General features: G+C 32.3%; 3 protein-coding genes and 1 long non-coding RNA gene across 5 annotated transcripts; 2 read left to right on the top strand and 2 right to left on the bottom strand.

The window, feature by feature from the left end:
• Positions 1–905: 905 nt before the first annotated feature.
• Positions 906–33,565, top strand: LOC145328925 (apicoplast pyruvate carrier 1-like). Its single transcript, XM_080172879.1, has 18 exons — positions 906–1,213; positions 5,967–6,108; positions 7,815–7,896; positions 10,235–10,361; positions 10,835–10,915; positions 11,838–11,926; positions 12,177–12,252; positions 14,096–14,230; positions 15,414–15,482; positions 22,900–22,953; positions 27,272–27,315; positions 28,134–28,191; positions 28,582–28,673; positions 30,035–30,102; positions 31,104–31,152; positions 31,624–31,717; positions 32,386–32,452; positions 33,368–33,565. The coding sequence occupies exons 2-18, from the start codon at positions 5,974–5,976 to the stop codon at positions 33,506–33,508; spliced, it is 1,461 nt and encodes a 486-aa protein (XP_080029005.1). The 5' UTR covers positions 906–1,213; positions 5,967–5,973; the 3' UTR covers positions 33,509–33,565.
• Positions 33,566–38,686: 5,121 nt separating this feature from the next.
• On the top strand, positions 38,687–79,079 carry LOC145327877 (visinin-like). 2 transcript variants are annotated; one of them, XM_080171410.1, is made up of 13 exons: positions 38,687–38,844; positions 39,466–39,539; positions 40,278–40,303; positions 40,795–40,839; positions 41,316–41,329; positions 41,623–41,639; positions 42,471–42,521; positions 43,070–43,130; positions 43,653–43,705; positions 77,566–77,608; positions 78,166–78,207; positions 78,704–78,741; positions 78,950–79,079. In XM_080171410.1, the coding sequence occupies exons 1-13, from the start codon at positions 38,824–38,826 to the stop codon at positions 78,993–78,995; spliced, it is 531 nt and encodes a 176-aa protein (XP_080027536.1). In that variant the 5' UTR covers positions 38,687–38,823; the 3' UTR covers positions 78,996–79,079. The 2 variants fall into 2 exon arrangements, with proteins under 2 accessions (XP_080027536.1, XP_080027535.1); XM_080171409.1 differs by having other exon boundaries at positions 38,692–38,844; positions 41,608–41,639; positions 78,950–79,075.
• Positions 79,080–83,471: 4,392 nt separating this feature from the next.
• On the bottom strand, positions 83,472–94,475 carry LOC145327539 (uncharacterized). Its single transcript, XM_080171084.1, has 9 exons — positions 94,464–94,475; positions 93,929–93,992; positions 90,562–90,612; positions 90,182–90,231; positions 89,088–89,123; positions 86,932–86,983; positions 85,465–85,499; positions 84,553–84,620; positions 83,472–83,701 (listed from the first exon to the last, which is right to left on the bottom strand). The coding sequence occupies exons 1-9, from the start codon at positions 94,473–94,475 to the stop codon at positions 83,614–83,616; spliced, it is 456 nt and encodes a 151-aa protein (XP_080027210.1). The 3' UTR covers positions 83,472–83,613.
• A 4-nt stretch (positions 94,476–94,479) lies between these two features.
• On the bottom strand, positions 94,480–96,768 carry LOC145327638 (uncharacterized). The gene is made up of 3 exons (XR_013882198.1): positions 96,648–96,768; positions 95,895–95,973; positions 94,480–94,533 (listed from the first exon to the last, which is right to left on the bottom strand). It is a non-coding gene; the product is annotated as an uncharacterized LOC145327638 (long non-coding RNA).
• Between the last annotated feature and the right edge of the window lie 25,128 nt (positions 96,769–121,896).

Genomic DNA, 121,896 nt, shown 5'->3' with positions numbered 1-121,896 from the left:
GAACCGATTAAGTTCTCAATTTTAGGGAAGCTTGACAGAAGTTTCAGACTAGTTTTGGGAGCTTTAAAGTTTGGGATGGTTTCAAGCTATTTTCTGACCCTCCCATCCACTTCAAATTCACGGCCTTTAGATGCCAGGGATGCAGCCGCTTTTAAAACAAATAACACAATGGACGCAGTGATATAAAGTGATAGCCGATAAATTTATGTATATCCCCAATGATGATACACAAAATTTACCATTCTGTAGACTAGAATTAGTGGTTGAAACGTTTGAACACTCAAATTAATTAATCAACAAATCAAAATTCACTAAAATCTCCAAAGTTGTTAAACCAACGGAAAAAAATGTTGCTATAAAACTTTGGGGACTAGTAAAACAGCCCGTTGTCCCCTCTTCATCTGTAATGGACTGATGAGGATATACATTATTTATTTGTTTGAGTGTCCATTGATTTCTGTTTTATTGGTCACTGAGACATAGGGGTGCCTTTATTCAAGCAGATTATAACATTTGAAAACATAAACAATCAAGTCTGTCAATCAAGAAATCGCTAATCAACCACTGAACCGATTGAGTCCTCCATTTAAGGAAAGTTTCACATTGCTTCTGTGATGGTTTCATTATTACCCATTGATCTAAAGGGATAAAACAATAGTCAACAAATTGATGTATATCACCAATAAGGTTACACAAAAGTTTCACTTCAGTAGATCACAATCAGTGGTTGAAACGTTTGGATACTTAACTTAATGAATCAATTAATTAGAATCTAATAAAAGTCCCAAAAGTTGTTAAGCCATCGAATAAAGCAACATAGATAAAAAAAACTTTGGGGACTAGTGTAATAAACAGCCATATGCCCCCTCCCTGATTGTAATGTTATATAGCGACTGACTGACTGAGTCATACCTTAACTATCCCCATAATCTGTAGAGCAGTTTCGCTACTTTAGAAAATTTACTGTTTTGAAATGTAACCCGCGGACTAGTGTGGGTTAAAGTGTATATATAGGAATTGACAAAAAAAATCATACCGTCAAGTCAAAACAGTTTTTATAAGGTCTTTCAACTGTCAACAACTCTTTTGGGAATATTGCCATTGCAAATTAAAATTATGCATGCAATTTATTTGTTGAAAGCTAAGAATCGTATTTTTAAAAGCGAGTCTTTTCTGCATTAAGATTAAGTCAGTAATTACATACAAGTAAACGGTTAGCTTTTATTGTTGATTTATGTGGGTAATATCGTCCTTTTGATTTAAAGATTCCTATACCAATAAGGAATAACCAGGAAATCATTACAACACTATTGCTATAATTCTAGTGATTCTTTTCTAAACGTCTTAACTATAACCAATTTTTCTTAGATTTTTGCTTAGACTTTTGAAGTTTGAAATTATTGAATTTCTTCAATTTAAAAAGTAACGTCCCCCTTATTTGTTGTTTGTTAAAGCAAAGTACTTCTAAATTTAGGGTCGGTTCTTCTGTGTGTTAATACTAATAAGTCAGAAACGTCTTATCCTTTTCAAACTTTAAATATCAATTCCTGTAACTGCTGGGTACAAATTAGAAAGCGTAGCAATACTGTAACTATTACCAGAAAGTTCGTATGTCCCTAATAAATATGATAATCTTTGTACACTTCTGACAAAATTTACATGGTATAATTATCCTATTCACTTGAAAAATTGATTCTTAAGACGGTAATGCAACTATTTATTTTCAAAAATTAAGTTTTTTAAAGCGAAGCTTTTCTATAATTAGGGTAGGTCCGTCCGTCCGTCCGAGATAGATATCTTTTTTCGTTAATTTAGGCATGTTAGAATTGTCCTATAGATTTCAAACTTTGCATATTGATTCCTGTAGTAGTTAGGTACGATTTAGAAAGCGTAGGAACTCATTACCAAATTGTCCGTACGTCTATTTTAAACATGTTGATTTTTTACTTTTTTAACATCAAATTTTTATGTGATCTAATTATCCGTTTGATCTGATTTTTGGTATATAGGGGACAACAAAGTACAATATTATAAGCGAAGCAACTCTGTTATCAAGTCTTATAAATGTAAGTATGTCCATAAACATTATCCTTTATCAAGCAGTTTTTCAACAAATTTACTTACAATTTTGCTTCGACTCTTATACTTTTATATTTTTATTATTCAGTTCCGACACTATACAAGTGTTAATGTCCGTTAGTCCTACCGTTTCAGTGCCTCGCTTTTATGGATGTTGTCATCCTTGTTCCATAATGACTTATATTTAGCAATTTTAGGATAATTTGCGACTTTTTTGCTCAGACTAATCCTTATAATAAAGAAATAGGATGTCTGTTTTTTACCGAAGGATCTCGCTTACTCCTGAACCGATATGGTTCTTCTTTACATGGTAGCTTCTCATAGGTCCTCGGAAGGTTTTTATTTTTTCGTTTTTCCTTTTAAATCTAAAAAAAAAAAAATTGGGGTTTTGAATTTAACTCCCCCGCCCCTTTTAAAGTTTCCTTAATGCCTATATAGGCGTAGTAAATAGGATAATCAATAATCAATAATCATATCATAGTTAAAATTGTTATTTTTAAAGCCAAAATAACATCACATTTAAATTATAAGAACGATTTGGCGGTTCATCGCACAAATTACCTTCTTAAGCAAATTTAAGGAGGGTAGCTTTTCAGTCGTTTTTTATTTATTGCTTTAGGTCATGTAAGGTTAGGTAGAATTGGTTACTGGATAGCCCCGCAGGTTTAGGGGTCCCTGCGGGGTTAGGCATATGAAAAAAAACCTACCCTGCTGCCGCATTTTTTTCAATTGATTAAAAAAACTATGGATTGGGGAGGGGATATAAGTGCTTAACAAATTATGACAAGCTTAATTTAACGATGAAAACTTTATTCACAGACGAACGTATTGATGAAATTGATAAAAGCTATCATTTTATTATTAGGAAGTAAAAAAATCTGCCCATTAAACAAAAAGATAAATTTACTTTAATTATTTGTGTAATATAGATTAGTACAGAGCAATTAATATAAGTGTACTGGAAATGATTATGTTTTCAGATACTTCTAATTAAAAAATCGGTCTTGTCATCATTTTCTAAGATAAAAATCATCTCCAAGAAAATCATGGATGACAACATCCATAAAAGCGAAGCATAATAAATAATTTTAAGGGAGAATTATCAAATAGGAATAGGGTGAAATTTGGGCTAGGGTTATCTATAATACAAAGATCCCTTAAGATCTCAGTAACCACTGAACCGATCGGATTCTATTCTAACCCCCATCCCCCCCCCAATTAAAAAAAATTTCCCCCCCCCTTTTTTTTTCTTTTTAATTATTTAAATTTTTGGTGGAGTGGGGGCTTCTCATCAGGTACTTAATTTTTTAAAAATTATTTAAAATTAGTGGTGGAGTGGGGGCTTCTCATCAGGTACTTAATTTTTTTTTTAATTATTTAAAATTAGTGGTGGAGTGGGGGCTTCTCATCAGGTACTTAATTTTTTTTTTAATTATTTAAAATTAGTGGTGGAGTGGGGGCTTCTCATCAGGTACTTAATTTTTTTTTAATTATTTGAAATTAGTGGTGGAGTGGGGGCTTCTCATCAGGTACTTATTTTTTTTTTTAATTATTTAAAATTTGTGGGGGCATTTCCAGAGGTAATTTTTTTCCTTTAATTACCTCTTGGGGCAAAGCCCCTAGAGGCTAGGTGCGAAGCCGCTTGTATGACTTAAAGTAACCAAACCATTTTATTACACCACCTTATTTAGAAATTCTAGTTCTTCTCTTATGAGGAAAAACATGTACATACTCCTAATATTGTTGTCACTTGTCTAACACAGCAGCAGAGGAATAACTTTTTGAATTTTGGACCTATATATACATACAATTAACTTACTCGTTTAGCAGAAAGAGAGGGGACATTGGGCTGTTAATTACAATAGTCCCGTAGTTTTTATAATAACGTTTTCTTATTCACTGGCTTAATAGTTTTGGGGAATTTTGTGAATTTTGATTGGTTGATTTATGTAGTTGAGTGTTCAAACGTTTCAACAACTAATTTTAATCTACAGAATGGTTAATTTTGTGTATCATCATTTGGGATGAACATCAATTTATCTGCCATCGTCTTATCCCTTTAGATCAGTTCGCGTTTACACTTTAACATAATTATATGTATGTAAAACGAATATGTTATTTTAATCCTTCTCCAAAGTCAAAAAGGGGGCCCAATTAAATATTTTCTAAAATATTTTAGCATTATGTCCTAATGTGTCCTTAATGATTTTGTATTTTTCTGCATCTAGACGTCTATCTGGAGCTGCAAAAATTCTCTGCAATTGTCCTTCCCATCGATGTTTTTGTCAGGGATCTAAAGGGATATGATAATGGCCGATAAATTGATGTACATCACATATATTGATACACAAAATTACCCCCTATATAGATTAGAATTGGAGTTTGAATCGTTTGAACACTCAACTTAATAAACCAATAAATCAAAATTCACACTGAAGTCTCCAAATTTTCTAAGCCAACCAATAAGAAAACGCTTTTGTAAAACTTATGGGACTAGTGTAACAAACATCCCATTGTCCCCGCTCTCTGTGTGTTTTAACAGTCAGCATATTTAGCTTAAAAACTTTTAAAAGGTTCAAACAAGTGATGTGTGAGAATGTATGTATGTATGTGATGAAGAGGGGGGAGGGGATGTCTTCCCCTTCAGGGGTACAGTCCCTTGGGATATTTATGTGACCACTGTTGGGAGGCCAGATGAAAAAAGTAGTGAAGTTTTTTGTCTGTAGCTTAGGATTTCAAGAACTATTGATCGAATTGAGTTCTTAATTTTAGGGAAGCTTCACAATAGTCTCGAGAAGGTTTTAGGCTATTTTATTTTAATATTTAAGTCTGAGGATGATTTTAGACTATTATTCTGTTCTTTCTTTTCAAATACAGAGCTCCTATTTGAAAGGGGCGCAACTGCTAGTTATATCAAAAAGGTATACGATAATTTTATTATCGTTATGATTTTAATTATATTTTTAAAACTTTGAACATAATTTTTCTAGTTTGCTGTCATTAAATTGAACAATAATGACATCTTAACAATGAAATAAAGTATAAAAAATAATGACAATTTTCATGATCAAGAATATATTAACACGCAAATAGTGTTCTGTACAGTTACAATTAATTTTAGCATGTTTCTTTACAAAATTAATTATCTATCGCATAGTATCATAGACATCTTTCCGCGTATATTAAAATAAAAAGAAACAAGTTGTTAGTCCCGAGGGGCGAAAGAACCAGGCTAATTATTAAGTTGATGATTTTTATTTTCATATTCGTAGAAAATTCTCTGTAATACGATGTTGTAGTTTGAAATAAATTGAGAAAATAGGACAGACAGACATTAACTCTTGTAGAGTATAAGAACTAAACATGCAAAATATAAATAAAATGTTTTGACAAAATTATACGTAAATTTGTTGCAAAACTTCTGTATACAGTCTACTGTTTCAGGACTTACTAACAATTTTTGAGATTTTATTATAGAGATGCTACGCTTATAATATTGTACCATGCATAGACGTCCAAGGGGAGGGGGTAATGGGGCGATTATCCCCCCCAATGAATTTGGGGGTGCCTACGGCACCCCCAAAAATTTTTTCATTTTACCCCCCCATCAGATTTGATATTACAAAAGTTAAATATCAACATGATTAAAATGGGCTTACGGACATTCTGGTAACTATTATAGAGTTGTTACGCTTTCTAAAACGTACCTAACTAATAGAGAAATCATCATGCAAAATCGATAGGACAAATCTAACATGCCTAAAAAAAGCTAACTGTTATGGACAGACGGACCGACCCTAATCATAAAAAAGCTTCGCTGTTAAATATTCATAGTCTGCACATTAGACAAATTCATTCTTGCAACAAGAGTCTTGATTTATTTTAAGGTAAAAAATGCCGTTTAAAATCTCCCCAACAATCCGGGGGTTGTTGTGTGTTTTTGGCGGGTTTTTAATCCAGCTCGTGGTCGGGTCTTTCCATGGAACTTTTGGAAATATGCTCCCCTACCTGACCTCCTATAGAAGACAGGTAAATGGTGCCTTCCCACAAAGCGCCTATTGAGCACTGAAACCCTTCCCTCTTTTTTTAAAAAATAAATTGAAGATAAAGGGGGGGGGTGTCTATGTCCAACCCTTTTCGTTGGTCCTAACCCGTTAGGGCCTAAGCCTTAGTTGCCCTAACCCTGCAAAGGCTACCTATTATCCAATGTAACCTAACCTAAGATAATCATCATAATAAAGTTATAAATAACCAGAAAAAATACACTACTAATTATTTTCAATTTACTTATTAACAAGAGGGGTTTATGTGCTCAAAAAGGGACTATGGTGGAAAATACCTATCTAATTCACTTTAATTTTAATCAAAATCTGGTCGCTTATTAAATTTTCTGTGTTTTATGGGTGTATACATAAATCATAAATGACCTATCTGTCATTCTACATTACTAACCCTGTCTGATTATATACTGATTCTGATACAAATACATTTACTGAGTATTGTACAGTATGACCCTCGAAAAAGTATTTTTAGCATCTGCAGCCCATATTTCTCAATGAATTATTAAAAAATGTATATGTCCTTGTTCTCTATATATTTCCACATAAGTAGATATAAAAATATTTTTTTTTTACATCAATTAACAGCTGAGATTTTTAGAGCTAAAGTTTTGAAAAAGTGGCTGAGGAAAAAGTAACTTTTCAAGAAAAATGCTTTTTTAAAGTAAAATGACGTGTTCTCTTCACAATTTCAATACTTTTTATAAAACTTATATAAAGATGTATCCAAGAAATTTATTTCATGCTGAAAGCACTTTTTTCACTTATTCTAAAAGGCATTTTTAGAATAGTGTAAATTGCAAAAACACCCTTACACAAGGAAATCCTATAAAACATAGTATCAGATTAAAAGTTTACATAAACAGAAATCGAACTCTTTTTATTTTATTATAATAAGTTGAAAAACAAACAAAAAATACAGCTAAAGCTTTTATTTAACATTTCACAATTTACATGATTTTCATGTGTCTTTATGTAATTTGTATGAGAGGGCGTGAATTTAATGGGTCAAAGTAGCGCTAATCCTTCTGGTTGTAAGCATAAATTGGGGAGGGGTTCATTCCAGGTCATATTAAGAAGTAGGGGATAATATAAGGTTTGTGGGTATATGGTTATAAGAAAAATGCATTTAATAAAATTTTAAAAAGTAATATTTATATGTAAACTAACATTTTTTAATGTAATAATAAATGTATCAATTGTAAACTTGCTCTTCTTTCTTATTTGTTTTTAATTGGTTGAAAAAAAAGTAATAAACTAATAAAAAACTAAGAAATATTTAGCAATATACAGTTTCTCAAGCACTTTCCAAACTTTGGCTTTAAAAATCTCGGCTGTTAATTGATGTAAAAAAAATAATTTGATATCCTCTGATGTGAAAATTTATAGAGAACAAGTACATATGCAACTTTTAATATTTCATTGAGAAATATGGGCTGCAGATGCTAAAAAATACTTTTTCGAGGGTCATACTGTATCATATTTCATTTTTATTTTCAATACCTGTCCATAATTCTATCTTTATCTATGTAATAATCACTGTTTTTAATGAAGTACATAACTATTATTCTAAGCTAATCTTTACTTGAATAATTGCTACTTATCTGCTACTCTACCATATTAATGTGTGATAAATTTTCATTTCTATGTCTATAAAGTACCTGTTTTTAATTCTAGACTAACCCTGAACTGACTAATGGAGACCTGGCGGTAATTCTACCCGGGGCTGGAATTACACAAGGATTCGTTTTCACACTTTGTAAGTACAATTAGTTAAAATTGAGATAGCGGAAATCGGGCTGTTTAATACACTAGTCTACAAAGACAAAGCTCAAATTGTGTCAAAAATGGTCCATGTGACGTCAAGAAAATGAAGGAGATGAGAGGAGAAGGGGTAATTTTGTGTATCATCAATTAGGATATACAGCATGACCCTCAAAAAAGTATTTTTAAGCATCTGCAGCCCTTATTTCTCAATGAATTATAAAAAAATGCATATGTCCTTGTTCTCCATAGTATTCCACATAAGTAGATATAAAAATATTTTTTTTACCTCCATTAACACCGGAGATTTTTAGAGCTAAAGTTTTGAAAAAGTGACTGAGGAAAAAGTAACTTTTAACATGAAACGACTTTTTTAGCAAAATTAAGGTAGAAATCCTTTTATTTTTGTTACTAGCAGAAACTTTATACAAAAATGAAATAAAAAATTTAGTTTTTGAGTAAAAAGCATTTTTTTACACATATTTTTTGAGTCTTTTTAGTTTAATGATATTTTGAAAAACTTACTTATTAGGCAAAATTGTTTAAGATTAAAAAACCAAATAAATCTTTATGAATATAGCAGGAAAATTGTTTTTGTTTCACAATCCTAACTTTAATAACAAAAAAGTTATGAAGAAAATAAAATTAAAACATAATAATTTTTTTGTCTAAAAAGCTTAATTAACCCCCTATTAAATTATTGAGATGTCAGAAAAGTAGGCGGAGCAACTGTCATAGTTAATCCTTTTCTCAAATAAGGGTTAATAAATAACCTAAAATTTGCAAATAATCAATTCATTCAGTAGTATTTTTTGCCATTAAAAATTTATATTTTTTGGTGGAATAAAAAAGAAATAATTAGTTAACTTGTTTTTCTTTGTGTCTCATTATTCAGTTGCCAGAAAAACATAATATAACCATCCAAAAAATAAGAGAAACAAAAAAAAATTCTTTTTCTCAGTCACTTTTTCAAAACTTTAGCTCTAAAAATCTCCGGTGTTAATGGAGGTAAAAAAAATATTTTTATATCTACTTATGTGGAATACTATGGAGAACAAGGACATATACATTTTTTTTATAATTCATTGAGAAATAAGGGCTGCAGATGCTTAAAAATACTTTTTTGAGGGTCATGCTGTATATATATCAATTTTCCAGTCATTGTCTTATCCCTTCAGATCCCTGAGTTAAACTTATTATATATTAATTTATAATACAAAGTAGAATGATGTCTGTCCGTCTGTCCGTCCGTAGCTTAAGATCTCGGTAACCACTGAACCGATCGGATTCTACTCTTCAGGGTATATACATATTGGTCCTGTGGTGGTTTTAAACTATTTTCTTGGGGGGTGGGACACCCTCAACCCCCCAAAAAAACAAAAAAAAATCCCCCTTCCGATTTTTTTTTCTTGCGGAGAAATTAGATTCTTTCTTATAGAGATGTTAGATTTTTTTTCTTATGGAGAAGTTAGATTTTTTTTCTTATGGAAAAGTTAGATTTTTTTCTTATGGAGAAGTTAGTTCATTTACAACTACTGGCGGCAGCACCAGTAGTACTTAATTTTTTTTCTAATTACCTCTTGGGGCAAACCCCTAGAGGCTAGGGGCGAAGCCGCTAGTTATTATATAATATATTAGATTCCCCTCACCTCCGTTTTGAGTATATGTCAAATATTTACTGATAAATATATCAGTACAGATTGGCTGATATTCTAAGACCATATTGAAAGTCGGCACAGGGTCCCCACCCCGTGGGTAGAGTTACATTTAGCTCGCACCCCCTCTAACTATACTTTAATAGTTGACTAACAATAATTATTATAGATATCTTACAATATACAATTATACATTTAAAAAAGAGAAGCTTTTCTATTATTAGGGTCGGTCCGTCCGTTCGTCTGTTAAGGATAGTTTTTTTTCGTTAATTTAGGCATGTTAGAATTGTCCTATCTATTTCAAACTTATAGCAACTCTATAATCACAACCAGAATGTCCATACGTTCATTTTAAACATGTTGATTTTTTACTTTTTAACAACTAATTTTTATTCCGATTAATCTGATTTTTGGTGTACTGATTCCTGGGACAACAAGGTACAATATTATAAGCGATGCAACTCTATAATCAAGTCCTGAAAATGTAAGTATGTCCATAAACATTATTTTGTATTAAGGAGTCTTTCAGAAAATTTACTTACAATTTTGCTTTGACGTTTAGACATTTATATTCTGATTAATCAGTTCTGACACTATACAAGTGTTAATGTCCGTTTGTCCTACAGTTTCAGAACTTCGCTTTTATGGATGTTTTCATCCTTGTTTTATGTATTTTAGCTGGATTTTTTCTGGTACCCTTGATTGGATGTCGAGCCTGTTTGATATTTGGATGTGTGTCCTATGTTGCTGGTCCTATTCTCGGATATTTGGTCATTGATATGCCCATTTCTTTGCTTACTCTTTGGTAAGATTAAATTTTCTCGTATTCATTCGAAACCGATTGATGTCAGGTGGATTAGAACCGGTTCTCATCCATACGAAAAAATTATGCCTGGCATCGTATTATATCCAGTTTTCTACTAAGGATACTGTTTAGGACTTAATTATAGAGATGCTTCGCCTGTAACATGGTACTTTGTTGTAATAGGAATCAGTATTTTGAAATATGAATAAATTAAAGATGAATATGAATTATATCACCTAAATAATTGTTGTTAAAAAGGTTAAAAAGTAATATGATTTAAATGAACGTACGGACTTTCTGGTAACAATTATAAATCATACTTAACTATCATGGGAATCATCATGCAAAGTTTGAAATCTATGGAACAATTCAAAAATGTTCATATTAACAAAAAGAGCTACATGTCTTTGTCGGACGTACGGACCTACCCTATTTATGTAAAAGCTTTGCTTTTAATAACTTTTTTATTAAAGTTTAGGTAGTTTGGCTGGTATTGGGTTAAGTACAGTGATCATCCCTGTTATGCTAATACCTGTTACTTGGTTTCCTAACAAGTAAGTTCTATAATACCGTTTTCTTATTCGTTGGCTTAACAACTTTGGGGACTTGAGAGAATTTTGATTGGTTGATTCAGTAAGTTAAGTATTCAAACGTTTCAACGACTAATCTTAATCTACAGAATTGGTAATTTTGCGTATCATTATTGGGGAAGTACATAAATTTATCGGCCATTGTCAATTTGTCTTATCCCTTTAGATCCCTTGAAAACGACATTCATATCCTTTTATATAAAGTAGTAAGCGTTTTTTGTCTGTACTGAAGGATCTCGCTAACTGCTGAACCGATTTTGTTCTCCTTTACAGTGAAGCTTCTTATAGGTCCTAGGAAGGTTTTAAACTATTTTGGGAGAGGGTGTCTTCACCCCCCTCCCCCAAAAAAATATCTTCTTTATCTTTTTGAAACTCAAATTTTAAATGGGATGAGGTCGACTTTTCCTCCTCCTACCTTAAGTAAAGTGCCCCTAGATGCTTCTAGGGGCGCAGCCGCTAGTTCATGATAAAGCATCAATTACACACTAAACGAATAATCCCTTAATAAAAGTAACAGGTTGTCTATCTGTCTGTCTATATCATAAGATCTCGCCAACCACAAAACCGATATGGTTCTTCTTTACAGTGATATACTATAGTACAAAGTAGAACGATGTCTGTCTGTAAGAAGCTTAATATTTAAGTAACCACTGAACCGATTGGACTTTACTCTTCATTTATATACCTACTGATCCTATGATGGTTTTAAGCTTTTTCTTGGGGGTTGGGACCCCCCCCCCCTCTAAAAAAAATATCTCTCCGAAATTTCTTTTACTTAAAAAAATCTACAATACAAAATATTGGGTTGTCAAAATTTAACCTCGCCTCCCTTCAAGTACCCCTAGAGGCCTCTAGGTGCGTAGCCACTAGTATTTTGATAATTTAGAAAAGGGACCGTCCTAGGGTTCATAGCAGCTGGGTTTGGTTTGGCCTCAACAGTTTTCACTCCACTTCAAACATTCATAATAAATCCAGGTAAATTTATTTAGAGAGAAAGAGAGGGGGGACAATGGGCTGTTTATTACACTAGTCCCCTAAGTTTTATAATATCGTCTTCTTATACGTTGGCTTAACAACTTTGTTGACTCTAGTAAAATTTGATTGGTTGTTTTATTAAGTTGAGTGTCCATACGTTTCAACCACTTATTTTAATCACTAGAAGGGGTAATTTTTAATATCATCATTGGGAATGTACATCAGTTAAATAATTATCACTTTATTTTAGATAATGTTCTACCAGTGCTAAATAATGGAACAAATAGCACAGAGAAGTACTTTGAAGATCCAGAAGTTTTAAAAAGGTTTGAATTTTTCTTTCTATTAGAAATGCCCGTCAGCCTGTCTATCCGTCCATCTGTCTGTCAATCTGTAAAAAAATCAGAATAAAAGGCTGTTTTAAATATTATCTACACCAATAAGCAACCACTACATAATATACTTGGTCTGTAGGTCTGTCTGCAATGCCTTATGGGAAAAATGTGTTTTTTCTCCTTTGCTATTTAAGATAGAAAGTTAATTTGTTAGTTTGGATTTTACTGGTAAGTGCACATTTATTCTATAAAGATTCTGACATGCATTTTGTCTACAGCTTCGTATAAAAGATTCCAAAACCAATATGCGAAAGCATCTACTATCTAACTAAAGTTTTCCTTCCATCTGCTTGGATGTTGAATTTTTTTATTTTATATTTAAGGGATTCGTTACTTTTTGATATTTTCATTCTTGTTAAAGATAAAGATACAGCAACAAAAAGAACGGTGTCAGGGCTTTATTGCATTTGTTTAATTATGCACCAAGATAAATTCAATTTGAAATGTAAATGTGAGGCTTTATAAGTCTTTTGTTTTATATGTTAAAGTACTGTTTGAAATGTACTTTACAATTGCAATAAAAAACAAAGATGACAACATCTGTAAAATCAGAATTCTAAAATTCAGATCAATCAGATTATTATATCATATAAAAATTTGTTGTTAAAAAAGGTTAAAAATCGTCATGTTTAAAATGACATATGGGCATTTTAAACATGACGATTTTTAACTTTTTTTAATAACAAATTTTAGTGATATAATAATCTGATTGATCTAAATTTTGGAATACTGATTCCTTGAACAAAGTACAATGTTATAAGCAAAGCATTTCTATTATCAAGTTCTAAAAATGTTAGTATTTCATTCAATAATATCCTGTTTTTAAGAAGCTTTGCAACAAATTTACTTTCAATTTTGTTTAGACTTGCATTAATATTCTTCTTATTCAGTTTTGACACAAACAAGTGTTAAAGTTCGTTTGTCCTACCGTTTCAGAGCCTTGCTTTTTATAGAAAAGCTTCGCTTTTAAAAATCAAGTTTAAGAAAACATTGCACTTATACAGTTACATAGGTATGTCTCCATTCCCAATCTGATAATGACTCCCGCATAACATTGCAGCTAACAGTTTTTCATTTTTAGAAACAACGTTCAAAATATGAAATAGAATTGGCATTTATATGTTATCATATCTATTAATATATCTAATTTCAGAGAACCTGTCTATCTACTCTATATGTTTATAGTCTATGTTATTATATCTATTAATATATCTAATTTCAGAGTACCTGTCTATCTACTCTACATGTTTATAGTCTATGTTATCATATCTATTAATATATCTAATTTCAGAGTACCTGTCTACCTACTCTATATGTTTATAGTCAATGTTATAATATCAATTAATATATCTAATTTTAGAGTACCTGTCTATCTACTCTATATGTTTATAGTCTATGTTATCATATCTATCAATATATATAATTTTAGAGTACCTGTCTATCTACTCTATATGCTTATAGTCTATGTTATCATATCTATCAATATATATAATTTTAGAGTACCTGTCTATCTACTCTATATGTTTATAGTCTATGTTATCATATCTATCAATATATATAATTTTAGAGTACCTGTCTATCTACTCTATATGTTTATAGTCTATGTTATCATATCTATCAATATATATAATTTTAGAGTACCTGTCTATCTACTCTATATGTTTATAGTCTTTGTTATAATATCAATTAATATATATAATTTTAGAGTACCTGTCTATCTACTCTATATGTTTATAGTCTATATTATCGTATCTACTAATATATCTAATTTCAGAGTACCTGTCTATCTACTCTATATATCTACAGTCTATGCTATCCTGTCCCTCATTGGAATTATTCTGTGTGTTGAAAAGCCAAAAGAATCAGATTCAAGTAAAGTTAAAAAAGAGAAAAAGGTTGATGTTATAAAGTAAGCATATTTTTATCTTTTTTCTTATTTTTTCACTCTCCTTCCTCCATGATTTTGTTCATGTTGTTAAAAATTCCTTCATTTCTAATCTCTTTTATGTTTGCATTTAGATTATTTTTAACCTTTTTGAAAAATATATCAAATATATGTATACTCTGACACTGTAGAATCATACTGCAGAGCTAAAAATACTAATAGGCCCCGAAATAATCTTTGGGGACTGTACTGAATTTTGATTGGTTGGTTCATTGAATTGTAATCTAAAGAAATTTGTGTGTCATCATTGGGTATGTACTTCAATTTATCGGCCATTGTCTTATCCCTGTAGATCCCTGCTGAATGATTATACTCTGACAAATTAGGACTGTATTTGCTTGTATAAAAGAGATGACTTGAACTAATACACTACTCTTAGTGATACCCTTATTAATCCTAACATCCTTAATCTTTAGATTCTTAATCCTTAAATCCTTAGATCAATTCCTTAAGCGTATTGCTGTAAAAATATTGTACTAACTAACAACCATCTGTACTGCTAATAAGGTAATTTTATATTATTCTATTTTGTTCTTTTAAGCTTAGATTCCCTGAAATAATTTTTATAATAAGAGAGGGGGGGGGGGTATCTTAACGTTAAAAAAATATTTTTTGCCTCTAGTCCAAAGTACGTTATGTAGAAAAAAGCAGTTTTTGTAATCTGCATTAATGTAAATTAATTCTTCTCGATGTGACATTTTCCAACCTGTTTAAGTGCAAAAATACTTTTAAACTTTATGTGACCAGATAAGTAAACATTTAAATAATTTACTAACCTATAGTTAAGTTGGTAAGTACAAAGAACACACAAATGTACAGTACATACACATGCACAAACAGCAAATACTATATGTTGTTCTCGCGGTTTCACCCTCAAGAGGCCTCTAGGGGCACTTAAAAAAGGGGGTTGGAGGGGTGAGAGGTAGTTTCAATTTTAGTTTCAAAAATAAAAACATTTTTTTCCTTTCTGTAAACTATACAAAGCTTCACTGTAAATAAGAACGATATCGGTTAAGCGGTCAGCGAAACCCTTCACTTCACAAATACATCCTGTTAGTTTTATACAACAAATATTTTTATCAGTGCATTGCGGCGTCATTTGTGAAGACATTTGTACTTGTTTATCTTTATTTTTGTTCTTATTTAGAAATGCATTTAAATTTCTGTGGCGAGAGGGTTTTACTAACAGAGACTTCTATCTACTTTGGCTAACAAGGTTAGTATGACACAGTGACAGATATCCTTTGATGGTTTTAAGCTATTTTACTAACCCCTTTCTGCCCCGTGGAATACAGAGCCCCTAGACGCTAGGGGCACAACCGTAAGTATGGTAAGCTTTTTCTTGTCTGTAGCGAAGGATCTCGCTAACCGCTGAACCGATATGGTTCTCCTTTACAGTGAAGCTTCTTTTATGTCCAAGAAATGATTTTAGCTATTTCTGGGAATGATATCTTCGCCCTCCAAATAAAAATGATACCCCCAAAATGATTTTATTTTTACTTTTTTTTCTACATACTTAAATTGAACTCAGAGGGAGGTCATTAAGATTTCAATCACTACTTTCATTTCATGAATTTCTGATGAAACATATTTACACAATCAAAAAATAATACAGTAATCTTCTTTCTTGGAAATAGCGTAAAGGTTTCGCCATTTTAATGTCTTCAAATTATAATCTGGGACAATTTGTTTATTTTGACAGGAGTCAATTTTTCTATGATAGGAAAAGATTTCTCGTGTTTTGAAGCATTTGGTATAGTGGGCCATTCTAGGAATAAGGTATAACCAACAAGCGAAATAAATCTAAAGTAATATTTGGGGGGCAGATGTTGAGGTCGTCATTCCAAGTATCTAAGGACAATGGCCGATAAATTGATGTATATTCCCAATAATTATACACAAAATTACCCCTTCTGAGGATTGAAATTAAGGGCTAAAACGTTTGAACACTCATTTTAATCAATCAACCCATCAAAATTCACTGCAGTCCCCAAAGTTAAACCAACAAATAAGAAAACTGTATTATAAAACTTTTGGGACTAGTGTAATACACAGCCCAATGTCCCCTCCCTCCCTGCGTCAATTCTATTATGTGTTGGCCCACAACGACAGCTGAATTAACATATGGGTTTCGTGATTTTTTTCCGAATTAATTTCATTGTTGGTATAACCTGGGGCCATTCTATATAGATGTGTTATTTAAAAAGCAATGGATATCCTTTCATATAAATTGAAATTTTTTTTTGTCTAGATACTAGAGGCGTATAATGGTATAATGCCGAATTAAAATCAGGCGCGTACCTAAATTTTTTCCAGAGATAATGCTCTTTTTTTCTTCTCTTTGGAATTTTTACATTCCTCTAGCCCCCCTTCCCCCTACCTTGAATTAAAAATTGTTGGGTGTAAAAATTTTCATTGTCATATCCTGGAATCTCAGATATATATAACCTGAGATAGAGAGGAGACAATAGGCTGTTTATTACACTAGTCCCCAAAGTTTAATTATAACGTGTTCTTATTCGTTGGCCTAACAACTTTGGGGACTTTTAATGAATTTTGATTGATTTCTTAAATTGTGTGTCCAAACGTTTTTAACCACTATTTGTAATCTATAGAGGGGGTAATTTTGTGTATTAACATTGGGTATGTACATCAATTTATCGGCTATTGTATAATCCCTTTAGATCCCTGGTATGTATATGACCTGATAAAAAGATGGATAAGAAACAAGTTTTGATACCAACCCTCCAAAATACTAATTCTATTTTATCAACCAAAAAAGATGTACGTACTACGTACAGTGTTTTGATAAAAACAACAAAAAATTATGTTTCAAAAGTAAAAGAATATTGTAACATTGATTTTGGGGTTACAGCGATTAAATTAAATTCAGGGGAGAATTTTAAAAATTAGTTTACATTTTTTTTAGATGTTTTCTGTATTTTATAACTTTTTATAACTCTTTAAAACACTTTAAAACTTTTTAAAACTTTTTCTCGTATTCATTCGAATCCGGTGGATAGGAACCGGTTCTCATCCATACGAAAAAACTATGTCTATAATCGTATCATCGGCAACTCAGGGCTAAAAAAGCTAGTTTTAATCTTATAATTGTACATTTTATATCCGCAAAAGGGGTTTATAATACGATGAAAGAAACAACTATTACATTTTATTTATATTGATTTATATTTTTCAATATATACAAATAATATACAATATTTGTTGAGATTCTAGATTGATTCCTTGATTTTCATATTATAAATTTTCGTGATTTATTTTAGTCAAACCCTAGATACGTCAAACAGTAGATGCGACAAACGCTAGACAGACAAACAGTAGACAGACAAACCCTAGACACGACATACGCTAGATACGACAAACACTAGAATGCGACAAACGCTAGAATATGACAAACACTAGATTTTTTCTAAAGGCGACAAACAATAGATACGTCAAACGCTAGAATTAATCCTATTATGTAAAGTAATATGCTTTTTTGTCTGTAGCAATGGATCTCACTAACCGCTTAACCGAAATAGTTCTCCTTAAAGTGAAGCTTCATATGTGTCCAGGGAAGGTTTTCAACTAATTTTGTGGGGGGTATCTACCCCCCCCCACACACAAAAAAATAATTTTTCTTTTTAAAACTTAAAAAGAAAATGATATAAGCTTTTTTGTCTGTAGCAAAAGATCTCATTATCCGCCGAACTGATATGTTTCTTCTTTAAAGGGAAGCTTCATATAAGTCCAGAAGGTTTTTAACTAATGTTGTGGAATTTAAATATATTGCCTATTACTGACTAAAATTATAAGGTGATTATTATTTAAAGTAGTGCCTGTGGTAGGGGTTTGTAGAGGGGTGACAACACACCATTTAAATTTGAATTAGTATTGCCTGCCTTCCCCTATTTTCCCCCAAAATGACCCCACAGATGAATCGCTGCACTGATTCAAAGACAAGGACAATAACATATGTAAGTAGTGCAGCAACATTAAAGCAAGATTTTTTTCTCTTGTAATAAACAAGTATTGTAAGTATGAATCTAAAAAGAAAAATTTCAATACAATTGAAATTGTTTTATATTTATTAGATTTGTTTAATTTAACCTATAGCCTAGGTGAAATAGATTTCTGTAAAACGTGTCAGTCAAGCAACGGATTGTCAGAATTATAGATGTACACGCATACACTTACTACTAAATAGCTGCACTGTTAAAAAAGTGTTGTAAGTGGAAGTCATAAATGGCCAAATAATTAATGCTCATAAAATATTGCTCATCCTCAGCCTATATTACTCCGCCCATTTATATCTCCCTTTGATGTTAAAACAAAGCAACTGTAAAAAAAAACTTAATACACACATGTCATTTAAAAATAATTATATTTAAATTACTAAAATTCTTTAACTCTTTAATTATAGTAGACTTAATTTAATAAACCTTCTTTGGTGTATCTTAAAAACTGTTAATGTCTATAATTCAAAAAAAATAAGCTGGTTTAGTTTTAACTGTATTGCAAAATCAACTTTTCATTTTTATATCACATTTTCTGCAGGGAAGGGACAATGATAGCAAAGCGAGAGGGGACAATGGGCTGTTTACTACACTAGTCCCCAAAGATTTATAAGAATGTTTTCTTAAGCGTTGGCTAAATAACTTTTGTTACTTTAATAGATTGTGATTGGTTGGTTTAATAAGTTGAGTGTGCAAACGTTTCAACCACTTATTTTTTGCTATAGGGGATGTACATAGATTTTTACGGCAATTATCTTATCCCATTTGATACCTGCATTCAGTGTTCTGGAGCCGGAGCCGGATCCGGAGCCGTATTTTTCGTTAAAAACGGCTCCGGCTCCGGACTAGCTAAAAATGATTTTTTAAAGTAATATTATAATTTGGCAACGGTCTATTTCCATATAATAAACTGAAAAACTATTGTTACTTAACAAATAGACACACATCCTTCTACTTTTATATAGCTTTAATCAAATAAAAGCAAAATATTTTATATTATTCATTTTATTTTATCAAATTCAACAATGAAAAAAAATTGATATATTAATATTAAGGTAGGAGCCGGAGCCGTATTTCCAAATACGGCTCCGCGGAGCCGGAGCCGCATCAAAATAATACGGCTCCGGCACCCTGCCTGCATTAATAGAAATTATATAAATTTAGTATCAATGAACGAAAAAATGTATAAATATTTTATATGTTTAAATTCTAGCGTATGTCGCTTCTAGTGTTTGTCGCACTTTACAAATTCTACTGTTTGTCGCGAAATGGCAAATTCTACTGTTTGTCGTAGTCTAGCGTTTGACGTATCTATCGTTTGTCTGTCTAGCGTTTGACGCATCTACTGTTTGTCTGTCTAGCGTTTGTCGCATCTACTGTTTGACGTATCTAGTGTTTGACGTAGTACCGTATTTTTTTATGACTCTGCTATATAGTTCATTTTTTCCGGAAGTCCATCCATTGTTTTTGAGTTTCGCTACTTTTGGATTTTCCCATTCTTGTTATTAGCATGGACACTATTTAAGATCTGAGGAAAACAATCAATTACGCGAAAGTTGAATGTTGGAATCTTTTTTATTGGTCTACACTTTAAACAATCAGGGAAATAAGAACAAATAACCTAGTCCATTAAATACTAGAGGCGGCGTTCTAAAATTATCCCGCTATTGGCTAGATTGAATATTGAACCGCATTCATAATTTTGTCTCTCTTTCCTTAAAATATTTTAGGATCCTAGTATTTTTTTATTTCAAATTATCGTCCTGAAAGGGTTAAAATGTTTAGTTAAATGATAAATTTTAGTTTAATATCTGAACACATTACGGACGCATCGCTAGTATCAAATTTTTTTAAAAGTAAGTTTTCTTTGATTTACTATTTTATAAATTTAAATTTTCTATTTTATGAATAGAAATTTAATACTTTAATATAATTCAAATAGCAACATGAAATAAAAAAAAATAATTCTTTATAGAGTAAAATAATGGGTCTTATCGTTCTGGTCAATGAGAGTTTATTATGGATTATTGGATCACTATGAGTCAGGGAGTAAGGGAGGGGACAATGGATCGAATATTCAATTTTTAGGAGTCTCAGACTTTGGGGACTGGCTTAAAGGGAACATGCAAGAATTTAGCAGTTTCTAACCAATCTTGGGGACCAATTATGAATGACGTCACGCAAAATTATGCATAATTTCGGGGCAAACTAGCGCATCAACAAAAAGATAAACAATAACAAGCAGACAGAATTTTTTGATTTTGAAAATTATTTTGTAAATTGAATCATTACATTTTTTATATCTAATTCTTGTTTAATGTAAATTCATTCCGATTAGTGCGTTGTAGAAAAATTATATTAAGATTATTAGTTATTATGACCAAAGCCTTCCTATAATTAGATCCCGCACATTTGTAACGGTTAGCTCTTTTCGTTACTTTAGACATGTTAGATGTTTCTTATTGATTTAATGTAAAGGCAAAAGTTTTTTTGTCTTTAGCTTAATATTTCTGTAATTAATGATCCGATTAATTTCAAAATTTTAAGGAAAATTCACGAAGTCCTGAGTTGTTCAAGGTTTGTTTATCATTAAAATCTCAAGATGGTGTTATTTTATTTTTCTGTCCTGGATGCTAGGAGCGCAGCTACCAGTTATCCTAAGATATGTTACTTAAACCTTAAGATCTTTAAAATTAAGATGTACTTATGTTCTCAACTATTTTATTTATGTAGTATGAAATTTTGATGCAAGGTATCTCATTTTTATTTCTTTAAATGAAATAACTTGAGTTAAAAGTTCTGTAGGAAGGTAATTGTTTTAGTAAGTTTTGTAATATAATTATTTAAAGGCTTTTTCATGTCTAAGCTTTTTAATGAATACAATAAAAAAATTTGGGTAAAAGATGTTGTAAAAGTAAAATGGTATGTTTCCTTAATTTTCCGAAGTTCAGATAATAACAATTATGGAATTGTAAACAAGGGTTTTGATCTCTAGAATCAAAGGCTTGTAGTAAAGCATCAGTTTAAGGATGGTGCATTTCAAATTAAAAACAATTCAAAAAGTCAAAATTTCCACTAAAGGTTGCTATATTGCAAATACTTGTTTTATCTGGAAATATCTGGGTTTTCAACCTTAAAGGGTCACAACTATAAAATTGAATTAACTGCCCATTGTCCCCTCCCTTACTCCCTGACTATGAGTATTAAACATTTTACTATTGGAATACTCGAGCTTATTTATAGACGTTTATTTCCTATATAGATCTGTCATGGATCTTGATGCAATATAGCAAGCCGTTTTATAAACAATCTTTTAAAAATAATTCATAAGGTAAAAATCAGGAAAAGTAGTCGCTCATATAGGTATAGAATGAGTAATAGCTAGTTATTCATCGCATCACAATATAGACTGATTACCGCGGATAGTAAAATGAAAAATTATAAGGGTAATAATAGTTTTGTTAGTCCCAAGTGGCCGATGGCCCGAGCTAACAAAACGGGTATTATTATTATTGTTCTTAATTTTAAAATTCGTAAAAAAATGACTATAGCACAACAACTAGCGTTTATGCCCCTAGAGGCATCTATGGACACTTTTGGGAAATGGGAGAGATAAATTCCTTTCAATGTAAGTTTTTAAAGAAAAAGTCATATAGACTTCAGGGGAGGGGAGTTTTTTCAAGGAGTGATTTCTCTTGGAATTGTGAAGGTAACCCCCCCCCCCCCAAAAAAAAAAGAGTTGAAACCTTTCCTGGAACTATGAGAATTGGAGTCAATATTCTAATTAAATTCTATTCATTAACATATCTTTTTATTCCCTAATTATCACCAAAAACACCCAAAGTACGAATTTCTTCTTTTTCAATTACATAATAGTTATTTCTCGCATCGTATTATAAACGGCTTTCCGCGGATATAGAAAGTACAATTATGAGATTAAAACTAGTTTTTTTAGCCCCGAGGTGCCGGAGGCACCGGCTAAAAAACTGGTTTTAATTTTATTATTGTACATTTCTATATTCGTAGAAAGCTGGATATAAAACGATGCTAGACATAGTTTTTTCGTATGGATGAGAACCGGTTCCTATCCACCGGATTCGAATGAATACGAGAAATGTTATTATTCCTATACTTCAAATATAGACAAAATGTTTTTTTTTAAATTGACGATTTTTTTGTCAGAGATAGAGAGGGTTGTTTATTACACTAGTCCCCAAAGGTTTATGATAACGTTTTTTAATTCGCTGGCTTAAGAACCTTGGGGATAGCCCTCTGATTGTCTGTATTACACCTCCCTCAAATTTAATTTAACTGGGGTCAAACCCTCTGCACGCCAATAATTTCTTTATGGAAAATACATCTCTGTTCCTCGTCCTTCTTAGGAGATACTCGACTATTACAGATATCCTGTACTTTGATTTCAAGACCTTTAGCTGGAAGTTGAAGACAAAGAAAGTCCATCAATGACGTTATAAAAATAGGGATTAGGAGAGGAGGAGTGGGAAAGAAAACCCCTAAAAGAGAAATGGATAATCCCTCGTTTTTATGACGTAACATGCTGATTTTTTGAGGGACTTTCTCTGTCTTCCTGGAAGTTATATAGTTTTTTTTATATAGGTACATGATGTTGGTCATTTGTGGAGGAATATTATCTCATTGGAAATCATTTGGGTAAGATGAAATTTTTAACCGCGCACACTTATTAAATTTAACTAACCAAAGAATTTTTTATCCAATCTTAACCAGACAAATCCCATCTAGCTAAAAAAGATGCGTAGATTTCATTTCTGGCAACCAGAAAATCCGCAGAAATCGAATTAATGAGATCCAAAAAGTTTCATTAAAAAAAACCTTACACCAAAAAATACAAACAATAAATATAATGACGACTTAGTTTCTTTTTCCTGTTTAATACAAATATTGAAACTAATTTTCATGCATTCATGGATTTTATAATATTCTTTTTTGAGAAACATATAAAGGATTTTTAACATGAACAGTAAGCTACTTCTAATAAAAGATACTCTTGTAATAAAATTGCTTTTGTGCATTAAAAAACCCGCATTGTCTCTATTTTTTATTTAAACATGCATGCCGTAATGTTTAATAAAATCCAGCCCTTTGATATACCTAGAAAGAAAAAAAAGAATATTTTCTCCCTGTGGGCAAAAAATTTTTTTAATTATAAAGGTGAAAAAAAGATTATTTGAAAATATAGTGAATTATTAAAAAGTGAGGTGACATAGTAATACAAAAATAATCGGGTATAGTCCTTTTCGTAACATCGCACCTTATGGGGCGATTCTTCGTATTTTATACAGTATGAAGGGTTAAAAAGGGAACATAAATTAGCTTAAACCCATACCGGGACCAATGTAAAGTTTCTCTAAAATGGAGAACTCAATCAGTTTAGCAGTATCAAACCATAAGATACAGACAAAATATCTTTCTAGGTTTATATAATAGGACAGGCCCAACAAGTGTTATTTATAATTTTAAATTCAATCAGTCTAATAATAAAAGCGGAAAGAGTTTATAACGACGACACAAAAACATTTATAAAAATTACTTAATTTTTTCTTTTTTTTAATTCTTTAATGATTTTAATGTTTTCATTATGTAAATGAATAAAGTTTTATTCAAACTTAAAGAATTTAATCTTTTTCTTTGAAATTTATATGTCTAAACAGTAAAAATATGAAGTTCTTTATTACGAAATCTCAAATCATTAGATTTTAATTAAGTTTATTTATAAAAATAAAGAATAAATTTGGCAAAAAATATAGCTACAAAAAGGATTACTGCTCTATAAAACTGCCTTGATTGTAGAACTGCATTGATTTTGTTTAATAACTGTAAAAAATGAGTTTTTATGTGATGCGTTGCTTATAATCAAACCTAAAAGTGCATTTTATTCAATGACAGAGTGAAAAAAACATATACCTTGTTTTATAGTTTTTTTTCTCTCTCTTTTTATTCATTTATATAATATGTATATCTAAAATAAAAAGTATTTATTTCTTTCAATATTCATACTTTGCTAAAATGCCCTGGTTACTTTTTGCAATATATTCAATTTAAAAAGGATTCATTATCTGACTTTTGCATTTAAAATGATAGATTTTATACCAATTATTTTTGTGTTTATATGCAATTTTCTATAATAAAATGTGATAAATGCCTATTTTCACAAGTAGGGGGAAAAAACTAACACTGAAAATAAAATGTATGTCTTGAACAGGTCATAAACTCATAAATAAAAACGTTCATAAAAACATTTATTTCAAAATATGTCATTTAAGCCATGAAATTAATTTTGCAAATTAACATTGCAAATGTTTGCAAATAACTATTAAAAATGATTTCTGCGGATTTTCTAATTTACATAGGTGTTATCTGCACATTTTCCCCTTTCCAAAAATACCTTCCTCGTTAAGATTGACTTAAAGAAAGTATATACTTTCCAAACATAAAATGTGCGCGACCGTCATAACTAAAAACGTTAAAAATGGTTCCTACTGCTGTATGTCGCGAAATTAATATTTTTAGTTCGGGGAATGCAATCAAAGAGTTGGTTGTCTAATGGGTGTTACTTAACCTAATACCCCGGGTTTTAGAACATAAAAGGAGACATTTGGCTCCCCTTAGTTATCCTGGGTTGTCTGACCTGTCATTGAAATGCCATGAACAGCATCCTCGCCCGTATGAGGTAATTGATGAGGTAGGTAAGATGGAATTTTATTTCATTTAGGAGCGATGCTACTCTATTAGTCTAGTTTTTTTGGCTGGTCTATATCAGTAACGAAAAATGAACATAGAATACGTGATTTATAGACAGAGGAAAATTTCTCGTCAATTTAGGTACATGAATATTTGATTCATCATCCGAGTTTTAATGTATTGATTGTAATGAAACTATATATCTAACTAGCGACTACGCCCCTAGAAGCCTCTAGGGGCACTTAAGGTAGAAAGGGGAAAACTCTACCTCATTCCATTTTAAATCTAAGTTTCAAAAGAGTAAAAAAATATTTTTGGGGGGAAGGGGGGTGAAGACACCCTCCCCTAAAATAGTTTAAAACGTTCCCAGGACCCATAAGAAGCTTCACTGTAAAGGAGAACAATATCGGTTCAGCGGTTAGCGAGATCCTTTGGGACAGACAAAAAACGCTTACACTTTATATAATAGGATTAATATTGGTTAATAAGCCAAAAACTAGAACTAATATCAGTTTTTCATACATTAATCAATTTAGCGATATTTTTCTTAATACATAATAAAGACCTTAAAATCTATATCTTGGATAGTGTTGAATAATGATATGGAGTGAATAAACAAATTGAAAAAAAACCTAATATATTTTTAAAAAGTTTTATGATTATGGAAATCAGTTTAAAACTAAAATTAAGAAAACAAACATTCATATAAAACGAGATCTTTCACAAAAAAGTCTATCAATTAAAATTATTGGAGAAAAGGAAAATTTTCATAAAAGGGTTACTTTTATAACAAAACCATTAAACCATATCAGGCTTTTTTTCAGACCTGTTTTGACATCCTGCTTTGCAGAGAGGGAGCGGACATTAAGCTGTTAATTACACAAGTCCCCAAAGTTTTATAATAACGTTTTCTTATTCGGTGGCTCAACAACTTTGGGGACTTTTAATGAATTTTGATTGGTTGGTTCTTTAAGTTAGTTTCCAAACCTATCAACCACTAATTGTAATTTAAATTATGAATCATTGCGGATGTACCTCAATTTATCGGCCATTGTCTTATCCCTTTAGATCCCTGCCTGCTTTGACATATTTAAAACAAGAAAGAATGAATTTGCAGCGGGGAATCTTTTTGAAAATTATTGTGACATTTGGTTTTTTTATAGTCTTGTTTTTGTATACTTAATTGATGTTAAATTTTAGATAATTCTTTTTCCAGTATTGCTTCGAAACTGATTGATATCCGGTTCTTAGCAATAAAGAAAAATTATGTATAGCATCATTTTATTCCAGTTTTCTTCTAAAATAAAAATGTATAATAATCATAAGATTAAAACCATTCTTTAGCCCGTGCCTTCGGCATTTCGGGGCTAAAAAAACTGGTTTTAATCTTATAATTGTACATTTTATAACCGCGGAAAGCTGTTTATAATACGATGCGATAAATAACTATTCTTTTCCTTATTGTCTTTCACTAAACTTATTTTTTCTCTCCTTTTCATTTATTTTGCTTTATTTGTCGTTATTTAGCTATTTTGCCAATATAGAGAAGAGTGGCTTTGATCTTTCAAACTACGTGATGACCGAATGACTAAAGATAAGAAATTAATTGATTTTTCTCCTATCCAAGAAAACTTGTCGGATAAAGGGAAGCGTAGGTCTATGGGTAAAGAAAAAGTGGGTCTTCTAAGAAGATTTATCTATAATACAAAGTAGAATGATGTATGTCCGCCTGTCTGTCCGTCTGTCCCTTAAAATCTCGGTAACCACTGAACCGATCGGATTCTACTCTTTAGGGATTATATCTACTGGTCCTGTGGTGGTTTTAGGCTATTTTCTTAGAACCCCCCCAAAGACAAAAATTTCCCCCGCCATTTTAAAAAAAATTATTTAAAATAGTGGTGGAGTAGGGGATCTCCAGGTAATAAAAGTTGTAATTATACCTCTTGGGGCAAAGCCCCTAGAAGCTAGGGGTGAAGCTGCTAGTTTGAAATAAAGAAGCTGCGTTCCTTAATTGACTGCTGCTATTATAGCAATGGAACTTACTTGGAACTTACACCAGATTTTCATGTTCTATAATAAAGGGATAAAGTGAACCCTGTAGCGGGCTACATCCCCCATCCCTCTCCTTTAACCCATTCCCTCCCCTCCTACTGGATAAACGGCCCGAACAATAAACGGAGGGGAAATTGCAACCAAAATTGACGACAATTTTTCTACTGTCATAATATCCAAATATATTCTGCATTCATTATTATGGTTATTGTTTTAGATTACAGCTGAACCCAGACGATCGACAAATTTCAATTGTTGGAGGTAAAATCTTTTGCATCTATTCTTTTTTTCTTCATTTTATCAGGGCAAGCGGGGATATTGAATTGTAAATTACACTGGTGCCCAAAGATTTATAACACAAAACTTTGGATACGCTTATCAAACTATTGTTTGTATATTCAAATTCGCAGTGTCTATACTTTTAACCAATAAACTTAATCTACAAAAGGGGTGATTTTGTTTATTAGTATTGGAGTTTTTATATGAATTCATCATCCATTGTCTTATCTCTGAAATCAAATATATAGCAAAACTAGTACAGTGTTAGTTTTATGGTGTTCCCTGTTTCAAATGAAAGCATTTCTATATTTAGGGTCTGTAAGTCCGGAACGGTTAGATTTTTCGTTCATTTAGACATGTTAATATTGTCCTTTCGATTTCAAACTTTGCAAGGTACGATTTAGAAAGAGTAGCAACTCTATGATCGTTACCAAAATGTCCGTATGTCCAATTTAAACATGTTGATTTTTAACTTTTATTACATCAATCTTTTGTATGACATAATTATCCGATTGATCTGCTTTTGGAATACTGATTCTTAGGACATTAAAGTAAAATGTTATGAATGAAGCAATTATACAATAAAGCCTCAAAAATGTAAGTATGTCCTTAAACATTATCCTGTATTTAATCAGTTGTTCAACAAATTTACTTACAATTTAGTTTCGACTGTTATACATTTATATTCTGATCATTCAGTTCTGAAACTTAACAAGTGTTAATGTTTGTTTGTCCTACCGTTTCTGAGCTTCGCTTTTATGGATTTTGTCATACTTGTTTACATAATTTTGACTATTTAGGAGTGAATGGAATCTTGAATTCAGTGTCAAGAATAATTACAGGAGCTCTTATGGACAAGTAACAATATTTTCCAGTATGGCTTCGAAACCGATCAATACCCAGTGGATTAGAACCGGTTCTCAACCATACTGAAAAATTGTGTATAGCCGCGTATTAAATCTAGTTTTCTGTGAATAAAAATGTATAATCATAAGATTAAACCAGTTTAGGTATTTTGTTCTAACATCAAAAAATCTAATTCTAATTGTAAAACCTAGTTAAAAGTTAGTATCTTATTGATAGTTTTGTGTTTAATCTAAATGGTTGATTGAAAATAGTCAACGTGAAAGATCTAAACATACAAACAATGTTAGGACATTAACTTTTCCTTTATCTTAAGTAGGTTGCTTTGTAATGCTGTGCAATTTATGCTTGGACGTATTATCATTATCGATCAATTGATTGTAGATTAGCCTACAGAATTTTGATGCCAACAATATGTGGAATCTTGTCGGTTGCTTTGGTCTGTATTTTCTGGGTCGGTCATGCCGCCTTTGAGGGTAAGTTTCTTCTGGTGTTTTAAAATTTTTAAAAGCAAAGCTTTTCTATAATTAGGGTCGGTCCGTCCGTGCGTCTTTTCGTTAATTTGAACAGGTTAGAATTGTCCTATCGATTTTAAACTTTTTATGATGATTCCTACAACAGTTAGGTACGACTTAGAAAGCACAGCAACTATATAATCGTTATCAAAAAGACCTTCCATTTAAAACATGCTGTTTTTTCACTTTTTTGACAAAAAGTTTTGTATGTTAAAATTATCCGATCCATCTGATTTTTGGTATTCCGCTTCCTATTGCAACAAGGTACTATTTTATAAGCGAAGCATCTCTATAATATTAATCAAGTCCTAAAAATGAAAGTATGTCTTAAATGTATTTCAGCAGTTTAGTAATAAATTTACTTACTTTTTTGTTTATACTTTTACATTTATATTTGATTATTCAGTTTTGACACACTACAAGTGTTAATGTTCGTTTGTCCCACCGTTTCAGAGCTTCACTTTTATGAATGTTGGCATTCTTGTTTATTTTTGTCGTCTGTGTTTATATAAACTACTGACACTTCAATAGTCAAAATTTTAAAGAAGATATAATAAAAAAGGTATATCAAGTCCCCAAAGTTTTATAATAACGTTTTTATTATTGGCTTACCAACTTTGGGGACTTTTAATGAATACATATGCTTACTTGGATATACAATATAGAGTGACAAAAATTCAAATATCAACACGTTTACATAATAGAAAACCTGCAATTTTGCAATTAAAACAAGGATGACTACAACCATGAAATCAATAAAAGCGAATTTATCAAATAAGACGATTAGATTAACGGACATCAACACTTATATAGTGTCAAAACTTTAATTCATAATTCTAAACAATATTGTATACAGATTTGTTACTGAATTGACCACATACAGGATTTTGTCTATTGACATACTTAAACTTGATTATAAAGATGCTTTGCTTGTTAAAAGTTGTACAAGTATCATTATTTTTAAAAAATCAGATGAATAGAATAATTCTACAATACCATGAAAGTATGAAAGCGATAGGACAATTCTAACATGCCCAAAGTAACGAACGCACATACAGATGGGTGTACAGAGAGACCCTATTTTTAAAAAGTTTCGCTTAAAAAAGGCAGTTTTGTTTATGCGACTTGTAATTTGTAAACCCTTTGAAATTATGGAGGTTTAAAACACCAATAAAATATTATGTGAGCCTTACCTGGTTAGACAAAAAATCATAAAATTATTACCAGTTTTGTTTAATCTTATAATTTTTCATTTTATTATTCGCGAAAAGCTGTCTATAATAGAATGCGATAAGTAACTAATTCAACGCACCCTGATTTAGGTTACTATGCTCTGATATGGCTGGCATATTTGTTGTCCTTCAGCCATTTTGCTTCAGTTCCGACACAGGTCATAATAATAAGCTCTTTATGGTGCCTTTATAAAAATAACGTCATACGATACAAATGACTAATGATAGGCTAACACACAGACTAAATCACCTATGGCAGGCATGTATAAATTTAATTTTAATTGACCAATGGTAGGCCAGTATGGCGTCGATTTTTTTATAGGCACTAAAAAAAAGCTTCAATATCTTGTACAAGCCATAATCAATGACTCAAAATTAGGAGTTGTTTGGGAGGTTGACTCGAAGTAGCGGGTTTTCCTATTTTGACAGGTTAGTTTAGTTAGGTAAATGTTAATGATTGGCCCGCAGAGGCTACAAATAGGAGAAAGTTACTGTGAAAATACGATGAAACCCGCTACATAATCTAAAATTTTGACAATTAGATTTAGAAAAAATTACCTTGGTCCTCAACTAGATACAACAACATAGGTCTTTCAATCAAAGGGCTTTTGAAACACAAATCCCAAATTGAGCCAGAATTATCCATGTGACGTCATAAAAATGAAGGATATTAGAAGAAAGTGGAAAGAAAACCCCTAAAAAAGAGATGGATAATCCCTCATTTTTATGACGTCACAATTTGGACACAATTTTTTGCTTTGTCCTTTTGAAATAACAGCAATGGATTGAACAAGCGTAATTTTATACATAGGAACACTTCTAATATTTGTTACTAGGGGTTACGCCCCTAGAGGCCTCCAGGGGCACTTGAGGAGGAGAGAGTCGAATTTGATAATTCAATTTCTTATTTTAGATTTCAAAAAAAAATGGGGGGGGGGGATTTTTCATTTTTTGGGGGGGTTGGGGGTGTCCCACTCCCCAAAATAATAGTTAAAAACCTTCCCGGGACCTATGAGAAGCTACCCTGTTAAGGAGAACCCGATCGGTTCAGCGGTTAGCGAGATCCTTCGGTACAAACATACAAACACACAGACAAACACACAAACATCCTGTTACTTTATTATAAGGATTTGTAAAATTAAACGATATTTTATTTTAGGCAATAAAACTGTTTCAATCTCAGAGCAGTATTATTCTTGGAGCCATAGGTGAGAAAACAAGCAGGGATTTAAAGGGATAAGACAATGGCCGATAAATTGATGTACATCTCCAATGATGATACATAAAATTTCCCCTTCTGCAGATTAAAATTAGTTGTTTGAACACTTAACTTAATGAAGCAATAAATCGAAATTCACTAAAGTCCCCAAAGTTGTTAAGCCAACGAATAAGAAAACATTATCAAAAATATTGGGAACTAATAAATTGACTATGTAAACTTTAGACACCCTAAAATATAGCACTTGTATAGTCAAATTATAATTTCTATAAATAAAATTTTTTATTGATTTAAGCTTGAGTCGGCGATTTTTTGTTAAAGTTTTATTTGTGAAGTTTCTTTAATTTTCTATTTATGTACGAAATTAGGTTCAGAGATTTTATTTTTTTTAAGGAAGGATTTTAATCATTTAACAATCTAAAACCCAGATTTAAAAAAAAATATTTTCTTTTTTTTCTAGGTTTATCTGATTCTGTATCCTATTTTACTGTTGCTATCCTGAATATGATTTGTTTCTCTACAGATACTCCTCAATTTATGCCTTTCTTTGTCAGGTTCAGTTTTTAATCTTAATATCAAAGAAAATTTCTATAAATTTTTTGTTGTTTTTTAGTGAATCTTGTAATCTTTTTTGTTGTAAAAAGTTATACCGAGCAATTAAATAAAAATATTGGCCACTGTTCACCATAACAGAATTTTTTTCGATAATTGTTTGGGGAGACATGCATGCCATTTCCAAAATAAGTGTTGGTAGGGGGATACATTTATTTTCTCGTATTCATTCGAATCCGGTGGATAGGAACCGGTTCTCGTCCATACGAAAAAAACTATGTCTAGCATCGTATTATATCCAGCTTTCTACGAATTTAAAAACTGGTTTTTATCTTATAATTGTACATTCTATATCCGCGGAAAGCCGTTTATAATACGATGAAAGAAATAACTATTACTACTATCTACCAGGAATCTAAAGGGATAAGGGAATGAAGGATAAATTGATGTACTTCCCCAATTATGATACTAAAAAAACTACCTCTTCTATAGAATACAATTACATGTTCAAACGTTGACACTAAAGTTAATGGACCACCCAATGGTGTAATAAACAGACCAATGTCCCCTCCCTCCATGACTATCTACTATGCTATAAAAACTTGGTCAAAACATAACTAAGAAAAGGTATAGAACAAGAAAATTACATAACCTATTTTTATATATTTAGTTTGTCAGTATTTGCTGGATTATCAGTGCTTATAACGGCTTTTGTCCGGGAACCAAAACTTTTGAAGGTATAATTTGCTCAAGTTAGATAATATATTATTGAAAAGAAAAGTACATTGAAAAGGTAAAGATTAAGAAGTTAACTGACCTTAAAAATAATATTACTCAGAGGCGTGCACTGGGTTTTCCAAGAGGGGGAAAGCACTTGAAAATGTATCATATTGTATCGCCTTAGGGTGTATTGATTGAAAATTTATGAGAAAAAAATGTCTTTAGCTTCAGGTATTATACACTAGGCTATAAAAGTTTTCCGGAATTTTAATAAATATAATAGATTTGAAATCTGCATAAAATTTTAAGGATTTTTTATAAAATTCGTTTTTTATATAATTCATTATTTAAAAGCGCAAATCCAATTTTAGTTAATAAATTTTGACCAATAGGATAGTTGGATTGGAAACTACCTGCGCTCTAATTGGTTGAATGATGTACGTCACTTAAGCTTCTCCAATCAGAACGCAGATAGTTTTCAATCCACCAATCACAGATGTCAAAATTATTTAACTTAATTTGTATTTGCGCTTAAAGATAAAGAATTATACAAAAAACGAATTTTATAAAAATTCCTTAAAATTTTATGCAGATTTCAAATCTATTATATCTATTAAAATTCCGGAAAACTTTTATAGCCTATTATACACACAAAAAAAATTAATGCATATCCTAAACATCATATGTTATTGCATATAGTGATTTATTCATAAACAAAAATAGTTGTGAAAAAAAACTTTTTTAGTGAGCCTTACTGGTAAATGCTTTTTCAAAAGAATTGGTATTTTTTCTCACATTGCTCTTAATTTGAATTGGGTTGACTTTGATAATGGCTGTATTAGGAGGGAGTAGACCTCTGTCAAGAAGGTGTGGATACACCCCCCTGGGGCACACCTTTGACTTCATTTTATTCAAATTTTATTTTTTTTTAGACCCAGGAACAAGAGACCAAGAAAGAAGAAATGAAAATAGAAGATGAAACTTATGTTAACACTGCATACACTAGTGCCACACATGATAAAGTTAATCTTCACTATCAAAGTAACCTCAATCATGAAACTAAAATGGTTTAATTCTAAATAGATTCATTTATTTGTAGCATTTATATTTAATAAAAGATATTTTATTTAGATTTTTTTATCTCTTTTCTCTTTCCCTGTCATCTGTAGAGTTCCAGGGAGATATTTCTAGAAATTAATTACAGAATGGTTATGTCAGTCTATAATACTGGTAATCTTATTTTCAAATGATTGCTTTTTTTCTTGGAACTTTTTTCTTAGTTTATGGTTTTCTAGATTTAATCAACAATCACTTTACAATTTCCACTATATTTTCGGGATTATTCTGGTTCCATGGCCTTTCTTCAAAAACTCTTAAATTGAATTAATTGCCCAATGTCCCCTCCCTTACTCCCTGAATGATATTATTATCACTTGGATGCTTATGTTGAAATACGGTTCCATTGGAATTCAGTCCACACGGGATTCAACCCACGGATTTCAGCCCAGCGGGATTCAACCCAACGGTATTCAGCCCACACGGGATTCAACCCACTGGATTCAGCCCACCTGGAATTCAACCCACATGGGACTCAACCCACGGAATTCAGTCCATATGGGACTCAACCCACGGAATTCAGTCCAAACGGGACTCAACCCATGGAATTCAGTCCACACGGGATTCAACCCATTATATATCTAAAATTACCAGTTTTCTAAAATATTTTTTTTTTAAATTTGAGAACTAAATTTTTAGAAAATTAAAAAAAAAAGTTTATGTAAGTTTTTTTACTGTAGAAATTATTTATAAAATATGCTTTATAAAAAAAATTTGAGAAAAAAAGAATCATTTTCTAAAAATTTATTTCTCAAATTAGAAAAAAAAATATTTGTTTTTAAAACTGAGAATTCAGTCCACACGGAATTCAACCCAATATATATATAAAACTCTCAGTTTTAAAAAGAAATAATTTTTTTTCAAATTTGAGAAACAAATTTTTAGAAAATAATTCTTTTTTCTCAAATTTTTTTATAAAGCATATTTTATAAAATAATTTCTACAAAAAAAAAATTTACATAAACTTTTTTCAAAACTTTAAAAAAAAAATTTCTAAAAATTTTGTTCTCAAATTTAAAAAAAAATATTTTTTTTTCAAACTGGTTATTTTACATATATAATGGGTTGAATCCCGTGTGGACTGAATTCCGTGGGTTGAGTCTCGTATGGACTGAATTCCGTGGGTTGAGTCCCGTATGGACTGAATTCCGTGGGTTAAGTCCCGTATGGACTGAATTCCGTGGGTTGAGTCCCGTATGGACTGAATACCGTGGGTTGAATCCCGTGTGGGCTGAATACCGTGGGTTGAATCCCGTGTGGGCTGAATACCGTTGGGTTGAATCCCGCTGGGCTGAATTCCGTGGGTTGAATCCCGTGTGGGCTGAATTCCAATGGAACCGGCTTTTGTTAAAATGAAGTTTTTCTCTCCCAAAATTTTTTTATCTTTTACTTTGGTAATTTGAACTGTCAGAAAGCTATCGTTGGGTTTCCTTTAGACAGATTTTAGTTTGTATTATTTACATTTTTATTAATGAGTAAAAATTTTATTTGAAAATTTCATTGCTAATTTAAATTCAAAATAAATAAATAAATATGCATTTGGGTAACATTCTATCAAGTTCTTTGGATACTATAATGTAATGATAAATCTGTACTGTGTTGTATTGTACAAAAATTAGGGTTAAGGTGTTGTATCAATTCCGTACTAAATTTTTAAAATTCAAAATACAACATCTAATTTATAAACTACCAAATGAAAATTCGTAGCTACCTTCTTTCCAAAAAAATAATCCCGTTATTTTTGTTTTTTCTATATGGCCCTTTTTTAATGTTTAACTCTAAGCAGATTTAATAATTAAACTAATGTGATCTAACACCATTTATATTTATTTTTTCGTAGCAGACGAAATCATTATTTTTTCTAGAATTGTCTGCTTCTAAAATTTCCGCCAATTGGTGATTGGTTGATACAAAACAAGCCCAAATCACAGAACACTATTGGTTTAGAGCAGTAGCCAATATGAGCCGTCCGCCAGCTAAATCTCCCCCCCCCCACCTTCATTGCTCTAGCTTCATATATACAGTATGACCCTCGAAAAAGTATCTTTAAGGGTATACAGTCCTTATTTCTTAATGTATCACAAAAAAATAGCATATGTCCTTGTTCTCTGTACATTTCCACACAAACATATATAAAAAATTTATTTTACCTCCATTAACACCGGAGATTTTTAGAGCTAAAGTTTTGAAAAAGTGACTGAGAAAAATAATTTTTTTTTGTTTCCCACTACTTTTGGATGGTTACATTATGTCTTTCTGGTAACTGAAGAATGATAAACAAAGAAAAACATGGTAACTAATTATTTCTTTTTATTCCACCAAAAAATATAAATTTTTAAACGCAAAAAATACTACTGAATGATATGATTATTCGCAAATTTCAGGCTATTTACTTACCCTTATTTAAGAAAAGGATTAATTATGACAGTTGCTCCGCCCCCTTTTTTGACATCTCAATCACTTAATAGGGGGTTAATTAAGCTTTTTAGACTAAAAAATCATTATAATGTAATTTTATTTTCCTTATAACTTTTTTGTTATTAAAGTTATGATTATGAAACAAAAACAATATTCCTGCTATATTCCTAAAGATTTATTTGGTTTTTTAATCTAAAACAATTTTGCCTCATAAGTAAGTGTTTCAAAATATCATTACACAAGAAAGACTCAAAAATATGTGTAAAAAAAGACTTTTAACTTAAAACCTAAATTTTTTGTTTCATTTTTGTATAAAGTTTCTGCTAGTAACAAAAATAATAGGATTTCTATCTTAATTTTGCCAAAAAAGTCAATTTATGTTAAAAGTTACTTTTTGCTCAGTCACTTTTTCAAAACTTTAGCTCTAAAAATCTCTAGTGTTAATGGAGGTAAAATAAATTTTTTTATATATGCTTGTGTGGAAATGTACAGAGAACAAGGACATATGCTATTTTTTTTATGATACATTAAGAAATAAGGGCTGTATACCCTTAAAGATACTTTTTCGAGGGTCATACTGTATATAGATAAGTTTTTAAGTACATACTGTACTAATTATTGTGAAAAATTTTCAAGGTTTCATTTCTGAATTAATTGATTTCTTTTAAAACTAATAATACACGTTGATTAGCTACACGTTTTGGTACACATGAATAAGATAAGTAATGAGATAAGTTTCAGTTTAAGTTTTAAGTTTATATATACCTTGTGTTGTTTCAAAGATAACTAGTTGTCCATGTATACGTAAACAAAAAAGCCTGAACCCTCCCCCTCCCTCAAAAAAAAACCAAACAATAAGTTATTAATGTTCTTTTTCTTCACTTTGGTTTGGCAAGGTAGCTAGATTTAGAAACTTTGACACTGTTTTTTTGTGCTATTTACAAAATTCTTTTTTGACTAAATGTAAACAGATAAAAATAATTGTTAATGTTTTATTTTAAATTCCTACATCAAAACTAGTTATAAAAGGATTTTAAGAAAACTAAATAAATTGTTGATAAATAGTTTATTCTGCGTGTTGAAAACATTTAGCTTTTTTATAAAAAAAATTCCTTTTCAAAAATATAAATATTTTTTTTGTTTTAGATAACTTATCAAAATATTCGTTGCATATCAATAGCTAAGCTATGATAAAATTTGTAAAAAATTTCATTGATTTCATCATATATCTTGGGGGGGGGGGGGGGTGATTAGCTTTAAACCTTCCTTGAACCTATAAGAAGCTTCACTGTAAAGGAGAACCGTATCGTTCTATCGTTTAGCAAGATTGTTCGGTAAAAACACAGAGACAGACAAGCATCCTGTTACTTTTATGTAAGGAAAAAATGTAAGAGCTTTGCTTTTATTCAACTAATGATGGAAAGAGCTGTACTTGTTTTTTTTAATAAGCTATGTTGAAATAGTTAGGGAAGCTTTGCAATTATCAAGAATTATATAATTCAAAAAGGCTTCCTTTATTCTTTAAAACAAAGAGTTTTTTTACCAAAATAAATTGACCTTAATTAAAAATTTATGAAGCTTTTAAATATTAATTTATAAGAAAAATATATTAATTGTTGCTAACATTTTTGTTACTAAAAACTTAGTACACATAGTTTCTATTATATTATTAAACAAAGCAATTTATTCACGGAGATGAATTTTTAACCTCATTCTTTTAAGCAAGAATGCTAAATATTTGTTCACAGTTAAAGTGAAAAAGTTACATTTTTCTGGTTTTTGTTGGATTTGGTTTAACTTGTAGAAAGTTTTTCGGGTATAGTCCCTTTCGTAACATTGCACCTTATGGGGCGATTCTTCGTATTTTCACAGTAGCTTTTCTCCTATTTCTAGCCACTGCGGGGGGCTCTAACTCTGCGGGGCCAATTACCTAACCCTGTGGGGCAATCACCTAACCCAATATAACCTAACCTAACCTAAAATAACCTATAAAATGGGGCGATGTTACGAAAAGGACTATTCCCGATTTTTCTGGTATGACCTCCAATCATATTATTTTCCGCTGGATTGGTTTAGAACCGGTTCTGAGACATTATGGAAATCAATGTATTTTTTTGAATAATGAAATAAAAATGATAATATTAAAACCAGTTTTGTTGCCCGTGCCTTTGTCCCACAGGGTAAACATCACATTGCTTAATATTTCACTTAAATTTAAAATGCATTAACATTAGATATTTCTCTAAAAACTGAATTATTCTTACTTGCATTACCAGCGGCTACGCCCATAAAGTCCTCTAGGCTCACCTATAGTTGGTGGTGGGGGGAAGGGTTGAATTCGATTTCTTTCTTTTCGCATTTCTTATTTTAGTTTCAAAAAGAAAAAAATCACCCTCCCCTCCCCCTCCCCAAGAAATATTTATAAACCTTCCAAGGACCTGCATTGTAAAGGAGAACCATATCGGCTGAGCAGCTAGCGAGATCCTTCGGAACAAACACACAGAGATCCTTTAACTTTGATATAACATTTGCCATTACTGCTAAAATTAAAACAATTGTCCTTAAAAAAACCTTTTAAAAAAAAAATAAAATCGTAATTTTTTTAGTACAATTGAATATTAGAAAATTTATTCATTTAGTAGCTTTAACAACTTCAAGGAACAATTAAGTAATTTGATAAAAATATAATCATTTAGTCATTAATATGAGAAATTCAATTTGATAACAAAAGTAACTTTCATTTGAATCAGCATTTCCGTTAAACATTCAGTTAGACATAAGAGTTACACATAGCATATTGTTTTAGTGATTCCATAAGAAAATCCTAAAAATAATAATCAACAGTTGATTAAAAATGGGAAATACGATAAGTCAGGTCAAGTTATATTTAGAGTGTTATATAAAATTATGTGATAATTTTTTAAAAGCGAAGCTTTTCTATAATTAGGTTCAGTCCGGCCGTCTGTCTGTAACAGTTAGCTCGCTAATTTAATCAAATACCAAAAATGAAAGTATATTCTTGTTCTGTATCCGGTATCTACGGATTTTTAAAACAAATTTATGTACAATTTTGTTGAGACTTACAAATTAATGTTGTACTTATTAAGTTCTGACACCAAGGAGTGTTATATTGCCTCTTGTTCTCATTTAAGAACTTCGCTTTTATAGATGTTGTCATCTTTGTTTTTAGAAAGATTAGGTCGTTCTTGGTCGTTTTTTTCTTTAGACTTGTAAATATCTCAAGTTTTTACATCCAAATGTCATTTGAAATTCTTTTCTTTCTTGTTCGATCTTTAAAAGTAACAAAATGGCTGCCTATCCATGCGTGTTTCTTTGTGTTTGTACCGAATGATCTCGCTAATTGCATGACCGATATGGTTTTCCTTTATAGAGAATCTTCTCATAGGTCCTGAGGAGGTTTTAACTATTTTGTGGGAGGGTATCTTAAGTGGTGAAGCTTCAGCAATGATGAAATTAATATAAAAAATAAATGCAGGAAGATTTGAAGTGGTGCAGAGACAAAACTGGAATCAGTGAGGCAATTATCAAGAGAAGCTATGAAGATTTTAGGTCAGTTTTTCGAACACAGTAATAGTGTCTGACTGATTATGACGTAACAAAAAGACATTAGCCAATGAGAGGCCGTTATTGACCAATGGTAAAATTTATAGTGGCCTCTCATTGGCTATTTTTTTTTGTTACGTCATAATCAGTCAGACACTATTACTGTGTTCAGTTTTTCTTTGCATTAAAATTATATAATATAGCAGTCCGACTGCTTTAAAGGAGCTTTTAGCCGCCTTCATTTTTTTTATATCCACATATAATTTTGTGAAGGTACTATCTTCCAAAAACCGACCAGTATGCAATTTTCTTTAATTTCCAGTCTTGCAACAAAATACATATGAATATTTTGATAAAGTTTTCGTCATTTTTTTAATATCTTATGTTCGTTTATCCTTTGGACATTTCCTTGATTCTCTATGTCCATTTTAATCATATGTTTCTTTTGTATATTGCTACTTATGGTTGTTGTTATATTTGTAAAAATTATAAAGGCTTATTTTTACTGTTTTGCCGAAGGACATAGTAGTAATTTTTCATTATATACACGTTTCCTTCAAATTTTTACTTATTGATAATAAACTTTAATAGAAAGGGTGTCCAACTGTTCTTAATTATGACCATTTCATATATATATATCGGGTCATAATTAAGAACAGTTTGACTTAGTAAGTGCATTTGACTAAACAGTTACACACAACTTTACGGAGAATATGCGTTAAAAATGGCCCCCTTTGTTTTCAGGAAAGGATTAGCTGACAATGAAAAAGGAATAAATAACAATTTTATATTTTATTAAAAATTAACATACTCCTAAACCTGGGACTGTGGCGCATCCACTCGTTGTTGAGAATGTGATAGGTTCGAATCTCAGCCCAACATCGTGTCATAACCAAAAAAATTCAAAAGATGTTCGTACTGGTGCCATGTCCCAAAACAGGCGCAACAAATTAGTATAGAGAATTATTACACAATAAATTCAAATCTGTATTAGCAGCTAAGAAAATCATATTTCTCTCATATTGTTATGGGCGGACGCAGGGGCGTCCAAGCTTTTTTATTTGGGGGGGGTAAAATTTTAAAATAAAAATTTTGGGGAGGGTAATCTTTATTTCATAGAGGCATTTTTTTTATTTCGGGGGGGGGGGGGTAAAAATTGAAAATTGAAAATTTTTTTTTTTTTTTTGGGGGGGGGGGGGGAATCACCCCTTTACCCCCCCTTGGACGCCTATTAATTAAAATTGTTACCTTGAATATGTAGAACTAGATTTTGAAATGTTTTTGAAGAAAGCAGCTGATATAAAAGGTATCTTTATTTTTAAGAATTTTAACCCGTGTAAAATAGGAAAAACATCAAACAATAACAGCCTAAATTGTTTGTTTTTTTGTATGAAATTGAAAAGTTTAAATAATCATTCATCTTAATGGACGGAAGGACGTACAGTTATGAGATAATTATAGAGTAGATCTGTGCAGCTAATAATGTTAACAAATTTTCTTTTTCCAGTATGGCTTTGAAACCGATTTATATCCGCTGGACTAGAACCGGTTCTCAGCCATAGTGAAAGATCATGTATAGCATCATATTACATACATTTTCCACGAATAATAAAATACAATTCATTAAATTAATACTAGTTTTGTTAGCCCTGGCCCTCGGCCCCTTGGGTTCAACAAAACTGGTTGTATTCTTATAATTTTATTTTAATATTCACGGAATGCCGTCTATAATACGATGCCATAATTGGATAGTATTGATTAATTTTATAACTTTTATTTTAGGGCATGATGTTCAGGTTCTCTAGGCAACAACAGTTTTATTTTTATGTTAAATTTAATAAAAATTATAGAAATTAGCAATTTAAACAAAAAGAAATAAAAAAAGTAAAGCGCAAAGCATCCTGTTTCCAATTTTCCACGAATATTAAAATAAAATAAAAAACTTTAATAAGTACATGTTTAGTTAGTCTGGGTCTACGCCCCTCGGGGCTAACAAAACTGGTTTTAAACTTATGAATATACATTTTAATATCCGCGAGAATACGATAAATAACAATTTTAAACCTGTTGCTAGAAATTTACCACGAAGGAAAAGGAAGGCTACAGGAAAGAGTTGATAATTTTGTTGTATCTTTATTTTTTACAAGTGACGCTACTCTATAATTAACTTTGTCCGTCAGTCCGTCCGTAAAGCTATGGGGGAAACGTGATTTTCTCGTCTCCTATTCAATAAAGACAGCTGAAATTTTCAGTGAATATTAATATGACATATTTGCATCTAATATATACATTGTTTTGTCTGTCTGTCGGCCGGTCATGCTTCAAATAAATTAAACCCGAACTGTTCATCATCTCTATAACTAACTTTGTGTGTTTGTCCATCATTTTTGGATGCTTTGCTACTCATTTGATTTGCCCCAGAGATCGCTTTTAAATTTGCGTATTTTTTTTTTACAAATATGTGACAAATAAGTTCAAGATAGTTTGAAAGGGATAAAACTTCAAGTTACCAAAAGTCAAATAATAAACATTATCTTAAGTCATCCTTTTGTATAAAGTTGGTAGTATTTTTAAAAGCGAAGCTTTTCTATAATTAGGGTCGGTCCGTCCGTCCGTCTGAGATAGTAAGCTTTTATTTGTTAATTTAGGCATGTTAGAATTGTCCTATCGATTTCAAACTTTGCATGGTGATTCCTGTAGTGGTTATTTATCAAAAGCTTAAGATAACCTAAATAACCTATGAACCGATTGAGTTCACTTTTTAATTTCACATGGCTCCTAAAATGTTTTTGGGTCATTCGATTTTTATATTATTATTCTAATACAAAGCCACTAGAGGCTTTGAGCGTAACGGATAGTATAGAAAAAAAGGTTGATTGGATCTCTTTAGATAAAAAAAAACATAATATAACAATTTTTTAAACTTTTATAATTTAGAAATTTATTTAAAGCCTTTGATGAGAACAGAGATGGTAAATTAAGCTTCAGGTGAGATAATTTATGAAAACCACACTCCAAAATCGATTTAATTTCATGTCTTAGAATAGTGTAATTTTTTTAAAAATAGGTTGAAAAACATACTAACTTTAAAAAATCGATTTAATTTCCCAAAAATTTAGATGGATCGCTGCTACTTTTCTATTTCTTCAATATCATTGTTCAGCTTAACGACGGCTGAATTAATTCGAAAAAAAATCGTAAACGTTTTATGAATTTCGGGGACAACGCATCATAGTAATGACGACCTTTTTAACCTTAGCGTAATTGATGTACATCCCTAAAATTTATACACAAAATTAGCCATTCTGTTTTTTTTACAATTAGAGGCTGAAACGTTTGGACATTTAACTTAATGAACCAACCAAGAATTTAAAAAAAAGTCATCAAATTTGTTGAGGCAACGAATAAGAAAATGTTATGATATAACTTTGGGGATTTGTGTAATAAACAGCACAATGTCACCTTTCTCCCTGGTGGCCTTCACCTAATTCCCTGGTTATTGTTGCCATACTTATAATCGTAGCTGTCTTTTGTAGAGAATATTTTCTTGGAACTTTGATAATCACCAACCACAAGGATGAAAATGATCCAAATAAGGTAAAGTTATATTAAGTATGGCTTCGAAACAGATTATTATCTGCTGAATTAGAACTGGGACTGTGCCTTAACAACTCAAAAAGTACAAAATCATGAATATTATAAAAGGGTATAAAGCATCTACTTTAAAAGTGGTAAATAACTTAGTTTGGTTATTTAGTTTGGGAAGCAGATACTTACAGAGATGCTACTCTATTTAAAAACCAGCGGCTACGCCCCCTAGAGGCCTCTAGTGGCACTTTAAATGTTTTTTTTGTTAGTTTAAATGTTTTTTACTCTAGTGTAAGGATACACTAAAATATATGGGTGATTCGTCGTATTTTTAAAATGACTTTTTATAGGTTATTTTAGGTTAGTTTAGGTTATATTGGGTTAGATGTTTGCCCCACAGGGTTAGGTGATTGGCCCCGCAGGGTTAGAGCCCCCGCAGGTGCTAGAAATAGGAGAAAAGCTACTGTGAAAAATACGAAGAATAAGGTGCGATGTTACGAAAGGGACTATACCCAAATATATTTGTTTCAGTTTATAGAGGATGCTCTGAGGTTGCACTTTAGGATGAAGGATGTCAATGACAGGTAAAAACAAGAGAGATAGACCAATGGCAAAAAAAAGAATCTACTGCCCTTCGATTTTCAAAGTTTTTGCAGCAAAAGAAGTTTTACTCATAAGAAGTGGTAAATAAATTATTCCAAAAATCATGGAATGGTACATTACCATAATCGGATCAGCCAAAAGTTATCATTACAAAAAGAGGCCAAAATTGAATTGGAGATTACAGAAATCATTTCAACAAAGATGATATCATTACGAAGAGAGGAGAAAATGGAATTGTAGATTACTTTTTTATGGGGACACGCTGTATTCAAAGATTACATTTATCCAAACTGTTATAGATGCAATAACTAACTTAGTCACTTTCTTGGAATATAAGTACCGGTACTTAAGATACGTATATTAAATTTATTTGAAAAGAAAAAAAGTTAGTTTGAATACTTTTTAGTGATGTTTTTTTTGAGCTCCTTAATTCAACTTATCATTTGTCGTCACGATTTTATAAACTATAAACTTCGTCTCATGATAGATTGGTTTATAGGTTTTTAAAAAGCGCCAACAAATAACAATATATAATCATTTATTACTTAACCTTAATTAGGGGGTTACCATACTCGTTTTAAAAAAATTGTTGGGGGATGAAGTTAAAACTATTTGACCTTTTATCAAATATAAAAAAATATAATTCTTATTATGTGACACACAGAAATGGAAAATATCTGGGTTTTTTTCAAAAAGGCATAACAATTTTTAAAAGAAACTAAAAAAAGGACGAAGCCCAATCTGTACCACTTTTGATTCCTGTGACGTAATAAAAATGAGGGAGATGAGAGGAGAAGTGGGAAAGAAAACCCCTAAAAAAGAGATGGAGCATTCCTCATTTTATGACGTTACAGGAATCAAAAGGGGTACAACAGAGATACAGATTGGGCTTTGTCGAAAAAAGGGAAGCCAAAGTTTAAAATATAAAGGGCAAAAAATGATTACATTAATTATATTTCCGATATTCAAAGATCTAATTAAAAGTCGGCACAGGGTGGGTCAACCCTGTTCTTTTAAGTAAGATGAAATGTTTATCTAAAATAGCTCAAATGTTACCCCTTTATGTAGCTTACTTAGAGACATTTGTAATTTATAGAGTATACAATAACAAAATTTTGGTGATGATATTTTATTTACTACCGGCTACGCCCCTAGAAGCCTCTAGGGGCACTTGAGGAGAGAAGAATGGAATTTGATAACCCAATTTCTTATTTTAGATTTTAAAAGAAAAAGTTAAAAAAAAAATTTTTGGGAAGGCGTAAAATTTTTTTTTTTTTGGGGGGGGGATGGTGGGTGCCCACCCCCCTAATTTTTAATTTTAGTTAAAAAAATTCAAATTTTTATTTGTTTGGGGGGGGGGTTTATTTTTTGGGGGGTTGGGGGTGTCCCAACCCCCAAGAAAATAGTTATAAACCTTCCCGGGACCTATGAGAAGCTACCCTGTTAAGGAGAACCCGATCGGTTCAGTGGTTAGCGAGATCCTTCGGTACAAACAAACACACAAACACAGAGACATACAAACATCCTGTTACTTTAGTAAAAGGATTTTTGGGGGGAGTGTGATCCATCCTTCAAGAAAACAGCTTAAAACCACCGTAGGATCAGCAGCTATATTCCCGGAAGAGTAGTAGTGTGGTATCCGCCTAGGGTAAATGGCAGACACCAGAGTTCGAATAAAGACTACGGCAGTGTGAACAGACGTGGACACCTTACTATAGAGAAGCTATGCTTCTCTAGCATTCACTAGACAAGAATCAACATCTATTTCAGTTGTCACTTTATTGAAGGTGTGAAGGATACTAAAGTTATATACAACAAACAATAACTACATGGATAGGAATAAATGATCATAACATAAAAGCATTATAATACATATACAATAGTCAGTTTGGGCAATCATGATTCCCCATCCCTGGAAAGGGTGGGGGGGATTAAGAATACAGTTAACCATAATATAAATACATATGGATTAGGAATAAAGATGGTTAAAGATAAATCATACAGTAAAACATAGATAATTGCAATGGTTAGGTAGATGGCTATCCCTGTCTGGGGCAGGCAGGATAGCCCATGGAGCAGCACAATAGGTAGATAAGCATAGAGGGGTTGAGTGGTAGGTCTGGGTACTAAAGAGGGAAGGTTTGATGATTACTTGTGACAACAACAGTCTGTGTGGGGGTAGGTTTAGATCCTTTATCCTCAGGGTTGAGGTGGTGCTGATAACTTGGTGGTTGAAGGGGAAGGTTCCGGTGCTTAAGATGGGAGAGGGAGGGTTAACACCCCTCCCTCCATTTGCAGGACAACTGAGGGATAAAATCAGTACCGTTATCTGACATCTTTTCAGGTGGCTTCATAATTGTAGAATAACAGGATTTAACTAGGTGCGTAGCATCACTATAATGTCTTGGTTTCTGCATGGTCCAGAGCTGCCGCATACCACAACTCTCCCCTCGGAAGGCTGGAGGGGTTGTCTGCACCGCCAGACTTCCGACAGTGGTTGCGGCCTTCAGTTTGTTGTCCTTGTGGAATGGGTCCGCCAGGATACCAGTTGCTGGACGGTGGTGGACTCCAGCCCTCCCCAGGTCTAACGGAATCGGCTATATCTGCTGGAGTAGCTGGTCCTGTTGGATCTCCTGGCCGTTGGATGTGTACCTCTGAGGCCACCCTGGCAACCTCCAGGGGTGGCACAGCACCTGAGGGGGCTTGGACCAACAGCCGCCTGGTAGACACCTCTGCAGGTTTCTCCACTGGGCTGGTGGTCTCCATCGTGTTGGTCACCTTGCTGCTGGCAGACTGGCTACTGGATGCAGGCGCAGTTTCTTCGCCCTCGGGGCTGGTCAGGTTCATTTGGCTTCCAGGGTCTCTGTCAATGCGGGCAGGTGGTGGTTGCCATACTGTAGGAGCGTTGCCTCCTTCAGGCTCATTCTGGACATTGGCAGGGTGGTGCATGGCAATCCGACCTGCGGGGTAGGGAAAGGTAACAGTCCACCCTTGATGCCGGAGGCTGTCTTGGATCTGCAAGGGTGGCTCCGCTCTAGTTGGCTGGGAGACAGGCCCATCCACGGACACTGCTGCTAGTGGACTGGAGGCACAAGGCTCCGGATTTCCTCCCCTAGCCTGAAGGGGTCCAGGCACATTGTCTCCATCTTGGGTAGACATAATTGTTGGGGATCCTCTACTTCTATGGTTAGGCTCGGCACTTGGCGCATCTAGTTGTGTTACTCCCCAGGCAGCGGTCAAAGCTTCTTCAGTTTGGCTGGTAATGGCTGATACCCTGGCTCCTGGGGCAGATGCAGGGGGCGCAGGCAAGTTTGGCCCAGCCCAAACGTCCTGGTACACCAGTGCAATACAATTACCCTGGCTTGGTTGAGGGAGGTAGACAGCTGGATGCAGTTGAGGGTGAGGGACAGCTGGACTCTCCCTGCTGGCTGGGGGCTCTGGCTGGCTGGGGGTGACGGGTGTCACCCCTTCCTCTGGGGCTGCGGGTTCATTCCGGGGTCCAGGTATCTCGGTGGCGGCGACGGTTGTCGCCCCAGGCACCAGTGTGGGGGCGCTGGATAGCACCCCCCAGTCTTCACAGGGGTCCAGGTCTCTCGGTGGCGGCGACGGTTGTCGCCCCAGGCACCAGCGTGGGGCGCTGGATAGCACCCCCCAGTCTTCACAGGTGGCGGCGACGGTTGTCGCCCCAGACATCAGCTTGGTGGTGCAGGGAAGCACCTCTCGTTCCTTCCAGGTGGCGACGCCGGTTGGCGTCCCATACATCGACTCAGACTCGCTGGCTAGCGCCTCTTGCCTCTCCCACTCGGCGGCCGCCAGGGCCTCCCCGTACACCGTCCCGGTGGCGCTGGGTAGCGCCCCTCGGCTCTTGCTGGGGGTGACAGGGGTTACGGACACCGGTCCCCTGTGGTTGCGGCTGAGGTCCAGGCCAACCCGGCTGGGTTCAGCCGCTCCTCCCAGCACGTTGATCCTGGCCACCATGGTCCCAATCTGAGACACAGACTCCTGGGTAGCCGCGGCCCCAGCGGCGGCAGCTAGTTGGGGTGACGGCTGGGCATCTCCCTCCAGGTGGACCTGGGTGGCAGACTGGTTGCCTGCAGGTTGTTGGGCGGCCTGGTGTTTCTTCATTGCCCGGTCCCAACCGGTTCTACACTTGGCGGCTGGGTGGCCGTTGAAGCGGCAGCGCCCCTTCGTCCAGCTGGGTCCCATCAGGCCGGCTTCCCCAGGGTGTATCAACCTGCCAGGTCTCTCCTCCTCCAGTTGGGGCACCAGCTGACAAACAGGGTCTCCCCTACTAGGGGTCAGGCGGTGCTGGGCTGCTTGTGGTGGCTCCTTGGTTACATTCAGCCTCCTCCCCATACACACAGGTTCCTTCCATCCAACAGCGGCTCCCCTCCCCTGGGTGGCGAGGCCAGCCTCGGCCTTAGCTTCTGCAGGTGCTTCTCCACATGAGGGATCCTGCCTCTGGGTATGCCAGGTGGTTGGTAGCAAAGGCTGTTGATGGTGCCAGTCGGAAAGGGGGCTATGATCTCTGGGGGGTACCTGTGGCCAGTGTGTGGACAGGTACCCACAGGTGGACCAGCAAGGCCCAGAAGATGCCATACTGATGGTAGCCTGAACTGTATTCCGGACTGTCAGCAGACTGTTGGTAGCCACCTGAGTTGGGCCAGAGTTGCCAGCTAGTATTGCGTCCCTGCCAGGCTCCGTCAGCTGCTGGTGGGGAGCCCCTGCGGTGGTTCTGGTCTTGGCAAGGGGTGGCCTTCTTATTGACTTTCCTAGTTGGAGCTCTGCATCCTGGTGGGCCTCCATCTTCAGCAGCATGGGGGAACTTGGCTGGGACATGTGCAGTGGTTCAACAGAGTAGCGGCATCTGGTCTTGGAGTGTGGGGGAACAGCCTCACTGCTGCTGGTCAACCCTGCTCCCTCCGTGCTGGGTAAAGTCTTCCACTGCAGCAGGTCACCAGTCCCCATCCTTAGGCCGGTCCCCAGTCGTTCCATGCCTGGGGGCTCCCAGGGAGGCTTGGGTGGCGGCTCCCCCACCCCCAGGTACGCGTCGGGCATCTGGGTGAAGAGCCTATTCCCCTGGGACAGCTCCCCATCCTCCAGATTGGTGAGGCCAGTGCCAGGGAGGACCTTTCCACCCCAGAAACAGGTGGTACTGGCCCTAGGGCTGGGCCCCTTTGAAATCTCAGTTCTGGGAGTAGTGTCCATCTTGGGGCTGGCCACTAAGTCTCTGAAGCTTGTCACCTTCTCATTAGGCTCAGTTGCATCGTTCAACACCCCCAGGAGGACACCTACAGGTTCAGCAACCCCCAGTCCAGTATTGCTATTTCTCGTACGTTGAGCACCAACTGAACAGGAGCTGTGCAGCGGACATTCAGTCGCCCTTCCAGACAAGGGCATCTCAGGGACCAGGGGTCTGTGACCTGGCATGTGTTTGATGTTCACTGTACTCAACACAGTAGGCCAAAGTAATAACAGAAGCAGTATCTTGTAGATATAGGAGCAGAGTAGAGTAGCCGCACCGCAAGGAGGTTCGAGCCGGCTCACCCCTAGTATAAATACTATAGCTGTGTAATTAGGGTGGTAGTCCATGTAGCCGTAGGCTCGGTCCTCCTGGCTCAAGAGTTTCTGTGGCTGGCGCGCCCCCATGATAAGTAGTAGGGGGTTGGTTTGTTGGTGCCAGCGTCTTGTTTAACTGTTGAGCCTGAGTTGTTCTCCTTTCCAGTATAGCTCTTGATTTCTGTGGTAACCAGCGGATCTTAGCTTAAAGGTAACAGGGAATATGTTAGGTATCACAGATGTCTCTAGGAGCGTATCCGCTAGTGGATATATGGATAGGTAGGTTACCTATATATATACATGGCTACACGCCCATATATATATATATACGTGTATAGGAATATCCCCAGAGCTAGCTAGCTTTTCCTCCTTGCTTCAAAAAAATCACGCTTCCTCTGTATATAGTTCACAACTATGAAGGTCGATGGTCCAGGTACACACCACCACTGCCCAGTGTGGGGCAGCAAGTCAGGCTATGTCCACAGGGTGGGCGTACTTTTGTTCAGTTACCATATCAGTTTCCAGTGTTGTTTGGTGAGGTTAGTATTCACTTACTTGTACCCATGATACAAAAAAAACAACCTCATTTATCACTTGGGTATTTATATATACATATATTTGTTTCACTAACCATTCAGCTTTGAAGTAGGGTTGGCAGGCTAGGAAGATGTTGAGGGTCTGAGCGGGTTTAAGGAACTGGTTTAGTTTTCCTTATCACACTGTAGACAGGGAGGGAGGAGCTTACAAGTTTTTCTCCTAAAAAAATATCTCTGATGTATGCTATAGAATGGCCCCTCTCCTGTGTGGGTGTGTGTGTGTGTGTGTGTGTGTGTGTGTGAAATCTCCTGTCCTTGCAACGCGCGTCCGCACCGTCAAATCCGCGCACACGGGGAAAACGCGCTCTCACCCCTCAACTCGCTCTCTCATTGGTCTGCTTCGTCCGTTGGATTTATGATATTTTCCGCACTCTGTTGCGCTACCCGTGAATGGCGATCTCTGTGTGTCCGATCGCTAGCCCCACACTACAGACGGACTTAGTCTTGTGTGGGTAGGAAGGGGGAAGCGCGTGAGGGGACGGGGGTAACTCCGTCCGTTTCCCCTGTGAGGGAGGGAGGTAACTGGGTGCTGGTATAATAGTGCCTTTTCTTCTTAATCCTAGGTTTATCTATTATATCACCCTGATTGTATTTGCCTTCAATGGAGAGGGGCTTCTCCCCTTCCCTTGGAATAAGGGGTGTATTGTTATTGTGCTGTGGGCTTGAGATGTTTTGATTGTATATCAGGATCTTTATTATATTACATCTAGATTCTATTTTTGTCCTTATCACAATTGCATAACAGATTTGTTTACCAACTCTGTTCTATTTTTAGCTGTTATCACAATACACAATAATCCAAGCCTGTTCTATTCTTAGATTTATCACAACACAACAATTTGTTTGCCAAGCTTTGCTCATAAATCTATTGTTTGGCCATCACATCAGGGTGGTAATCCCTGCAATGTAACATAATATCTGTTTTTCTAGATGGGTGGCTGCGTTGTAGCTTCTCAGGATACTTGGAGTTGACGTAGTTTTTCTCTGTTCTGGTGCACTACACTCGTATGTTGGCTCGCAGCTTGCAGCTATGTGGCGTGTTTCAGCCTATCGGCGGCAGGGAATGTCCCGTCCTGCTAGCGCCGCTTGCAGCTATGTGGCGTGTTTCAGCCTATCGGCGGCAGGGAATGTCCCGTCCTGCTAGCGCCGCTTGCAGCTATGTGGCGTGTTTCAGCCTATCGGCGGCAGGGAATGTCCCGTCCTGCTAGCGCCGCTTATCCAAATCCAGCTGATGGCGGCAGGGAATGTCCCGTCCTGCTAGCGCCACTGGTTCGGATCCTGCTATCTCTTGCAGTAAAATTGGCCTATTTCCAGCCGTTTACACTTATTTGGCTTGTTTCAGCCGGTCCGCAGGCCTGTTTCAGCCCTTTTGGCGCTCAATTCTCCGTTAGATATCAGCGCTGCTCGCGGTTATTCGTCAAATTTCGCTGTCTCGCTTCCACAACTGCCGGATGCAGAGTTAAACTTTGCTGTCCAGGGTGGGTAATTCAGGTTGCTTGCGTCAGTTTTGCCAGATTCACTGCTGGGAGTACCTTAGCCTCAGATACGCGTCTGCTCTACACTTGTGGTTCGCCGTAATCTCACACAGCTGTCACCAAAGTTGTGGTATCCGCCTAGGGTAAATGGCAGACACCAGAGTTCGAATAAAGACTACGGCAGTGTGAACAGACGTGGACACCTTACTATAGAGAAGCTATGCTTCTCTAGCATTCACTAGACAAGAATCAACATCTATTTCAGTTGTCACTTTATTGAAGGTGTGAAGGATACTAAAGTTATATACAACAAACAATAACTACATGGATAGGAATAAATGATCATAACATAAAAGCATTATAATACATATACAATAGTCAGTTTGGGCAATCATGATTCCCCATCCCTGGAAAGGGTGGGGGGGATTAAGAATACAGTTAACCATAATATAAATACATATGGATTAGGAATAAAGATGGTTAAAGATAAATCATACAGTAAAACATAGATAATTGCAATGGTTAGGTAGATGGCTATCCCTGTCTGGGGCAGGCAGGATAGCCCATGGAGCAGCACAATAGGTAGATAAGCATAGAGGGGTTGAGTGGTAGGTCTGGGTACTAAAGAGGGAAGGTTTGATGATTACTTGTGACAACAACAGTCTGTGTGGGGGTAGGTTTAGATCCTTTATCCTCAGGGTTGAGGTGGTGCTGATAACTTGGTGGTTGAAGGGGAAGGTTCCGGTGCTTAAGATGGGAGAGGGAGGGTTAACACCCCTCCCTCCATTTGCAGGACAACTGAGGGATAAAATCAGTACCGTTATCTGACATCTTTTCAGGTGGCTTCATAATTGTAGAATAACAGGATTTAACTAGGTGCGTAGCATCACTATAATGTCTTGGTTTCTGCATGGTCCAGAGCTGCCGCATACCACAGTAGAACCCAGTTGGACAGACAGACAGACATCGTTCTTCTATGTATCATAGATATGCTCTACTGAAATAAAACTTTTTGAAAATATATGTAAATGATATTGAAAATAAAAAGTTACATTTAAAAACTAAAGTACTTTAATTTTCATTGCCTTTAAAGAATATTCTGATACCGAGTGAAATTTACCCTAGTAATCTCAAAACGTGTAAGTAAGCAATTAACATTTTTTTTGGCTTACTTAAATGTGCCATTGTGCCATTTTTGTGGTAAATTACTGATAAGCCATAAAAATACTAATTGCTTACTTATATCAGCATTCAACAACAATTTGGTCTTACTTGTGAGTTAAAAGAGGGTGGAGTAAATAAATACTCAGTCATTTACAGTAAAAGTGGCTTATATAAGTTGAACTGAAGAAAAAGAAGGAGGAGTAATAATTAATCCCTTCCTTCCTGTAAGCAGTTTATGAAAAAAAGAGAAGATTTGGCTGATATAAGCCAAATAAGCAAATATTGTGATTGATTGCTTGTCAGTAATTTATCAAAAAATTGCATGATTTGGTATATAAGCCAAATAAGCATTTATTGTGATTGATTGCTTGTAAGTAATTTATCAAAAAATTGGATGATTTAGTATATAAGCCAAATAAGCAATAAATGTGATTGATTGCTTATAATTAATTTATCAAAAAATTGCATGATTTGGTATATTACCCAAATAAGCATTTATTGTGATTGATTGCTTATAAATAATCTATCAAAAAATTGCATGATTTGGTATATAAGCCAAATAAGCATTTATTGTGATTGATTGCTTGTAAGTAATTTATCAAAAAATAGCATGATTTGGTATATAAGCCAAATAAGCATTTATTGTGATTGATTGCTTATAAGTAATTGATCAAAAAATTGCATGATTTGGTATATAAGCCAAATAACCATTTACTGTGATTGATTGCTTATAAGTAATTTATCAAAAAATTGCATGATTTGGTATATAAGCCAAATAAGCATATATTGTAATTGATTGCTTGTAAGTGATTTATGAAAAAATTTCATGATTTGGTATATAAGCTAAATAAGCAATCATTTTCATTGATTGCTTATAAGTAATTTATCAAAAAATTTCATGATTTGGTATATAAGCCAAATAAGCAATCATTTTCATTGATTGCTTGTAAGTAATTTATCAAAAAATTGCATGATTTGGTATATAAGCCAAATAACCATTTATTGTGATTGATTGCTTATAAGTAATATGTGTTATGGAGTAATTTTCATCAAAAAAAATCTTATGGTGTTTGTATTACAGGGTCATTCAAGAGAAATGATTTTAAAAAAAACTTTTGTATTACAGGGTCATTCAAGAGAAGTGATTTAAAAAAAACTTAATTATGCATAGAAAATAAATTTATTATGGAAAACCATTGAGACATTTACATTTCAAATATCTAAAAACAGGATTATTTCATCAAATTATGCGCTAAAAAACATTTTTTCCAAAGGCCTTATTTTTGAGGATTTATTGATTTAAAGGTTGTTAAAAAAAAAGGCACAACGGCGAGCGAGTGCACTACATGTACCCAAAGTTTTTAAGCTAACCATTGAGCGAGGATGGTAATGAAACTTTGGGTATTTTTTTTTTTTTGGCTATTATACCAAATAATGTTATTTTTTGATAAATTACTTATAAGCAACCAATGAAAATATTTGCTTATTTGGCTTATATACCAAATCATGCAATTTTTTGATCAATTACTTATAAGCAATCAATCACAATATTTGCTTATTTGGCTTATATACCAAATCATGCTATTTTTTTTATAAATTACTTATAAGCAATCAATGAAAATTTTTGCTTATTTGGCTTATATACCAAATCATGCTATTTTTTGATAAATTACTTATAAGTAATCAATGAAAATTATTGCTTATTTGGCTTATATACCAAATCATGCTATTTTTTGATCAATTACTTATAAGCAATCAATCACAATATTTGCTTATTTGGCTTATAAACCAAATCAAGCAATTTTTTTATAAATTACTTATAAGTAATCAATGAAAATTATTGCTTATTTGGCTTATGTACCAAATCATGCTATTTTTTGATCAATTACTTATAAACAATCAATCACAATATTTGCTTATTTGGCTTATAAACCAAATCAAGCAATTTTTTTATAAATTACTTATAAGTAATCAATGAAAATTATTGCTTATTTGGCTTATATACCAAATCATGCTATTTTTTGATAAATTACTTATAAGTAATCAATGAAAATTATTGCTTATTTGGCTGATATACCAAATCATGCTATTTTTTGATAAATTACTTATAAGTAATCAATGAAAATTTTTGCTTATTTGGCTTATATACCAAATCATGCTATTTTTTGATTAATTACTTATAAGTAATCAATCACAATTATTGTTTATTTGGCTTATATACCAAATCATGCTATTTTTTTTATAAATTACTTATAAGTAATCAATCACAATTATTGCTTATTTGGCTTATATACCAAATCATGCTATTTTTTTATAAATTACTTATAAGCTATTAATGAAAATTTTTGCTTATTTGGCTTATGTACCAAATCATGCTATTTTTTGATTAATTACTTATAAGCAATCAATGAAAATTATTGCTTATTTGGCTTATATACCAAATCATGCTATTTTTTGATCAATTACTTATAAGCAATCAATCACAATATTTGCTTATTTGGCTTATAAACCAAATCAAGCAATTTTTTTATAAATTACTTATAAGTAATCAATGAAAATTATTGCTTATTTGGCTTATGTACCAAATCATGCTATTTTTTGATCAATTACTTATAAGCAATCAATCACAATATTTGCTTATTTGGCTTATAAACCAAATCAAGCCATTTTTTTATAAATTACTTATAAGTAATCAATGAAAATTATTGCTTATTTGGCTTATATACCAAATCATGCTATTTTTTGATAAATTACTTATAAGTAATCAATGAAAATTATTGCTTATTTGGCTGATATACCAAATCATGCTATTTTTTGATAAATTACTTATAAGTAATCAATGAAAATTATTGCTTATTTGGCTTATATACCAAATCATGCTATTTTTTGATAAATTACTTATAAGTAATCAATCACAATTATTGTTTATTTGGCTTATATACCAAATCATGCTATTTTTTTTATAAATTACTTATAAGTAATCAATCACAATTATTGCTTATTTGGCTTATATACAAAATCATGCTATTTTTTTTATAAATTACTTATAAGCTATTAATGAAAATTTTTGCTTATTTGGCTTATGTACCAAATCATGCTATTTTTTGATCAATTACTTATAAGCAATCAATCACAATATTTGCTTATTTGGCTTATAAACCAAATCAAGCAATTTTTTTATAAATTACTTATAAGTAATCAATGAAAATTATTGCTTATTTGGCCTTATATACCAGATCATGCTATTTTTTCACAAATTACTTACAATCAATCAATCACATTTATTGCTTATTTAGCTTACCCTAGAGGCCACTAGATGAATTTGAAGTCGGAAAAAGGGTAAATTGACCTTCCACTAATTAGTTAAAAGAGAAAAAAAGTAAGAAAAATTAGGGAGGGGGAATACGATTTTTCTAGGAACTATTTATATTTTGAGGAGTGTAGTACTCTTATAAAATAGTAATAAACCTACCTAGGTCCAATGAGAATATACAATTATAGATTCATACAGGAAACAATATCTGTTCAGCTTTTGGCAAAGTTTTTCACTGCAGACAGACATAGAGACATACAGGGACACAGGCAGACATCCTGTTACTTTTATATGAGGATTAGGACAAAACATTAAAAAATGATTGTTTTCATTTAAATTAGAGAAATTATCTTATTATTCTTTAAAACGGAAAAAAATAGATTTCAACTTTAAATTTCATATACCTAACTTAATTAATTAGATTCAAAGGTCTGTAGATTTAATTAACATTGGGATATTGTAGAAGGACGATGGAATATTAATTATCCTTGCCAAACCATTTCATTTTTATGTAAAAATGTATAATAATCAATCAGCCATTGTCCTACCCCTCCAAGAATAAGTTTAACGTTAGCCTATATTATATGTTACTACACATACTTAAAACTTATGTTGTTGTCGTGTTATAAAAAGCATTCACTTAAGCAAGGATAACAAATAAAATTATGAAACAAATCAGGGATCTAAAGAGATAAGACAATAGTTGATAAATTGATGCACATCCCTAAATATGACACGCAAAATTACCCCTTCTGTAGATTAAAATTAAGGGTTGAAACGTTTATAAACTCAACTTAATAAACCAATCAAAATACAGTAAAACTCCCCAAAGTTAACGAATAAGAAAACGTTATTGTAAAACTTTGGGGACTATTGAAATAAACAGCCAATTGTCTCCGCTCTCACTCTGGAAAAAATACTAACCAAGAAAGAATAAAAAGCAAAGCTACTCTATGATTCACTTTTCTGCCTCTCATCATTCAGTCTGTAATCTATTTGATTTTCCAGTATGGCTATAAAATCAATTAATATCTGCAGGATTAGAACTGTTTCCCAACCATACTGCTAAATCATGTATTGTATCAAAATATAGACATTTTCTATAAAGAGTAAAATTAAAATCCTAATATTCATACCAATTTTCATTGGACCAAGCCTTCGGCCCTTCAGGACTAACAAAACCGGAATTAATCTTATAATTTATCGTTTGACTATCCACAAAAAGCTAATTATAGAATGCTGCGATAATAACTAATCTTGGCTGCTAGGGTGTGAAATAAAATATTTTTCAATAATTGGTCCTAAAAATGATTTTTTATTTTGCTCAGGGATCTAAAGGGATAAGATAGTGTACAATATTAAATAAAAAAAAAAAAAAAAATTTATATTCTTCATTGCAAAAATTTTAAAATCAGACCATAAACACCAAAGATATTAGGAACTATATAAAAAATATAAATAGCCAAAAACCTGCAAAAAGACAGTCTGATCACCAGGGATATTTTTTCAAACAACTGGAAATCTTATTTTGATATTCTTAACTACAAAAATTTTGAAAATCGGACCATAAACCCCAAAGATATGGAGAAATATGTAAAAATATAGAATAGCCAAAAACCTGCTAAAAGGCAGTCCAACCCCCATAGATATTTCATTAAACAACAGGAAATTTAATTTAGATATCCATATCTAAAAAAAATTAAAAAATTGGACCATAAACAAGAAAGTTATGGTGAAAAATGTGAAAAATACAAAAATAGCCTAAAACCTGCTAAAAAGCAGTCAGGCCGCCATGGTTGTGTTAAAGTTAATTATGCTCTCTAATGATGGGAATGTTGTCAAAAAGTTTTAGCCTTCTATCTTTCATAGGAGCCGAGAAAATCACGTTACCCCCACTTTGTCTCTAACAGACGGACGGACATTACGAATTATAGAGTTGCTTTGCTACTAAGAAAATCACGTTTCCCCCACTTTGTCTCTAACAGACGGACGGACAGAGGAACGGACAGACGAACACACTGGCGGACATTACGAATTATAGAGTAGCTTTGCTACTAAGAAAATCATGTTTCCCCCACTTTGTCTCTAACAGACGGACGGATGGACGGACGGACAGACAGACGGACGGAATAACGGACATTACGAATTATAGAGTAGCTTTACTACTAAGAATTCACGTTTCACCAACTTTTTCACTAACAGACGGACGGACTAACGGACATCACGAATTATAGAGTAGCTTTGCTACTAAGAAAATCATGTTTCCCCACTTTGTATCTAACACACGGACGGACGGACTGGCGGACATTACGAATTATAGAGTAGCTTTGCTACTAAGAAATCACGTTTCACCCACTTTTTCTCCAACAGACGGACGGACGGACTGACGGACATTACGAATTATAGAGTAGCTTTGCTACTAAGAAAATAAAGTTTTCCCCCACTTTTTCTCTAACAGACGGACGGACTGGCAGACATTACGAATTATAGAGAAGCTTTGCTACTAAGAAAATAAAGTTTCCCCCACTTTGTCTCTAACAGACGGACGGACGGACAGACGGAAGGACTGGCGGACATTACGAATTATAGAGTAGCTTTGCTACTAAGAAAATCACATTTCCCCCACTCTGTCTCTAACAGACGGACGGACGGACAGACAGACGGACGGACTGACGGACATTACGAATTATAGAGTAGCTTTGGTACTAAAAACTGTTACTTTTGATTACATTAATTGGTTGAAAAGTTTGGACACCCAATCCAGATATGCGGACCCACGTTTATACTAATTTTTAATGTAAAGAGTTTTGCCATATGTTTTAAATGGATATAAAGACTTTCTGATAACGATAATAGAAATGCTTTGCTTCCCAAGTTTTATTTTTGTTACAGGAATCTTTACCCAAAGTTTGAAATCTATAACATTTATAAATTAACAGAAGTTATAGAGAAACTATGCAAGGGATTTGACCATGGAAAATTACCGAGATCTTAAGGGACAGATGGACGGACGGACAGATGGACTTACGGACAGACAGACGGACGGACGGACGGACAGACATCAAGCTACTTTGTATTACAGATAATAAGATTTTGAAATCTCAATCTTCTATAATTATAGACAGCTTCTCTAAGCCCCGGGCTAACAAAACAGGTAGGTACCAATTTATCATACAATTTGCAAAAATTGTCTATAATACGATGCTTTACATGATTTTTCAGTATTGTTGAGAACTGGTTCCAATCCAGGGGATCTTAATCGGGTCTAAAGCCATACTGGAAATTTTTAATAAGATAAAAGTTAGGCTAAAAACATTTTAATAGCTAATATTATATGTTGCGTTTAAAAAAAAAACGAAAATTGAGATATGAAATTTGCGTAATTTTGCGTAATTTTATATTTTCGGATTTTTTAAAGTGGCAACCAGCAAATAACCATATGATGGTTCAATAATGGCGGGACGGTACAAAAAGGTCTGTGCGTCCGACCCGGTCAGTTTACTATTTAGTGTTGTTTAGTTTGTGTAAGGAGAAAGAGTGTTCATTTATTATATGATTTAAAATACAAGTACAGTTTAAATATTAATGTGAGATATTAAGTTAAAATAGTTATATGTAATTTAACTGTAAACTGTGCTTTTCTGAAAAGATAGGTAATCAAATATGAAATAAAATAATGATTAATTATCTTTTTAAAAGCAAAGTTTATAAATGCGCATTTATTTCAAACAAAAATAAATTCATAGTGAGATACAAAATAGAAGCCAGAAATTTCGCCCCTGTCTGTTCCTTGTCTTTCATCATGATGCATAGCCGGACTTAATTTTTGTAAAGGTAATTCTACATCTATAATTAGCGGCTACGCCCCTAAAGGCCTCTAGTGATGTTTTTTGTTTTTAAAAATGTCTGTGTTAGGTTGCATTTATGTTGCGTTGGAATCTCTTTGTAAAATCGAGAAACATAAAAACAATTTCGATTTTTTTTATTTCTCTTGGGAGGGTGGTGCCCTCCCCCAAAATAGTTATAAACCTTCCTGTGACCTATGAGAAGCTACCCTGTTAAGGAGAACCCGGTCGGTTCAGCGGTTAGCGAGATCCTTTGGTACAAACAAACACACAGACACAAAAAACGAGAGACATCCTATTACTTTAGTAAAAGGATATGTATTTAACAGCTATTTTCTATATACACTGTTTATCTAAAGGAAAAATAGTCTGTAATGCGATTCTATACATATTTCTATTATGACTAAAAACCGGTTCTAATCCAGCGGACATTAATCGGTTTTCGAAGCGTCTCTATAATCTAGTCCTTAAAATGTAGTTATGTCTTTAAACAGTATGATGCTTATTTAGTTCTGACACTCTACAATTGTTCAGTACAGAGCTTTGATTTTTATGAATGTTTTCATCCTTGTTTTTCTGATATTTATCAGGGATCTAAAGGGATAAGACAATGACCGATAAATTGATGTAAATCCATTGATAATACACCAAATTAAAACTTGCAACTAGATTACAATTAGAGGTTAACACGTTTGGACACTTAACTTAATCAACCAACTTATCAAAATTCATTAAAGTCCCCAAAGTTGTTAAGCTAATGAATAAGATAACTTTATTATAAATCTTTGGGGACTAGTGAAATAAACAGCCCAATGACCCCTCCCTCCTTGGATATTTCTACTCTCATTTTCTTTCTGTCCAATTTTATTATTGGCAGAATTAAGTTCATAACATTTTTCGTTAATTGTTCCATCCCTGTTTGTTTATATATACCAAGGGAGGGAGGGAAATTGCAATGTGTATAAATAAGGTAGGGGTATAGTATGACTAGTAAAATACTGTTCAGTATGGCTTCGAAACCGATTAATATATGCTGGATTAAAACCAGTTCTAAGTCATACTGAAAAATCATTTATTGTATCGTATATTATAATTTTTTCCATGCATTATTTTTAAAATATTTTTACTCTTACAATTGTACATTTTTAATTCCACGGGAAGCTGTTTAGTGTTTAAAATACGATGCTATAAATAACTATTTCAGTGTGGCTACGAATGTAATTTTTCCCTCTTGATTTAATAGGTTTTGAGTCATACTGAAAAAAATGTATTGTATTGTAGACAAATATCAAAAACATAAATTTACTTGCAAGATAACTGTTTACAATATGCGCAATTACAATTATAAAACGGGAACCCTTTTATAGATTAAAATAATCGGCGGAAAAGTTTGGACACTGCCTTTTTGTAGACACACCATACCCAGAGATGTAGGGATCATTGAGCAGTAAATTACATTGATACATTGGACTGTATTTACACAGGTACCCAAAGTTTTATTACCATTATAGCTTATATTTTGCTTAAAAACTTTGGGTACTTCTATAGAATTTTGATTAGTTGGTTCCAGAAAAGTAGTGCCCAATCAATAATTTTAATCTACAACAAGGGTAATTTTATATTCAGTATGGCTTTGAAACCGATTAATATTCGCGGGATTAGAACCGGTTCAAAGCCATACTGGAAAAATGTGTAATTTATTATCATAGACGTCCAAGCTATTTTTTTGGGGGGTGAGGTAAAATTTTTTTTAAGGGGGGGGGTAAAATTGCGCGCGAAGTGCACCGCAAATTTCCCACCCCCAAAAAAAATTTTACACCGGGGGTAAAATTTGCTTTGGGGAGGGGGGGGGGGGGGTAATTAACCCCCCCTGAAATCTGAATCTGAAATTTAATTAAATATTTAGTATTAAAAAATTTTTTGTTAAGAGATTTTTTGGTGGTGCCTACGGCACCCCCACGAAAGGGGTAAATTTTAAATGGGGGGGGGGGGAGTAATCGCCACTTTACCCCCCCCCCCTTGGACGTCTATGTGCATTATTTTTTAGACAATTTTATATGAACATTAAAATGAAAAATATAATATCAATGCCAGATTTGTAAGCCCAGGACTTCGGCCCCTCATGGTTAACAAAACTGGAATTAATCTTTTAATTTATAAATTTACTAGCCGCAGAATGCTGTCTATAATACGATGCAATGAATAACTATTATCATAATTGGGGATGTATTGCAATTAAACATTCATTTTCTTATAGCAATAAAAACTGGGCTTTCACTCAGGGTACTTTGTTGAGCACTGAAACCCTGAATTCTTTGAAATTCAAAGGACAACTCTAACATGCCTAAATTAACGAAAAGGTATTGACAGACATACAGACATAAACAAATGGACAGACAGAAAGACGGAGAGACAGGTAGACAGATGGGCAGACCGACGGACAAACTGACGGACAGACAGACGTATATATATCCTAACTATTGAATGATACTTTTAAGAATATTTTGAGTGTTAATTTAAATTATCAAATTCAATTAAAATAGGCATGTCAGAATTTTTGTGATAAATAATTATTCGATTGATCTGATTTTTGGAATACTGAATCCTAGGACAACAAAGAACAATTTTGTAAGCGTAGCATATATAAAAATGTAAGTATGTCCTTAAACATTATCCTGTATTTAAGCACCTTTTCAACAAATTTACTCAAAATTTTGTTTTAACTTTTAAACATTTATATTCTGATTATTCAAATCTGAAAAAGTGTTAATGTTAATATTTATAATTAAATCATATAACGTAAAGCCCTACCCTATATTAATTCATCAAGTTGAACTGGTTATAAAACTTTGGTTGCAAGTGTAATTTATGGTCCAATGGCACCTCCCTCCTTGTTTGCTCAAACAAATGCATCACAAAAACGTTTTAAGAAATAAAGCCAAACATTAACCCATTTACTAATTTAAAACAAGTAAATTTAAATAACAAAATGATTATCTCATAAAAAAGAAATTAAAAAGGATGGCGTCAAAAAAGGTAAACAAGGATGACAACATCCATAAAATCGAAGCTCTAAAATGGTAGGACAAACGAACATTAACACTTGTAAAGTGTCAGAACGGAATAATCAGAATGTAATGTATAAGAGTAGAAGCAAAATTGTAAGTAAATTGTTAAAAAACTGTTTGATACAGGATAATGTTTATGGACATACTTACATTTTTGGACTTGAATATAGAGTTACTTCGCTTATAATATTTCACTTTGTTGTCCCAGGAATGAATATACAAAAATCAGATCAATCGGATAATTAGATCACATAAAAATTTGTTGTTAACAAGGATGACAACATCCATAAAGGCGAAGCTCTGAAACGGTAGGACAAACAGACATTAAAACTTGTGTAATGTCAGAACTGAATAGTCAGAATGCGAATGTATAAGAGTCAAAGCAAAATTGTAAGTAAATTTGTTGAAAAACTGCTTGATACAGGATAATGATTATGGACATACTTACATTTTTAGGACTTGATTATAGAGTTGCTTCGCTTCTAATATTGTACTTTGTTGTCCCAGGAATCAGTATACCAAAAATCAGACCAATCAAATAATTAGGTCACATACAAATTTGTTGTTAAAAATGTAAAAAAAATCAACATGTTTAAAATGGACGTACGGACATTCTGGTAATGATTATAGAGTTGCTAAGCTTTCTAACTCGTAACAAACTATTACAGGAATCACCATGCAAAGTTTGAAATCGATAGGACAATTCTAACATGCCTAAATTAACGAAAAAAAACTATTTAAAAAAGTAAAAAAATCAACATGTTTAAAATGGACGTACGGACATTTTAATAATGATTATAGAGTTGCTACACTTTCTAAATCGTACCTAACTACTAAAGGAATCACCATGCAAAATTTGAAATCGATAGGATAATTCTAACATGTCTAAATTAACGAAAAAAGCTATCCGTTACGGACGGACGGACGGACGTACGGACGGACCGACCCTAATTATAGAAAAGCTTCGCTTAAAAAAATCAACATGTTTAAAATGGATGTACGGATATTCTGGTAATGATTATAGTGTTGCCGCGCTTTCTAAATCATAACTAACTACTACAGGAATCCCTGTGCAAAGTTTGAAATTTATAGGACAATTCTAACATGTCTAAATTAACAAAAAAGCTATCCGTTCTGGATGTACGGACGGACGTATATACGGAAGGACGGACAGACCCTAATTATAGAGAGCTTCGCTTTTAAAAATACGACGAAACACCCCTTGCCACGAAGGGACTATACCCAAATTTTATTATCGCAGGAATCTAAAGGGATAAGACAATGGCAGATTAATTGATGTACATCCTCAATGATGGTAAACAAAATTACCCTTCTATAGATTACAATTAGGGGTGCACGTTTGGACACTATCTATACTACAAAGTAGAACGATGTCTGTTTTTGTTTGTTTGTAACAAAGGATCACCCCAACCGCTGAACCGATCGGGTTCTCCTTAACAGGGTAGCTTCTTAAAGGTCCCGGGAAGGTTTATAACTATTTTCTTGAGGGGTGGGACACCAAGAGGCTAGGGGCGAACCGGCTAGTAGTTAATAAACCAACCAATCAAAATTCAATAAGAGTCCTCAAAAAATATGAACGTTATTATAAAACTTTGGTGACTAGTGTAATAAACAGCCCAATTGGTCAGCTTAATAACTTTTATCGATTTTTGATTGCTTGGTTCAAAAATAGCTGAGTCTGTGTCAAAACATTTTTACCAATGATTTATTTATTTCTTATCGTAAATGGGAAAATTTTCATCAATTTATCGCCCAGGTGTCTTATTCCTTAAGATTCCTGGTAAAAAAAAATCTAGTTTGAAGTAAAAACAAGAAAAAACATACATGAATGGTTAAAAAAACATTAACGCTTTCACTTGAAGTACCTTGTTGAGCACTGAAACTAGGCAAGGTTAGGTTAGGTTGTATAAGGAGGAGGGGGGGTTATTACTTAAAATGTTTTAGATGATGTATATCTGTGAGCAAAAACAACGAAGAAGGTGCCATTGGACTGTAAATTACTGGCACCCAAAGTTTTATAACAACTTTATTTTAAGTTCTATTTTATGTTAAGTCTCTGTGTCCTGTCCCTCCTTGTAATATAATTGAATTATCAGGAACTAGCAGAAAATGAGGGGGGACAATGGGCTGTTTATTACACTAGTCTGCAAAGTTTTAAGATAATGTTTTCTTATTCCCTGGCCTAATAACTTTAGGGACTTTTATTGGATTTTAAATAGGTAGGTTATTAAGTACTAGCAGCTTCGCCCCTAGCCTCTAGGGGCTTTGCCCCAAGAGGTGATTTAAAAAAAATTATGTCGAAATTCGTAAAAGGACCAGGGAAATCTTCAGCAAATTTTTTTTTTTAAATGGGGGGGATTTTTTTTTTTTTTTTTTGGGGGGGGGGGGGGTTGGGGGTGTCCCACCCCAAAAGAAAATAGCTTAAAACCACCACAGGACCAATAGGTATATACCCTGAAGAGTAGAATCCGATCGGTTCAGTCCCCTAAGATTAAAATAGCGTTTTCTTGTGCGATGGCTTAACAACTTTGGGGACTACAGAAGGGGTAAATTTGTGTGTCATCATTGGGAATGTACATCAATTTATCAGTCATTGTCTATAGATTCCTATATTTTGATATAACTTCGGTATTTTAATTGATTGGTTCCAAACAAGCAGAATCTTAACTTTTTTGGCCAATGATTTAATTCCACGTATTCATTCAAATCCGTTGAATAGGGATCGGTTCTCATCTATACGAAAAAAACTATGTCTAGCATCGTATTATATCCAGCTTTCTACGAATATAAAAATGTATAATCATAAGATTAAAACCAGTTTTTTTAGCCCTGCCTTTGGCACCTCGGGGATAAAAAAATTGGTTTTAATCTTATAATTGTACATTCTATATCCGCAGAAAGCTGTTTATAATACGATGCGATAAATAACTATTAATTTTTTGTGTTGTAATTGGATATTTTCATAATTTTATACTTCATTTTCTAATTCCTTAAGATTCATGGTATAAATGAAATTAAGTTTGAAGTAAAAACAAGAATCATGTAGAATCCATGAAAGAGATGCCATAAAAAAATACTGGTGTTTTTCTCAGTACGTTGTTGATCTCTGAAATAATAATTTATGTAATAGTTATTTATCGAATCATAATATATACAGATTTCCGAGTATAGAGAAATGTTACATTAAAATTATTTTTTCAAAGTACCCAAAGTTTTTAAACAATCAAACACAACATAGTAGACCAGTGTAATTTACAGTCAAAAGTTCCCTACCCTTATATTATTCAATAATTAATATTCAATAATTCTTTCTGTTTTAAAATTTATTAAAGCTTTGTATAAACAAAGGAGAGAGGGAACATTGGACTGGAAATTATACTTGTCCCAAAAACAAATCTGTTTGTTGTCTAAAAAACTAGTATGTTTCTTTTTGGGTTGTACAAACCAACAGTGTCTTAACCTTTCTACTAAAAAAGTGTAACCTACAAAAAATATTTATTGTAATTGAGGTGCTTACATAGATTTAACGTCCATTGTCTTATCTCCTTAGATTCCTCGTAAGATCAAATATTTAGTCTATAATGAAAACAAGGATAGTTCAATCCATTAAAGGGAGGGAGGGGACCATGGGCTGTTTTATACACTAGTCCCCATAGTTTTATAATAATTTTTTCCTATTCGTTGGCCTAACAACTTTGGGGATTGGTTGATTCATTAAGTTGAGTGTCCAAAAGTTTCAACCACTAATTGTAATGGAAGATTTTTGTTTTATCATTGGGGGTGTACATTAATTTCTCGGCCTTTATCTTATCCCTTTAGATCCCTGCATTAAAGCAATAATAGATAAGAAACAATTTAGTTATTTTAATTTCGTCTATTGTCACATCCCTTCACAATCCATACAATGCTTTACTGTGGTGGGCCTTCACGTCTGCATATTGTCATATTTAAAACAAATATTTTTGCAAATTAGTATAAGACCATACATATTTGAATAGAATTTTGTTTGATGAAGGTAAATATAAATGGGAAGATTAAGTAATAAACTGTGGTTCTGAATATTCCATCATTTTGACGAAGGTGATGATGCACTATCCTATCATATAAATTAGTAGCGTTTTTGTCTATCCCGAAGGATCTTGCTAACCACTGAACCGATATTAGTCTCCTTTACAGTGAAGCTTCTTATAGGACCTGGGAAGGTTTTAAACTATTTTTGGGGAGGGTATCTTCACCCCCCCCCCAAACAAAAAATATTTTTTTCTCTTTTGAAACTCAAATTCAAAATAGGCTGAGGTTGACTTTTCCCCCTCCTACCCCTAGATGCTTCTAGGGGTGTAGCCGCTAGTTAATTATAATAAAGAAAGACAAAATAACCCTTTCCTTTGTTATATATTTCAAATACTAACATTAAAAAAATAAGCAAACAAGATCATAGGTAGGGCAACAATAACAATTCAACCTTTATAAATCTTTATATTCTTAGTAGCGAACCTACTCTATAATTCACTTTGTCCGTCCGTCCGTCAGTCAGTCCGTAACGCTATGGGGGAAATGGGATTTACTCAGCTCCTATAAAAGATAGAATGCTGAAATTTTTTGACAACATTCCCATCATTAAGGAGCACAATTGACTTTAAAACATCATTGGCGTTCGGACCGATTTTTAGCAGGTTTTAGGCTATTTTTATATTTTTCACATTTTTCTCCATATCTTCAGTGTTTATGATCCGATTTTCAAATTTTTTTCAGTTACAGATATCAAAATTAAATTTCCCCTCGTTTAAAGGAACAACCATGAAGGCCAGACTGCCTTTTTAGCAGGTTTTAGGCTATTTTTATTTTTTTCACATTTTTCTCCATATCTTCAGTGTTTATGGTCCGATTTTCAAAAATTTTTCAGTTATAGATATCAAAATTAAATTTCCTGTCTTTTAAAGAAAACAATCATGACGGCCAGACTGCCTTTTTAGCAGGTTTTAGGCTGTTTTTTATATATTTAACATTTTTCTCCATATCTTCAGTGTTTATAGTCCAATTTTCAAAATTTTTCAGTTACAGATATCAAAATTAAATTTCCCGTCTTTTAAACAAAATAACCATGACGGCCAGACTGCCTTTTTGGCAGGTTTTAGGCTATTTTTATATATTTAACACTTTTTTCCATATCTTCAGTGTATATGGTCCGATTTTCCAAATTTTTAAGTTAAGGATTTAAAAATTAAATTTTTTGTCGTTTTAATAAAACAACCATGACAGCCAGACTGCCTTTTATCAGGTTTTTGTCTATTTTTATATGTTTTACATATTTCCCCATAACTTTTATGGGATATCAGTATCAAAATAATTTTTCCCATTGTTATGAGCATCTTTAATATAATTTACTTTGACCATCGTCATCATGCAAAATAAAACAAGGTTTCATGTCTATTTTATCCAATAAATCTATTCTTGATTTTAGTAAAAACCTTATAAATCTACCTGTACGTATTCCCATCGACGATTTTTTGTGCTTCGCTACTTATGGATGTTGTCATCCTTGTTTTTCATATGAAGCGAAGCAATAACAATCTACACCTTCTTAAACAAGAATGATTAGATTATAAATAGGGCAACAATAACATGCATAGCTTCTTAAAGAAGAATATTAACCCTAATAAATTGGATATTGATAGATGATTACTTTTTAGTAGCGAAGCTACTCTATAATTTGAAATGTCCGTCCGTCCATCCATCTGTCCGTCCGTCCGTCTGTCTGTTTGTCCGTCCGTCCATCTGTCAGTCTGTCTGTCTGTCAGAGAAAAAGTGGGAAAACATGAATTTCTCGGCTCCTATGACAGATAGAAGGCTGAAACTTTATGACAACATTCCCATCACTAAGGATTATAATTATCTTTCACACATCCATGGCGGTTGGACTGCTTTTTAGCAGGTTTTAGGCTATTTTTGTTGATTTCACCAAAACTTTGGTGTTCATAATCCAATTTTCAAAATTTTTTTCGTTATAGATATCTAAATTAAATTTCCTGCTGTTTAATGAAACATCTATGGAGGTAGGACTGCCTTTTAGCAGGTTTTTGGCTATTTTTATATTGTTACATATTTCCCCATATATTTGGTGATTATGGTCTAATTTACAAAATTTTTGTAGTTAAGAATACCAAAATTAATTTTTCAGTTGTTTCAAAAAACATCCATGGTGATTGGACTACATTTTAGCAGGTTTTTGGCTATTTTTAAATTTTTACATATTTCCCAATATCTTTGGTGTTTTTGGTCCAATTTTCAAACTTTTTTAATATGACAGTATCATAATAATTTTTCCAATTGTTCTGAGCATCATGTATGTAATTTACTTTGAACATTTGTATGTCAGTCATCATGCAAAATAAAATAAGGTTTTGTGTTTATTTTCTCCAATTAATTAAATCTATTCTTGATCTTAAAGAATACTCTTTCTTTCTACTTGTAGGTATTCCCATCCACAATTTTTGTGCTTTGCTACTTATGGATGTTGTCATCCTTGTTCAATTTTTTACTTGCACTTCCATATTTCTTCTTGTAAGTCTGTATGTAAATCCATATGTCTGGACCAGCTAAATGTCCATTTGTTTGTATGTTTATCTGTATGTCCAACAATCTATCTGCATGTCTGTCAGTCTGTATGTCAGACTGTTGTCAGTCTGTCTGTCTATATGTCCAACCATCTCTCTGTCCATCTGACTATCTGTCTATTTGTTACTCTATCCATTTTTCTGTCTGTCTATCCATCTGTCTTGAAGTCTTTTTAACTGTCCATCTGTTTGCATATCCATCTGTCTGTCCATCTTCTATCTATTTGTCCATCTGTCTGTCCGTCTATCTATTTGTATTTAATCTGTTTTTCTGTCTGTCTGTTAGTCTTCTGTCAAGATTAATTATTTTTTAAGTAGTGCAACAATAACAATTTACACCTTTGTAAACAAAGATAATTATATCAATAAGTAGCACAAAAAAACATTCTATACTTTTTAAACAAGAATAATTATTTTATAAGTAGCACAAAATAACATTCTATACTTTCTTTAACAAGAATGATTATTTTATAAGTAGCGCAGCAATACCAAGGTATACAATAAGTAGCACAAAATAACATTCTATACTTTCTTAAACAAGAACAATTATTTTATAAGTAGTGCTATACCTTCCAATACAAGAATAATTAGAATATAAGTAGGGCAACATAACAAGAATACCTTCTTAAACAAGAATATTAACCCTAATAAACTGTGGGTAGTGGGGGGGGGGGGGGCAGTTTTGCTATCTGTTTGAAAGAAATCTAAATTTCTGTTGATTTGTCTGTCTATATTTACATCTGTCTGTTTGACTGTCTGTCCATCTGTCTGTTTGACTGTCTGTCCATCTGTCTGTTTATCTTTCTGTGTAAGATAAATAAATACTTTTTTTTTAATTTTTAGAAAAAAAGGCATCAAGTTTTCCACCAATTTAAAATATTTTTTCAATGCTTTCATGTCATTTTGTCTGGTTTTTGGGACATCTCAAAATTTGTCTGTCTGTTTGTTTGTTAGTTTGTTCATTATGTTTATTAGGGTGGGTTCATATTGGCAATTTATCTGACACCAAAGCAGGAACTTGAACTTGATTTTTATAACTACAATACACCTCTGGATGAATTTGATTCATCTTAAGTCTAAAAACTGTGGTTACCACACATTCAATTGAATAGCTATTTGTGAATTGTCATAAGCTCTAGTTTTTGGATACGTAAGAACTATTCCTGAGCTAAGTTTAGTATAGGAGCTATATGGTAAAATGTTCCACCTTACTGGAATTCAAGGTATTCAAGGCACAATAATAATCAAAATGTTTAAAAGTTTCCTTATAAAAGTTCTACCCTAAATTAAAATACTTTTTTTAAAATTTATTCAGGTTTATCAACAAACAGGCATTGGAATATTATTTGTCTCTATATTTGATATATTTTATTAGTATTTATTGTTATTAAATGTTGATAAAAATTCTTGAATGTTTAATTGGAAATTGTTAAGAAATATTTCTATGTAATCCTATTCAGTACATTTGAATATATTTAGTTTGTCTGTAATTATTTTTCATTAGATTACTTCAGTGAAGAACAGAAACTTATCACCTGATAAAATAATAGGGGGCATTTAGAATCACTTTAAAAATAGATTGTTGGTTTTTTTAAAATTCAGTCTGTTGTTAGAGTGGTTTTGCTGGAACTCCTATAGACTTCATTTAATCAGAAACATCAAATTAATTTGTATCAACTTGAATAAATTTTCATCAGAGTCTTTTGTATTATAAATAAATATATAAAATATTTTTAAAAAATGTTTGAGCCAGTTTATGTGAGGTCTTAGTAGCTCAAAAGAAAGGTAAGTAAACATAAGATAGCTGGTATTCAAGCACATATTTCACAGTAAAAAGGTTGAATTAAAGAAAGCATAAAATAAATAAATGGATGATTTAAGTAAGCAATCAACCCCAAAAATGGCTTATTTAAGTAAGGATTTTGCAACCAAAATGGATGATTTAAGTAAGTAATCAACCCCAAAAAATGTCTTATTTAAGTAAGGGTTTTGCAACAAAAATGGATGATTTAAGTAAGCAATCAACCCCAAAAATGGCTTAATTAAGTAAGGATTTTGCAACAAAAATGGCTTATTTAAGTAAGGATTTTGTAGCAAAAATGGATGATTTAAGTAAGCAATCAACCCCAAAAATGGCATATTTAAGTAAGGATTTTGCAACAAAAATGGATGATTTAAGTAAGTAATCAACCCCAAAAATGGCTTATTTAAGTAAGGATTTTGCAACAAAAAAGGATGATTTAAGTAAGTACTCAACCCCAAAAATGGCTTATTTAAGTAAGGATTTTGTAGCAAAAATGGATGATTTAAGTAAGCAATCAACCCCAAAAATGGCTTATTTAAGTAAGGATTTTGCAACAAAAATGGATGATTTAAGTAAGCAATCAACCCCAAAAATGGCTTAATTAAGTAAGGATTTTGCAACAAAAATGGATGATTTAAGTAAGTACTCAACCCCAAAAATGGCTTATTTAAGTAAGGATTTTGTAGCAAAAATGGATGATTTAAGTAAGCAATCAACCCCAAAAATGGCTTATTTAAGTAAGGATTTTGCAACAAAAATGGATGATTTAAGTAAGTAATCAACCCCAAAAATGGCTTATTTAAGTAAGGGCTTTGCAGCAAAAATGGAGGATTTAAGTAAGCAATCAACCCCAAAAATGGCTTGTTTAAGTAAGGATTTTGTAGCAAAAATGGAAGATATAAGTAGGACATTAATCACTAAAAAGGCTTGTTTAAGTAAGGATTTTGTAGCAATAATGGAAGATATAAGTAGGACATCAATCACAAAAATGGCTTGTTTAAGTAAGGATTTTGTAGCAAAAATGGAAGATATAAGTAAGCAATCAACTACAAATATAGCCTAAATGGCTGAGAAGGGATTAAATTTTGAGGAAAAATAATCCGGATTAAAATCTTAATCTGTAAGACATTTACGTCAAAAGCGTCCGATTTGGCTGATTCTTATCAGCCACCCTTATTTTTGGGGATTTTTAGGGGTTTATAGGGCAATAATAGTTCTTCAAGTAAGCAATTAACCTACGAAAATGGCTCGTTAGTCCGACATTTCCGATTTAAGTAAGCCACTTTTGTTGTAAAGTGCGGACTTTCCCGATGTGAGCACGTCCTACTTAAATCTGACAAAAATGCTTATATAAGCACAAATAAAGGTAAATTGCTGAGACAGAGATTACTAGGGTTAAATATCTAGTATATTAATACTTAATCAAATCATAATTTAGTATTTATATAAACCCCGAACAAACATATTATGCAAATCTGAATTTTCAAAATAGCAGCTTTATTATTCATTTAGGATGATTTTACAATAAATATGAAATGTAGATGCCTCTTTTGGTTACAAAATTCCACTGTTATTGTTTAATTAATCAGCACATATAAAGCACAAGATCTCAAAAACAGCATTTGGGGGTAATACTGGTGAACAAACATATTATGCAAATCCAAAACAAAGCAACAAAAAAAGGTTTTTTGGCACTTTTCTCCTCTTTTAAAGATTGATTATGATAAAATAATAATTTTTTAAGGGATTTATGCATTAATTATTATGAAATATAGTATAAGGTAGAAATTAATGATTTTTCTAAATAAGAAATGATTTTAAAAAATAAATTCGATCCCTATCACTTTAGAGGACAGCTGCTGACCCCCAGTCTTATGGATGAACCTAAATACATGTTAAAGGTAAAAATTACCCTGAAAAGTATACAAAAATGTTTTTTTATGTGTTAAAAAATTCATTTTAAAATCTTTATTTTGAAGATGATGACCTTTCAGATGCTCCTGTTGGTGGTGATGGTGAGCCAAATGTTATCTAAGTACATGCCCATTACAACAACTTGTCTATTAACCTATGTACCATTTTTTGTAGTCATAGCAGCCTCCAATGGAGCCATCCAACAAGAAATATAACCATCTTCTAAAAACTACAGTATTCACCTTATAAATTGAAGTAAATAAAATTGCAATTCTTTTCTTTTTTAATAACGCTTGGCTGGAGGATGCTATAACTACAAAAATTGGATCATAGTTTAATATATAAGTTGTCATCATGGACATGCACTTTGATAACATTTGGCTCACCATCACCACCAATAGGGGCATCTTAAAGGTCATCATCCTCAAAATCAAGATTTTAAAATTGATTTTTTCAACACACCAAAAAACATTTTTGTATAATTTTTAGAGTAATTTTTATCTTTAACATGTATTTAGGTTCATCGATAAGACTGGGGGTCAGCAGCTGTCCTCTAAAGTGATAGGGATCGAATTTATTTTTTTTCAAACATTTCTTATTTAGAAAAATCATTAATTTCGGAGTGGGGACAAAACACCTAATTTAAAAATACCTAATTTAAAAATGCCTAATTTTATAAATGTCTAATGTGACAAAACACCTAATTTATAAATACCTAATTTAAAAATGTCTAATTTAAAAATACCTAATTTTAAAAATGCCTAATGTGACAAAACACCTAATTTTATAAATGCCTAATTTTATAAACACCTAACTATAAATACCTAAGTTTAAAAATACCTAATTTTAAAATACCTAATTTAAAAAAACCTAATTTTAAGCATATCTTAAAACTGTTGTTGAATATATTAAACCGGCGGCTACACCCCCTAGAGTCCTCTAGGGGCGATTGCAGTGCAGAGGGGAATTCAATTAGTCTGGGGGGGGGGGGGGCGGATTACAACCCCCTCCAAAATTTCAAAATATAGTTTGAAATAGAAAACTGGACGGACGTACGAACGGACCAACCCTAATTATAGAAAAGCTTCGCTTTTAAAAATAAATTAATTAGTAAAATCAAAGGTTGAAGGACAAAGAAAATGAATTTTGATTTTTATTGGTTTCTTCCCTAACCTAAGTAGCCGTAGCTTCGCTTTCTTGGGGGGTGATAGTTGACCATCCCCCACTTTAGTTCTAGTTTTATAAAGAAAGATTGAAGAAATATAAAAAAAACAGGGGGAGGGGGGGATTTTTTCAAAGGGCGATTTCTCATTGGAAGGTGTTGGTAACCTCCCCAAAAGCATTATAAACCTTCCCATGACCTAGGGGAATCTTCACTGTAAAGCATTGACTAGCAAGATCCTTCAGCAAGAACAGTCAGCCAATTGGATTAATGTTATCAAAATTTTATGTATTTTAGTGAAAAAAATTGATATTTTAGAATTAGGCATTGTTAAATTAGGCGTTTAGATAGTTTAGGATTAGGTATTTTTAAATTAGGCATTTTTAAAATTAGACATTTTTAAAATTAGGTATTTTTAGTTAGGCATTTTTAGTTAGGCGTTTTTAAATTAGGCATTTATAAATTAGGCATTTATAAATTAGGTGTTTTTAACGTAGGTGTTTTTAACATTAGGTATTTTTAAACTTAGGTGTTTTTAGTTAGGCATTTTTAGTTAGGCATTTTTAAATTAGGTGTTTTGTCCCCACTCCTTAATTTCTACTTTATACTATATTTCATAATAATTAATGCATAAATCCCTTTAAAAATTATTATCTTATCATAATCAATCTTTAAAAGAGGAGAAAAGTGCCAAAAAACCTTTTTTTTGTTGCTTTGTTTTGGATTTGCATAATATGTTTGTTCACCAGTATTTCCCCCAAATGCTGTTTTTGAGATCTTGTGCTTTATTGGTGCTGATTAATTAAAAAATAACAGTGGAATTTTGTAACTAAAAGAGGCATCTACATTTCTTATTTATTGTAAAATCATCCTAAATGAATAATAAATCTGCTATTTTGAAAATTCAGATTTGCATAATATGTTTGTTCGGGGTTTAGTTTACTTCAAATTTTAAAAGCGAAGCTTTATTATAATTAGGGTCTATACTTCTACTGTACGTCCGTCACAGTTAGCCTTTTAAGGCATGTCAGATTACACACTTTTGAATATGATTCTTTTAACAGATTTATAAAGCATAGAAACTCTATAATCGTTAAAAGCAAGATAGTACGTCCATTTAAAACATGCTGATTTTTAACTATTTTAACTCCAATAATGTAATTATCATATTCGTCTAATATTTTGGAAAATAATTCATATGAGAAAAGGAAACAGAAATATAAGTTTTTCCTTATATTTGCAATTTTGCAACACATTTATATAAAACTTTGTTTATACTTATACATTATAGATTGATATTCTGCTTAGTACTGACAATATATAGAGATTTAAACATTTTGATTTTTCTACTTTTTTAACAACAAATTTTTATATGATCTAATTATCTGTTTGATATTATTTTTTGTATATTGATTCCTGGGACAACAAAGAACAATAATATAAGCGAAGCAACTCTATTTTCAAGTCCTAAAAATGTAAGTATGTCCATAAACATTATTCTATATCCAGCAGTTTTTCAACAAATTTACTTACACTTTTGCTTCGACTCTTATACATTTATATTCTGATTATTCAGTTCTGACACTATACAAGTGTTAATGTTCGTTTGTCCAACCGTTTCAGTGCTTCGCTTTTATTGATGTTGTTAACCTTGTTTTCTGGTAAAGAAGGTCTGGCATTGCTGCTTTATTTGTCATACACCCAAAGAAAATGATTTGATTCGTAATATTTTCTGCATACAGACGCATAGGATTTCAGTAGCTCTTCTACCTCGAACCATCGACCGTTCGGTGCTTACAAAACTGGTTTTAATCTTATAATTTTTCATTTTGATATTTATATATCTGCGGAAAGCTGTCTATGATACGTGGCGATAATTAACTATTCTCGTTTTCCTTATTTGAATATTTAAAACCACAATCCTCTCTCTACATTTCCTTATTTTCAAACATATTTTTAGATTTCAGAACAAAATTAAAAATATTTTTCAACTCAGATTATTTATATTCTAATATAATGAATGGATATGCCATTTGCGTGGATATATTGACAGGGGAAAATTTGTCGTCAGTTTAGCTTGCTAATATGGACCTTATTTATTGGTCAGTTCATTAATACATTAGGAGGGTAGGGGAGGGGTTAAAGGAGGTGGATCCCGCCATTTCGATATATATGTAATAATATATCGATTTTCTAATGACGTCTTACGTAATATTAAAAGCAGGGATTCAAATCAGGTGTGTGTACATATGTTTCCAGTGTTGCTTCGAATTCCTAAACCGATTTATATTAATATGAAAAATAATGTATAGCAATGTATTGCAGACATTTTTCCACTGATAATAATATTAAGATTATAAAATTAATGCCAAATTTTGTTGGCTTCAGTCTTAGGCCACTTAAATCTGGTTTTAACTTTTCCTTTTTTCATTTAATCTAAAATACATTATACAGTATGATAAATAACTATTTTTTACTTTTTAGAAGCGAAGCTACTCTATAATAAATTGTATGACATATCTCATATTTGTGTGTATATCTCAATGAATGCATGTTTCGCTTATAATTTCAAAAAAATAATTGTCCTTATTTTTTACTGCAGTAGCTTTGGTTTGATTTAGTAGCCTCAAGGGCATCTATTTCCATCTAGAGGATCTGTATACAAAGGTTTAAGACAGTTTAGTGCAGGAAAATATTTCTAAAACATCCTGGGACCCAGGGGCGTCCAAGCTTTTTATTTTGAGGGGGGTAAAAATTTTTCAAGGGGGGGGGTAATTCGTTTTTCGGGGGGGTAAAATGGCGCATATTTTTTTACCCCCCCCAAAATTTTCACCCCGGGGGTAAAATTTTTGAAGGGGGGGGGGGGGAAATACCCCACGTGAAATCTGTTGGCAGGGGTAAATTTAGTTTACCCCCCCCAAAATTTACCCACGGGGTAAAATTTTTGGGGGGGGTAATTCAAATTTTATTAAATATACAGTATTAAAAATTTTTTTTTATTAGAGATTTTTTATTTTAAGGGGGGTATTTAGTAATTTACCCCCCCAAAATTGTTTGGGAGGGTAAATACCCCCTCCTAAATGGTTGGGGGTGCCTACGGCACCCCCAGGGTAGGGGTAAATTTTAAATGGGGGGGGGGGTAATCGCCCCATTACCCTCCCCCTTGGACGTCTATGCTGGGACCTATGTGTAGCTTACCTATAATAGAGAACCCAATTGGTTTAGTAGTTATTGAGATATTAAGCTACACACAAAAAAAACCTTACTACTTTATGTAATAAGATTTTAATTGTGTTTCTGTTTTAGTCATCTGATAAGTGCAAAAGAGGCAATAGATATTTGGTACAAGGAATGTACACAGCAATTTTAAAAACATAGTTTCTAATAAACAAGGATATCAACATACAAAAGAAGTAAAGCACAAAAAAAACGGATTGAAAAATTGACTAAGTTAATTATAAACAGATGCTCAGTGATCATGAAAAGAGGGTAGGGGGTCAATAATAGAAAATCACAAAAAAGCTAAAGATATATAACCTGGAGACCTTTTTCGTCTGGTAGCAAATTGCTTTCTGCTCTTTTCACGTAATTGATGGTTGGAGGTGGATAGGTACGTCCAGGTAGTTAGGTAGATTAGGCGGCTGTTTCTCTCCCGCCCCCCCACCAAACATTTAAAACTCTCAACTCATCAACCCAAAAAAAATATGGACGTCCTTGGGCGTGGGGTTGGATTGAGTTGGAAAAGATTTTAAGCACCGCTCTGAGAAGAAAAATGTTGAAAGATTGCCTTACCTTTAAACCCCCTTCCCCGCCCCTGGCCTTAACGTACATTTTTACATTATCCAAGCAATATGTTGCACAAAAAACAACAACAAAAAAGTTAAAATTGCTATCATTTTGTTATAGTTTGATATTTATGCCACGCCCCTGGACAGCAAATTGCAATATGTAAGTATTTTAAAGTGATAACTGATATCTATAATCAAAGTAGAACGATGTCTGTCTGTTTGTTTGTCTGTGTGACTGTTTGTTTGTAGCGAAGGATCTCGCTAACCGCTGAACCGATCGGGTTCTCCTTTACAGGGTAGCTTCTCATAGGTCCCGGGAAGGTTTATAACTATTTTCTTGGAGGGTGGGACACCACCAACCCCCCAAAAAATTTTTTTTTTCGTTTTAAAACTAAAATTAAAATAGTGGGGTCAACTACCCCCTCCCCCCCAAGCCCCATAAAAAAAATTCCCCCTCCCTAAAGAAATTTTTTTTTCTTTAGATTTATTTTTTAAATCTAAATTACGAAAATTTGGTTTCATCAAACCTCTTGGGGCAAAGCCCCTAGAGGCTAGGGGCGAATCCGCTAGTATTATATAATTTTGAAGTATTTTTCCTTTCAGCGTAAGATAGAAATATTAAATTCAAAATGTCCTAAGATTTTCTTTCATTTTAGATTGATGAAAAACAATTTGTAACCAAAGGGTTAAAAAGGTAGCTTATTTAATTCTTTTTTATTTCAATTTTAAGCAAAAAAAATGTTAAGGATTTGCAAAAGGAATTTCCCCATGAATATATGAGACATAATCGCTTGTTGTGATTCCTATACTTGTAATAGCTGTTGTTTTACATAAATATTTTGTGATTAATAAGAAAAAATCTCAAAATATTTATAATTCTTAAGTTTTATTTTTTGTTTTAGATTGCAAATCAAGGAAACCCATGTTGGAGAAACAAAAAACACATAAAAATAGGGATTTTTGTACTTTTTTTGGTATTTTGATCCTGTTTTTTGACTTTCTTAATAAATAATAAAAAAAAATATTAAGCTTTATTCTTTTGATGAAACAATTATGTTTTTTGAATTTAAAAGCTTGAATCCTATTCTAAAAAGTAGTAAGGTTTTTGTCTAAGCTTAATATCTCAATAAATAATGAATCGATTGGGTTTTCTCATTAAGGTACAATTCACATAGGTCGTGTGATGGTTTTGGGCTATTTTATTTTAAGATTGAAGTCTTGTGAAATGAATTAAAGCTATTTCTATATCCCCTCTCTACCCTCTTCGAATGCAGAGCCGCTAGTAATTAGATAAGGCAAAATTTGTTGAAGAATCTATTGCATTAAAATATCAAAAAAATCACAAAACCTACAAACCAAAAAATGTAACAGATGAATTAGTACATAGATTTAGCAGTTTAAGAGATTCCAAGGGACAATATACTGGCACAGACAGACGAATATATTCCTTAGTACTTTGATTTTTAGATTGTGTTGGAGTTATAATTCTCTTTTCTAAGAATATACTTTTCCACAAATAAAAAAAGTTTCCAAAAATAAGGATTAGGAATCCTTTATTATTATTACACATCTTCCATTTAATTTACTTAATATGTACAATTGGATATTTATTTATATATATTTCTCTGTAATACTTATATAAGTTTGAAATAAACTCTAGAATAGTTATTTATCGCATCGTATTATAGACAGCTTTCTGCGGAAAAAAATGAATAAATATAACATTGAAACCATTTTTTTAGCCGAGAGGGACCGAAAGGCCGGTCTAACAAAACTTGTATAAATTTTATAATTTTTATTTTAATATTCGTGGAAGGTTGTATGTATATGATGCTACACATGATTTTTTAGTATGGCTAAGAACCAGTTCTAATCCAGCGGATATTAATCGATTTTGTACTATACTGTAAAAGATTTTCTTTATATTGTAAATCGTCACTGCGCTTATTAAAGCATGAAAATAATAATAAATAATGAAATGAAATAATAAATCTGAATAAATCACATATTATATCGACAACTTGTGGATAAACTGATTCTTGTTTTCTTATGAAATATGTCAAATATTTGATATTGTTGTACTTTACAATAATATTACAAATATTAATATATTCAGTGCTGCTCTACATTTAGCTTGTGTCTGTTTTTTTTTCTGGCATAGAAACACAGACGTCAACTATTCAGTCAATTTGTATTATGTTCCTCTTATTTCCTATCATATAAAGTAGTAAGAGTTTTTTGCTGAAGCTTAAGATCTCAATAACTCCAATTTAGGCAATTTTATTTTCAGATTTAAGTCTTTGAATGGTTTTAAGCTATTATGCTCCTATGAATAAAGAGCTCCTAGATTCTAGCCCCTAGTTTTATGTTATGGTATCTTGTAGAATTATTCTGTTGATTTGATATTTTAGATAAATATTTATAAGTGCTACATCTCTATAATTAGGACTGATACATTAAATTACGTTCAATTTTTTTAATATTTGGACTTTTCACAAATATTATAATTGAAATATACGTTTAAATTCTGCAATTGGCAATATTTCGTTGTTTAGTTGCGATTCTACAAATTTTATTATATAAGGCTTTTAATAATTACTTACCAAAATCATATTTTTATATTTTCAAAACATCAATAAAATAATGAAAATCGTACTTCTATAGCAAATCTCCTCTGCAATATTAGTACCATTCATATTTCATATAAAAAAAAGTAAAATATAACTTTTTTTCCAGTATGGCTGCGAAACTGATTAATATCCGCTAGATTAGAGCCGGTTCTAAACCATACTGAAAAAGCATGTATAGCATCCTATTACAGACAATTTTCCTTGAATATTAAAAAAATTAAAAGAATTAATACCTGTTTTGTTAGCGGGTGTCTTCGGCCCCTCGGGGCTATCAAATATCCACGGAAAGCTGTCTATATTATGAGGTAATAAATAACTATTATTTGGTTTGATTTCTTTGTACGTAATATTTTCAGTTTTTAGAAAATCCAAGAATTCAAATATTGAGAAGAAAAAAAATATTTTGTTGAATAAGCATTTATTAATCCTACGGTTTGTTAGTTCGTCTCAGAAACAACAGACATAGGCGTCCAAGGGGGGGGGTAATGGGACGATTTCAGGGGGGGTAATTACCCTCCCCAAGCAAATTTTACCCCCGGGGTAAAAATTTTGGGGGGGGGTAAAAAAAATTTGCGGCGCGCTTCGCGCGCCATTTTACCCCCCCCCAAACACGAATTACCCCCCTCCTAAAAAAATTTTACCCCCCCCAAAATAAAAAGCTTGGACGCCCCTGACAACAGACCAGGATTATGAAAAAAAAATCTTTGGGTTATTTCAAGGAATGAACATAACCCTCCTCCTTAATTTTAGTTTCATACAGAGCTGGATCTTTAAATGTGTAGCCGTTGCCGTTGCCGTTGCCGCTGCCGTAGCCGTCGCCACTGCCAGTGCTGGCAATAAAACATAGATTTTTAAATTGTGTCCTACAAGGTTAGGCAGGCAACATACTGAATGGCGGCATAACGGTATTTTTTTTATCTTAATCATGACGAAGCCCATTTTGTTCCGAATTTGTATCACTTTTGAAAAGTGCGACTCCAGTTACGTCATATTTTTCTTTCCCGAAAAAGGGAAGGGGGGAAGAAAATCTCTTCAAAAGAGATGGGGAAAACCCCCTTTTCTCTCATCTCTTTTTTCTTCCCCCCTTCCCTTTTTTTCTTTCCTCCTTCCCTTTTTCGGGAAAGAAAAATATGACGCACTTTTCAAAAGTGATACAAATTCGGAACAAAATGGGCTTCGTCTTAATCATATGCCTGTACACTAATTTATACATTTTAATACAAAACTAATAACATTATTATTTATAAAAAAAAAATCAATTTTAATGGTTTTACAATACAAATATCAAAAGTAGCTGTCTTTGTGGCTACGCGTAGCCAATTTGATTTAAAAATCGCTATTAGGTTAGTGGCTGTACCCAAGGGTATGTCGAGGCAAAAAAAGTCACACTTCCCTCAAATTTAAGGGGTGTTGTAAATTAATTTTTGGACTTTTGAGAATGTTGATTATGTAGAGGGTGGGCATTTAGGGGGTAAGTGGAAACCCTCTGACTAAAAATATCTTATGGCCTATAATATAACAAACTCCAAAAAATGCTTGTTCTTGATATATTCATCCTTATTTGTACTTAAAAAAACTAATATTATTATAATAAAATAATCTAAATCTGTACTTGAACTTATTTTTAACTAAATATTAACATTGTTGACTTATTTTTATGTTAAAATATTAAATATGAAAGCACAATAAATAAATAAAAATCTATGAAAACTTTGTACTTTAAGAAAAGTATATTATAAATTTTATTTTGTGTCCTATAATAATTCATTTATTTGTTAAAAAGTCTGTGAGGTTTTTCATTGAATATTTATAAAGTCTTTGGTTAGTTATAATAGGCTAGCAATAGCTTATCTAAGCAGCCTATGGAAGCTAATATGTTTGTTACTAAACATTACAAGTAAAATAATATAACGTGTAAAATATTAAAGTTTATTTCTTTTGTAGTTTTCTTTCCTTCTTCTCAATTTGAGCTCTAGAAAAAAATGAGTAAGTTGAAGGGTTAATACATATGATGGAAAGCTTTATTGTGGATTCATGCGATATAGTTATATACGATTTAAAAAGCGTAGCAACTCTATAATCGTTATCAGAACGTCCGTACGTCCATTTCAAACATGTTTATTTTTACATTTTGGACAACAAAGGTTTCCTTTATATAATTATCTCATTGATCTGATTTTTGAATACTGATTCCTAGGACAACTAAGTAAAATTTTAAAAGCAAAACTCTCTATAATCAAGTCCTAAAAATGTAAGTATCCGTATTAAGTATACTGTTTTAAAGCAGTTTTGCAACAAAAGTATGTTAAATTGTAATGAGTTTACCTGTGAAATTTAGCATGATTGAGGCAAGTTTTTTGCATTAACTTCTTTTGTGCTTCTTTGTCCTTGTTTTCAGTCACATATAATGTCATTTTACAATTTTAGAGGCTTATTTTAAAGAGGTTCACTCTTTTACTTTTCTTTCTTTATAAGTACTTGCGGCTACCCCCCTAGATGCCTCTAGTGGCACTTCAATTCAATCATCTAATTTGAGAAATAATTTCTATGTTGCGTTCAAGTCTGTACGCAAAAAAAAATTTCGATTTTTTTGTGATTTCTCTTAGGAGGGTGGTGGTACCCTCCCCCAAAATAGTTATAGACCTTCCTGGGACCTGTGAGAAGCTACCCTGTTAAGGAGAACCCGATCGGTTTTGCGGTAAGCGAGATCCTTCGGTACAAACATACAAAGACAAACAACATGGAAGTGGAACTCATTTATTTGTCAGTTTGTTCTCCCTGTAGGAGGGAAGGGATGGGGTAAAGGTGGTGGATAAAGGATAATTGTTATTTAGGCCCGCTGCGAGTTTCACTTTATTAGAAAAATGAAAATATGGCACAACATTCAAGTAATAATATATCCATTTTTAGATATGTCACTATTAATTTTGTAATGGCTATATTATACTTTTGTTGGATGAAATGAAATTATATCCCTTATCTGACATATCTTTCTTAGCTCTTTGTGTTACTACTATATCATATCTACAAAAAAAAGATTTAATAAGGATGACAACATCCATAAAAGCGAACACTGAAACGGTAGGACAAACGGACATTAACACTTGTATAGTGTCTGAACTGAATAATGAGAATATAAAAGAGTCGAAGCAAAATTGTAGGTAAATTTTTTGAAAAACTGCTTGATACAGGACATACTTACATTTGGGACTTGATTATAGAGTTGCTTCGCTTATAATATTTTCTTTGTTGTCCCAGGAATCAATATACCAAAAATCAGATCAAACGGATAATTAGATCACATAAAAATTTTTTGTTAAAAAAGCCGAAAAATCAACATGTTTAAAATGGACGTACGGACATTCTGGTAATGAGTATAGAGTTGCTTTCTAAATCGTACCTAACTAATACAGGAATCATCATGCAAAGTTTGAAATCGATAGGACAATTCTAACATGTCTAAATTAACGAATAAAAGCTATCTATCTCGGACGGACGGACGGACCTACCCTAATTATAGAAAAGCTTCGCTTTTAAAAATTAAGAGAATCATTTTAAGTTTACTTTACTATGATTTTAATTGCTTTCAAATTAAGAACCTAGTAAAAGTGTCTGACTCTGATTATGACGTAAAAAAAATTAGCCAATGAGAGGCCAGTATACACTGTAATTGACCAATGGTAAAATTTATAGTGGCCTCTTATTGGCTATTTTTTTTACGTCATAATCAGAGCCCGACACTATTACTAGGTTCCAATATTAGAAATGCTCTGGTTAATGTTGTTGCAATACAAAAAAATATTAAGGTTTATTACCATTTTAATACCTGCTGTGATTAAAGACAAAAAGATTAAATAACTATTTAGAACTAAAACCTTTTTCTCTTCAATGATTTCCAAATAGAAAATTGTTCATACAGCTCTGATCTTGTGTCGTTTAATGGCTGAAATTAATCAAACTTTATTTGTGATGCTAATTTTAGAATTTAGTTGGTAAGTTGTCTAAAGGTTTTAATTTATGGATCCAAAGTCATACTTTGATGAGAAATGAATTAGCCAAACGGCATTTAAAGGAACTCACTAGCACTCGTATATGTATAAATATTTTTTGTATCTGGTGCAGTCCAACGTAAAATATTCCTGGAATCGATTATCTTCCAAAATCTATAAACTTTAAAATCAGCTAGCTCCCGAACGGCTGAATGTACAATGTACATGTCAGGGGCGTCCAAGCTTTTTATTTTGGGGGGGGGTAAAAAATTTTAGGGGGGGGGTAATTCGTGTTTGGGGGGGGGGGGGGGTAAAATGGCGCGCGAAGCTCGCCGCAAATTTTTTTACCCCCCCCAAAATTTTTACCCCGGGGGTAAAATTTGCTTGGAGGGGGGGGGGGGTAATTACCCCTCCTGAAATCTGTTAGCAGGGGTAAATTTAGTTCACCCCCCCCAAAATTTACCCCCGGGGTAAAATTTTTGGGGGGTTTTTTGATTTTTTATTTTGGGGGGGGTATTTACCCCCCCAAAATTGTTTGGGGGGGTAAATACCCCCTCCTAAATGGTTGGGGGTGCCTACGGCACCCCAAGGGTAGGGGTAAATTTTGAATGGGGGGGGGGGGTAAAATGAAAAAAATTTTGGGGGTGCCTACGGCTAAAATAAAATGTTTGTTAAGCCGATTGGCCGTTAGCAGCCTTCAAAGTCCATAGATTTTTGGAGTTAATCGATCCCAGAATCTTTTTACTTGAACTACAGCTGAATCTACTTTTTTAATAAATTTAAATCTTAACAGTTTACCTTTTCTTCTTCGTTTCTCCATCTTTTATACTGGCCTTAAAAATAATTATATCAATCCTTATAATAATGTATCCTCTCATAGTTCATGGGAGGGTTTTTAACTATTTTGGAAAGGGTATTATTTATTATAAGTAAAATAAAAAATGGGCGGAGGGCCGAAATTTAAGCTCCGCCACTTCAAGTACTCCCAGAGGCCTCTTGGGTTGTAACCATAAGTCCTTTTGTACATTGTAGTAAGTTTTATCTACAGCTTAATATTTGATAATTACTGAACTAATTCTCCATTTTACTTCTGTGGTGGTTTTAAACTAATTTTGTGTATATTTCCAAGGTGGTGTTAGGCTATTTTTTGCCCAATCTACCCTTTCGAATATTTTTAACGTTATAATATTTAGTAATAATAAGTATATTTGTAATTTGTGGACGTATTATAGAAATTCAAAATAGTTTTTTTTATCGCATCATATTATAGACAGCTTTCCGCTGGTTAAAATGATAAAAAAAACTGGTATTAATATTGTGATTTTTATTTTAGCATTAATTCCCCCAAATTAAATGCCTATTTCTTTGTTTTTAAAAGTTTTATGATCTAACCTATTTTTTTGTACCACATTTATTGTCATAAAAGTCATGTTTATTTTTAATTTGTTATGAAATAATATAGAAATAGAATACCACTTATTTATAATAAAAGAACTAAAATAAGAATTCTACCATAAAATGTATTTATAAACTATTATACGTATTGATAACAATACCAATATAAAGAAATAAATTTATGATCTAATTTCTAATTTTGAATTTATTATTGGCATACAATTTTTGATATTTGATAAAACTTTAAATATCTCACGTATTTTAGAAGTAAAAGTTTATTTAAAACCAATTAATACTATGTTTGATAATAGTTATTTCTCGTATTATAAACAGCTTTCCCCGGATATAGAATGTTATTTAGCCCGTGCCTACGGCACCTCGGGGCTAAAAAAACTGGTTTTAATCTTATGATTGTACATTTTTATATTCGTAAAAAAACTAGATATAATACGATGCTAGACATAGTTTTTTCATATGTATGAGAACCGGTTCTAATCCACCGGATATTAATCGGTTTCAAATGAATATTAGAAAAACAAACACATTTCTAAAATTAAAATACAATTTTATATTCTCTTACATTAAGCAAACTAACTTTCCTGAAATTCTTACCTAACCAATATAAAACAGTTCTAGCCCAGTACAACCAGCCCTATGATTGCACGACCTTTGTCTTAAAATCTTAGTCGTGCTTGGTTGTGCCTGTTCTGGGCCAAGTCATTTTCACTACTTTAACTATAAATGTCGTGCATCTGATCAATATGAAATATTTTAACGTCTTCAGTATGACGCTGCGTTGGGCGAAGATTCGAACCTGACAACGAGAGGATGCGCTGCGTGTGATGCCACAGTCGTGGATCAACTACTTACCTAGGTCATACTGAAGAAAAAACTCGACAAACGAGTCTGGTGGTTCTCCTATCTAAAATTTAACAAGGGTGACAACATCCATAAGTAGCGAAGCTCAAAAATTATGAATGGATATCGGAAAAATTTACTATAAAGCAGTGTCATGCAATAAAAATTAATTTTGATAAAATAGGGAAATCAGGAAACCTAAAAAATCACGCAACCTTTAAAATCACTAAAATCACAAAATCTAGGAATCGATCTAGCACCGCAATTAATAGACAAATCTTAATGAAACTTGATATTAATATGTAGAATATGAGCATATTCAATCCCTAACAATTTCAGCCACAAATCCTGAATAGGAATCGAAAAAAACATGATTAAATCTAAAAATCTAGGAATCGATCTAGCACCCCAATTAATAGAAAAATCGTAATGAAACTTGATAAAAATATGTACAATGGAAATTTAAGCAATCCCTGGAAATTACTAACAAGGGTGATTACGTTCATTAACAGCGCAGCTGTGTGAAATTATAGCCAAAATACGAGAAAAAACAGATGGTTAAAATGTAAATATCTTACTAAATTTAAAAAAAATTAGAATTTTCATAAAAGCTTTTAATACGGCTTTGTTTTTTGAGAATTGCAAAATAAGAATCTTGAAATTAAGGCAATTTTAACACTTAGAGTAAGTCATGTTCATGGATATTTGATATAAAAGGATATATTGACAGTGGAAAATGTGTCATCAATTTAGCTTGCTAATATGGACCTCATTTGTTGGTCAGTCCATTCATTCAGTACGAGGGGAGAGGATTAGGTAAAGAGAGTGGATGCTTTGTATCGCTATTTTAGCCAGCTGCGAGCATCACTTTATCACAATACATGAAAATCTGCTGCAACATCCAACTTATAATATATCGATTGTCATACTACTTCATAATGTCATTTTAACATTTATTTGTGCCTCTATGAGTTCTGCCCATATGGTTTTAGAATCCCATCTTTTAGAATTGATACCAAAATGAAACTTACAAAATTCTAAATGTTTTAAAATGAGAAATATCTATAATAGAATTTCAAAAGGTCTTTGTAAAGAAATTGAAATTATTTCTTAATTGGAATCGGATCCGTAAATTATGAAAAGTTGATGGTTATAAATTTGTATTAATTAAAAGAACTTTTACAGTTAGGGAGTTGAATCCATTTTTATAGAAGCAGAAATATAATCTATGATTATGGTTTGGACCCTCTAAAACTGTAATCTATCCTTCCACTTTCCCCTCTCTTGGTGAAGATTTCTTCAACGCCGATACGATTTTTGAAATATAAGATTCCACTTTTGTCTCTCTTGTTGAAGATATCTTCACCAAGAGAGGCAAAAGTGGAATCTTAAATTTCAAAAATCGTATCGGCGTTGAAGATATCTTCACCAAGAGAGGGGAAAGTGGAAAGGTAGATTACAGTTTTAGAGGGTCCAAACCATAATCATAGATTATAATTCTGCTTCTATAAAAATGGATTCAACTCCCTAACTGTTTTACGTCAGATCATTGTACGTAAAGTCAAAGGGTATATTGTATATATGATTAAGGTAAAAGAATAGAGGGGGCATGAGCTATATGTAGCTCTAGCAACAGGGCGGTGACCCTGTCCAGATTTTATAGTGGGTTTTTTAAAATCAGCTAATAGCGTCGGAAATATAAACAAACTGAGTCTCTACAAAAGAACAGAAAGCAGTTTGCTAGCAGACGAAAAGGGTCTCAACCACTTGGGCAAGATATTTGTCTGGTTGATACGTTTATACTTATACATTTTTAGTAGCTGTTTAAAACCAGTCTGACCGCTAAGAATGTTTTATACTTAATCATGCTCTATATTGATGGGAATTTTGACAAGAAATTTCAGCCTTCTATCTTTTATATGAGCTATAGGTGCCGAGAAAATCAGTTGTGAAATTTAAAAAGCTGCTTAAAAGCAGTCCGACTGCTACGGATGTTTTAATCTTATTATTGCTCCATTTTGGTGGGAATGTTACCAAGAAATTTCAGCCTTCTATCTTTTACATTAGCCGAGAAAATCACGTTTCCCCATTTTAGTCTCTAACAGACGGGCGGACGGACGGACATTTAGAATTCTAGATTAGATTCGCTACTAAACAGGAAATCTTACGTCAGCTAAATAGTCGAGCTCCTGCCATTCAGGGTTCTAAAACAAGTACATGTATGTAGCTATCTACCGCATCGTATTATAGACAGTTTTCCATGAATATTAAAATTAAAAATTTTAAAATTAAAACTAGTTTTGTTAAACCCGAGGGCCAAGGCCCGGGCTAATAAAACTTGTATTTATTTTTTTATTTCAATATTCGTAGAAAATTTCTGTAATACGATGCTTCTCACGATTTTTCAGTATGTCTGAGAACCGGTTAGTATCCAGCGGATATTAATTGGTTTAAAGACATGCTGGAAAATAAGTTAACACTTAACAAATCTATAGATTAATAACTATCTTTCCTAAGTCTAGCTAAATTTTAAATGATCGGGGAAGAAGAGCACACTGGACCTAAAAGTATATAGGTGCCCCAAGTTATATTAACACATTATTTCATTCTTTAGCTTAAAAACGTTGGGAATTTAATTCTTATTGAAGCTTGAATGGGTTTACAAACTTTTCCACCTATAATTTTGTTCATTAATTGTCCTTTATCTTAGGTCCCTAAAAAATATTTATTTTTTATATCGATCTATTTACTATCCACTATGTCTTCTGAATCCTTCGACCGTGGCTGGACACCTAGCGCATCCGCTCGTCGTCGGGAAGATGCTAGGTTCGAATCTCGGTCCGACACTGCGTCATAACTAAAGACGTTAAAAATGATTCCTACTGCTGCTATGTCAGGTGCGCGACATAAATAGTTGGAGTAGGCGGAATGCCTTGGCCCCAAAACAGGCGCAACTCACTCCCATGCACAGTTAGGACATCTCAGACAATTGTCGTGCAATCAAAGGGTTGGTTGTTTGATGGGCAAATGGACGCTTTACACCGCAATCATTGGGCTTAGGGCTGACAACCCTATCCCATATCAATAAAAAAAGCCACATTGTTACAGAAACACTTACAAATTTTCAGCGGCCTATGCTCCCCCTGTGGAGTGAAAACGGCTTGCTACTGTGTGTGTTTATGTCTTCTGAATCTATTTCAAGGGTGTAGATATAGGTTTTAGGAATTCCAATTGGGCATCCTTGCAATTTATTCATTTATACCTCGTCTTCAAGAAATCTAATAGGATCTGATGTCTCTAACTGTTTCTTTTCTAAATCATAAAAAAATTAAACCTGTAATTATCAGCTCAGCTACTATAAAACTAAAGTTCATCCGCAAAAAAGGATAATTTCTTATGTTAATTACGTTTTCCAGTTTTTTTTTAAAGACAATTTTCCACGAATATAAAAATAAAAATCATATGATTAATACCAGTTTTGTTAGCTCAAAGGGCCCGAAGGCATGGGTTAAGAAAACTGGTTTTAATTCTATAATTTTTTATTTTAATAACCGTGAAAATCTGTCTGTAATACTATGCAATAGATAACTATTTATATATCATATCTATAACGATAAAAAAAATATATTTTAGTCAGTTTACCTGATTTTCTTATTTCAATCAAAGAATCAGTAACATCAGATTCTAAACAACCTAGGCAAAATATCAAAATAAAAATGAGAAAAAAATAACCTTTGAATTGGTAATAGTCCCTTTCGTGGCAACGCTCCTTAAGGTGCGATTCTTCGTTTTTTTCACAGTTGCTTTTCTCTTATTTCTAGCCCCTGCGGGGGGCTCTAACCTTGCGGGGCCAATTACCTAACCCTGTGGGGCAATCACCTAACCCAATATAACCTAACCTGACCTAAAATAACCTATGAAAAGTCATTTTAAAAATACGACGAATCGCCCCTTAAGGGGCGTTGCCACGAAATGGACTGTTCCCTTTAAATTTATTAATATAAAATAAAATCATGTCTCAGAATAAGATTTACCAATTTGAAATTTGAATTTAGTCAAAATTGAAAATAGGAATATTCTTATATAAAAGTAACAGGATCTGTGTTTGTCTGTACCGAAGGATCAATCTAATTCTAAATCAATATGGCTCTCCTTCCTTTATAGAGAAGCTACTCTCCAGAAAAGATTTGTAGATATTTTGGGGAGGGTATGTACAACCTACCAAAAAAATAGTGATAAATTCACTGAGTTAAAAAGTCTTTGATACTCCTTAGTTATTTATTGAAATATATTTCGGTGGACATTGCACCCTCTTCAGTCTAAATGACATAAATCATATTAATCTAATTTACATATTAAAAGATAGGTAAAAATAAAGAAATTTGTAGAACTATAAAGGCAGAAAATGTTGCTAAAATAAGAAAAAATAATATGATCAACCTTGAGTTTAGTTGGATGTTAAAAGTAAACTGAAAAGGATTTTTTAGCAAGAGACAATAAAAAGTACTTTAATATACATAAATTTTAATATTTAACATTTTTATATGAAAAAAACTATTTTCTTTTTTTATGAAATTATCATTCAAAATTAAAGTTTACTTTTATTGATAAAGTATTTAGAATTAGGTTATGTTGCATAGATAAAAATACAACCACATCTTCCTAACCAGAAACTTTTATTTTTTACAGTGGAGGGTCGACTCACCCCCTGTTACCTAAATTGCCCTTTGCCTATAAAGCAAAGTAGGGTAAAGAGAGAAAGAGAGAATGATATAAAGTTATAGAGTATCATTTCTTTATAAACTGTACTAGCAGCTACGCCCCCTATATGCCTCTAGGGGCACTTGAGGGGTGGGGAGGGTTGAATTCGATAATCCATTTTTTATTTTAGATTTAAAACTATAAAGAAAAAAATGGTGTTACCCTCCCCCAATAGTTATAAACCTCCCCAGGACTTATGAAAAGCTACCTGTAAAGTAGAACCATATCAGTTCGGCGGGATCCATCGGTACAGACAGCCAGAGATCGTGTTACTTTATTATAAGTACTAGCAGCTTCGCCCATAGCCTCTAGGTGCTTTACCCCAAAAGGTAATTCAAAAAAAATTTAAAAATTTAAAAAACAAAAAACAAAAATTTGAGGTGCCCTTACTATTCCCTGAAGAGTATAATCCGATCAGTTCAGCGGTTACCGAGATCTTAACCCTTAATGGTCGGTAGGGGTGGGGGGGGGGCGTTGAACGCCCCCCCATCCGGTTTTTTCTATCTCATTTTCTGTGTGTGAAAGATAAAGAGCCCAAACTGCGTGAATTTTTAAGTTTGGGTATGACACATAATTGAGAGTTGGAATCTCCATCCTGGCGGGCACAGGATGCCAGCAAACCTGGCAGGGTCATCCAGGTAAAGAGCAAAAATATTTTTTTGACTTAAACAAAGTATTTTATCTTGCCAAAATACTAAAATATCCTCTAGTCAGTTCAGTCGCGTCTCTCTTTTGGACTGTGGAGTCCAGAGAATACGGCCACCCTGCTCCTCCATGAATTCCTTTTTGTGGCAAGTGCTTCAGCTTCTCCCCATGTTAATTTCAAATTAAAGAGGTCCTTTTCAGTGCTCCGCCTCCAGGTCATTTTTGGTTGTCCCCGTTTACGTTTACCAGTGGTGGGGTTCCATTTTAAGCACTTTTTTGGAAACCTATTTTGTTCCATTCTGAGCACATGTCCTAGCCATCTTAGTCTTTTAAATTTCACTTCTGCTTCAATACTATTGCACTTGGTCTTAGCATACAGCTCAATGTTTGATATTTTGTTTGGCCAGAATATTTTGCAAATTCTTCTTAGGCAGCTATTGTGAAATGCATTAAGTTGATTTGTTTCAGTTTTCACAGTTCTCCAGCATTCAGCTCCATAAAGAAGAACTGATTTTACATTACTGTTGTAAAGTCTGATTTTTGTTTTCAGAGCAAGTTTCTTTGAATTCCAAACGTTGTGTAGACTGTTGAAAGCAACCCTAGCCTTATCAATCCTGGTTTTAATATCAGCTTTTGAGCCATTTTCACTGCTGATAACACTCCCCAAATAGGTGAATTTGTTGCTTTGTTTCAATTGTTCACCATTTATTGTTATAGTTTGATCAGGGTTTGTAGGTATATTCATAATTTCAGTCTTCTTGACATTAACAAAGAGCCCGACTTGTCCTGCGTATTTGACTAGTCTATCTGTCTTAGCTTGTAGATGTTTAATTGTTTCTGAAATCAGTGCCAGATCATCAGCAAAGTCCAGATCTTCTAGGTGTCCTAGTATGCCCAGCTGGAGACCACGTTTTTTGTCATATATCCTCTAGTAGTACATCCTTATATGAAATACAGGTGTTCAAGTCAATTTCAGGTTCCAGGTATGATCCTGCAGGTCCTGATCCTCCAGGTCTCCAGAAATCTTTAAAAGGCTCCTGTGGCCTCAATTTTTGACTTAGAGACTTCAAATTTTAAACTTAAGCTTTTCTTACATGTCTACATAACGTATTAAAATTTCATAAAGATCCACCGCCGTTTTCCCGCCGACCGCCGACTGCGGCGGCTGGCAGCTGCCAAGTACAGCTGTGGCCGCTGAAATTTATATTTTGACATTTCAAATATAAAATTTACATAAAGATAAATATTTTCTGCAAAAAAATTGTTCTTCTAGCTTCAAAAACAAGAAAATTACAGCCGTTTGAAATTTTTAAGTAAAAAAGGACCTAAAAACAAAGGTTGTTAAATAAAAGAGTGAAGGAAGCGAAAATTGACTTTGACTTATTTAAGGTCGGAAATTCATCATAACACAGGGGACTTGTACAAAAAAATTTAGCCCTCTAGCTCTAATAGGAACTGATATAATATGGGGGGCGCCCCCCCCCCCCCGAATGATCAAGGTGCGGCAAGGGGCCCGACTGTTAAGGGTTAAGGGACAGACGGACGGACTGACAGACGTACGGACAGACAGACAGACATCGTTTTACTTTTTATTATAGATTACCTGGGAGCAAGATTTGTTCGCTGTTTTCTCTAATTACTGAAAAATTTCCATTTCTTGTCTTCTCCTTTAAAAATAATTTTACAATCAAAAACCGTTTTATATTCTTATATAAAAGTAACAGGATGTTTTGTCGATCTGTGTGTCCGGACTAATTGGTTAATTATTTCAGTGCTGCTTTGTTCTAGGTCTAGGGAAGGTTTATAACTATCTTGAAGGAGGGTACTTTCACCCTTCCAAGAGAAATCTCCCTTGAAAAAAATACCCCTCCAAATTTAATTAATTTCGATTTTAAAACTAAAATTTAAATAGGAGGTTCAATGTACATTCCACCCTTCTTTCCCTAGAGACCATATCAATTACACTATGTAGTGGGAAAAAACTCAAGCTATATATTTCAAATTAAAAATGATCAAGCAACCTAGGGTTAAAAATTCAAAATCATCTAGATATTTGATAGGTTTATAGGTGATAAAATTACAATAAAACACATGAAATAAATCTTCTCATAGTGGCAATTACAAAAAAAAATACTTACATTTATATACATAACAGTTTGGTGTTGTTTAAACTTTGTTATCAGTCTTCCTTCTTTTATCATTAGCTTTCTAAATATAAACATTTATTCATAATATTAAAAGTGAAGCTTTTCTTTAATTAGGGACGGCCCATCCGTCCGTCCGTAACGGATAGCTTTTTAGGTTAATTTAGGCATGTTAGAATTGTCCTATCGATTTCAGACTTTGCATAATGATTCCTGTATCAGTTAGGTACTCTATAATCGTTACCAGAATGGCCGTACGTCCATTTTAAACATGTTGATTTTTAACTGTTGTAACAACATTTTTTGATGTGATATAATCACTCGATTGATCTGAGTTTTGGAGTACTGATTCCTATTACAATAAGGTAGAATATTATAAGCGAAGCTTCTCTATAATCAAGCCCTAAGATGTCAATATGTCCTTAAACAGTATTCTTTATTTAAGCAGTTATGCAAAAAAAGTTTAATTTGCGTATAATTTTGTCGAAATTTTTATATTTTTATTTGTATATTCAGATATGACACTCTATAAGAGTTAATGTTCGTTTGTCATTCCGTTTCAGAGCTTCGCTTTTATGGATGTTGTCATCCTTGTTATTTTTATACTATAAGTTAAACAACGAAATGGAAAAGAGTAAATATCTCAGTGCCTCTTTAGAGTATTGACCCACCAATGCAACTGCATTAGATTTGTCAGCTAGCCCTTTAAATGAAAACAAGATTTTAAACGCCCAAAATGCTAGAAGTATTGTTTCCCCTCAATGAATAAACCATACTTCAAAATTATTGAAATAAAAATATGTTTTTTTTTAGCATTGCGTATCTATAATACAAAGTAGAACGGTGTCTGTCTGTTTATTTGTTTGTAACAAAGAATCTCGGTAACCGCTGAATCAATCAGGTTCTCCTTAACAGGTTAGCTTCTCAAAGGTCCCGGGAAGGTTTTTAACTGTTTTGGAGGAGGTTACCACCACACTCCCCAGAGAAATCGACATTTTTTGCAATTAACTAAAAACATAACTAACACCATCTATCGGCTAGACAACTACCTGCCTCAAGTGGTGGAGACACTTTTAGTTTCCTAGCAAATTGCTTTCTGTTCTACCGTAGGAACTTGGCTGTATTTATATTGTCGACGCTATTACCTGATTTCAAGGACCCAATACAAAATCGGGACAGGTTCCCAGCCCCATGGGTAGACTTACACATAGCTAAAGTCTTATAATAACAATTTCTTATTCGTTGGCTGAACAACCTTGGAGACTTTTATTGAATTTTAATTGGTTGGTTCATTTGTTGAGTGTCCAAACGTTTCAACTACTAATTGTAATCTACAGAAGGGGTAAATTACCGGCCATTGTCTTATCTCTTTAGATCCCTGACTATTTATCTGAAATAAACTAATAGTATAATAATAATTCTTACCTGCCCTTAAAACCAAAATAAAAGTTTTGAATTTCCTCAAAATCACTTCTCACGTTGATTATGTATAACAACACTCCAACTGAAACATATATTAACAAGGATGACAACATACATAAAAGCGAAGCTCTGAAATGGTATGACAGACGAACATTAACTCTTGTAGAGTGTCAGAACTGAATATACAAAATATAAATTTATAAATTATACGTAAAATGGTAGTAAAACTTCTTAAATACAGAATGCTGTATAAGGACAAAGCTATCCGTTACGGACGGACCGACCCTAATTATAGAAAAGCTACGCTTTTAACAAGGCTGAAAACATCCATAATAAGATACTAATAATTAAGATTGAGCCAATTATGTTTAGGGAAAAAAGTAACTCTTGTAGTAATAAATGTTTAAATCCTTAAAAGTAACGAAGGATCTCGCTAACCACTGAAACGATATGGTTCTTTTTTACTGGATAGCTTCCCTCTAGGAAACCGTAACTTAAGATTTTATACTACAAATCAAACAATAAGATAAACAAAAATAAACTTTTGAATTAATTTCTTTCTACTTTATGCCAACTGAACTATAGAAAAGCGTTTGATTGAAAATGTTAAACAAACTGGTATCAATCATATTATTTCTTTTAATATTCATGGAAAATTGTCTGGAATACGATGCTATACACGATTTTTCAGTACGACTGAGAACCAGTTCTATTCCTGCGGATATTAATCAGTCATACTAGACAAAAACTACTTACCAAAACTAGATAAAGAAACAGCAACCAAAATAATCCATAATTTTTCTTTATTTGTATCTGACCTAAAGTATACAAAAATATTGAAATATTCAAAATTTGCAAATTAGGTGTAGGTAGCATCTCTTTAGATATGAATAAAAAGTGGTTTATGGCAGTTTATAAATCATTGAGAAATCACAGGATATATATACATATATATATCTCCCTCTCTCTCTATCTTATTTTCTTCTATTTCTTTATTTAATACGTCAATTTTTCTTTCTTGTTTCAATATTAAACGTCAACGTGTCCATTCTTTTAAAAATGGTCAATTTGTATTTCTTGATTAATTAGATTTTTGAAAAATTTTCCACTAATACATCATTATATTCTGATTCAATAAAAGTACATTTATTAGTGGCAATGCTACTCTATAAGTAACTCCTGTCTGTCTATATTTTTGTAAGATAATCGTCTTTGCATCCCTCTTTTTGATTTATTTTTGAATTATTATTTGCAAATACACAAAAAAATAACATTGATTGATTGTTATCCACCCCTTCTCCACCCCTGATAAAATTAAGAGGGGTGGTTACACCTCTATACACCCCTCTGCACCCCCTTTACAAGGGTACACATCCCCCTAATACAGCCAAGTTGGATGTAAGGTAAAAAAAACACCTCTATAAATTTAATAGGGGTTGTTAAAAAATTGCGTGGGATTTACCTATTCATGAGCACTTTCTTGACTTTTGAGTGGACACCTAGGGAGGTGTATCCACCCCCCTGACAATAAAAAATACTCCCCTCTTAATGTTTGTAATACACCGTCATAAAGCGCACTCCCAAACTCCCCCCTCCTCCCTCCCTCGAATTTAGTTTAAGGGGAGTGTAGGTAATCGTAATTTGGTTGTCAAAACTTTCACGTGCGCTTCGCACAACCCCTAGATAATTTCTCTCCACGCCACTGATTGATATGTTTTAATTTTTGTTCCGCCTATTTCTGAGAAAGACTTGAGACTAATGGATGTATTGTAACTAGTTTTATAAAATATACAATGAAATAAATAAAAAGAAGGTAATGTCATCGTTTTTATTATACATTTGAACACAAAAGGTGTACTTTTGAATCAAAGAATTCTAAAATTCAATATTGGAAACTTTTTGTATTCAAAATTGTACACGCTCATAACACTTTTTGGAAGCAGCTTATAGTGTCTCCGAAAAAGTTGAAAAATGCTCCAACGTTTGGCTTAACTATGCCGATTGATGGCAAGCTGATTCGCTATGCACATTGAGTAGATAATGTTATAATAAACAACAGTACATACTGCTAGCTGTAGGATTTACGGACAAAGACAAATATAGGGTAACATTTATCTTTTTCCTTACATTTCCATGGTTATAAGTCACTGTAATGAAAAGTAAAAAAGTACTATAGAGTATTTTACTAGTAGTAATCATAATGTATATCAAATCACTAGATTTAGAAACATGGTTATCAACTTATTTTGAGACTTACTACACATTCATTAAAGAAAATTATTTGGTATAGTTCACTGTAAAATATACCTGGAATCAATTTGATTTAAATGCAGCTAGCTGCCAAACGGCTTAACTTTCAATTTATGCCCGCACATCGTAATACGTGGCATGATAGGCCAAATAGATAAACTGTAATAGTCAAGATCCATGCAAGATTGATGCACGGGGAAAGCTTGTCTGAAGAAAACGCGCATAAAATTAAGTATTATTCTTTCATTTAAGTACCCTTTGAGATAACTGTGAACTATTGAGTAATAGCTATTTCAGATTTTTTAAGGCCTTTTTTGTCTTCTGTCATATATAAAATTGTAAATAGATTGGTTGTAAGATTGTTCAAATATAAATACTTTTTAAGTACATACTCACAATTTTGAACTAGATTATAGTGATGCTTTGCTAATTGTCAAAAAAAGTTTCAAAAAACAATATGTTTGTTTTTAATGGGCGTATGTACTTTCTGGTAACGATTATAGAGTTCCTAAATCATACCTAACTGTCATAGGAATCATCATTCAAATGTTGAAATTAATGGGACAGATCTAGCACGCCTAAAATAAGAGATATCTGATTAGGACCGACCCCCAATTATAGAAAAGCTTCGCTTTTAAAAAGCCACGCCGATTTACCTGTTAAAAATATTAGTATTGGCAACTCTGTTTGAACTACTAATCATCATATTGCAGGTATTTCAGTCAAAGTTTTTTTTTGCTTGTTTATTATATATTATACTTTATTATTTAGTATTAATTCAGAGAGGAAGGAAAATGTAAATTATACGGGTCCCCAAAATTATAAAAACCTTAATTCCTTGGCTAATACACTTTGGGACTTTTATTAAACTTGTTTGTGTTAAACAAACCTTAAGTGATTTAAGCTTTCGGATATGGTCCCTTTCGTGACAACGCCTCTTAAGGGGCGTTTCGTCGGTCGTAATTTTACAGTAGATTTTCTCCTATTTCTAGCACCTGCGGGGCCAATTACCTAACCCTGCGGGACAATCACCTAACCTATCATAACCTAACCTAATATAAAATATCAAAGCTACTGTGAAAATATGACAAAACGCACTTTCAGAGGCGTTGTCACGAAAGGGACCCAAGCTTTCAATTATTAACGTACATAAAGGGTAATTTTGTTTATCATAGTTCAGGGGTTTATCTATCTTGTAATTTTATTTTGTGGTAGTTTGACTTTGCTAAAACATTAGACAATTTTATTTAAGTTTATTTACTTTCGCATTTTATACATTTATTAAATTAATTTTGTAATTATAAGACTAATATATTGTATTTTTTTGTTTACATCGAACTTTTATTCGTAATTTTTCAGTTTTTGGCCGGCAATTTGTCCAACAAATTAACAATGTGGTTATTTATAAATTTCCGATTGCAGTAATTTTATTTTTCCGTCTGTTAATTTGAAAGACAAATAAATATAGACTACCTTACTACCTATAATAATTAAAAGAGAATTTATTGACAGGGGAAAATTTGTCTTCAATTTAGGTTGCTAGTATGGACATCATTTATTGGTCAGTTGGTTTGGTGGAGGGTATGGTTTAAAGAGGGTGGATGGATCCAGCTGGGAAGTATCACTTTATCGGGGTAAATGAAAATCTGATGCAACATCCTAAAATTAATATATCGATTTCTATAAATAGGTATAATATATCAAACATATATGAAAGTATATTAGAAATTTAAAAAAAAAACTTTCAGACGAAGTCTACATTTTTCAAATCAACACAAGTTTAAAATCAATTAGAAAATTCTGAAAGGCCTATATTATATATCTTACTAGCGGCTACGCCCCTATAAGCATCTAGGGGCACTTAAGGTAGGAGTGGGAAAAGTCGACCTTATCCTATTTTACATTTGAGTTTCAAAAGAGTAAAAAAAATATTGTTGGGGGGGGGGAGGGGGGTGAAGACACCCTCCCCAAAAATAGTTTAAAACCTTCCCAGGACCTATCAGAAGCTTCACTGTAAAGGAGAACAATAATGGTTCAGCGGTTAGCGAGATCCCTCGGGACAGACAAAAAACGCTTACTACTTTATAAAATAGGATAGTCGTACGAATGGACGAACCAACCCATATTATAGAAAATTTAACTTTAAAAATTAACTATCAGAAAATTATTAATCTATAATCTAATATATTATACTTATTTAATACGATACATCAAAATTGTATATAATTTTAAAACTTGCTTGAATAGGGGGATATTTTCTGCGTCACTTATTTGTTGGTTAAAGGACATTTATTTTTAAAACTATAATTTTACCAATGAGAATATTTTTTTCCAGTATGGCTTCGAAACCTATTAATATCCTGTGGCTTAGAACCGGTTCTCAGCCAAACTGAAAGATCAGGTATTGTATCGTATTATAGACAATTGTTCATGAATATCAAAAAGTCATAACACTGGTTTCAATCTTATAATTTTTTATTTTAATAGCTGTCTACAATACGATGCGATAAAAAAACTATCATTTCTTGATTAAAGTCTCGATGAAGTTTATACTTTTGTAAAATGTAAATTTGTATGATGGTTGTCTTAATTAATGTTAAATGAATAAACCCATATGTAATGGCTTCAAATTATTGAAATGAACGAAAATTATATATTTAGTGATTTATGGACAATTTCAAACTTTAGAATTAGATGTTGATTCCTTTAATATTTTATTTTTGTAATATTTATTTCCAGGACAACAAGGTACAATTTATAAGTAAAGAATATCTGTAATGAAGTCCTAAAAATGTAAATATGTCCTCAAACAGAATCATGTAGAAAAAACTACGTGATTGCTGCGCTTTTTTGGAAAATTTTAAAACGTTTTTAGGATATCAGTATAAAAATAATTTTTCCCATTGTTATGAGCATCTTTTATGTAATTTACTTTGACCGTCATCATTATACAAAATATGTGTTTATTTTCTCCAATATTTTAATAACCTTTATTGTCTTTTATGTTTTGTTACATACAAAATAGATTTTTGAAAGGAGAATTGATTAGTGCAATCCATAGGATCCATAGATAAATTAAAGTTATATATAGGGTCGCAATGCCTTTAATATAGAATATATCAATTTAAGGTACCACTAAGTGATTTAAGACTTTTTTAAAAAGAAAATCAAAATTTCTTAGATTTCTAATTTGGGGTGAATCTTATAGTTAATAGAAAATAATTAAATATTACATAGAACACTTTATCCTCAATTCTAACTTTATACATCCATTGTATTTTGTTAAAATTGTCGCAAAAAGTGTCCACTCTCTAAAGTCATCTTTCTTTAAATAATGAACAAGTAAAAAATCATCCAAAATGGCATAAGGCTGCATAAATTTTAAAGTATTGATCGATGTGGTGCCTTGACCCAAAAACAGGTGCAGATTACTGTCATGCATGCTCACTTTCACACAAATTCAATTACACAGCTAACAAAGGCAGAAAATTACTCAAAAGAAAATTATGTATTCATTTCTATATATGTAAATATATTTATTATATTTTTATCACATTTAATGTGAGAATGTTGCTATTATCATATTCAAAATAAATGCTGTAATAAGCTTTAAAATATTTAAACACTAGTCTCTCATTGAACACAAAATGACGTCCAATAAGAAAAAGGAATAAAAATATTGGAAAGAAAATTATTTTATTTCAAAATTATTTCTTGGCATTTTGGAATAAAAAATATAGAGGAAAGAAAATTATTTATTTCAAATTTATTTCTGGTCTTGAAATAATATTCATTATTTAATTTTAATTCGAGTGTCAACCAATAAGAAATAGGCATGCTGTTTTAAAAGTTTGGAAAAAAAATTATTATTTTTTGTCAATTCCTTTTTTCAGAGTATAAAATGAGAATAAATTTTCCAACATCATTATTGATTTCTAATTTAACATTTCATACAGTGGGTAATATTTATTTCAACATTTTTTTTCATTCAAAATCAAGTGTCACAAAAATAATATTTAACATAAAAAAGAAATTTTTAAAATAATTTTGTTTAATTTTTTAGCCGGTGACTTTGTCACCTTGGGGCTAAAAAAACTAGTTTTAATCTCATAATTGTACATTCTATATCCGCGGAAAGCCGTTTATAATACGATGCTAGAAATAACTATTCCTATATGATATGTTAAATTTAAATACAGGAATAATTATGTACTGTGGAATTGAAGAAATAAATGATGTACATTAGAGTGGCTTGATTTTCAATGATTTTCTAATTTTAAATGTGCTACATACACTTTCTGTCTAAACATCATATAAGAGACCAAAAAATGAAAAGAAAATATTTTGAATAATGGGGAGGCTCGCTGATGCATGTAAACTTTTAGAAAGACACTTGTGGGGAGAATTTTTTTTTTTTCTGGGGGGGGGGGGGGGGGCAATTATTTTTCTTTCAAAGTATAGCTTTATGCACCTTCCCAATTTTGTCTTGAAGAGTAGAATAAGAATAAAAAATCTGTTTTTAAAACTATTGATCCTAGCAAGAAAAATCCATAAATAAATTTAACCAAGAGATTTTACATTTAATTTAAGATTTTTCATGCTTGGATGAATATTTTTCAAAACCAATTTGATATTCTTATATTAATCAACAAGACAAATTCAAAAAGATGCATAAAGCAATACTTTGAAAGAAAAAAAGTTGCACCTCCAGAATAAACTTCTAAAATTTTTAATGCATGGAAACACCTTCCCCCCATTTCCCCTCAAGGACAAAATTAATTTTTTATATTTAGGTTTCTTATATGACATTTAAACTGTAGATGTTAATTACAAATTCAATGTCCAAAATTGATCCACTCTACTGTACATTGTTATAATTTATTTGATGTGGGTATAAACATTAGACATAGATGGTCAATCTGACCCCATTTTTTTCTTAAAAAGAAACCTTTGTTCACTTTTTGTTGTATATGAAATACAGCCCTATAGGCAACATTATTTGCAACTAAATTTTGCAATGATATAATTTTTAGAAAGATAACTTTATTATAAGAAATTAAATTATTTATAACTAACTTATTATATGTTGTGTCATACGCTTCACATTATATGATGGAAGAAATATTTTCTTCAAATATTTCATCCAAGGAAAGCTTTAACCTAAGATATTCAACAATTTATAGCTGATACATAATGTAAACAAAATTCCCTTGTGCTGTCTCTAGGTATCTCTATTGTATAAGGGAACGTACAAAAGAGGAGGAGAGAGAGAAGGAAATAGACAGAAAAGAGAGGGAGGGGGGAGGGGGAAGAAATATAGAGAAAAATAGACAGAGATATTTATTGTTCACCCTTAAATGATGTAATTTTTTTGATAGACTTTTTTGAATTTAAGAAAAAGATAGAGAATGAGACAAAACCAAGTATCATATTTTATTAATATTGCTTATACAAGAAAGGTCATTCAAAATTATTTCACCAATATTAAGGTCAAGTGACAAAAATTTAAATTTCCACCTACTTCGCCCCCAGAGGGGGCAATAGTAGAAGGAAAATTCAAGTTTTGATCACATGACCAAAATTGTTGAAATAATTTTAATATCCTTTCTAGCATTCACAATATTACGAAAATATGATAAATAACTATTAAATTATTTTTTATTAATAATTATATATTCTACTGTTCTTTACGCATTTAAAATAAAATAAAGAATATTTATTTCTCGCATCTTATTATAAACAGCTTTCCGCAGATATAGAATGTACAATTATAATATTAAAACCAGTTTTTTAAACCAAGAGGTGCCAAAGCACGGGCTAAAAAAAACTGGTTTTAATCTTATGATTGTACATTTTTATATTCGTAGAAAGCTGGATTTAATACGATGCTAGACATAGTTTTTTCATATGGATGAGAACTAATCAAAACATTCTGAAAAAAATATCAAAAGATTATGATTAAAAATAAATTATTAATAAATATTCTGTTCCTCAATAGTGAAAACTTCTTTTTTCTGAGTTTTATTATATAGACTACATTTTTGGGTACGGCTGACTGTTAGTATACCTTATGTGATTTAAAAAGCTGACAAAACCTTGTGTTTAATTCTTTGTTTGTAGTTTAGCTTTGCTCCTAAAATTACATTTGCTCTTGACTTTCGGCTCCGGTCCTTGAAATTTTGTGTACTAGTGCACGCTCTAACGAGAGTAGCAATTATTCTGTTTACGCTAGCAGCAAGTGCAAATATAGAGATGACCTAAGTTAGCCACTTATCCCGACAAAGTTGCCTAAGTTGGTCACCTTTCTCAGAAAAAAGTTGTAAATGTAGTAATGGTTCATGTGCTAACTTTCATTATTTTAAGTTTTCTTGGCTAATAGTAACTGTTTAAATGAAATAACAAATGATATCAATATCAAATTAATCTTAATTATTGGCAGCATGTCAAGTGTATTTTTGTGTCACTTATAATTGTGGGTGAATGCAAGGATGCGGCTGCAACTAAGGGTGGCTTTAGAGGGATGTGGCTATGGTATGCTGTGGCTAAAGGTGGCTAAATTTATATTTACAGGCTGTTGCTGAAGGTGGCTAGGACTGATAGTGGTTCATTTACCATCCAAGCCACCAAGCTCCCTTGAATCCACTTGGTTAGCTTTAAAAGTATTATCCATAGCATTTTTGAATATTAATACAATCCATGCAATGAATGGAATGGCGAGCCAATAAGGTGTTTATCCTCACCTGGCAAAATTAAGGGGGTGGGAACACCTCATTAGAGTCCCATAACCATTGACATTACTCTAAGTCCCTCTGATTTCCAAGGTATCTTGAGATAAAAAAAAATTTAGAACCAATTAAAATCCTTTTAATAAAATAACAGTATGTCTGTTTGTTTGTCTGTCTGTTTTTACAAAAGGATATTGCTAACCACTGAACTGATCGGGTTCTCTATTGCAGGGTAGCTTCTCATGAATCCCAGGAAGGTTTATAGCTATTTTGGGGAAGGGTACCACCACCCTCCCAAGAGAAATTACAAAAAATCAAAACTTTAAAAAATATTCTTGCTTTAGCATAGAGGCTTGAACACAACGTAGACAAATTATTTCTCACATTAGATATTTGAAATAAAAAACAAACATTTTAAGTGCCACTAGAGGCCTCTAGGGGCATAGCCGCTAGTTAAGGATATTGTAAAAAAAATAGGTTTGGAGGTCCATGTAATTTTAGATATTAAAATTTTTAAAAATTCTTATTTGACTTACTTTCATTTTGGATATTCTGTTATACACCCAACTGAATGTTTGTTGTAAAACTGATAACACAACTTTTAGCATGCCACTGCTCAAAATTTGAATACTCAGAACCAACCCAACATTTAGTCTCCAAATTAAATGTTTTAGATTTTTTAATGCGTTAGATCTTTAGAACTAATCGTTTTATTTGTCCATAGCAATGCCCCTCTTTATGCTAAAAAAATAATTGAAAACCTTAACAAAATTAAGTTCTATCTGGAAACTTAGAGCACTTTTGACAAACTTAGAGAACCAACCTGCTTTGCTTAATTTTCACAAGAGCATAAATATTTGAACTCTTTGTGTGACCATAAAAATAATTACAAGAATTTTTCAAATCTTAATGTTTATGTTAGAACTCAAAATAATTAGTCAGAATTTTTTAACTTGGATATTTAGGAAGCAGACAAGAAAGAATCATAGCACAAATTTTATTAATGATTTATTCAGGGGCTGATTTTAATATGTCATTTTGTATAAAAATCTTTTGATTAAAACTTTCTGGGAAGCTTCTAATTACTCAACAAAAGAAGAAGACAAATCATTAGATACTAACGGGGTGATATCATAAATACTTTAATTGACAAATAATTAGTGAAAATTACTTGTCTTTTTATTACAGATAAGTAGATAGCATGAAAATGTGAAAACTGCAAATACCTAAAATACATTTCTTTGTGTAACTTGAAACCTTTTTAGTGACTTTTTTCGTACAATTGTTCAACTGTCTAGCTTTGCAGATTATCTTTCAAATAAATATTTTTATGTTGTATTTCATTCTTAATCATCCATAATCTGAACAATACATTTTTAAAAGATTGTCTATTCTATATTTTGTTTATATTCTATAAACCTTAAAAGAAACTTAGTACCCTAACCTCGAATAGGGTAGGCTCCTTTCCATAACAACTATAAAGTTATGATTAACCAGGGATAACAAAAGAAGCGCAAAAATATCTTCTTTTCTGTCCGAAAACCATTGGCATGTAAAGGACAGCCATTAAACCACCAACCCTCTGATTGCAACTCGTTATCTGGAACTTTTAACTATGCATGGTAATGAGTTTATAGAGCGTCTGTTTAAAGGCCTTTGCATTCCCCATACTCTTACATGTTTAGATATCAGAATAGGTTCATTTCTATCAAATAAATTAACTATTTTTTCAAAAATATATTTTTTACCCTTTTTCCTCCAACTTTCCTGAAATTGTTGGCTAGAGGTAATAATGCTTCTTTCAACACAAGTTTTTACTTGTACGGCCAGCTAACTTTTTGACCTAAGTTTGCATTTTAAGTTTCGTGGCTTGCATGCCTTTCTTATGATTATATATTAAACAGTTTTCAAAGATAAAGCTACTCCTTAATTTGATTTAAAATAATTTTATTAGTTCAATTATTTTTGGAGGTTTGGCTAAATCATATTATAAAGATTAAAGATTTGATTTTTCATTATGTTTACAGAATTAAATGAGTTTTTATGTCATTATATTTATTTTATCCAATTCATTTTTATTTTTAGTGCTATTGAATAATTTAAAACTCTTTCTTTATTATAAGTAGTAAGAGTTATTGTCTGTAGCTCAGGATTTCGATTAAGTTCTCCATTACAGGGAAGCTTTACATTGGTTCTGGAATGGTGTGAGGTTATTATTCTGGTCTTCACTACACATTGTCAATACATATCCCTTAGATTCTAGGGGCACAGCCGCTAGTATTGTAATTAGAAAACTTAAATTTAAAGTTGATAATTCTACCTTGATCAGCTTGTAAGTATTATATGTAAGGGATGCAGATTTATTTATCTTATATTGTCCTCTCTCTCCCTGAATTAGCCTGTAGTATTGATCTTTTTAAGTAACAGGACCACCGTCTGTCTCTAGCAAAGGATCTAACCACTTGGACCGATATTGTTCTCCTTTACAGTGAAGCTACTTAAAAGTGTATGGAAGGTTTATATCTATTTGGAGGAAGGGCAGCCCCATACTCTCAAGAAAATTGGCTTCTGGAAAAAAATATCGCTCTACAAGAATATTTTACTTTTCTTTTTTACTCTAAATTGCAAGTGGATGAGAATTCACTAATAAAACTTATATATTATGAAAGAGGACGTGATAAAAATCATTTCTTAATAAATTTAATTGAAAAAATTAAAAAAAAAACAAAGATTTAATTTTAGAAAAGAATCTGAAAAGAAAACTTTTGCAAATCTGTGAAATCTATTTTTATATTCTTAAACAAACAAAACTAGAATGTTAAAATTCCAGGATTCCAGTTTTACAAAAATTCAGATTCTGTATAGAAAGGGGAAAAATTAAGGTTTTAGATGTAAAGTTCTAGCATATAACCAAAATCTAAATGTGAACTTCTTAAAATTCATAAAATATTAATTATTTATATACTACAGAGTTGTTATGCTTATAAAATCGAGCCTAAACGACCAACGATTAAAGTTTTTAAAAAATGAACGATTCTATCATAAGAAACCTGGATTATTAAAATAGCATAAAACTGAACAATGTACGTACAATATCAGCTATAAATATTATCCATTTCCAAAATAATTTTCTTATGTTTCGTAATGCAAAGTTTGAAAATAATAGGATATTCAAACGTGCCTAATCTTGCTGTTATAGCTAAAATGACGGACTTATAGTTGTTGCCTTGGCTATTGAGTGGCTGTGCTATTTAAAGTGTAAACAAACAGAGAGAAAGAAATCTTGGAATGTAATAGTTATTAATCACATCGTATTATAGACAACTTTCCGCGGATATTAAAACCAGTCGAATGGCCAAGGCAAAACCTAACATATCGGGTATCAATTTTATTATTTTTATTTTAATATTTGTGAAAAATTTTCTTTTTTACAATGCTATATATTATTTTTCAGTATGACTGAGAGCCGGTTCTAATCCAGCGGATATTAATCGGTTTCGAGGCCATACTGGAAAAGTACATATCCTCTATAAATAGATATTTGAGTAATTTAATTTTATTTGCTTTGTAAGTTAGTAAAGCATAGCGACTTTGCAAAATGCTTAAAGAGAAGCTCTTGAGTTAAAACATATATCAATAAATGTTTTAACTTTTTATAATGACAGGTTTTAAAAAATAATTTAAAGAGATAGTTGCATGCAGTGTACTTAACCAGTTTGACTGCAAGCATAAGTCAAAAAAATCCCATCTACCATTTTAATTTGTATTACAACAAATAACAATTAATTAGGCACAACCCAGAGAGTCATTATGCTGCTTTTGTGAAAACAGGACAGCAATTTAAGTTGCATATATCCAAAAAATATCATTTTCAAGTCTTGATATTTTTAAAACAACCTGGTAGAAAATTAAATTTATTTCAAATATGTATAAAGTTAATATATTTAACAAAAAATATGCAGTTTACTAAATTCAAGTTTAAATGCTTTTCGTGCAACTACCCCTTTTTATAACAACAATAACAACTGATGTTAGTAAAAAATTGCAACATTATTTTCTATTGTAAGTTAAAGTTCTGGAGACTCTTTTGAAAGTTAGTTTTAAGTCTGGCCAGTTCTTTTTGTACACATATGAGACTTATGACTTTAGAACTAACACAAGTAGCACAGCAACTTGATATTATAGAATTCGCATTTTGACGGATTCTTTGCTCTCAACTTCATGGATCTAAATGGATAATCCAATGGCCGATAAATTGATACACATTCCCAATGATAATACACAAAATTATCCCTCCAATAGATTATAATTAGTGGTTGAAACGTTTGCACACTCAACTTAATAAAATAAGCAATCAAAATTCAATAAAAGTCCACAAAGTTTTTAAGTCAACGAATAATAAAAAAGGTTACTATAAAACTGTGGGGACTAGTGCAATAAAAAGCTCATTGTCCTCTCACTCCTTGCATAACTTGTTGGGGTTTTCTGACATTTCTAAGCTTACTTATAGAAATGGATATATGATGTACGTGGATTTATTAAACTGTTTTTAAACTATTTTTGAATGGGGGGTCAAAAATATACTAGGACACCTATAGAATCAGACTGCAGAGCCCAAATTTGAATTAAGTCCCCAATAAACTTTTTTGGGGGGATTTAAAAATTAATTTTTACTGTTGCTCTGGTCATTTTTACCAGATCAAAAGGTCTTTTTTTACTTCGTGTAATATTGTAACTTAGTGAACAATTTTATATAATTCACTTTATACTGATACAATAAAAAAAACATTACTCTGTTCAATGGAAATAATTTTTTTTCTTAAACAATTAATTTCATTAAAAAATCTGACATAATACAATAAAAAACATAATGCTGAATTTAAACCAATTAGAAATTAGAATTTCCGAAAGAGTGTTTTCACAAAGTGACTTATTTCAAACGTAGTTAAATAATTTTATTTAATAAAAATGAAAAGAATGAAAACCCTACTCATAAAAGATACATACTATTTAAAAATATTTTTAAAAATATGTTTGAATAATCTTATTTTATATCATATTTGTATATGTGACAAAAATAAATTTGTTGTATTGCATAAACATTTGTTGTCATCTTAATTTATTTAACCCTTTACAGCCAATTTTTATGTGTTTTAATGTATAATAGACATGAAACATTTTTATGTTAATTCATTGATATATTGTAAAGAATTAATTTTTAATTAGTATTGATAGATAAAATCAAAAGACCTAACTTTACTGTATACTAGCATACAATATTTACGAAGCAAGACACTCTAAAAGCTGAGTATTTTACCTACAAAAGGGAAGAAACATCACGATTCAGTAAAAATTATTTAATCCATAGTAAAAAATAAACTTTAAAATCCTAATAAAATTTGATGTGGGCAATTGTTCTCATTTTTGGCTTTGCAGTATGATTCTACAGATGTCAAAGTATATTTTTAATATACCTTTTAAAAATAGTTTAAAAACAGTTTAACAGGGGAAAAATATCGTCAATTAAGCTTGCTAATTTAAACCTCATGTATTGGTCAGTTCGTTTATCCATTAGAAAGGGAGTTGAGGGTATCATTATTTTAGCCAGCTTCGAGCATAACTTATTGAGAGTTCATGAAAATATACAACATTCATGTAATAAATACCGATGCTAACAGAGATATTGTTACGAATATACAGACAGACGTAAAGCCCCTAAATGTATACATCTTCGCTAATTAGTACTTTGGTATAAATTCTAAAATTAAATGGCACTCTATCGTACAAGTGCTTTGTGCTTAATTTAATTTACTTATTTTTCAACTGTTTTTTTTGCAAAGATGAAAAAAGAACATTAACAAATGACCTAAGCGATTAAACATGGATTGCAAAGATAATTATTTTTATTAGAAAAGCAGTTAAACATTCTAACAAAAGTCGTATCCACCTCGAAGTATCCTACAAGCTTCTATGGATCATTATAAATTTTCCCCGAAAATTGTGAAACAATCCGTTCAATCGTTTGTGAAATCTTATTGGACGTTGAGATAGACATCCTTATTAATCCTATTACAGAAAGTAGTAATATTTTTGGTTTATACCAACCAAGTTGAAGCCAATCTCCAACTCATATGACAAAGCATAAACTTAGCTACCAAACTGAATAAGTTAAACGCAATCTTGTCAAAGTTTACAACATTTAGCTGGTTAGACTAAATTTATTCAAGTGATAGATGTGATAAACAATTCAACTTTGCCAAAGAAAAGTAGTTCAATTCAATACTTTAAACTTAGATTAAAATTATGTTATGAAGTACTTATAAGCTATAATTTGCAAGAATATTAAATAAAGCTAGATTTTCCAAGAATAAATAAATAAAATTTTATCCAATGCTTAATTAAACTCTAGCAAGCTACCAGATGTATTTTGCTTTTCTTATAACAATAGAAACTCAGAGTAAACTGCATAGCCGGCTTATACAAGTACAACTTGATGCGCTACCGTACCCTTACTCCTAGAATCCAAGCTATTAAGCTACAGAGCTGTACTAATCAGTGTCCCAAAATCTAATTCAGCATGTATTATACAACTTAATATTTCTTATCAAGCATCCTTAAAGAGAGGTACAACTATAGAGGTTCTCATGTTCTGGTGTGCTCTAGGGCCTCTAGAGTGTCAACCGGTGCGAGTGTCCCCCTAGGGCCGCGACCAATGGCCACAAATATACTAGCATTCTCTAGGGCCTCTAGAGTGTCATCTAGCTGCAATTGCTTGTACACAAGGCTCTCAATTGCATTTGTGTCGTGCGTTTCAGTCCCTAAAGCTCCAAACGCCTACAGATAGCTGTCCTTTAATCTCTAGTAATTTTGCAAAACTTAAAATATTTGTATCTACTATATATGTAATTGCTAACCACGTTGATTCCTAACCCTCAACTAAGAATGATTCTATTTTTGCACTTGAATAATTCCTAATCAAGTTGGAGGAAAGAACTCCACTCTTTACTAACGTTTTCCAAAGGTACTAGGGCTTTCTAACAAGCTTTGATATTAGCAACTACTTTGAATTTCTAAATAAAAGGAATCATCAAAGTATTTTGAAGTTACTTTATACTTAGATAATATAGTAGCAAAAGTCCTTTAATAAGTTGTACATGTAGACTATCATAACTTAATGAATATCAACTATATACATAACCACTAATCACGCTATTCCCTCCGCAAGAATAACTCCGCTCTTTACTAATCGCTTCCATAGGTACTAGGACTTTCTAACAAGCTTTAAATTAGTAATTATTTTGCTTTCTAAGAAAAAGTCTATTAGATAAAGAATATTTAAATAATAAACATTTACCAAGATAATATAGAGGCAAAGGTCCTTTAGTAAGTTATGATATGCTTATAAGTTAAGTTTTTAAATTAGTTTTTACTTTTACTCTTAAACTACTTAAGTAATGGCAAAATTAATACAAAGACCTAAGTGTTGTAAACACTTCCACGCGATGATCTCCTATTATTTATTAACTTTAGTGCAATAAAGAATTGTTGTCTCACAACTTCAAGTTCAAATTATTCAATATTTACCAAAGTGAAAAATGTACTAAGTGTTTATTGTTTATACTTTATTGTTGATTAAATGTGAGTATCATAGTTTAGTATTGTATTCTAACATAAGTATAATAATGTTTTTTAAGTTATTTTCAATTATTTTATATAAGGTTAAATATGTTTTATGACAGTTAAAACATATCTTTGGACTTGCAAAGTGTAAACCATAAGTTCTTAATAAGAAAGTAAACTTTAAACTTATAATATTTGCTTCTTTAAGATTTTCTTTACGATTGACATGTAATTGTTTGTTATCCAAATACTTTGAAAAATAATCATCAAACTTCATTATGTTTTGTAAATTTACAAGTCCAAAGATATAATAGTTAAACTTAGATAAATTTGCTAAAGATAGATTTTTTTAAGCAGCATAAGTGTATGATTTTTCAGAACTTTGACTATTTCTCTAGTTTTGAGCTTCATTTGATTTTTACAAGTCCCAACAGGGAACTTGTAAAATTTCTATAAATCTCAATAAGAGTAAAACAGAAATTAAGATAAATGAAAAATTAATACAAATAAATACCATTCTTATAAAAACTAACAGAATGGTTAAGAAAAGAGAGAGTATACAGATAAACACATTAGATAGGTTAAACATTTAAGAGATACAGAGGTTAAATAAAAGGTTATGAGTGAATGAGTGTGCAAGGCTCATTGAAAACCAGACACTTTGCTGCTCTATTTATACTAAGATCTTAGAATGTTCTAGAATTTGGTTAATGGCATAATATGATGCAATCCTAGCTTTTTTGTGCATTAAAAAGTATAACAAAAACTTCTACATTAGTTTTTGTCATATAATAAAGAAGTTTCTGGAATTTTACATATGATGCAATACTAGCTTTTTATGTATTAAAAAGTATGACAAAAACTTATTCATTGGTTTTTGCTTGTATGATTAAAGTGTTTCTAAGAACATTCTAGTATCTATATACAATTATATAATACAAAATAATGATGAAATTATTGAATCACAATAAATAACTATACTTTTTTTTTCCTACAAAAAGTCTAGAATATTCTAGATATAAAACACAATTATATAACTGTGAACTATTGTGCAATCTTTTAAACATAGTTTTTGCTCTTGTGAAATTGTAGCAAAAACTGCACTTTCTGTGGGAAACTCAAAATATACTAATACTTGTTTTTTTTTATTTATTTTAAAATTACAATTCTTTTTATGTTTTTTTTGTTAATTTTTTTTGAGAACTTATTTTCTATCTAAATTTACTGGACTTTAGTCAAATTGATTTTGGTGTATTTTTTAATAAAAGTAAATCATACCATGGCCGGGTTGTTCTTCAACTCTTATCCTATTGGCTGATTTATAGTGATATCTCTAGATTTCTATTTTTATAAACAAAACAATGAAAATGACAAAATAACTAACCATTAAATTAAAACAGCAATCCTATTATATAAAGTAGTAAGGTTGTTAGTAATATCTTAATAACTACAGAACCAGATTAGTTCTCCATATCAGGGAAGCTTCACATGTGCTCTGGGTTGGTTTTAGGCTATTTTAATTGTTTTATGGTAATTTTATGCTCTTAAGTATCTGTTCCAATACAGTGCAGTGTCCCTAGATGCAAGGGGTGCAGCCAATGCAATGGTAGTATTAAAAGAACGAACCGAACCTTAATTTAGAAAAACTTTTCTTTTTCTAATCAATATAACATTCATCTGGCTTACAATTGAATGACCATTTTAATTAGAAAATTTGAACAGACTTTATTATCATTGTGTGTCTCAAAAGTTGAGAGTTTTAAAATACAAGAGAGAATAATGGATTTATTATTGCTTGGATCTTACACCAGATTATCATGCACTCTAATAAAGTTAAAATTGTAGCTGGCTAAAATAACGACCCCTTGTCCCCTCTTTACCCATCCCCTCTCTACCTACTGGATGAACGAATTGACCAATAATTGATGTCCATGTTGGCAAGTTTAATTGTCGACAAATTTTCCCTGTCATAATATCCACGTATAATTTACATCCAATGTTCAATGTTCTTGGGCGATAGAAAAAGGGATAGTAGCGATATGCACTAGTAAAAATCATAGAGATTGGGGACGATGGGCTTGTTAATACCCAAGTCCCCAAAGTTGTATAGTAATGTTTTTAGTAAGTAAGTTTTGATTGTTGTTTAATTATTTGAGTGTTCAAACGTTTCAACAACCAATTTCAATCTAAAGAAAGGGTAATTTGTGTTTAATCATTGAGGATGAACATCAATTTATCGGCCAGTATCCTCCCTTTAGATCACTGAGTAAATATGATTATTTCATACAATTCATCTGATCATCATTGTTTTAAAAATAATTATTGTATTTTCTCTTTCTTGTTTTATTTTTTATTTTTTTTTAACATCAGCTCTATAGCTCATTTTGTCCGTTTGTCCATCCATAATTGTTTTGTGCTTCGCTACTTATTGATGTTGTCATCCTTGCTTATTCATCATGAACCCGTAATTATTACTCCCAAGAATAAAACAATATAAAACATATTTTGAACGTCATAATCTTTGTTAATTAAATCTTTTCATTTAAGGAAAACTGTTCTATATAAATATATGTACGTCATACCGTCAGACAAATTCAATTTTGATGCGTTTCAGGATCAGAATGGTTTGTCTTATGACTCGCGTTATTAATTCAACATAAAGTCAGCTATGGCCATTTTTAATAAAAGCTTTATAGTCGACACAAACCCTTGAAATTGCATATCGATAAATAGTTTTGACAGGCTAAATTAATGTTTCTATTCAACTTTTCTCTTGTGGATATTTTTAACCTTGTTATTAAGTTTCCTTTTTTATTAAATTTGATTATTAACATCCTAAAATTCATTGTTATAATACATTGACGTAATTTGTGAATAATTAAATAAGCTAAGGTTGTAGGATAGCTTCTATTTTTAATCTGTCCTGGCCATAGAAAAAATCAAAATCCAAGAAAAACTACTCCATCAATAATTGTATACTATCTTTCCGTGGTAAAGATATTTAAAAATTTTATGTAAAAACGTAACAGAATATGAGGTAAGAATATTATTTTTCCCTTAACAACAAAACATCAGTTTTAAAATAAATTTTTCAAAAGATTTTTGTTAAAATAAGGACAATTTTGTACATCTTCTATAATACAAAGTATAACGATGTCTGTCTGTCCGTTTGTCTGCTTGTACCGCAGGATTTCGCTAACCGCTGAACCGATCGGGTTCTCTGTTACAGGGTAGCTTCTCATTGGGCCGGGAAGGTTTATAACTATTTTCTTTGGGGGTGGGACACCCCTAACCCCCCTATAAAATGAAATCCCCCTCCCCCCAAAAAAAATTCTTTTTCTTTTTAAACTAAAATTAAAATAGTGGGGCCGACTAACCCCCCCCCCACCAAATAAATTCAATTTTTTTAAAAAATTTTCTTTTAAATCTAAAATACGAAAAATTAGGTTGATCAAACCTCTTTGGGCAATAACACTAGAGGCTAGGGGCGAAGCCGCTAGTGAATAATAAAGCAACATAAACATTTTAGATTAAGAAAGATAAAAGTAAGTGGATGTCCATTTGTCTGTCTCTAACGAAACGTCTCGCTAGCCTCTGCTGGACAGATTGGTTCTCCTTTACAGTGTTACTACTATGGAAGTTTTATACTTATTTTTGTGGAGGGAGTGTACTTTAGTCCCCTAAAAACAGCCAAAAACCAACAAAGACCAATGTTAAACTAAATATGAAAATTATAGAACGACACATCTTAACATAATGTTCGATTAAATAGGCTTTAGAATTTCTTTATTTCATTAGTTAAAAATAGTTTTATTACAGTACACACATTAGTTCTTAAGACGCTTTAAAGTTTTATATTTAGATTTTAAAAACGTTTAAATCTTTTTAAACAAAAGATAATCTTTTATGTTATAATTTTCCTTCTTATTATACTTCATAATGCGTATTTTACAGTTTCCAAATTAGTTCTAAAATTTGATGGATTGAGTCTAATAAATTGCCATTTCTCGCGGTCGAACGAGGTCATACGCAGTGCTGAAAGGGTTACGGACATTTCAGATATTAGTTTTCGCTATAACCACGTACGACCGCGAGAAAGGCATTTTATTAGACTCCATCCCAAAATGGGATATACGTGGATATATTGACAGGGAAAAAAATGTTGTCGATTTAGATTACTAACAAGGAACTAATTGATTGGTCAGTTCAATTATGCAGTAGGAAGGGAGGGGATGGGGTGGATGTTGGATATTTTAGGTCTCTACAAGTTTCACTTACACTTAATAAATGTTCCATGTGATGATATCAATATAAATCAAAATATAACATAATGTTTTAACATGTATATATAAATATGTGTATTATGTAATATTATCATGTTTAATCGATTTATGTTTTTTTCTAATAAATCATTTAAAACACACATGAGTATATGATAATCTGATGTAAGATAAAGTAATAATAAATCCATTAGAAAGCTACATTGTTACGCACAAAAATATTTTTAAAAACCTGTAAATTTGCTGTCAAAATATTGGAAATTAATTATAAGGCCTAAAAAGTACGAGAGAGCTTGCGTAAATACAAATACTAAAATATGCAGTTAAAAACAAGGTCAATTGGGCCTGATGTTATGAAGCTAATTGTCCAGATGATTTAAACTCTAGTACAATCTTATGAAATATAGGTAGATATTTGTAGTTTAATCTTTGGGTCGAATTTTTCGTTAAAATTGTTGTTTTTATATTTCCATATTAAACCTTAACAGTCGGGCCCGAACCGGACCTTTATGGGGGGGAGGGACACCCCCTTTCTAAGCTACTGCTCCTATTAGAGCTAGAGGGCTAAATGGTTTTTGTGTTGTTCCTATTTTGACAAATAACTTTCCGACTTTAAGTCAGTCAAAGTCATATTTTGCTTCCTCCCCTCCTTTATTCAACAAAATTTTATTTTCAACAACCACCTCCCCCCCCCCCCACCATTCAGGGGTAAGCATCCTGTATTTAAGGAATTTTGTATATATTTTAGCGGAAATTGAAATTTGAATGTCTTCGTTTGTCTGTCTGTTTTGTATTCCAATCTTTTTGCATAGTTTTCTGTTTCTAAAATCCATTAGTCTGCTATAAAATACATAAAATATAGAAGCTACGCAACTAAGAAAATATGTGTATGTGAATGTTTTTAGGAAAATGTGCATTTATCAACTTGAATTATTACTTCTAAATTTGTTTTGAAATTGTCTAATTTATGCTCAAAAAAAGAAGAGAATAAACCAGAGACCTCTAAATTTCTTATATTGAGGGGTTTCAAATGTTTGAGGGGTGAAATCTAAAGTATTTTAAAAATATGAGGGGAAAAATGAAAAACGAACAGTAACACTTGGAGAGTGTCAGAACTGAATAATTATAATATAAATGTATAAAAGTCGAAAAAAATGTAAGTAAATTTGTTTAAAAACTGCTTAAATATAGGATAATATTTAAGGACATACTTACATTTTTGGAATTGATTATAGAGATGCTTCGCTTAAAGCATTGTACTTTGTTGTTTCAGGAATAAGTATCCCAAGAATCAGAACAATCAAATTATTATATCACATAAAAATTCTACCATGCCTAAATTAACGAAAAAAGCTATCCGTTCCAGACGGACGGACGGACCAAAATTATAGAAAAGCTTCGCTTTTAAAAATCAAATGCTAACTGTAAGACATAATGATAAGGTTCAGACCACAATAAATATGTATATATAGAGAAAAATATTATTACTTTTATACATAGGGAATGAAGATTAAAAGAAAGACTAAGAATTCTTTTAATATTTGATATTTATTTTAATTGAACTAGTTAGAGTCGCAGTTAGATATTCTTACACACTAGAAAATGTTCTTGCCTTTTAGCAAATAAAATTTATATAATTTCAATAGAAAATCATCTAAATTTCAATTTTAGAATCTAAATATTTTATCTTAGTATTGCTAAGCTAACAATTTGAAAACGTATAATAACAAAAAGACAACGGAAACGAGAAGAAAAAAAGATTTAATGAAAAAATAAAAATATATTCAGCATTAAACTACACTCAAACATATTTTTATATTCCATTGGTGCATTTGAATCGCTAAGAATATTTTATTAGCTAAATGGATTCATTATTATTTAGATTTTACACCAGATTAACATGTGTTCTAATAAAGTGAAACTTGTAGCTGATTAAATAACGATTCAATCCCCTCCCCTTCTTCTGAATGAACGAACCGACCAATAAATGATGTCCATGTTAGCGACCTGAATTAATGACAATTCTCCCCCCCCCCCCCCCAATGGTATATTCTATATCTATTACATTAAACATAATTTGCTGTTTTACATTCTATATATTTCTGGGTATTTGAAATGCCACACAAATGTATTTTTAGTATTTTTATTCCTGGGAGAAAAGTTCATATAAACATGAACAGTTGCTCAAACAATGAAGCAAATTTATTAATAATCTGCAACCTAGCCGTCATTAAAGTTGTATAATTGATTGTCTTTAGATGATTATTGATTAAGTATAATGACTATAATATAAAATTTACTTATCATTATACAGCAAAGCTCGGCAGCCGAAATCAGCCGAGATCAGCCGCAAACCTATTAGAAAATACCGAATTTGAACACATTAAAAGAACACTTTTCTTTCTTTACTTTTCTATTAAAGCTTTAAATTAAAAAACTGAGTAAAAAATAAATATTTAGGAAGTTACCTCACAAAGAGGTAATAGAAAAAAAATGTTTTTTTTGTCCAGATTTTGTGAAAAAACAAACTTTAAATACTAATTTTTACTAATTAACAACTTTAGCTTTTCTCTCAGGGATCTAAAGGGATAAGACAATAGCAATTGATGACATCCCCAATGATGATGATTGGACACTTTATAACTAAATGAATCAAGCAATCAAAAAGTCACAAAGTTTGGTATGCCAACGAATAAAAACGTTATTATAGGACTATGGGGACTTGTATAATAATCAAGAATGTCCCCTCCCTTCGACGCAACCCAATCTTTCCCACTTTTGTATTACTTTTGTAGGAACATGATTCCAGTGACGTCATATTTTTCTTTCCCGAAAAAGGGAAGGGGGGAAAGAAAAATATGACGTTACTGGAATCATGTTCCTACAAAAGTAATACAAAAGTGGGAAAGATAGGGTTGCGTCCTCCCTTCGTGGTTTTCATTTACCTTAAATCTTAGTTTGAACAAAACAAGGCTGTAAGCGGTCATAGTGCGTATTCTTTAATCTTTAAATTGGTTTCAACAATTTAATTTTCATAATTAGAAAGATATTGAAAAATATGCGTTTTGGACATCAATTCAGTGTTAAAATGTATCTAAAAGTTTTTTTTTTAAATCTATTAGAATGGTTAATTAAATAAGTACAAAGCTTTATTCTTTTTTATTTTAATTTAAGATTTTTTTAAACACAAGGTTAAATTATTGCTGGCCTATTTAGTACACCTGAATCATTTAATTTCATTTAACTGCAATTATTTATTATTTATCTGATAAGACTTAAGCTAAATCATTTATGCTCTAATAACTTTTTAATTATTAATGTATTACTATTAATGTTTTTTTGTTGATCAATGATCAAATGAAATGTTAAAAATTAATGATTGCTATAAATGAAACACTATTCAACAAATTTTGTATTTATTAAGTATGATAAAATTTGAAATGACTAACGTCAATCATTTATAGAGTAGCTCCGTTTTCGTAAACTTCACTGCAAATTACAACATTTAGTGACTATTTTCTATACAGCATGACCCTCGAAAAAGTATTTTTAAGCATCTGCAGCCCTTATTTCTCAATGAATTATAAAAAAATGCATATGTCCCTGTTCTCCATAGTATTCCACATAAGTAGATATAAAAATATTTTTTTTACCTCCATTAACACCGGAGATTTTTAGAGCTAAAGTTTTGAAAAAGTGACTGAGGAAAAAGTAACTTTTAACATGAAACGACTTTTTTAGCAAAATTAAGGTAGAAATCCTTTTATTTTTGTTACTAGCAGAAACTTTATACAAAAATGAAATAAAAAATTTAGTTTTTGAGTAAAAAGCATTTTTTTTACACATATTTTTTGAGTCTTTTTAGTTTAATGATATTTTGAAAAACTTACTTATTAGGCAAAATTGTTTAAGATTAAAAAACCAAATAAATCTTTATGAATATAGCAGGAAAATTGGTTTTGTTTCACAATCCTAACTTTAATAACAAAAAAGTTATAAAGAAAATAAAATTAAAACATAATGATTTTTTAGTCTAAAAAGCTTAATTAACCCCCAATTAAGTGATTGAGATGTCAAAAAAGGGGGCGGAGCAACTGTCATAATTAATCCTTTTCTCAAATAAGGGTTAATAAATAACCTAAAATTTGCAAATAATCAAAACATTCAGTAGTATTTTTTGCCATTAAAAATTTATATTTTTTGGTGGAATAAAAAAGAAATAATTAGTTAACTTGTTTTTCTTTGTGTATCATTATTCAGTTGCCAGAAAAACATAATATAACCATCCAAAAAATAAGAGAAACAAAAAAAAATTCTTTTTCTCAGTCACTTTTTCAAAACTTTAGCTCTAAAAATCTCCGGTGTTAATGGAGGTAAAAAAAATATTTTTATATCTACTTATGTGGAATACTATGGAGAACAAGGACATAAGCATTTTTTTATAATTCATTGAGAAATAAGGGCTGCAGATGCTTAAAAATACTTTTTCGAGGGTCATGCTGTACATTTAATTAACTTACAGTTAATAGAATTAATAGAATTTAGACCAAATAATTTCTGCTCTTATAAGCAAAGTACACTTGAATTTTATTTGTGACAAATTTTCTTTGCTGTCTAAAAGACCAAATATACAGGGACAAAATAATCAAATAAACCTAGTAAAAGTGTCTAACTTTTTATCTTTGTAACGTAACAAAAATCCATCTCTTTTTTAGGGGTTTCCTTTCCAACCTCCCCTCTCATCCTTCGATTTTTGTTACGTCACAAAGATAAAAAGTTAGACACTATTACTAGTGTCTTAACCTCTTTTTGAGGAAGCTTTGTGTTTATCAAGATCGAAATTAATTCCTTATTCATTATCCCAAATTAAGCGCAAATGTCGTCTTGTTTGACTTTCCTTTTCTAAAGAGACGCGGCATGGATTGTTTATATTTTGATGCGTCCACGTTCGTTACATTTGAATGATATGTGAGTGTGTGAAGATTTCGGAGAACAAAGTTGGGCCTATCATTGGTCTCATAGTGCGTGAACGACCCTAGTATACCAGGGGCTTGAAACCATAAGAACTTCAGGTAGAATTTGTTAATTTTATTTAAACAGAATGGTGTATAGGACGATTATATTTAGTTT

Source organism: Acartia tonsa, chromosome 9, assembly GCF_053477335.1.
Source record: "Acartia tonsa isolate MP-2025a chromosome 9, ASM5347733v1, whole genome shotgun sequence".
Taxonomy (NCBI): domain Eukaryota; kingdom Metazoa; phylum Arthropoda; class Copepoda; order Calanoida; family Acartiidae; genus Acartia; species Acartia tonsa.
Note: the sequence above shows the minus strand (reverse complement) of the source record. Positions and strands in the feature narration are given on the sequence as shown.

Coding starts and splice junctions, on each gene's coding strand:
- LOC145328925 (XM_080172879.1), top strand. CDS start 5,974: ATGCCGTTTAAAATCTCCCCAACAATCCGGGGGTTGTTGTGTGTTTTT. Junction 12,253..14,095: donor GATCCAGAAGTTTTAAAAAG/GTTTGAATTTTT, acceptor ATCTAATTTCAG/AGTACCTGTCTATCTACTCT. Junction 31,718..32,385: donor TTTATGCCTTTCTTTGTCAG/GTTCAGTTTTTA, acceptor TTATATATTTAG/TTTGTCAGTATTTGCTGGAT.
- LOC145327877 (XM_080171409.1), top strand. CDS start 38,824: ATGGGAAATACGATAAGTCAG. Junction 43,706..77,565: donor ATGAAGGATGTCAATGACAG/GTAAAAACAAGA, acceptor TTTCTGTTTTAG/TCATCTGATAAGTGCAAAAG. Junction 77,609..78,165: donor CAATAGATATTTGGTACAAG/GAATGTACACAG, acceptor ATTTTGTTATAG/TTTGATATTTATGCCACGCC.
- LOC145327539 (XM_080171084.1), bottom strand. Junction 86,984..89,087: donor AGCTCGACTATTTAGCTGAC/GTAAGATTTCCT, acceptor GTTAAATTTTAG/ATAGGAGAACCACCAGACTC. Junction 83,702..84,552: donor AAATCATTGAAGAGAAAAAG/GTTTTAGTTCTA, acceptor TTTTTTTTGTAG/ATATGATATAGTAGTAACAC.